Here is a 144179-nt window from a genome sequence, read left to right as displayed (position 1 = left end):
GCGTGGAATGTCCTGGAGGGATGGGAAGGCTTCGCTGTGCCGTTGCAATATTAAGTTGTTCTTATTAGAATAAGCTCCCCGAACTGCATGGGGACAGAATCAAATCCAATCCATCTTCAGCGGGCCATTCGAAGCAACCGGACCGTTCCCCAGCAAGAGTGATACATAATTCAGCAATGTGGAAATGCTGGTGTTCTGATCTTTCTTCCAGCAATAGCACCTGCTCGGAGTTTCCCAAAATTATATATGGTATATATGGCATATACTCTCAGAAAGTAAGGCATTACAACAATGTTTTGGCCTAACAAAAGTCCTTAATGATCCACTTGAGCCCCTTTAGTGTTGGGTCTCCACAGCATAAACCTTTTTACCGGAAGGACCATTTAAAGCTCCTAAAACCTTCTTCATTTGGAGAACAGCTCTCTGCTCTTTTCGAGGCATCAAGGGTTTGTTTGTTTGTTTGTTTGTTTGCTTGCTTGCCTGCTTGATTGTTTGTTTGGGTTTTTTTCCATTAAATTGTCACAGCTGCCTTTAAGTTGGTGCTTTTATCTTCACAGTGCGCGCTGCTAGAGGGCAGAGCTCTGGGGAGCAAGGGACTGACCATTTCATTCCAAAATTTCCCCATACTTTCTATAACAACACTGGAATTAATTACATTGAGTAGATGGTTAGTAAAGTGAAGTGTGTGTGTGTGTGTGTGTGTGTGTGTGTGTGTGTGTGTAGGTATGTGGAGATCAGAGGTCAAGCTCAGCGAGGGGGGGTGGGGGGGGCATTCCATTCCTTAGGATACTGTCCATCCAGCGGTCCCTTAGTCTCCGCCTCCCCAGTGCTGGGATTTCAGGCTCTGTGTGTGAGCACTGGAGTACAAGCTCGGGTCTGCGTGCTTTCGAAACAAGCACCACGCCCACTACACTGATCCATCGACCTAGGCCACCCCCCCCCCCCTTGCTTCTGTTAACAGAAGAGTCGAGGCCAGGCTCTAGCATGACAGTGTGGTGTGTGGCGGTGACTCCAAACTGACCTCCCTTTGTTGTCATCATCTAAATAGTTGCTTTCTCCCTAGATGGAAATGCTGTGAGCTTCCCAGCTGTGGCGATGCTATAAACATTTAAATACACACATTTAAGTTTAAAAAGACAATTGGTCGATCTAAAGGAATGTGTGGAGCATAGGATGCATATAACTATGATGAAAACTGCGGAAGCTAGGCCAGCAAAATGGCTCATCTGAGAAAGAGGCTTGCCTCACAGGCCTATTAGTTGAACCTGAGCTGTCGGACACACAGTGGAAGGAAAAACCCAGTCTCACAAGTTGTCCTCTGACCTCCACACGTGTGCCTTGGCATGCATGGGTGCATGCTCACGCATGCACATGTGCGCACTCACACTAATAATATTTGTTTTTAATTGCACACAGGTCACCCGAGTGAATAAACAAGCAGGCTGTTGTTCTCAAGGTTGACTGAAATAAAGTTCTGTCTTTGAAAAAAACAATTGTGAAAGTTGTCCGTGAAGGATAAGAACCACAGCTAATGGTCTGTGAGGACAGACAGACATTCACAGAAGTGACCCAAGGAACGGGAGGGGGGAGGGGAGAAAGCCCCAGAGGAGGCTGGGAGGACTGAGCAACTGCTAGCTGGGCTCCTAAGGGCTGAGCTCCTGGTCATGTGACTGAGGGAGAGGAAAAAACCAAAGAGAACTCCAGTTACCTGCAAACCTCCTGGGACAGGAACAGCCTCAGGTGCCTGAGGAGAGCACAGGGAAGCTGGGAAGATGAAAGGCCTGGATAAATATAAAGGCCCGGAGGCTGGGTTTCAGACAAGCCCTATGTGAAGGCAATAAACACACAGAGTATACCCCGGGCACCGTAGGGAGAACACTGAATCAGGAGATTTTCCTTTGGTTCTGACTTGCCTGTCTGTGTGGCCCAGGACAAGATTCATTCTTTCTGAGGTTCAACCTTCTCACCTTAAAATGACCCTTCCAGGCACCTATACTCTGTTCTTTAATACAATTAGCAAAATTTCCTGTTTAGTTTAACAGAAATACAATTTCAAAGGGGTGATATGCTTTCCTTCAAAATATCCTCTTCTCTCACTAAACCTCTCCATGATGAGAGCACAAGCACACACACACACACACACACACACACACACACACGCACACACACACACACTCACATGTAGAATAGTAATCATTTGACTGTTAATGTAATCACAGGCAAACGTTGGCTATAAATATCAAGCGCTAACGGGGTCAGAGTCTCTGGTGGATGTTGAGGAATGTGCCTTGTGGGTGGTACAGGGCCACTTTTCCAAGGAAGTGCAGGGAAATTAACCACCGCGCTGCCTCTGAGGCTCACAAACACCACAGCCCCTTCCCACCCAGATCTAGGAGCCCCAGTTCCTCTTCTGTGGAATTCAACCAGCCTTTTGGCTGAGTTCTCTGGTGTTCAATGTTGGGGGCCATGATGTCACATAAAAATCTCAATGCTTCTCTCTGGAGAAGTTCAAAGGCTGAAAGGCCAGGCCCGGATTATTGTCTTGGTAAAGGGAGGCACAGGTGGCTTTTATGAGGCTCACCCAGAAAAGTCCAGTTCCGTGTTCAAGCCACAGTGGGGGTGACGGCTCATGTTAAAAATCATCTACGGAAAGAAACGGTATAAACATAGAACACTTAGCTAAGCATCGGCTGCTACCTGTGCATAGAAAAGTAAAAAAAGTATATGCTTGTTATATGTGGGCCAGATAACAAGGACTAGCTGATGTGAAGGGAACACAGAAACAGAAAACACAAGGCAGAGGGCCTCTGTGTGCACTGACTCCAGACTGAACTGAACGGGTACACTTTGCCTTTCAAAACAGTTCATTGCAATTATTTGCATGCTGGAGGGGGCTGTGGACACGGCTGAAATACCCTGAAAGCAAGAAGAGCTGAGTTCAAATCCCAGACATCTACATAAAAGTTGAGATGGCTGCATGTCCCTGATGGAGGTGGAAACTGGTGGATCTCAAAAGCTCAGTGGAGCCAGCCAGCCTAGTCCAAATGGTGAATTTCCAGTTCTGTGAGAGAATTCCCTGCTCTGGCTTCCACAAGCATGCTAATGGGTTCAGGCACCCATGCATTCACACGCATACAACACATGCAGTCACGCAATAAACAAACAAATGAAAAACCAAATTGTATTGAAAGGTACATGTAAGCTCCATGTGATTACTATGCAATTTTAAAGAAGGCATCCCAGATTTTGGTATTTACGGTTTCCTGGAATTGATTTGCCTTGTATACTGAGGGACAACTGTGGAACTGGGCTCAAAAATATATGATTGCCATTTAAGATGACCTGTCCTTACGCTGTCCTACCCAATTCATTCCCTAGGCCTAAGGCAAAGTTCTCTTTCCAGAACCCAAATGTAGCCATGCCATTTCCCTGCAGCAGCTCTACCCACAGATCAGGTCTGTGTTCTTCCCTGTGGAGTTGCAGGCTGTTCAGAACCTGACCTCTGATTTTCTCTGGGATGGAGGAAGCTTTGTGTCATTCTCCTTCCTCTCTGGTCTTCTGTGTGTGCCCTGAAGTGTGCACTACCATCAAAATGTTAGGGGCCATCTGAGCATTTCTTTCCCAGCATGCCTCTTTCTTGGGCATCTGTGTCTGGGAATCTCTCAGCCTGGAGCATTTACACAGGCAACCCCAAATGCTAAGGACTGCCCTTTCTTCTTCTTCTTCTTCTTCTTCTTCTTCTTCTTCTTCTTCTTCTTCTTCTTCTTCTTCTTCCTCCTCCTCCTCCTCCTCCTCCTCCTCTTCCTCTACTTTCTCTTCCTCTTCCTCTTTTTCTTCTTCCTCTTCCTCTTCTTCTTCTTCCTCTTCTTCTTCCCTCCCTCCTTCCTTCCTTCCTTTCTTTTTCTTTTGTGTGTGTGTTTTCGAGACAGGGTTTCTCTGTGTAGCCTTGGCTGTCCTGGATCACTTTGTAGACCAGGCTGGCCTCATGCAGCGATCTGCCTGCCTCTGCCTCCCAAGTGCTGGCATTACAGGCATGTCCCACCATGCCCTGCTGGCTGCTCTTCCTTCTTAGGCCTCACTGCTGAGCCTCTTCTGTTCCTGCAGCTTCCTGCATAGTGCGCCACAGCATTTGGAAGATACACAGTGTCTATTCAACTGGCCATGGCCATCATTGTCCTTCAGGACCCATGAGGTCAGGAGGCACAACTGTCTTAATTAACATCACAATCCCTTTTCTAACACAATGCACACTGCAAGTGCCCCTTCAGTCTGGCAGAGTGAATGAGCCTGTGCGGTGGAAAGTTGGAGAACACGAAGATTAATAAGGACCACAATGCAAAAAGGGAAGGAGATTGTGAGGAGGACGTACTACATGATTTCGGGTGAGTGGGACTTTGAAAAGGGATAGAACAGATTAAATTGTGGTCAACGGTAAAGGAGCTGTTATAAACCCATGGATGTTTAACAAATGGTGCATATACTAATGAGTAAATTAATTAATAAGCTAGGAATGAATAAACGAATGGCTTTCTTGATGAAATGTATAACAAATGACAGGAATGAAAGCATTTTTCTGAAACTATAAATAGTTTATCAACACCCGCAAACATATGGTAATTGAGTATGAGTATGAGTGTGGGATGAGTGTTGACAAGTCACTAATAAACCTTCTTTTCTTATGTCCCAAGTCATTTTAAACTCCCTCCTGCCCAACCTTCACTCGGAAGTTTTGCTACTCTTTTTCAGAAGTCCAGGGAAAGCGGCAGAGCTGCTGGCACAGTAGGAAAGATGCTTGTCATACAACCATGAGGACCTGAGTTCAGATCCCCAGAGTCCACCAGAACACCAGGCAGGCCGGTGACTGCCTGGAATCCCAAAACTCGGGAAGCAGAGACAGCGATCCTTGAGGCAAGCTAGCTAGCTAAACTAGTTGACTAGGGAGTTCTGAGTTCAGCTGAGAGACTCTGCCTAAGTGAAAAATGAGAGTGGTCAAGGAAAATGTGTCAACTTTGAGCCTCTAGACACATGTACCCACACACCTGCACATACACATGTACCCCCATACATATGGACATACATGCACACATCCTGTCATACTACACACAATACATACATGTTCCAATAAAAAATGTCCATGGGGGACTGGAGAGGTGGCTCAGAGGGTAAGAGCATTGGTTGCTTAACTAGTCCATGTAACTAGTCCACCAACCAGTCCAGCTGGTCAGTTATTGGGGGGCCGAGGGGGGTCGCAACCTGTAGTTAAAGATATGGGCGAGAGAGACGCAGAGCTCAAGCGAATAGTTGCTTGTCAAGAGCCGTTTATTGAGGGTGGGGGCAGGCTTTTTAAAACCTGCTTTAGAGAGGGCGGGGTAAGCGGGGAGAGTAGTGGAAAAGTACAAAATCTTCTGGGGTTGAGCCCCGGGAACATTTGCAAGGGGAGGGGTCTTCCAGGTGAGACAAAGCAGGATGTCTCTGTGGTTATCTCAGGATCGGATCGCTCTCTTCTCAGGACTAAGCCGGATGCCTTGCATGCCTAATGAGTGGCCCAGCAGGATGTTTGCTGCAAATGCTGAATGGGTGGGGGTCGGCCACAGGCCGTTTGGTCCCTGGCAGTTGCTCTTCCAGAGGTCCTGAGTTCAATTCCCAGCAACCACAGGATGGCTCAGAACCATCTATAATGAGATCTGGTGCCCTCTTCTGGCATGCAAGCAGAACACTGTATGCATAATAAATAAGTAAATAAAACCAAACAAAAGTCTGTGGAGCCAGGTGTGGTGGCACAAACCTTTAATCCCAGCACTCAGGAGGCAGAGGCAAGAGGATCTCTGTGAGTTCAAGGCCAGCCTGGTCTACAAAGGGCAACCAACACTAAACAGAGAAGCCCTGTCCCAAACAAACAAAGTCCATGGATCTAAACCCCTGACCCCTGTCCATAATCCCAGCATGCAAGAGATAAATAAAAGAGTGTAGGAGCTCAGGGCCAGGGACAGGGATCTAGCAAACTGTCTCCTCGTGACTACCGGACTTTATATTTGTTCTTTTCTCCGCGGGCTTCCCACCTGAACACAGGACAAGTCTCACTACAAAGAATATGTCTGGTGCCAAATAGACTGACAGTTACAAAGCCAGGCTCAAGGCAGGCTTTCAGACAGGATAGCTGCTAAGCGCTGCCCTCGTCTCAAATGTTGTGGATTATCCTGGAACTCTTTTTCATTTGCAATTCTCCTGACTTGTAGTCCTGATTAATAGGGGACACAGAGCCCTGTTAAGAAAAATTCGATACATTATGCTCCAGTCTACTCTAGCCTACGCAGCTCTGCGCAAAGCCACATTGCAGCATTCACATAGCTGCTCCCCTCTGGGGCTGCAAGGGTCAGGAGAGGAGAAGAAGGGGGGAAAGAAATTCTGCTTCCTGGCAGCTCAACAGTAACTCCAGCTCCTTTTCTGTGCATGCCTGTGTGGGCACAGCACACACGCACAGTCAAGCACACAGACACATACATGCACAAATGCAAACTCACACAAGGAACACACACACATGCATGCACACGTATACACATATGCAACCACATACAAGAACACACATGTGCACACATACATACATACACACATCGGAATATACACTCACATGCATGCACATATGCAAACACATACAGGCACACACACACACCAAGAACACACTCCATTTCATTTCACACACTTTCATTTCACTCCAAGTGACTTAGGCTTGAGTAGTCTCCCAGCAAGCAATGGTCGCTTCTTTTCCTTCTTTCCCTTTTCCCCTTCCTTCTGTCTTTTAATTTCATTTTGTTCTGACAAGGTCTCGCTATTTAGCTGTGGCTGCCTTGGAACTCACCATGTGGGCCAAATTGGCCTTGGACTCACAGCCACCCTCCTGCCTTGAGTTCCCAAGTTATGGCACTGTGGGGATGAACCACTTTGTCCAACAATAGTTTCATGTTTCGGACTGGAGAGTGGGAAAGGGGAGGTTGGATTTTGGGTTTGGGCTTTGCAAAAGCAAGGCGAGAGATGACATCGAGATGATGTTTATGCCTGCTTGGAGCCGACTAACTGGCTAGCGCTGAATTCGAGTCCCACCTTGGTCAGCCGTGGCACCAGTCACCCCAGTTCCCATGAGACCGCACGCTAATGGACGATTCCAGAACCCTTCAGCCATGTAAGCTGGAAAATCAGAAGGAACCTGAATTCCAGCTCACAGTTGCCAAGAAATTCTATATGATGCAGGTGCAGAGCCACTTTCCCCCGCCCCCTTCCTCTTTTAAATTCAGACTCATTAAAATATGTATTTTGCAAGGGGATTAAATTCAAACATCTGGGAAAGGGAAGAAAAAGTCCACAGCTCCAAAAATATTTCTTTTCTTGGCTTCGGACTTCGATTGTTTCATTTCTTTTAAGTCGGGGATGAGAGGCTGCTCGCTGGTGAGATGACAGAAGGGGGCACAGAGGGGCCTAGAAGCTGACTTGGAAGGGTCCCTGGCTTCATCAGCAGCCATAATTGTGGGAAAAGAACCCGAAGATGCCAAACAACAGGAAATTACCAGAAGAATCTGTCAGCACAATCAGCTGTTATTTTCATTGTTCTTTGGCAAATTTATACGCAGTCGGGAGCACCTGGGCTGGCCTGGAGCCCAGGTTTGACTAATTGCCAAGGGAGAGGAGTCGTCATTTGTCTTCGGTGGGGTTTCCTCCGTTCGCTCCTCAAAACATGTGGTTTCGCTTTTCCCCCTCTCTCCGCAGGAAATGGCAGGACAGTGAGACGCAAAATAAATGAGTTCACTTCCAAGAGGTTGCGTCCTGAGAGGCCACTCCAAAAATAACTGTCTTGTGAGACGCTGTTAATAACGAAGGTTTTATATGTCGTCCTCAGAAAACAACGTTTCAAAGGCATGGGGGGGGTGGTTCCCACCCCCGACCCGCTTCCCCAGCAAAACACAGTGCACATTAAAAATAAAAGCATGAAGAATGAGAGAAGAAATCAAGCCCAGTGTCTTCTCGAGGTGGGGAATGTCACCCCTCACGGGCTTGCAAAGCTCCTGTCCTAGAGCAAAACTGTCTCCAAGGCCCATTCGCTAGTAAATGTAGGGTGCCTCTGGGACAGCGCATCCCAGCCTGGTCTTAGCTCTTGCTCGATGCCCAGCAGTTGACTTCCCTGTCTTATGCTCAACCTTCACCTTTCCAAGGGGGAAGCCAGGAGAGGAGGATCCCTGAAGGCATGGATGAGGCCCACAGCCACTTGTCGCACTGCTGCCTGTTGCGTGGCATAGAGTTGGTGGTGGATTAGAAAGGGTTGGATGGTAAGCGTGGAGGAATCCTCACTAATCGCCGGGCAAGGAGCTCGCTGTCCAGAGCTGGGTGGAGATAATTTGAAATGCCTTAAACGTGAAGAGATTGCTTTTTTTTTTTTTTACAAGAACCACCTGCCAGAGCGACAGCCTTCTCTTCTTATCTTTGCTCCATCTTTTGATCGGTTAACATACCAAGGAACGTGACGCGCGCGCGCGCGCACACACACACACACACACACACACACACACACACACACACACACACCTCTACCTCACACCCCTTCCCATCACTGAAGCAATAGCTCTAGCCAAGATCCTCTACTTGAGCAGCAAAGTAGCAAAGTCAGGTTTTATGTCCTTTCCTGAAACCAATAGAGCTTTCTAACTTAATTGCCTAGTATTTGCAACGTGCTGATTGGGACATGTCACGGTGACAGTAGGTTCCATATTGAAACGTACATCCGCCTTTGGTATATTTTCACCTGCGCGGTGTTCTGGCCCTCGGGTGATTTAGGGGTTCTGGCAGCGCATCAACAAAGCATCGGCTGCTTCGCCTTTCTTCCCTGCTCTCTTTTTAAAGCATCCCGGAGCACCTTCGACGAAGCCAGCAACATTTGGGTTTGATTTGGTTTCTGCCGCAGACCCCTTTCCCAAAGTTGAGCTGAGCTGTAATTCTAAACTGACCCGCCTTCCCCCTCGCAAAGGTGAAAAAATGTTATGGAGCGTTTTACAACCCACAGCCCATCATTTATGCCGAAACTCTGGGAGAATACAGACTTGGCTTATTTTCCCTAAATCAGAGATGTTTTGACATGTTTATTTGTTTAATTTGTTTATTTTGACTAGCTCTGATTATAATTGGCAGCAGCGGGCAGGAATTAACATTAGACAGTGTCTTAGACTTGTCTGTTACAATAACGCTGAAAGAATGTGAAGAGAAATCTACCCAGTGCTTAACAATAGCAAGCAGGCAGAGACGGGCACCGGGTTTCTTTCATGGCAAGAAATGTAACACCAGCTTCCAATTCTACTTTTAAAAATGCATACTGAGAATTGCACAAATTATCTCAAATTGTTTTTTATTCAACAAGCTGCCCCGCCAGTAACATACTTTAACGAAAGTTACTAAAAATAAATTAAAAAAAAAAAATCTATTTAACCCTAGGATTTGTTTTCTGGGATTTTTTGTTGTTCTATGGCTCTTTAGAAATAAAATCACAGTAACTATTCCATAATATTGTGGTAATGTCAGAACGACCACACCATATCTAATGTCATTGTGTGGTTGAAAAATGCGCTTTCTGAATTCCTTGTCTAAAAATACCCAAACAGTAAGATTTACATCGAAAATACAGGAGCCTGTTATACTCTGGCAATTTTTCCTGCCCCTATTTGCAGTGACAATGGCCACATCCTATTACCTTTGTCTTTATGTTTCCAAAGGTCTACATAAAGTCTGTTTCATAAGAATGATCTATACCCTACATACAAGAGGCATATAATCCACTCTGGGGAGTAGGGGATCTGTATACATTGCCCAGCCAAATCACATGGCCGTAGGTGGCTGTGTTCCTTCCAGAATATTCATTCCAGAGAGGCTCACCCACCCCACCCCCACCCCCACCCCCATCCTCAGGTTGAAGATTGCTTGTGCTATGAGACGCACTGGAGAGGGTGTCTGACTCCAGCTCCTGTAAGGAATCCACTCATCTGCATATTCTACTGCCAACTATGCTGAGAGCACAAACACGCCTTGCTCACGTTTATTATCCCATAAATATTTGCCACCCCACCCCACCCCACCCCCACTCATAGTATGGTTGATTGCTGTGTGCAGTCCTGGCTTCGAACACCATATGCACCTAGATGAGGGCCAAGTTCAAGTTGCCATATCTCTGCCAAGCAGCCCAGAGGGTCCCTGCAATGGAGTATTTGCTTGGAGAAGCCTGGAGTTTCTAGACAACTTGTCCTTGAGCTTAAATGAGTTTTTCATGGGGTAAGAAAAATGACTGCAGGATCAGGGGAGCCCGTGACCGTTTCTCTGCCCTGGCCAGTTCTGTGCCTGGTGGTTTTAGGGGAACTGGGCAAACAGTACTGAATATATTAAGGGTTTCACTTATAGAACTCTGAAAATATATTGATTTTCCCCAACTTAAAAAGCATAATAAGAATTGCTGAACTACTGGGCATTGGACATGAAATCAGTCATTGATGGCAGATGAAAAATTCCAATATGGGGGTTAGAGAGCTGGCTCAGTGGTTAAGAGCACCGATTGCTCTTCCAGTGGTCCTGAGTTCAATTCCCAGCAGCCACATGGTGGCTTACAACCATCTGTAATGGGATCTGCTTCCTTCTTCTGGTGTGCATGAAGACAGAGCATTCATATGCATAAAATACATGCATAAATAAGTCTTTTTTTTTAAATCAATATGAAAAGAGAACAGGCCAAAGTTCTGCTTTTCCCAAACGGCACCTTGATTTCCCAAGATGGAAAGGGAGGTGAGATACCTGACAGCGTATGGTGGTGCTGATACTCCTAGGTACAGGCCCCACCCTACGTGTCTCTCCCTCTTGTACAACTCTTCTGACTGAGAAGTTGCCAGACCAAGACTCAATAAGATGAGAGAGAATCTGTACTGAGGGACATGGGCACATGCACGAGTGTGCACACACACACACAGACACAAACACACAGACACACACACACACACACACACACACACACACACACACACACACACACACCACACTGAACCTTCAGAACTTTGACATCTTGGGAAGCCTGGGAATGGAAAGCCAGTCCCATCAAGGAGAGTCAGCTGGGTCTCCGGACAAGTAGTAAGCAATGCGGCAGGGGGGTTACTACACAACACTCATTTACTGCTTAATTCAAAGCCCAGCCATGCCTGTCCTCTGAGCACTGGGCTAATTGGGATTTTGCCATAGACAAGGCCCTGTGTTGTTTCTGTCAACATCTTGGGAGAACTAGCAGGATATAAAGATAAAGAATACAGCCTTACATCCAGCATCCGGGGCAGGGGTGGGAAACTCTTTTTTTTTTTTCTTCAATCTGAGAAAGGAGTTGGGGTGGGGAGAGACATGTGACAAGAATGACAAAAGGAAAAAAAAGTAAAAAAAAAAAAAAAAAGAATGACAAAAGGAAGGCACTTTCTCCTCTCTTCCTTTAATTTACTGCCCTCGACTTGTGGCCCACACTCAAAAGTGGAATGCTGAGGGAGACCACAGGTTCCCACTCCGCCCTTGCTTTACTGAGCTACGTTCATTAAACAGTTTCCTGATATATTCTTCATATTCCCCAATGCTTTCAGTAGCCAAATGATGCCAGGCTCCTCAGAAGACAAACGTGTCCCACTATCAGCTCGCTGTCATTTTTATTTCTTCGTCCTTCTACAGGGAGAGCCAACATTGTTCACGTGAAATCGGCTGGCTTTCCTTTTCTTTCGGTTAAACTCAGTAATGAAGCACGGGCCGTAAGTGTTTTCTAGCTCCTTGGATATAGAGGTTATATAAATACAAAGCAATATTATTGGAATGAAACTTCTTCAGGGCGTTTGCCAAGGGACCTGGTGTTAGGAATATTTTACAGGAGAAGATTAAATGAGGAAGTACCTAATGAAGTCTTGCTGCTGGCAGCTCCGTCAGGGCCCGGTCTCGGTCCCGCTGGAGAGTGCGGTGATTTAGAAGAACAGCCGTGTAGTGGCTCATGTGAAGAAGGGTCTAAGAGCCATTGCACTGCCTGCCGACGCCCTGCTGTGGCTTCAGACCCTTCCCCAAACCCATTGCCCTAAAAATGATCCAAAAGGGAGTCCAAGGATGAGGACACCTTAAATGCATTCAAGTTAGGAAAACAACAACAACAACAACAAAACCCACTACATCTTCAGACTGACTGCCAGGTAGAAACCCCTCTGGCTTTGAGAAACCTGATGCCGTTGTTTAAGACAAAGTCCGTGGGTTGGGGCTATAGGTCAGCCCAGAGAGTGCTTGCCTAGCATGCACAGTGGCCTGGGTTTGACCTCCAGTACTGCATTAAAGAACCAGGCGTGGTGGTGCGTGTCAGTAATCCCAGCACTCTGGAGGTGCAGAAGAATCAGAAGTTCAAGGTCGCCCTCAACTATCAAGTGTGTTAGCAGCCAGGCTGGATACATGAGACCCTATTGCAAGGGTGCGGGGTGGGGGCTGAGGGGGGTGGAAAGGGAGGGAGGAGGGGAGGGAAAACAAAGAAGGAGAGCAAGAAATTCTTGTAGTGTGTTGTCTAGTCTCTTAAAGATACCTGACGGGCACAAAACAACTCCAGGAAAAGCATAGCAGCGAGCGGTGGCCAGGATTGAAGCCAAGGGTTTGCTGCAGTCCTGGGAAGGCACAGTTGAGTTGCAGCTCTCCCACTCCGGTCCTCCCACTATGGAGTCTTGCCATGTGCTGCCGAGGATGGGAAGGACATCGTGACGTGGCTCTGATGTCGCACTGTGGTGTTGCTCTCTAAAGGGAGGTAAAGACTAATGATGATGCTAAAAAGTAAAACTGAATATTTACTGAAGCAGCTTATAGCTATGGTAACCTGTTTAAAAAAAAAAAAAGATAGGCAAGAATAATTGTTGGGTTGACCTGTAAAAGAAGCACTAACTCCAGAGGCACGGAGACTTCCTTTTAACACTTTACAGGGGACCCTGGTTAGCTCACCTTGTACTTTCTGAGATACCCGCACTTGGAGAACAGGAAACATGAGCAGAGCCGTCCTGGCGCCAGGGAGGGTGCTGCATGGGTCAAGCAGGTGTGGTGACCCTTGGGAATGAACTGTGTCCTATATCGACACACAGTATTATCTTTGCTGGGTACTGGAGCAGAAGCTCAAATCACTCAGCACTCAGAAGCAGCTCATGTCCCCAATGCTGCCATCCGGGAACCGTTTTCAGCTTCAATAAGTGAGTGCGGAACGGCTTTAAATATACAAGCAGTTTCTTATTTAATCCAAAGATAGCCCTGAATTCTGTCATCTCTCCTGAGAAGTTCCTTCTCTTGTCTTTTCAATATGCTCTTGGCCCAGAAGTCCCTTCTTTTGTTTGGCTTGTTATATAAGGTTATATAAATACTAACCGATGCTACTTGATACAATGTGAACTTATAGTCATTTCAACAGGCATCCCCGGAGAAGTCCGCTCCTCAGTGATGATTTCTCTGGATCTCCTAGCTGTGTCTCCTGAAGACCCCCCACTGCAGAATTAAAGGGCCCTGACTTTCTTCCTCCTGGTTCTGCGAGTACCACTGCACAGGGCAGGCAGGCTCTGCACTGGCCTGGCCCCTTCTGTGGAGCCCCAGGCTACAAGCATGGACAGTAAGCAGCTGATACAGGGTGAGGTGGTTTCAAGAACCCAGGGGAGTGTGTGCGCTCCTGCATCAGACCTCAGCTAAGCAGAAACAACGTGTGTGTGTGTGTGTGTGTGTGTGTGTGTGTGTGTGTGTGTGTGTAAGGACCTCTGAACTTACCAATGGTCAGAATCTAGCTGTGCCTGTGCCCTGGACTCAACCAGGGCATTGAGTGTACTCAAGCGGGGAACCTCCCAGGTGACCCTGGACTGGAGGCTCTAGGCTTCTAAACAAGGTGGTGACCTTCATCATGACCTTCTGCCATCTTCCACCCCCAACCCCCTCTTCTTCCTCTCTGGTGTTCTTGTTCCCCTTAAGTTCTCTTTCCTTGTTTTTCCCACATGACAGGCAAGCTTGCAACAGCCACTCTATGCAGAGTGAACTCAAAGCAAAGGCATTCCTGGGTTTTTTGGATTTTCAATATGGCTGCCACAGAAGTCCTGTTTTCTAGTCTCTCTGCTTTGCTCCAATCTCCACATCTCCACAGATTTTTTTTTGAACAAGGTCAGCTCCTGAGACCTGTGAGAGCACCAGCTTTCCCAGGCCATGGTGTTCACTTCGTATGGAAGGTTTCTCCTCCCCATGTGCAGAAAGCCATGGAAGCACCTTTGCTTCTCCCTTTCACTGCCCATCCCAGCAGTGTTCTATTATCCTTTTGACAGTCAGACAAGTCCAAAGACTTATTCAGAGCAGGAGGCTCAGCACAAATCCCACCAAATCCAAGTCTCACTGTTGACTTTAGTTTCATACCCAGCTAGTGTAGCTACTTGGTTCTCAAAAAAGAGAGAAAGATAGATAGATGATGGATAGATAGATGATAGATAGATAGATAGATAGAAAAAATGTTATTTTCAGAGAGCAATACATCTGACCTAAAAGAAAGAAGAGGTAATTTGGTTTTGCAGTTTCCTTGGGAAACACAGGACAGTACAGTCATCCTTTGGTATCCATGGGAACTGTTCCCTGGAACTCCAGACACCTAAATATGCTGATGCTGAAATCCATTCTATAAAGTGGTGTAGTGTCTGTGTATCACCTCTGCACATGATGTAGTGTAAATCATCTCCAGATACTTCTAACACCTAACTAACAAGATGTAAATGTTACACAAGTAGTTGTGATCCCATGTTCTTTAGGCAAAGATGACAAAATTAAAAAAAAAAATCTGTGTGTGTTGAATACACACACACACACACACACACACACACACACACACACACGTTATTTTTTAATTTTTTTCATCTCCTACTGGTTGGACACAAGGATGCGAAGCTCATGAATTCAATGCGTCAGCCATATGCTTTCCTAGCCGAGCTTGCTTTCCTAGCAAATAAAAAAGTACAAGTATGGCTTTACATGAATGTGAAAACACAGGCTAATTGGAAAAAGAGAACCAAGGCAACTAAGACTCAACTTCTTCCTGGGTAAAATTCTTAGTCTTGTTCCACTAGAAAGCAAGGGAACTTTCACCTTCTGCAAGAGGTAAAGCTATTCGCACCACAGCAGCCAAGGCATAGATGGCTCTCTGTTGCCATCCAGTGGGCCAACGCTGTATGACAGTGAGATTCTTGGCAGATAGGATCTGGTGCATAGAATTTAATTTGCATGAAATCATGCCATCTCCTCCAAAGCCTCACTAAGGCTTCCAGAACGCACCTCCCTCCAGCCCTCCCACCTCCCTCATTAGATGCCTTTGTTTGTCTTTGAGATAAAGGGATCTTGGCTGGCCTCTCCTTGTTGACTGAAAAATTCAGTGCTCAAAAAAAGAACAGCTTTTCTGGTACTTGGGCCAAACCTGTAGTTCCCTAATTGGTTTAAAAGATGGAGAAGCTGGGTGTGGAGAGAGAAATAAATGTGAACCAGAGAGAGAGTACACAGTGCTGGCGTCGAGTAAGTGCCAAATGGTAAATAGGCCCCTTTTATAGACTCATTTGGCCTCAGTGCTGCAAAGGCTTTCCTAATTGAGGGAGGAAGCAGACTAAAGGGCAGTCTTAGGTGACACTCAACGCTTCCTGAGGAATGCTAGGGTCTGTGGTCTGTAAAGAGATAACAGGGATTCTCCTGTGCCCTTGAAGTCTGTCGGTTAGTTAGCCAGGAGGAAGCATTTACATCTAATTATCCTGGAATTTTCCCTAAGCACGTACTGGGCTTTCCTTCTGTGGGCCCATGTCTGGGGTCCTTGCTCTGATCAACTGAAACAAGGTCAGTGATGGTCTGGTTGGTGACCAGCGGTCAGATGTCAATGACACAGATGGCATGGGGAGTCCAGGACAGACAACTGTGAGCCTCTGGGCCAGATTGTATGAGAGCCCACAAGTATATGGTTCAAATATTTTTAAAACTGGGGTTTGCCTTCCAAGAAAAGTTAAATGGGCTACCAAAACAGAACACATCAGAACACCAAGAAGCTAACCTGTAGTGTCTGGGGTTTTTTTTTTTTCAAACTCTGCCCTCTGCACAGCTCCTCGTGTGATACTGCACATGTGTGTTTTTTCTGCATGAGCTGGTTGCTTACTGTGACTCACAGAAGGAAAGCCCCATCAAACCCAGGGGAAAGAAACCACCAAAGCCACGCCTTCTGTCTCAGCGCAAGCCCAAGTCCATTTGCAACAATCAGGAAAGCTATGACAAGACTGGAGATAACATTGCATCTCCCACCATATTCACATATATTACACACTTTGGATGCTTTTTTTTTTATTTCACTTATCTCTTAGTGATAAAGATCGTTAACAGATATTACATATTAGTTCGCAATTCATCTTAAAAAAAAAACAACCTCAATTCTTTTCTTTTCGGGGCTCTGCACCAATGTATTTGAGGAGTATCCAGAGATTGCACAATGAGTCATTTATTTTAAATCATTGCCATTTACAAATGCTTATCTGTAGGAATGAGAATGTGGTCAATTCTGTTCTGCTAGAGCAGAACTGGGTGACGCGGCGCACGCCTCTAATCCCAGTGCTTGAGATGGGCAAGGCAGGACCAGGCGTTGAGGACATCCTCAGCTACAAAGCAAGTTCAAGGCCATACTACATTCCATAAGTTCCTATCTTAAAATTTGAAAGAAGCTCCTATACTAATAAACCCAGAACAAACATCATATATTTCCCATATATATAATGATAGCAATATCATATATATGACACTGACATCATATCACATACATGATATGATAACAATAACCATATGTGTGTTTAACATCAGATTTTATTTTTAAAAACATAATAGTGGTCTTCTATTACCTAAAAACACATACAAATGAACATAATATTTGGAGTTTATCATGGACTCAATTACATCTCTCCAAAGTCCTAGCTCTTAATTACTCAGAGCATAGCCACACTGACAGAGAAAAAGTGGACTAAAGTTCAAAAGAGGCTGATGGGAAGGGGGTGGGGATCTTGTCCTTTGAGTGGTATCCCTATAAGAAGCAATTAGGACATAGGCACATAGAGAGATGGCCACATGAAGACCAGAAAGGGAAGATGGCCACCTCCAAGCCCAAATCTGAGGCCTCCAAAGGAAACAGCCCTGCTGGCAGCAGTTTGGTATCAGCCTCTCAGCCTCCAGAATACAATACAAACAACATCAGCGGAAACCACCCAGCATGTGGGGGCTCTGTTATGACCTCCTGAGTGTCTGAACCCAAAGTCAAGACTACTTAGACCCGAAATGTCCCCCCGTACCACATCCTGCCTTCCTAGCATCATTTTTCATTTTTGTTTTTAGTAGCCTGTTAAGCTTTTAGTTCACACGGCATAGGATTTGTACATTTGTCAAGCACTGTACAGTCATGACCACAGTACCACATAATCTTAAGAAAGACATTTCACCTCTCCGGGCCTCAGCGTCTTTGTCTATGGAACGGGGCTAACACTTTCTGCGCTCATTCAAATAGATGGCTGGAGGATAGAGCAGAAGTCATGATGTGTCCATGTCTTTCTTTATCACTCTTGGGACTCAGAGCCCTTCGAGATGAACATTATGTCTCAGATCTTTAATGAGCAGACACCTAACTTTCTAGTCAAGGTTCCTGTCTTTGTAAAACTCGGCACCAGCCACCACCCAACCCCCACCTTCCTTCCTACCCTCTGATGCATCCCTAAGGTTTCAGAGTTAGCTTTGGGTCCCCCATTTAACATTTTTCCTCCATGACAGTTGCCATGATCCAGCTTCCCCGCACGCTTGCCCTGCAGAATCTCCATCCCCTTGAGTGAGCTGGCTGCACCTGGTGGCTCACTTCTAACAAACAGAACACAGAAGTGATGGGACGCCATTGCAGAGATTAGGTAACAAAAGTCCAGTGGCTGTCCTGAGAGACATTCTTTCTCACTCATTCACTTATTCGCAGGCTGCCACATGAGGTACCATCCTCCAGACAGCCATGCAGTGAGATTTCTCAGCAACAGCCACTTGTGTGAGCTTGGCCGTAGATGCCTCCCCTACTTGACCAGAGACTCAGATGTCGATTGCTTCCAGCTTGAGACTCAAACTGGAGGCCACAGTTAAGCTACCTGAAGACTGATGAGTCCCAGAATGGGTCCCAGTCATGGGATGCTGAGTAAGACTGACTTTTTACTCAGCAATAGATAACCAATACATCCACCTCATACTATAGAAAGAAAAAGACTGAAACCAGACTGACTGATCTTTGCACGGCTCAGAACCCAGCACCTTGTCAACAGTCAAGAAACTCACCAAACTCGGCCTGTGTGAATTTCCTACCATTTTAGTCTCCTTAGAAGGGCTTACTACCTGCCCAGCCCGGGAATTCAGTTCAGGTCACATCATGACCTCAACTCTCTGATGGACCAAATGAGTTATGATTCTGTGGATGGACCCCATTTGGCACATTAGGGCAAAAGCAAAAGCAGTGTTCTTTTGTGGGTCTCTGAACAGTAAACGGAGATGTAAGCTTAGACGAAGCTGTGCTTCCCGGCATTTGAGTGTCTTCTTCAGTCACTCTCTATCATGTTTTTGAGACAGGGTTTTGGGATTTCACCGATTTATCTAGACTGACTGGCTAGTGAGCCCCAGAGACCCTTCTGTCCTCACATCCCCAGCACTGGGATTGCAAGAGTCATATCTCTACACTCAGCCTTTTACCCACACTGGTGCTGAGGCTTGGACTCGGGGCCCCATGTAAGCCAGGCTGACACTTCACCAGCTAAGCCATTCTCTGGAGCCTGAATTTGCATTCTGGTCCCTCTGGTTCACTCTACACACCTGTGAATCAGCTTCCTCATCTTCTCAAGAAGTTTCTAGATGATGATGCTTACATAGGCATTGGCTTTGACAAGAAGACTTCTTTCTTCCTCTAATTGCATGTGTGTTGTTCTGGGCTCCTTTCGGAGACTCCATGGTCATACTAGGCTGGTGAAGTCTTAGGGAGCCTAAGGAGAACTGCCGTGACTATTGTGATCTGTAGTTGCCATATTCTCCCATGTCCAACACGTACAAAGAGGCCACCAAGGATAGACACACAGACCTTTACACTCTCAGCCAATGATGTTTGTTCTATGATATAGACTTCCTAGAAGGCGTCTCTCCAGCTAGTGGGAGGACTCTAGAGAAGGTGGCCTTCCTGCTAGGCCTGCCAAGTCTGGGGAATGTGCGGCCACATGAAGAGAGCCTCGAGGACAGAGGAAGGGAAGGTAAGGGACAATCCCTGGCAAGGTTGCATCCACGGCCTGATTCCCTAAATCAAGAGCCTCAGGCTCTTTCCCATGTATGTGAGTCTCTGTACCAGGCTGGTTAGAGATGGGGGTCCAGGCCTCAAAGCTGGAACAGTGAGGAACAGTTCAGACCAGTTCAATGGGATGTAATCAGGCAGGATGCTTCCCAATTGCAGGCTTCAGGGGACGCAAGAAAAGCACCCTGAGCTTAACTCCTGTCAGCAGGCATTTGGCTGTAGATCACCAACTTCTCAAGAGCTGGAGAGAGAACTGCCTTATGGAAGATGCTAGTCACGTTGTCAGGCAACAGGGTGACATGGGCCTGGTTTGCGTGTTGTGGGAGGGGAGTTGCTTGGGTTTTGGTTTTTAGATTTTATTTATTTATTTATAGATTTTATTCACCTTTAAATTTCATTTATTTTTTATTTTTATTTTTTGTGTATGAGTATTTACCTGATTGTATGTTTGTACATTATATGCTTTCAGTGTCCATGGAGGAAAAAAGAGGGTATCAGATTGCCTGGAACTGGAATTTGAGGCAGTTGTGAGTGACCACCTGTGTGCTGGGAATAAAACCAGGGTCCTCTGGAAAACCAACTAGTGTTCCTAACCACTGAGTCTCCTCTCCAGCCTCTGTGTTATTTTCAAGCAAGCCTGTGAAAACTGATTGGTAGAATATTTTATATCCAGTGAAACAAACAACTTGGGCATCTGTGCAGGTGGCTGCTATCTCCTAAGGACAATACAGTGCCAGAGACAATGTCGTCAACTGGATTGCTGTATTACAGAAGTCAGCGCTGAAAATACTTGGTGCAGTGGCACTGTGCGAGAGGGGAAAGCAGGGGCATTGGGAAGGCGCCAAAACTGGAGCACGCCACCATACTCTCTCACCCAATCTCTACTAGGTGCAAGGGTAAAGTGTCACCTCACATTTGGAGCCATGAGACGCTAACAGCTCCCACGGGGATGGAGCCAGTTGCCTTGGCCATGGCCTCATTAGTGCCAAGCTGTAGCCAAATGAATCAATCATAGAAAGGAACACTTGTCTGTATCACACACATTTTCCCAGGACGCTTAACCCCAGTTTGAAAAGAAGTTACATTAATAACAATCATCCAGCTTTGGACTGGATTTGTCTAGCCTCCTTGCTACACTCAAATTTGTAACTCCTGGGGCTGGAGAGATGGCTCAGCTGTGGAAGAGCACTGGCTGCTCTTCCAGAGGACCAAGGTTCAATTCACAGCATCCACATGGCGGCTCACAACTGTCTATTAAGTCCAGTTCTTAGGGATCGGACACGCTCACACAGACACATAAAGGCAAAACACCAATGCACATAAAATAAAGTATAAATAATAAATAAATAAATAAATAAATAAATAAATAAATAAAATTCCCAACTCCTTACTCCCCAGAACTGAGAGGATTTAGTGATGATCAAAAGTAAAGCCAACATTGAGTCGCTGTGTGACACCACTTCCTTGCTCCCCGCCACACACCTTTCTTTTGCTACCTCTTTAAATGTTATGAAAGGGGAAGTTGTTTTGCCCTTCAGCTGCCAACACACAGCTACAGGAGCTCCCTGATGTTCTGAGTACACACATAGGCTTACATGCATGTACACATCTGTGTGCACACTACACATATACCCTAGAGACACATTCTGTTAACAAAGAGGTGTGTTGGGCTTATGAAGTGGTTCAGTGAGAGAAGGCTCTTGCAAGCAAGCCTGACAACCTCAGTTTCATCTCCAGAACTTGTGTGAAGGTAGGAAAAAAAATAACCAACTCCACATAGTTCTGCTTTGACCATCACATGTGTCCCCACAGTAATAATAAATACAGATTTTAAGAAGCAGTGTCTTGTACCCCAACTCTTTAGAAGATCTCTCATTCCAGGTGCTTTCTTTTTCATTTATTTTATTTTATGTGCATGGGTGTTTTGAGTGTGTGTGTGTGTGCGTTGTATGTGCATGCACATGGTGCCATCAGAGGTCAGAAGAGGACATTGGATGCCTTGGAGCTAGAGTTAAAGACAGCTGTGAGCAGCCATGAGGGTGCTGGGAATTGAACTCAGGCCCTCTGGATGAGTACCCACTGCTCTAAGCCACTGAGCCAATTCTCTAGCCTTCTGCTTTTTCATTTCTTCACCCTGGTCCTTTCTTTTGACTTCCCAAGGATGTGAACGCATGGTGCTTGCAGGAAGCAAGCCGTTAAGAGAACTCCAGCACCATCCTCGAGGCCTACACTTGTCTTCCTCCACCCTCCTACTCTCTGAGTGCTCTCCTCCCACGGGCCGAACAAACATTCCTTCCCTTCTGGGATGTAGACCCTCCTTGGGGTTCTAAAGTCAATTGTAGGCACAAGGTGGTACAGCTTTGCATACGGCTCCTAATTTTGTGTGTGAAGGGTAGCACAGAGAGTGCCACTGAATCTAGCGATGTGTGGGAAAGTGCAGTCGTTGCTAGAGGTTACAGGGGTGTGTGTGAGGCCTCTCAGAGCTCAGTGTACAGTACAGTAGAGTTGAATATGATAGGGTTAGATGTTCACAGAGAGGCCAGAAAGACGGCTCAGTCAAGTGCTCCCATGCAAACATGAAGACCGGAGTTCAATATCCAATACACCAATACACATGCAAAAAGTCAGTTATCTGTAATTCCAGTGCAGAGACAGGAGGATACCCATGGCTTGCTGGCCACCCAGCCTAGTTGTGTATTCAAGATACAGGCTCAGTGAGAGACATCATCTCAAAACATAAGGTGATGGTGGAATAAGATGACTCTGGGGGCAAAGATGCTTGTCATGAAAGCCCAGCAGCCTGGGCGTGATCCCCCAAACCTGCTTAAAAGTGGAAGAAGACAAGTGACTTCACAAAGTTATCCTCTGATGTCTGCATGTGCCCCACATACATCATATACACATACACAATAATAAAAGATAAGGTGGTGAATAATTGAGGAAGACACCCAACATCAACCTATAGCCACAGAACAACACACACACACACACACACACACACACACACACACACACACACACACACACACACACACAAAGAGAGAGAGAGAGGCTTTTTAGAAGGAAAAACTAAATTTTTTTTCTTCCTCTGTTTCTATTGTAGAGATCTGCATACATCATTTAAATATAAAGAAAATGTAGTGACAGTAAAAAGGCCGTGATTGGGTTCATGTAGTCCATTGGCTTTGGAAAAGGGATTCAGTGGGACTTCAGAAAGATCCTGACAACTTGGTGACTTTTTAGATTCAAGTTCAAATGTTAGGTCCCGAGGCTTCTTTGTCCCCTAACCCTATGTTTAGGGAATTTCTTATATCTTATTCCATAATCTCTGTGAATAATCTGTGCTGGCTATAATCCAGGAGACAAAATGCACTGCTTTTCTTTTTGCTCTTCTAGCATTGTATTCAGTGTAAAACACAAAATAAAGAGACATTTAAAATATACTTAATATTTTAAGGCATAGTATATGTATATTTTTACCATCGTTGCCTATGCATGTATAATTTATACCAATATAAGTTCAAAGATGCTTGTTTTTCTTAGAAAGAGTAGTGAAGTTTTCCATAATATGAAATATATCCTTTTCTATAACAAGCCATGCTTATACGAAGCTTAGTGATACAACATATGCCATCGTGTGTTTAACCAACTCTCTATTGTAGGAGACATACAATGTTTCCAACTTGTAAGTATCAGAAAAATGCTTTAATCAGCTCTCTGACAGAAAAGTCTTTGTGCATCTTCAGGACTCGTCTTTTTGGATTGATAACTGCGATCAAAATTCTGGCACATGTAAAATTTTAATGCTTTTCTTCTTGTTGCCAAATAGCACTCTAGAAAAGTTATAGCAGCTTGCAAAACCACAAATGATATAAAAATTACTAATTTCCCTATGACACTGCCAGCAATTTTTATCTTTGACAGTTTTTTGAATGAAAAATTAGCTCTTATTTTTTTTAATGTGCAATTATTTTTACATTTATCAAAAAAGTTAAATACAGTTTCCATGGCTTTACTGACTATTTTTAAATTTTCTTATGCAAAATACTCCTTTCTTTTGTTTTCTATTAAGCTGCTCATCTTTGTCACGATTTCTTTTTACATCTATGTATGTATTTGTATGTGCACACTCATGTGTAAATGTGTGCACAAGTGGAAGCCATATGTTGGCATTGCTCAACCACACTGCATCTTACTTTTTGTGGCAGAATCTCCCACTGTCTCAAGAACTCACTGAGTTCTTGTCTGCAGGAGCTGGCCAGTGAGCCCCATGAATCCTCTTACGTCCACCTTCCCAGTGCTGGGATTGCAGATGTGCACTGCAACACCTGAATAACTGCAGCACCTGGCTAACCTGCAGCACCTGGCTAACTGCAGCACCTGGCTAACTGCAACACCTGGCTAACTGCAGCACCTGGCTAACCTGCAGCACCTGGCTAACCTGCAGCACCTGGCTAACTGCAGCACCTGGCTAACCTGCAGCACCTGGCTAACTGCAGCACCTGGCTATCATGTGACTGCTGAGGATTAAGCTCAGGTTCTAGTGTGTGTTCACAACACTGTGCCCACTGTGCCATCTATCTCCCCAGCGCACATTTTCTTGATTTCCAAATGATTTCCCATTCCCCACTTTGCAGTCATTTAAATAAGAATAATCCCCATAGGCTCATATTTTTGAATACTTGGTTACCTGAAAGTAGAACTGTTTGAAAGAAAAGATTACAAGGATTGGAGGCGTGGCCTTGTTAAAGGGAGTGTGTCAGTAGGAGTAGGCTTTGAGGTTTCAAAAGATCCTGCCAGGCTCGCACTTCTCTCTCCCTCCCTCCCTCCCTCCCTCCCTCCCTCGCCCCCCCCCCTCTCTCTTTCTCTCTCCCCCTACCTCCCCCCCCCCCCCCCGTAGCTGATCAGAATGTAGCTCTCGGCTACATATTCAATACCATTTCTGCATTTTGCTATGCTCCCTCCCACGATAATAATGGACTAAGCCTCTGAAACTGTGAGCAAGGCCCCGGTTAAATGCTCTCTTTTATAAGAATTATGTTGGTTTTGGTGGTCACTATTTTTCCAGGCTTGAAGCATTAATCTCCTCACATGCAGAGCCTCTATTCCAGTTTCTAGGAGGCAGGGCCTGAGGGGCCTCTCTCTTCCCGAGTTCCTCCTCTGCTGCCAACAAACCCATTCCTTCCCTGCTACGAAGAGTTCATCGCCTGTATTTAGATTTCCTCACAAGGCAAGGGGTTGAAATAATAATCAACTATAGCTATCACTATAGATTTGGGTTTCAGTTTGCAGGAAGCTCTTGGAAAGTAAGAGATTTGGACCCAGTGTTTTTGTTGCTGTAAGCCACTAGCAACTAAGGGGGGTGGGGTCCTGTTACAAGCCATTTTCTGCCTTTAGTAACTCTGTGCTGTAGGGCGAATCTTGCAGGAGCACAGAGAGAACAGCAGTGCTGAGCAACTGTGTACAGAAACAGAGGGTAGGACACGGTCCATGAGGACAATCCATCTGCTGCTGCCGCTTTTACCATGGGAGAGTAAGAATCCACTTACACCGCTGGGTAGTGTAAATAGGCCTTTGACCCCTCACCAAAGGTCTCTCTATCACTCACTGCTCTGAATCTGTTTCTGGTCAGCTCCATTGGCTTGAATGTAGCTCTAATGAGGCTGAGGTCACGGGTTCAATACCAGTGTGGTCTAATTACCAATAAGTCAACTGATTTGGGGCCTTAGCTCGTACTTCCAAACCCAGCCAACCATTCTGCATATGCTTAGCTTTGGTCACAAAGGGGACAGATGGGTCACCCAGAGATAAATCAGAACAAATCTCCTACCATAATGGGATGAGCACTGCCAGCCCAGCTGTTGACAGGTCAGTGGCAAGGTTTGGACCTGAGCAACAAGGATTCATTCTTACACTGGCCCACGGGCCATCAGTGATTGGCACAGGCTCCCTCCATCCTGTGTGGAGGCTGCCAGGCTTTCTTCTCAAAGGGCTTATTATTCTAATTTAGAGGAAAGAGGAGGAGGGTCCCAAAGCCTTTGCAGGGATGCTCTCAGTTATCAGGAATCTTTAGGGGGACTGGATGAAAGAATTAAAAGAAAAGGTAATACTGTTTCTTAAATGTCATCATGAGGTAAATAAATATTAAAGGTAATTTGGAGAATAAGTCATAGAAGAAAATAGTCAGTATCAACACAATATGTGGTCCTGTTTTTAGACCAATGACATTTTCGTCACTATTTTAATTCATCGCACAGATAATGTTTTTTATGAGAAGAAAACACCTGTGGATTAAATGAAAACAAAAAACAAAAAAACAAAAACAAAAACAAAACCCATCTAGAATCTCTCACAAACCAACCTGAAACTCCCCACAGAAACTTCTAGTTCTGACCTACAGAAGTGTTGCCCTTTGAGTGACTTCCTACAACTAAGAGGTCCCCAGCCTGACAGGAGCCCCATACTGAAACTCCCACAGGAAGTAAGAGACCCCTCCACCCTCTCAAAAACACTCTCACTTCCCACACTTGAGAATGTCCACATAGCGTGCGTTCACCACACTATCATTTGGAAAACATCAAGAGAGTGACCTTTCTGCCTGCCTAACGAGAACGCTGAGGAATTGGGGTGCTTCCCTTAGGAACGTATTGTAATTTCTCACGGAAACACTCTGTGGAAAGCCAGTCATATATCGTAGCCCCTAAGTATGAAACCATGGGTCCCTCTAACCACACAAAACAGCTGTGCCCTCCGAGAAAGGTCATCTGCTGCAGTCATGTTTCTTTTTACTTTTAAAGAAATGTCAGCCCGTGTTTTATGCACTCCTTATGACAGGGCACTGTTTAGTGTATCACCAACCTGCCATAACTTCAGAACGAGGAAACTGCCATTACGTGGAGAGTATATATCTTTCTGACTTGCAGGAAAGATGAAAATTAAGAACGGCCCTTTTTCGGAGTGGCCTAAGTATTCTTTGACAGTCTCCTACAATATTTCAAACATCTCGGATTCATAAAACCTGATGCTTGACTCTCGGAGCCCACTGGGGCTCGGGATGGAGTGACACAGATCGAAAGGATAGTGCCAGCCCTGGCCTCGGCAGGTGATTTGATCAAGGACTTTAAACCAGCTTGTTTGGTGCCCCCCAAGGACGCCGAGGCACATGTAAAGAAATCGCAGGGCATTAGGAAATAACAATGGCTAATGTTTAGCAGGTGCCGGGCCTGTGCTAGGCATGGGACATGCATTATCTCAATTTGTCCTCACATCTGTGGAAAAGTCACTCAGCAGCTCCATGCTACAGATAAGGAAAATAAGATAATCAGGGGACCTGTTGTGAGGAGAGATGGCCACGTTGCTAAAAAAAAAAAAAAAAAGTGAGGACATTTTAAGATTCAAAATCTGGGGAAATACTTCAGTCCTTGCAAGCACAGGCACCTGAATTCCATCCCCAGAAGCAATGCAAAACAAAACAAAGGGACATAAAGAAACTTTAACCCTGAGGCTCACTGGTAGCCTAGCCTATTTGGTGAGGTTCAAAGCCAGTGAGATCCTCTGTCTCTAAAAAGCGAGTTGGAGAGCATTTGAGGAATGACAGCTGAGGTAGGTCCCTGGCCTCGACACATATGGGCACGCATGCATGCACACACACACACACACACACACACACACACACACACACACACAGAGGGGGGGAGCTTCAAATCCAAAGGCTTTACTCAAAGCCACACATGTAGTCCACACTCCGTGGATCACATGTCGCTCTTTAGGCACTGTGGCTCCATGCAACAAGTGTCTGTGCCATCCTTACGTGCAACTAGTGCTGCCTAAGTTGTCAGGGAGACAGTTAAGCATCCTAGCCACAGGAACACAACTACACGACAACCTGTTTGAAATCAGATCCGTGTGACCTCAAACTCCACAGTCCGATGCCAAAGTCCTGGACCTGGAAAGTTTTCTAGAAGCCAGGAGAATGGGAACCCTTTTCAAAGCCCTGGTTTAATTCTTGATTGTCTAGGCTATGGTGTGGGGAGTGGGAAATGAAGTCACTAGAGAGTTCTGTTTAAAATCCCTGTCGAAGTCTGTTTCACTGTGTTTTTATACTCTAGGCCAGGTGAAATTTTTAGGAATGTCAGGATGTTTCAGCAAACAGTCTAGATCTGGCCCGGGCTGACGAGGAACATGTGGCCACCACGGACCACGAAACTCGTTTCTATGAGTTAGTGCAGAGGTTCCTAGCAGGTTGGGGCAGCCGGGGCTCCAGCCTTCTGCCAATTAGAAGTTGATATGCAAGTGGAAGGGGAAATACTAGGGATCGAACTCTTGACAGAGAGAGAGAGGATCTAGGAAGCTAAAAAAAAAAAAAAGCACGTATGGAAATGCCATAAAGAATTTCAGAGTGGGCAGGCAAAGTGGCTGCCAATGTTCCTTTATTCAGAGGGCACTAGTATTCAAAACCTGGGGAAACACTCCAACCCTCACAAGCACATAAGCCATGCAGAACAAAACAGAAAAGCTAGACGGTGGTGGTGGGGAGAGACAAGGACAAACGGACTCTTCTTACAGCTTCTCCCCTCCCCCCTGCTTTTCTCTGCTCCTCTCCCTCCTCCTTGACACACTCATGGGGAGCACTGTGTGGAGGACTGCGCCTGGATGGGGAGCACACATCCGCCCTCTGACACTCCTGAGTTCTGTGACCTTATTCAGGTCACTTAACCTATGCCTATCCCTTCAGTTTTCACACACACACACACACACACACACACACACACACACACACACACCAGCAAGTCTGTACTGAAAACTAAATGGAATGGTCATATTTCATCCAGCAGCGTAAGGTTGTTAGACCAAATGGCTGCTCTGGTCCTTTTGGGGTCTGGAATACTGTGGCTTTCCTTCTGACACGATGCCTTTCCCTTCCTTTCCCTCCCTGACATGGAAGCAGGGCCACGAAGGTGCAGAGGGCAGACACTCCTTCACGGGTGTGTGTGGAATCTCTAAGTCTCCCTCTCCCTCTGCTCTCCCTATGTTCTTGACCCTCCCTCTTCCTTTTTTTTTTTTTTTTTTTTAAAGCAGGATCTCTCTACATCATCCAGGCTGTTCTTGGACTGACTTGGCCTCTGGAATTATGGGATTAGAGGTTCTACCACTGCATGTACTTTCCCCCCCCCCCCCGCAACCCCGACTTAACCCTGTAGCAGTTTTCTTTGACCTGTGGAGGTCGCTGTTTCAGAAGTCCTTAGCCCACTATCACCCATCTGTTGGCTCCAGTGAGCATCCTGAGCCTCTGGAAGTGTCAGCATTCTGCCAGGAATGATTGCAAGGCCACCAAGGGACTTGAAAACTGGTTTCTATTGGTTTGCAAACCCTGGATCTCAAGGGGGGAAAGGGGGTGCCTTTCCAAGGAGTGCCTAAACCAGTCGCTTGCATATTTTAAAAGTGACAGTCTCTAGAGCCTCAAGAAATAAGCAAAAGTAGCAAGTGTCAGAGATAGAAAGACACAGGAGGATTACAGGGGTCTGTAAAGACAGTGGCCCGTGCCAACCCTGTGTGTCCATCTCCCTCCTGGGAAGAACCACGTAGCCTAACCCCATCTGGTAGAACTTGCCGGGTTTACAGACCTATTCCGTGTCTGTGCTCTCCAAGATGAAACCAACAGCCGTGTGCTGACTTGAAACATGTCGCACCTGACATACCGGCTTTCATAAATTCTCTAATCATTTAAGTGTAAGTAGTCACACGAGGCTGGGGGGAGGGGGCATCCCACAGAGCAGTGTAGACAGGGAACCTTAGAAGCTCATGAGGTGACATATGCTCCACAGAGGATAAAATATGTTGTACGGAACAGAAGTTGGATAGTATCCTATAAGCTGTTGAGGCAGTTAAAGGCAATAAGATCCTCAATCACGGCATTTTAAAGATCGTTTTTGTTTTATGATGTATGTGTGCGTGAGTATGTACGTCTGCGTGTGTGCATGCGTGTTATATGGTGTATGTATCTATGTTGTATGCATGTGTGTGAGTGTGTACATTGTGTGTGCACATGTATACATACCTGCATATTCCAGTATGTGGGTGTCGAAAGACAACCTCGGTGTCTGTCTTCGCCTTCCACCTTTCTTGTTCACTGATGCACATACCCTAGGCTTAGCTGCGGACTCCACGGATTCTGTGTAAGCTAGCCTCTAGGCTTAGCTCAGAAGCGGAAGAGAGTCCTTATTTTTTTTTAAATAAAATAGATTTATTTAACTTTACTTCATGTGGATTGGAATTTTGTCTGCATGTTTCTAAGTGTACCATATGTGTGCCTGGGACCCTTGGACGTCAGAGGAGGCCATCAGATCCCCTGGAACTGGAGTTAGAGGCAGCTGTGAACTTCCATGTGTGTTCTGGGAATTAAACCTGAGTCCTATGGAAGAGCAGCTAGTGCTCTTAGCTGCTGAGCCATCTCCCCAACCCTAGAGAGTTCTTTTTGAAGATAGATAACAAGTTTAAAAAAAAAAGAAAAGAAAAAAAAGGAAGCCTCATGCTCGGGGTTGAATGCTAATTGGTCATGGGTAAAAATAGCTCCTATCTGATTTTTTCCTTTTGTCTTACCTCAAAATGACTGATCTTCCTATGAGAAAAGAAAATGGGAACATTCTAAGAGAAGAGGCAAGGTTAGCTGTCTTCACTCTCAATGAGTTCAAGTTTCCACTTGGGTCATGTAGGAATGATAAAATTGAAATTTTATATATACTTTCTGTTCAACTATGAGAGTGAGAGGAGTCTCAGTGGACTCCAAGGGTTATATGTTTCTCAATTTTCAAGAAAAATGTAGAAAAAGTATATAAAGATGAATGAGGCTAATAAGAATCTCTAGAAAACCATCTAAGAAGATTTTTGAAAAGGGCTGGGAAGAGCGCTCGTGCAGAAAGTGTTTGGTGCTCAAGCAAGAGGAACTAAAGTGATCCCCCAGAACTCTAGTAAAGAGCCTGTTGGCTCACAAGTCAATCTGCTAGCCTGCCTCTAGGTTGCTTAGCAACTTCTGACATCATCACCAGGTGTGCACCAGACACTCTTCAGCTGTGCGCCAGATATTAAAGTACCAATGCCACCTCATCTTGTACTCTCACTTCCTTGGCTTCCCTCTGTCTGTCTCCCCCTTTCCCTTCTCGCTATATCTCCCACTGTCTCTCTGCCTCATGGCCTACTCAGGCCCTAACTCCTCCCCATTTCCTCCTCCCAAATAAATCTGTCCATATCGTATCAGTTTCATGGCATCTCCTTTTTAATGATAACAGAGCCTGTAATCCCATCACTGGGGAGTAGAGACAGGAGAGTCTCTGGGGCTTACTGGTCAACCAGCCTGGCTTAATCAGATTGCTTGAGGCTAGTTGGAAACACTTCCTCAAAATTAAACAAGGGAGATGGCTCTTGTGGGGCCTACACTAAGGTTGACCGATCTCTACACGCATGCATGCACATGTGTTTCAGCAAAGCATCTGATAGATAGAGCCTTTCGTTGCAGAATTCTGGACAAGGTTTAGAAATCTGAGCTAACTGCTGATGTTGTTCAATGGATTCGTAAGCACTTGGATGGCTGTCCTCAGAGTGGTGATTAATGGATGATTGTCAACCTGAGGGGAGGTTTTCACACTGTGCCATAGAACTGTTTGTCCCTGGCCTTCTTTGCTACACATTTGCCTGATTCAGCTAGGGACAGTGATGACGTGTTCACTAAATCAGCACATGACAGGCAACTTAGGAGGGACGGATAACAGATGTTAGTTAGGTCCTGAATCTGCTCATATGGTCAGAGACAATGGGCCAGCTTTCCTAAATTTGCAATGTGAAGATCTCTACTCCACATGTAGAAATAACGAGCTCCTTGAAAGATTGGGCAATGGTGCAAGAACTCTGTCAGGGAACTCTGTTCTCAGGGTATAGTAGGACCACTGCCACCTTAATCAAGGCACCTGTGACTACCCACCCTCACAAGGCTGGACCTGCTGATATTCCCTCATACAGGAAAGGAGTGGCGAGGGTCACTTGACCTAAGCTTCTAACCATTTGGTTGCCTCTGAGCTCCTCTTCCAGCTGTGTATAACCTTGTTGCGTTGCGTGTGGTCTTGGGAGGTGTATAATTACAGAGGGAGACGGAAGGTTCACTGAAGGGGAAACTAACTATGCCACCTCTGGGAGGCTGTCACCCATTATGGCATGAGATACTTCAGTGACCCAGCTGTTTGGGTTCATGATGCTTCTGAAGAAAACCATATAAGCTCACTGGCTTACCACACTGCACATGAATGGAAAAGTTAACACAACTAAAAGCTTCTCCAGTGATTCAAATCCACAGCCAGGCTCAGAGCAGAGGCAGCAGGATCTCAGGAAGTCCAAGACTATCCTGTGTACATTTGGAATTCCAGGCCAGCTCAGGCTACACAGTGAGATTCTGGCCCCCAAACTGCCACCAGCAACAATCAGCTACTACTGTTTCCCATGGTCAGTGCACAAAAAGCAAGCTGTCTTCTGGTTTTGCCCTGTCCTGCTCTGTGGTCAATATAACATGCACCTCCCATCTTACATCACTTTGTCTTGTCCCTTGGCTTTTGTTAGGACCAGAACGATTTCCCAGTCCCTCTCTTTGGTCCTCCATTTTCTCTGACAAAATCTCTAAGTCTTAACCCATAGTTACCCCCACAGTATTTAGTCTCCTTCCTGGAAAATGTAGTTCTTTTCAGTTTACCTTGCAGCGGCCTGGAGGGCCTTCTGTCCCTGTCCAGAAGGTCTCGGATACGTCGTGATAAGATAACCTCTGTCCAACACATTCTGTATGATCTCTGATGGCATCTGAAGGTTGCAGGCCCTTCACACTGCGACATGAAGACCCCTGTGAGATGGTATAACATTTGAAGGGCTCAGAAACATGTGATGCAAACACTCAAAGAGCAGCATGCCTGCTTATTAGCTTATTATGAACAGGAAATTCATGAGATCGTGGGCTTGGTGTCCAGGACAGTGAATCCATTGTTTTAGGTGCTTTTCTGCTGTTGTGATAAAAACACCATGATCAAGGCAACTTATGGAAGGAAGGTTTTATATGGCTTATGTAGGGAAAAGAGTCTGTCGTGATGGAGAGGCATTGTGCCAAGCAGCAGCCATATGGCCAGGACAGGAGCTGAGAGTTCACATCTCGAACTACAAGCACAAAACAGAGAATGAACAGGAAGTGGGTGAGGTTTTTGATTTTGGGGTTTTTTTTTTCTCTCGAAGCCCACCCTCATGGATGTACTTCCTCCAGCAAGGCTAAAATTCCTAAACCTCTCCAAACAGCATCACCAGCTGGAAACCAAGTGTTCAAATCCCCACCTCCACCCCCAACCCCAAAGGCAGCCAAAGCCCCACAACTACTGGGGAAACAACTGACAAGAAGTGAAGCATGAGACCCCAGATGGTGCCTTCTTTGCTGCCACTGGGTCACGCCCCCGGGTTTACTTTCCTCACACATTTAAACAGAGTAGAACTTGTGACCTGTGACCTTTACAATCAGAATGAATTCTATTGGCTGATGAGCAGAGCTCAGAGCTAGGGCCTAGAGGGAAGGTCTGTGGTAAGGATAAGGACGGAGTTTGTCTGTAGAGAATGCAAAGTACATGGAGCTTCCCTCATAGGCATGAGTTCTGGTCACTGAGAGACGAAGCTCAGGATGTTGAAAGAATTAGGGTGGAGGCTGGCTCCTCATAAACTATCAAAAGATCACCAGATTGTTTGAGCACATCACTCCGGCACTCCAGGTGATCAGGCCTCATTCATTCCCTTCCCTTGAAGACATAGGTCCTTGTGATCGACAACCCTGGTTTCTCCAATGCTGCTTCTAAGCTGGGCTTCCTTCCTACGCACATCCTTGAGCTTATGGGGAATAATCTCGGTCATACTACAGAATCATTGAGGAAGCAATTGTCTCATTTCCTCTGTACTTATTACTGTATGCAGGGTACCATGTAGGGTACAGTAAAAAAAAAAAATTAAACTCTTTGGAGAAAAAGGGCTGGATGAATTGAGAGGTTTAAAAACAAGCTAAGAAGGTTGGGGATGTAAATCCCTTGGGAGAGTCCTTGAAAGTACAAAGCCTTGGGTTCCATCCTGAGCACCATGCATATAAGTTGAGTGTGGTACTTGGGAGGTGAAAGCAGAAGGATGAAAACTTTGATAGCTACATAGCAAGTTTGGGGCCAGCCTGAGACACATGAGACCCTGTCTCTAAAACAGATCAAAACAAAAAACCCAGAAAATCCAGCCAAGCCTGATGAGTTTGAATCTTTAGCTTTGAGACATCGCCGTCATTATCTACGTGTTCCCATCCTCACTGTGAAGAAGCTGGATTTATTCCATTAGACAAGGGTGGAAGGTACAGAAATCACATTTCATAAAAATCACTAACAATTGCAACCACCCGAGACTGGCTAGAACAACCTTAGGATGTTTTGAACTCCCTGTTATTAAAGAAGCTATAAAAGGAAGTGTTCCCTGATATGTTATAGTAAAAGCACACGAGCCAACATGGCACCGACGAGGAAATCTTTAAGGTCCTTTAAACTGCAAACTACAAGTGCAAATTATAAATGCTATAGCTATACATCTGATTTAACTGCAGCTATTTCCTCTTCATCTCATCTACCCTTTGGAAAAAAAATACTTTATGAAGAAGATACAGTTTCTTTCTTTCTTTCTTTTTTTTTTTTTTTAAGTTTGCAAAGCCAGATAAAGGAAAATTGAGGAAGACCAGGAGTAATTCTTCTTTGAAGATACAGCTGGTAAGTATCTTCTGGGATGTCCGAAACTCTCCTCGTCTTCTCTAGCCTCTCTATCCCCCACCCTAGCTCCCTCGGGTTCTGTGAAGTATGACTTCAACCCTGTACTGTTATCAGACTCAGGATGACAGCTCATTTTTCCTTCCAAGCCTTCCCCTTCCCAGATGGGAAGCAATCCAAGACACTGGGGCCAATCTGGTGGAAGGGGCCTTGCTTACTCAAGTCTCTGAAACCCACAGAATGACCACATAACGGGCTCCCACTCGTCCCAAGATGAGAAGGGGGACCAAGGAAAGAGGAACCTGTGGGGTCAGTTTGTGAGATGCACACACGCCTTGTTCTGTGTCAACCCATGGCGGTCCTCCTGCTGGGTTCTGCCTTATGCCTGAGTCCAGCTCTCTGACCTAGCAGCTCCAAGTGAACTTCTTCCTGACTCTTAACTCACTTCTGATTGTCTTTCCCAGATGAGCAAACAGTAGCCCCCACTACATGATCCCTACATGATCGCTCAGCTTTCAGACTGGACGGTGGTTTTTTTCAGGGTAATATTTGCATTAATGTCTTGACAATTTCATACATATAAGCAATATATTTATCATATTCACCTCCCACTCCTCCACGTAGTTCCTCCTAGATTCACCCACCATCCTTGGCCCGCCACCTTTCTGTCTTCCTTTTTTAATAACCCATGGGGTCCAATTTGTGTTACCAATATATGCGTGGGTATACTGGAATGTGGGTGACCTTTCAGCAGCCATATGCTTTAAACTGACTCCATCTCAGAAGCCATCAACTATCAGCAGCTCCTCAGCTAGGGCTGGGGACTCATGACGCCCCTCCCTGCCCCATACTGGAATGTTGATTGGCTTGAACTCATGCAAGTCCTGTGAGGTCAACCAAAGCTTCTGTGAGTTCATGATGCAGAGGTCTGTCATATTTGGAAGTGATTCTTTTTGTCATCATTATTATCATTATTTCCTAAAAACTTGCAGTGTCACATCATTATTATTATTTCCTAAAAACTTGCAGTGTCACATCATTATTATTATTTCCTAAAAACTTGCAGTGTCAATGCTGAGTACTTCCTTTAACAGACAGGGAAACAAACAGAGATTATATATAGTCAGTGTGTGTGTGTGTGTGTGTGTGTGTGTGTGTGTGTGTGTGTGTGATGGTTGGTGAAGCCAGGTCATAGGAGATCCTTTTATATAGAGATTTTTTTTACTGTACTTTTAAATTTTCCAAAGCATCAGCATGGCTCAGTCCACAGGCTCTAAACATGAAAGTAAATCAAGTGAGGAAGTATGGAAGAGATCCCTCTAAGGTGGAAAGTCATTCTTTTGTGGACAGAATTTCCTTGCCCAGAAGTAACTGGAATTCAACAGCTACTTCTCTAAGCCTTGACTTTCTGATTTTCAGGTTGAGGGCAATATATTTGGGGGGAGGAGAAAGGGAGGAGAAGAAAGAAAAGAATGAGGGGGAGGTGTTAAGAGAAGACTAGAGTCAACAAAGATATTGAATGATGATTAAGAATACACAAAAGTGATAAAAGTCAGTGGGTTGAGGCCACTTAGCACTGGGGCAACCAGTTCTTCACGGCCCAGTGGGCTCCAAGGGCCCAGGGCAATGGTGATATGCGTAATAAAGATATCAAGGCATCCTTTGAAAAGTTAGATAGTCATACATATGCTTAGTTATTATGAGCAAAAAGTATCCAAATAGTTTAGAATACATTAAAAAGGTGTTTCAAATGCTTTCTTGTTTTTTCAATTTTGCTATTTACAAAGGAAATGTAAGAGAGCTGGGGATATGACTCAGTAGCGCACTTGCCTAGCATCCACCAAGTCCTGGCTTTGTGGTCATACACACTTTGTAATCCTCTCACTCTGCAAGGTGAAGAGTTCAGGTCAATGCTGGGCATGGCGGCCCACATCAGTAATCCCAGCACTCTGGGAGGCAGAGGCAGGTGGATCTCTGTGAGTTCAAACCCAACCTGATCTACGAAGTGAGTACAAGATAGCCAAGGCTACACAGAGAAACCCTGTCTCAAAAAAAAGAGTACAGGGTCATCCTTGACTATCTGGAGAGTTGGAGGCTAGCTTTGGCTACATGAGGTGCTGTCTCAAAAATAAGACAGATTTTTAGAGAAACGGAGTGCATTCAGTTGCCTAAAAGAGTCACCAACATAGAGGGCCACATTTTCCAGTGATGAATAATAAAAGCTCCAGGACATTTAAATCCCTTCTAGCCTTGTGGTCCTCTCTTGAGGAGAGAGAAGTGCAAAGAGAGTTAAGTTCTCTTGCATCTGTTGCTTTACTCTAGCACAATTGGGGTGTGTGTGTGTGTATGTATGTATGTAGGATATATATATATATCCTATCAGCCATGTGTACTAGAGACTAATGTCCTCTGAGGTGGGTTGAGAGGTGAGCATGACTCAATGAATGTGCTCTAAATGGAGCAAGGGTGCTCTGGTTTAACAGAGCCCTCTTCGGGGAAGAATAAACATGAAATGATAGATGATGGGCTGAGCAAGCCCATTCCCTGTTCCAAAGCTGCCGTTTCTCCTGGACATCTCACACCAGCTCTTTGCAAGGGAACTTCCCCACTCACTGCCCCTAAGTGATGGAAGATAGTCCTTCAGCAAGAGAAAGCCAGTCACAGAGCTAGAAATTAGCACCTGAGCTGAAGTTGCCAGTGTGTAGCTAATTTTCAGTCAGTGAAGTGGACTGACACAAAGTTTTCCACCCAGCAGGTAATAAACTAGGAAAATCTTTCTCCACTGTCAGAATTGGAGTAGGAAACTGTGTCTTTTTTTTTTTTTTTTTTTTTTTTGTATTGTATTGTAGCTATAACCAAAATGTCTGAGAAATAAAGGAGGAAAAATTTCACTTTTGAGGTATATCAGGGTCAGGAGGGGCTGGCAAAAAAATAGTTTATATCATGGCAATTGGAAAGCAAAGTGAGGAGAATACAGGGAAGGACTAGGGACAGACATCGGCCCCAAGGGCATACTTCCTCCTCCAACTAGGTTCCAACTTTCACTACTTCTCAATAATGCTCAATTCTAAAACTCTATCTAATGTGATTGGCCCATTAATTAGGTCAAAGCCCTTGTGACCTACCTGTCTCGGGAAACACCATGCTTAGAGGTGTGTTTCATAATCCAGGTGTTTCTCAATCTATTCAAGTAAACAATTCACATTAACAATCATGAAAGTTATGGAGGTAACTTCCTGCCCTCACCTAATCTCAGAGATGTGTTTTTCAGGAAAGTGAATGCTGTGGCCGAGATTGCTAAGATCCTATACACTGATCAGTGGAGGGGGGTGGGGATGGGGCAGAAAACCACAAATCTGGACTTGAGTTTGGGAAAAGCTTTCAAGCAGACAGCTGTCGGAGACATAAGGACAAGTCATAGAGGTTTTGCTTGACAAAGTTCCAGAGACCTCCGGCTGCCCAGCATGATCTCTAGACATCCAGAACAGCTGTTGAGGCTTTGCTTGACAAGTTCTCAAAGAGCTCCAGCTGATCACCATTGCCCTTAAATATTATGTATGGTCCAGGTACAGTTTTACCTTAAAACTACTTTGAAATCTGCATTTTCTCCTAAAGTTTTAGGAGAAACTTTCTCTCTTTATTTCTCAGCCTTAATGAAATTGACACTGGGAAAACTTTTTTCCACAGAGAATGTTGAAAGAAGGCATCTGGTCAAAGGCTTGAGACAATGAGAGAGTCTTTGCTCTGACTGTGAGCAGCCAAGCAGACACTGCTTGATACAAAATTAGGACCTTTATATAATAGAACCTGGCTAGATACTGGTAGCTGTGGAAAATTTTCTTTAGAATCTGCTTTGAGAGCAATAGAAGGTGGGTTTGGAATGTCATGCTTTACAGCTATTTTACAATAGAGGACCCCTTGGCAGTTAGCCTAGGCTCAGATAGCACGCTTGTGGGTTTGGGACTAGGAGTAAGACAAGTTTCTTCTTTATTAGAGAACATTTACCTCAAGCTATGTTGCTATGACAATCATGTAAACACAATGGCTTTAGCCCAGGGAAATTTATGATTAAACTTTCCCAAGGATTGTTTAAGAAATAATAATCAAGTCATGCTGGCCATTGCTTAGAAATTGAATGATTATTGCTGTATGCTTTATTTTAGGTTATACAAAAAAACTGTTTGTATTTCTTTGTTAAACTGTTCTCTTGCTTTGTTGATTTTTTTTGAAATGCCCTATTGATTGTAAAAGATGAGAAAAATCATGATGTAATCTGTAATGAAAAAAAAAAAACGGAACTTCATTTTAAATAAAGTACTGGAGTTGGCCCAGAGGTAGAGAGAGACAGAAAAGTATAGTTTTCCTGGGCTATAAGACCTCTTAGTTTGTACTGCATATGCCTGGGTTAGCATTTCTTTTTTCCTCTGTTCCTCAACCTCTCAATAGCTAGTTCCTATAGCTAGTTGTTCACCAACGGTTGGTTTTCCTTAACCATCTGTTCACGGCCTACTCAATTCCCACTACTTCAGATCCATCACGACTTTCTCTTTTCTCCTCTTCACTGGTTCCTGAAGCTGGCCTGTGGGAGACAATGCCAGGGCTGAGAGGTAGAAGAGAAATCTGTTGTATAACGGAGTGGCAGTAGCACCATGGCAGGCCCATGCCAAGGTGTACTCCCTGAGGGATTAGACGCCATGAAAAAGATCTGGTATAAAGGTTTATTGTAGGAAAAGGGGGAGAGAAAGAGAGAGCTGTGTAGAGTGAGTGGGTCATGAGAGCAAAGAGAGGGGGGCAGGAAGGGAAAGAAAGGGGGCACCCATGGCAGAGAGAGAGAGTGTGGGGACAGAGCAGAAAGATCAAGAGTGCTGGGTGGCCAGTGGGTCCTTTTACCTTGCATGCATCTGGTAGCTGCAGGTGATGATGACGTAAGATGTTGCTAGGATCCTGAAGGCAGGCTGATGGGATCACCTGTGGACTAATACCATCGCTTTCAAGTTGTTTTGCTTTGTTTTTTTTTAACTTATAACCAGAGCAGAGTACATTTTACTCTTTAGGCCTTAACAGGAGCAAGCACATCAGTGGACTCTCCATAATCTTTCTCTTTACTCAACTTGCTCTTATTTATAAGAATTGTCACACTTGACATTTTTTGGCCCAGTGTTGATGTTAAGTCATTTTCAATTAACTTAGACTTATTGATCTTTTCATTTAAAATGTTAATGCTATGGGCATTGATTTTTTTTAAAAATAAGATTATTACATCATAGTAGCAACTGACTGCTGGTTTTTTGGCCCAATGGTCCCCTGAAGGTCCACACTCACCAGCTTTCTCTAGTTTTCAGCTTAAAGTCTGAAGTAGGCTTTGTGTTGGGGTGTAGCTCAGAGGCACAGCACTTGCTTAGCATGTGTGAAACTCTGGGTTCCATCACCAACCCCAAGCAGCTTCCCAGCCCTGCGGCCGTCCAATCCCTTTATATCCACTCTTTTGAGTTAGTTTTAATAGCCCATCTATCATTCTCAGTGATATTACTGTGCATTGAAATTACTTCTTAAGTTTTACACTTGGATTCTAAGCGGAATCCCCATGAGACATGTCCAATCCCATCTTTCACCCTGTCCACAGCACCTGGAGTAGGGGCTGACCCAATAACTAATGTTCTCATCTGACCGGGAGTAATTGGTTCATAGATGGCTGTAGTGGATGTAAACGTGCTTTTGTTTTGATCCCAAGTGTGAGGTGTGAAACAGACTTGTGTGAGGGTCTGTGGTGTTTTTCTTCTAGAAACAGACTTGTGAGAGAGAACTTGTAATGTTTGCCCACTAGAAGAGGAACCGCCTCTTGGGAGGACATGGTCTTTGCCAACTGATAAGCATCCTAGGATGGACTCTGGGAATATATATGTATATAATGTATTATATATACATTATATATGTATATATAATATACATATGCCCCAAAATAAGAGGCTTGGCTTTTTTTATTTTTTAATTTTTTTTTATTTTTTACATATACATTTATATTATTACACACACACACACACACACACACACACACACACACACACACACTAAACTACTTACAGCAAGAAGAACCATGACACAATCAGGAATTACATAAATGTTACATTCTTAGTGTTTTGGCTATTTGTATTTGGCAGCCTTGAAGAAAACATTTTTCCTATCTTGATGTGTCTAAAATTCTGGAAGTAAATCAATATCTATCGTATCTCATCATTATCAACTTAAAACAGCTATCTAGACCTAAAAACATTTCGACCCCTAAACAACTAAGCTTAATTGTAAAACTAAGCTATCTGGTCTTTAACCCCACCAGAGACTTGAGAAGGAATAAACTTGATTATCTGAGTATGCCGGGAGTGCGGGTTAGTAGCTTTCCAAATGAGAAGATGACAGAAGCAGTTTGCTACCTGAATAGTCACCACAATTCTCTATAATGTTGGAGCATCGTCTTCAGCCTTCTGGCCCAATATATCTGACAGACATATTTGTGAGGCAGGAACTACTGAGGACTTGCTTACCCTGTCTTGGCAGAGTTTGGCCATTGACTTTGCCTGCATCCAAGCTTGCCCCCCCCTTTTTTTTTAGGTAGAATTCTGTCTATGGTAGAAACAAGGACATTTTGCCCAGTGGCTGGTTTGTCTGGCAGTGCTTCTTATTGTCTGGATATTCATTGCTCTGCTTTGAGACACTCCTAGAGAGAACACTCCAGAGACTTCTTCAAGGTTCTGGCTGCTGCTCCAGGTTCCAGCTGCTGTGCTTCGTTTGCTGTTTAACAGGTCTGATGAAATCCTAACTATTAAGAGTGAAAGCACTACAAGGAACTGAGTCTAAACAGGCTTATTTCTCCTGTTCCCATTAACCTATTTTCTCTGCTGTCTAGGGTAGGTGGGTTGGAATGGAGGTATAAGCATGAAAGAACCCCAAATAAAGTAGGCTTGAAAAAGTTCAAAGCCTACAGGTGTTTCTTGAGCCTGCAGGCATCAAAGGATGTTTGGTATGAAGAGAGTAAAGGGAAGGGCAAGATTTTGGAACAGTGGAGGTTGGAGAGATGGCTACTGAAAAAGGTAGGAAGAAGAGAAGACAGTAGATAGAAGTGGGAGTGAAAATTAACGGTGCACATTCTGACTGCCTCATTTTCTTCTGGGAAACTGGATGTGAGTTTATCTGCTAAGACTGAGGAAGGTGGGGTGATGGGATGATAGTTTTGTCAAAGAAATACATGATGACCAGAGCACACAGAGGCCCCTTGCCACCTGTGGCAGGCAGATGATACACAATGACTGTCATAAATGAATGGTACGGTACAGCATGATAAATCACGTAGTAGTGTAGCAAGTATGTGAAAGAGTAGACAAGCAGAAGATGAAGCATGCTGGGCAAGGGGAAGTAGAGAGCTGGTCAAACTAGGCAGAAGCAAGATTTGACTACTGTGAGGGAGTTAGCCAGACAGGTAGCTGGAAAAAGAGGACTTAAGGGGGGGGGCAGGTGAGATGGCTCAGTGGGTGAAGGGATTTGCCATCAAGCCTGATCCCCAAATCCACATGGTAGGAGAGAACTGACACCTGCAAGTTGTCCTCTGACCTACACACACACACACACACACACACACACACACACACACACAGAGTTAAAAAGGAAAGAAAGAAAGAGGAAAGAGTAGCATGTTGGATATGTGGCAAGGAAGAATCTGTTTCTTGATTCTTCTCGCTTGTAGAAGTTGCCACCTTTCTTGGCTTATGACCGTCCTTAGCTTTCTCCAGATTCTTGCTCCTGTCCTTATATCTCCTACTTCTGTAGTCAAATCTCCCCCATCTCCCTATCGGAGGGATACTTAACATTACTTCCCATGAGCTAATCCACAATACACTTCTCATTTTGGGATTCTTAATCTAATCGCATCTGCAAAGTCCCCCTTGTCAAGGGACAATAATCCACATGGGTTCCAGAGATGGGGCCCTGGATACAACTGAGGTCACATTTTGGTCCAACACAGGATACTCTCCTGCCCCTAAAGAGTCATGTCCACCCAGCGCACAATATCTGCTCATCCCATCCCAATAGCCCCATGTTTTCAACCATCACAGCACCAGATTCTATCAAAATTTCATCAAGGTTGTCATTGGCTCCAAAACCTCATCTCTCATTATTCAAAGCATCTGCGCCAGGTGTAAGTGAGGTTCTGGGTATGTTTGATCCTGGACCAAGATCCCTCACCATCTATGGATAGTGAAACTAGAAAACAGGTTATCTGTCCCCATTCCAAGGATGGGATGAACTGGTATAGAACACCTGCTACAGACATTCCCACTTAAAGAGAGACAAAATGGAAAGGACTATCAGCGGCCCTAAGGAATTCTGCCGTCCAGAGAGGCAAATTCCGTTTTTATTTTGCATATATATATTGTTTGTTTTGTTTTGGTTTGGTTTTGGTTTTGTTTGTTTTCTGACGTCCAGAGAGGCAAATTCTGTTTTTATTTTGCATATATATATTGTTTGTTTTGGTTTGGTTTGGTTTTGGTTTGGTTTGTTTTCTGACGTCCAGAGAGGCAAATTCTGTTTTTATTTTGCATATATATATTGTTTGTTTTGTTTTGTTTTTGTTTTGTTTTGTTTTGTTTTTTGAGACAGGGTTTCTCTGTGTAGACTTGACTGTCCTGGACTCACTTTGTAGACCAGGCTGGCCTCGAACTCACAGTGATCTGCCTGCCTCTGCCTCCTGCGTGCTGGGATTAAAGGCATGTACTACCACCACCCAAACAAACTCCGGTTTTAAAGCCTCCAAACAATTCCCCCAGGGCCGGAGAGCCCCACATCTTGGACCAGGATTCTGCTCTTTAGGCCACCCTTCCTTTATCATGCAAGGCAGTGTATGCTTGCCGTTGAGTGGTTCTATCAGTGTGTGCCCTGTCCTTCCTTTTGACTTTCTCTTTCAAATATCTCAGTCTCCAAACCCAAAGCCAGTGTGTCTCCTGGGAGTGTCGTGGGAGTATACTTCACAAATGCAGACTCCTCAAGTCTACCAAGCATCTCAACTGTGCCTGGATTCTGCAAAATTCACAAGAGGGAACTGTGAGCTACGTGCCTTGACTACATGACTGGATATTTGGAGTTTTAAAAATCCTTTCTAGGTGTGTCAGCCATTGGCTGTCAGCCACACATTTGTGACCACTTTCCTGGTGGCGAGCTCCCTAAATTTAGCATCTTTTGCATTCCAGTGTGTGTATGTGTCTGTCTGTGTGTCTGTGTGCACGCCCATACAGGGGGAAGAGTTTTTTGTTTTTTGTTTTGTTTTGTTTTGTTTTGGCTTACAGTTTGAGGGTACAGAGCATCATGGCAGGAGGGGGAGGTATCTGGTCACACTGCATCCACAGTCAGGAAGCAGAGAGAGAAAGATGCTGGTGCCCACTTCCGCCTTTTCAGTCAGTCTGCAACTACAAGGAGTCTAGGATTGCTGTCCACGTCATCTGTTGTGTCACTTGCTGCCTTCTGGTGAGATTAGAATTGATGGATTTGTTCAAGTCCTCTTTTGTGAGTGGAAGGCCCCGAGGCCCTGAGGTGACTGACGAGCACACACTGTATCACTTTCCTCACTCAATAGGACACTGCTGTCATTTACTTTCCAGAAAACTTGACAGAAGTTTCAGTCCCTTAGAAAGGCACTGCCCATATTTAGGGTGGGCCTTTGCACTTCAATTAAATGAATCCAGAAACTGCCTTCGTGAATATGGCCAGAGATTTGTTGCCATGGTGATGCTAAATCTCACCAGATTCACAGGATTAAACATCACACAGCCCAAGACAAAGTTACTTAAAATATTAGGAAACTTCTTTTTTTTGTTGTTTTGTTTTGTTTTGTTTTGTTTTTTAGTTCTTTTGTTAGGTTTTGTTTTGTTTGTTTGTTTTGTCACTCAATTAAATGGTATTTGTGCATGGCCTCTGGAGATGACGCCAACAAGGTATGAAAGGTTGGACAGCCCTTTCACACTCTTAGAAATAAGTATTCCTATTTTCCACATTCTGTCAGTGGTGGTGCTAGGGTTCAAACCCAAGCCCACTTTCTTCATCCCAATCTTATACTACCAAGGAAAAAGGAATATGAAGCCACAGCACTATGTTCAGTGGGCACAATAGCAGAGAGCAGCACGCAGGTGGAAGCAGGAGAAGTTCATGACTGGCATATGCAAGTAACTAGCAGACTCTAGATAGCCTACTTTGTTACAGGGTAACTTCCTCACAGAGCTTGGCTTTTTTTTTTCTTTATTTTCTTCAGAGTAGAATATGGGGAGAAATGAGTTCTAATTTCTTTAGATTTAAATTATTGAAAGTTTTGTAGCATCTGCTTTTAGTGAGTTAAAAAAAAAAAAAACCACAGTGGGAAATTTTCCTCTAGTCATTCAGCATTCCCACAAGAAATTTTTCTTTAAAAAATAATAACCGCCATAATAGTAATAATTTTTCTTATTTTTCTAAAGTGGACTCCTTGGACCCCACTGACTAGAACAGTTGTAGAGGGAAAGATCCGGGGTTAACTTGAGTTCTCCTGGGTTCTGAACATTGACGTGGGACTTCAGAGAAACCTTCCTCCAATTTTTAGCCCAAATTAAATCAAGAGCATTGATAATTAGTTTCTATCAAAGTCACCTAGAGGGAAATGAAAGAAACTGAAAAAGCCATAAGCTGCCTTTTCTTCTTCATTAATATTTGCTCCCAGGTGCGGGTCAAATAAACCACACTCATGCTTTTAAATGAGTTGCCTTAAAGTTGATGAATTGTTTTTCTCTTTGGGTCTCTGCCACCCGTGGAGCCGGTTATCCCCACCCCAGCTCCCTCTTCTACTTGAGGTTTTAGTCAAACAAAGAAAGCCAAGCTCTGCTCCCTAGAAAGTGGACCCCATTTGCTTTCAAAGTTGCCCCCACCGTGTAGCTAGCTCCACATGGGTTTCTCAGAGAAGTCTTTTCTTTTTTTCTTTTTTTTTCTTTTTCTTTTTTTTTCTTTTTCTTTTTTAATCTCTTTCTTTATTTTTTATTAATTTATTCATATTACATTTCTATTGTTAGCCCTTCCTCTGTTTCCTCCCATTCTTCCCTTCCTCCCACTTCCCCCCTTCTCCCCTCCCCTATGTCTGTGATTGAGGGAGACCTCCTCCCCCTATATATGCTCTTAGAATATCAAGTCTCTTCTTGATAACTTGCTATCCTTCCTCTGAGTGCTGCCAGGCCTCCCCATCCAGGGTATGTGGTCAGAAAAGGGGCACCAGAGTTCGTGTGAGAGTCAGATCTCACTTTCTACTCAACAGTGGAGAATATCCTGTTCATCAGCTAGGTCTTGGTAGGGGTTCGAAGTTTACTGCCTATATTCTCCTTGGCTGATGCCTTAGTTTGAGGAGGACCCCAGGACCTAGATCTGCCTGTCATAAAGTTCTTTTCACAGTCAAAATTCCTGGCTCCAGCACAGTACAGTAGGCTGATGGAGTTGGAGGCTTTCAGGTCCCCTGAATAAGAAGCATCAGGAATGTTATGTGATTAAACAAATGGTAAGAGGCCAGGAAAGGAGCCAGCCACACAAGGCATCAGGGTGACAATGCCCAAGCACACACAGGGCAAGAGCAATCCTGCTCCAACCAGTCAGAACACGAGGCTGTGGAATCTAAGAAGTACATGTCTTACTGCAAGAGAAGGAATCTTGTAGGAAATATCGTTATGGTCCCATCAAATAGGCTTAAGAGCAAGAGCTGAGGGAGCAAACCTACCCTCTCCCCACCTCACCCCACAAAGTTTCTCTGTGTAGTCCTGGCTGTCCTACAACTCACTCAGTAGACCAGGTTGGCCTCGAACTCACAGAGATCCACCTATCTCTGCCTCCCAAGTGCTGGGATTAAAGTTGAGTGCCACCACTTTCCCAGCTGATCAAACCTTTATTAAGTAACAGCAGTTTCCCAGAACTGTCAAGGCTGCCTCTGGGACACGCAGCACCAAGGTACATTGTACAATGTCTTGCGCTCAATTAAATCTTACTGGACAGGTACAGATGAAGAAACCTACAACAAAATGATGACTAAAAAAAATAATGGAAACTGACGAAACTGATAAAGGTGATAGCATCAGTAGAGAAATAAATAAGATTTAAGATATGTACAACTATGCCTGAGATACACACACACACACACACACACACACACACACACAGAGAGAGAGAGAGAGAGAGAGAGAGAGAGAGAGAGAGAGAGAGAGAGGGAGAAGCAGGCATAGTGGCAAGATTTCTGTGAATTCCTAGGCCAGCCTGGCCCACATTGCTAGTTTCACCTAACCAGGTCTACATAGTGACCCCCAGTTTCAAAACTAAAAATCAAGAACAAAACCAAAACAAATCAATTGCTAGCAACCACCTACACCCTCTAATGCCCTCTTCTGGCATGCAGATGTACATTGCAGATAGAGCACTCATATACATGAAATAAATAAATTAAATATTTTAAAAAACCAAACAAAGCTGAGAGTGGTGGCACACATCTTTAATCCCAGCACTGGAGAGGCAGAGGTAGGTAGATTGCTGTGAGTTCGAGGCCAGCTTAGTCTAGAACAGCCAAGGCTACACAGAGAAACCCTGCTCGGAAAAAACAAACAAACAAACAAAAGAAAAAACAAACAAACGAAAGAAAATAGTATAAAAAAGCAAAACAAAACAGCAAAAACAATTAGCTGGACACGGTGACACTTGCCTGTTATCCCAGCACTCAGGGACACAGGCAGGCAGTGGATTGCTGTGAGTTCAAGGCCAGCCTGGTCTACAGCGTGAGTTCCAGCACAGCCAAGGCTACACAGAGAAACCGTGTCTTGAAAAACCAACACCAAAACCCAAAACAAAGCAAACAAACAAACAAAAAAATCCTACCTGTTTGTCCGGAGCCTCCCCCAGTTGACCACGAAGATTCTGTTGAAACTGCTTGCTTCGGACTGCTTACTCTGTGCAGCGCCCCCTACGGCTGCTGAGTGAGATGCCTGGATGGGCCACACCTAGGTCTCCCAACGCCTGGGTGTGGTCCCAGTCAGCTGGAATGAAGGCTTTGAACTGGCGGTACACTGTGTCATAGTTATCGTCCCTGGTGTGTGCCACCCAACAAGGGCTCTTGGATTCAAACCTAGAACTCACACTCCCCTTTTATACATTTTTAAAGACTTACTTGATTTTATGTGTGTGAGTGTTATGCTCACATATACTTACCACACGTATAAAGTACCCAAACCAATCAGTAGGGGGCACTGGATCCCCCTGGAAACTGGAGATTCAGGTGACTGTGAGCTGCTGTGCGGATGCTGGGAACCAAATCTGGGACCTCTGCGAAAACAAGTGCTCTTGATTGCTGAGCCATCCTTGAAGTCCCAGCAAACACACTCTTAGTCCTAATCTCATCCTACTAGGTGACAGTCCCATCTCATTTCTCCCTCTGTTCAATCAATTCTCTGGATTCTTAAAAACTTTATTCATTCACCGTATCCCTCCAGGCCACTTCAGCACTCATGGTTGGCACCCCACATTTTACAGATTATTCACAAACTCCTACTTAATCACCATCTTGTAGGGAGAGAGTCCTGTCCTCAGTGACTCCAGACTGACTTACAGCATCAGTGTTTTTTCTAACGCCTGGCAGACAGAGCTCTAAGAGAGGCCAGTGAAATGACCGGTTATGTAACTTTTAACTGGAAAGCCTCTTTGGTGGGGTAATAGTGTGTTGGGAACAACTTGGGTTCCAAACCGTTCTGCCACACTCTTATTATGGAACACTCCTGTGTGGCATGCAAAGCCGCTGTGACTTTGTGTAACGAAGTGTGGACTTGTGTTAGTGAAGAAAATGGCAAGCGGCTGTAGAGACAAGGAGTAGCCATGAAAAGGAGATCCGTAGCTGGCAGGTGTGGAGCAGGTGCTGTCGATAAAGCAGCCGGCCATTTGAATGGTCCAGGAAGCAGGTGCCAAGATGGAATCCAAGGCACCAGGGAGGTGTTCCAAGAATTATTCCTTCCCAGGCGATGTAAGTCCTCAGCACCTCAATACTGCCTGGGTCTTCTTTTTATACCCCTGGCTCTGACCTTTTGCTGGGCGAATGACAACACTGCCAAGACTGGCCATGATGGGTTTAACCTCAAATCTCTCTCTGCCTTTAGGAGGCAGGTAATCGACCCGTTTTGTGACCTTGGTGGGCCCTGCTCTTCAGGGTTAGGAATAATGGAATAATATCTGGACTATCATGGGATAATTAACACCTATTAGCTTCGTATGTTGAATTTGGAGAGTCTAGAGTGGGGTGATCCTGGGTCTCTCCCATTAGCATTAGGTAAGGCTGGCTCCACACCACCTCCTAAGAAATGGCTCTAACAAGAACCCTTATTTGTTTTTGGACAATCTAATTCAGGTAAAAGAAGAGAGATTTCCTAGAAGAGAGAAGTGTCGGTTGCTAACGTTGCCTACAAAGAAGGCATTTCACACGACTGTGGAACAGTTTCTCTGGTGAACCTCTAACTTATTTGAAATCTGTCTTTTCCAAGAGAAAAAAAAAAGTCTTTCCATTTGTAAAATCAAGATTCTGTTGAGCTGGTCTTCCCACAAGTGAAGAATTTTTATTCTAAAATTCCTTCAAACCCCATCTTTTAGATGAAACTTCCCCCAATGTTTCCAGCATCCCATGATAAATTCTTTGACAGGGCCCACATTCACCATATCTGTATTTCTTTCTTCCCAACTGATGTGGCAGCCATTCATGCAAGAAGGAACTATTTCTCATGAGCAGGCTCAGAGGGGGCTGCCTACCCACAGCAAGCCCCAGGAATCTCAGGTATATTATATTACAATATGAGTGTAAACATCAATGGATAATATGTGTGTGTGTGTATGTATGTATGTATGTATGTATGTATGTATGTATGTATGTGGTGGGTTTTGTTGTTATTATTGTTTGTGTGTTTGAGACAGGGTTTTTCTGTGCAGCCCCAACTGTTCTGAAACTCTGTAGGTAGACCAGGCTGGTCTCAAACTCAAAGATCCATCTGCCTCGTCCTCCCAAGTGCTGGGGCATGGCTAAAGGTGTGTGCCACCACACCCAAATTAAGCAACTTTAGGCTTGACCACCCTCAGAAGGGATCAATGTACTTGTCATATGATAGGTTAGTCCTCAGGAGAGCAGGCTGTATAAGATAATGAGTCTGGTCTCTGTCTCCTTCTTCCTCTAAGAATAGCTCATGCCTATGAATAGTTTCCTTGCTTGTCTTCTTCATTTGTTAAAATGTCCCCCTATCGCCTACCAAGCAGACAAGGGTCCCTCTGGCCAATATCTATTATAACAGATAAAACAGGATTTTGGCAGATGGAGGAACAAATGAGCTGATATCAGTTGAATTAAAGCATCTATTAGCATATTAATTAGTATTACTACCTCTAGTGAGGTATGTAATTATCTACACCCTACATTATAAAAGAGTGTCCAGAAAAAAATTCATTTTGTTCTCTGAAAAAGTAACTTCGCGCATAACCCTATTTCCTTTATTCAACCTCCAATATTTACCCGAAAGAATAGTTTCTCTCTGTATTTTTCTGACATAAGTAGCAAGCTAAGCTCTAGCTCCTTTTCACAGGTGAAAAAAATGTTGGAAAGGGAAAGCAAATAAAGCAAGCCAAACTGTCCAGGGGATGGAGCAGCCTTTCCTTGCACAAAGCAATACTGCCTTGCCAGTGCAGACTCATCTGTCACAGAAACAAGCAAGGGAGACGGGGAGGAAGGGAGGATGAGCAGGAGGAGGAGAAAAAAGAGAAGGAGGGAGAGGAGGAGAGAAGGGAGGAAGAAGAGGAGGAGAAGAGAGGAGGAGAGAAGGGAGGGAGGAGGGAAAGAGAGGAGAGAGGGAGGAAAAGAAGAAGAGAGGCGGGGAAAGCAGAGCAAATCTTCCTCAAAGCCTATCTTCCTAGGAGGCCTAGGAGTCTGGATTGAAGGGCACCCCTACTCCAGCCTGTTGGTGACATCCGATACTTTAATTACAACAAAAGAATGAAAGAAGGGCAAAGGGATGTCTTGACTGTGCTGCATCTTTCAGTGACTTCCTCATGGACATGAAGTGTCCAGAGCCCTGTATCTTTTTTTCCCTGTGGCTTCCCACCCTGCTGATGTGCCTCTCTAACCCCCACAGGGCTCTGTGAAGGTAGAGCTCATGAAGGCAAGGACCCTCTCAGCAGCTTTCATTCCCTTCTTGCTTAATAATGCATCCCAGGCATTGTGTTTCAGGCTGGTATTTACATGGCTATGTGGGTTATTTCCAGGCCCAGCTATTACCAGCGAATATGGTGACATTAATATGAGTAAATGCAGGAAAAGGGATGAAATAAAACATATCCTATTGAAGGAAATGAGGGCTCCTTAAGAAAGGAAAACACACATAGGAAGGACACGGGCATATCAGGATACAAATAGGCCCCTGGGGAGCTGTGGATTCCACAGGCATGATGTTATTGAAGTACTTGATACTGGAGTAAGCACCTGCGGAGATGAATTACATCCTTGTTCAGACCACTAAAGCTGGGTACTGACATTGCAGGAAGCGCTTATGGTATATTTCAAATCCCTTGCCCACTACATAAATATCCAATAAATCAATCAGTGATAAAGGACACTAGCTAAAAGGTTTAAAATGCCGAACAAGCCACCTCCCGTCCTCAGAGAAGCTGCCACCTTTAATTTATTAGGGGTTTCCTAGTTGCTCACACCTTCTGCCCTGGAAAGGAGAGAGAGAGAGAGAGAGAGAGAGAGAGAGAGAGAGAGAGAGAGAGAGAGAGACAGACAGACAGACAGACAGACAGACAGACAGACAGACAGACACAGCAGAGAGACAGAGAAGGGGGGGCGGGATTAACACCTTCAGTACTGGGTTGTGGAGAGGCAGGAGGGTTGGCACTGGGCATGGCTTTGCTAACAACTGTTCTCTTTCTTTTGGCATTATTTGTACATATTTAAAGGGTCCACTATGATAATTTGTAATCCATTTCCCAAGCATTTTGTCCATACTGCTGAGCGACTGCGCCACTGGAATGGCTAACCTCCCAAATAGCCCCAGTGTGACAGGTATTTAATGTATTAACTTGACTGGGTCATGGGATTCCCAGATTTTCTGTGGAACATTATCCTGGGCATGGCTGATAGGGTGTTTGGCGTAAGATTACCATTCGAATAGGAAGATGGGGAAAATCGATTGGTTGTTTTGTAGTGTGGGTGGGATGTGTCTAACCAGTTAAAGGCCTGATAGCAAAACAAGGCCTGGATAGCAGGATCTCCAGGCTTGCCTTTCTCCAGCTGGGACACAGATCTTCTGCCTCAGGACACAGACTGGAGCAGACAGCACTGACCCTTTGAGGACCACCTGTCCACCTACAAATGTGGGGACATCTCAGCTTCTGTCGCTCCAAGAGTCACTTCTTTCTAAGGAATTTGTTTTACACGCCTGCTTCCTGTTATGTGTTTCTCAGGAGAGCTCTGGCTCATACAAAGAATCAAGTGTTTACACATTTTTCTTTCCATTGTTTCTATACCTAGAAAGCAGTTTTTTTTTAAATCATGCAAATTTAAGTGCTATATAAAGAAACCTAACAGAATTAATCCCTCTGAGAGCATTAATATTTCATTTCCAGTTTCATTTTGAGATTTTGACTTCCACATAAACCTCAAGGCATTCCAAGAGTATAGACATCAGTATCATTTATTTAAAACCACACAAGGCCTTGGCTAGTTCTAAAAGCATATTTTTTTCATGTGTTTAATGTTACTGCATTGAAAATGAAAATTAGTTTCAATTCTATGCTCAGGCTACTCTTTAGTAATTTTTAAATCAAGAAGAGCAAAACTCTTAAGTGTGTGCATAAGGAAAAGATGTGTGAAAACAAAAACTTGTTGCACACTGTGTGGCGAGAGGCTCCTGGAGAGACAACAGCAAGTGCTATTCTACCTTAGAATCCTCATCGCCACTGTGGGTTGGGTGCTGCAGCCAACTCATTCTGGAGAAAATCAAGGGTGGCTGGGCAGTCACTTGCGGAAGGTCACAGAGGCATGCCTTAAGGTCATCTCTATGAAGTGGGACGCCCTCTCCACGCTTGAAGAGTCACTGTCAAGCCAAGATGGATATCCAGGAAACCAACATGAGAGTATATATGATTAAGCATTAAATCGGAGTGGTATTTTCATTGACTTTCATCAATTATAGCAAGTCTCGTCTGACTTGCTCCATTTTCGGAACTGAAGTTCAAAGTTGGGAAATAATTCACCCACACAGTTAGTGGCAGACCCAGAAAGAAAGTCCTGGAATGATGGTCTGTGTTCCTAATGAGGCATAAACACAGACATCGCTCCAGCCCATGAAGCTGTTTTGAAGAGGCCCAAGTGAAGGCTGGACCACGCCAGCCCTGCCTGCCCAGATGTTCAGGAACACAGAATAAAATGATTCTAGGGGGAAAAGCTTTTGTTTAACTGCTGACTTTTATGAAGCCTTAAAGAAATCAGAGATTCTCTGCCTAGGCCTCAGCATGTCATCTCCATAGATCACTAAGAACTAAATGTTCTTTAATAATTATGGGCCAGGACTGAGGGAGTCAGGGGAAGATAAAGAGGGTGTTGCAAGAGACAGGGAAAAAGAACACAGAGGCAGGAAAAAAAAAAGGAGTATAGAAGAGGAAAACTCAGTTTTGTTTCATTCAACTTTAAGTTATTCTATGGTGTCTTAGCTAGCTTGATATTATTGTGAGAAAACCGCATGATTAAAAGCAACTTATGGAAGACAGGGTTTAATTCAGTTTAGCAGCTGTCAGGTCACAATCCATCATGAGGGAAGTCAGGGCAGGAACTCAAGGCAGGGACTTGGAGGCAGGAACCGGAACCGAAGCAGGAGCCATTGAGGATTGCTGCTTCCTGGCTCGCGTCTCATCACTTGTTCAGCCTGCTTTCTCATAGAACCTACAACCAGCCACTGAGGGTGATACTGCTCACTGTGGGCTGAGCTTCTCTACATAAGTATTCATCAAGAAAATGTCCTATTGACTTGCGTAGGGGGAATCTGATGGAGACATTTTCCCAACTGAGGGTCCTTTTCCTAGAAAAGTCTGGTTTGTGTCAAGTTGAAAAAAAAAAAGAAAAAAAAAGAAAGAAGAAAGAAAATGAAAAACAGAAAAAGGAAGGAAGGAAAGAACAGAGACAGGACACACACTACATGAATTTTTTTCTTAAGTGTATGTATGGGGGTATGTATGTGTGAGTGTGGTGCCCATGGAGGCCAGAGGTGATGGATCTCCCTGAAGCTGGCGTTTCAAGTGGCAGTCAAGCCCCTGATATAGATGCCAGGAGCACTCAAACCCAGGCTGTTTGGAAGAGCATATGCACTCTTAACCCCTAAGCCACTCCTCCAAACACAAAGTATGAGAATTTTCTAAGTACCAGAAGATTATCCTAGGCTCTTCGCTTACATTCCTTAAACAGAAACATTTGTATCATTTTAAATGAAGTTGAGATTTACTTGCTCAAGGTCACTGGGAATCCGAATCAAGTACAGGGCTTGGGAGGTGGTTTAGTTGGTAGAGTGCCTGACTAGTGCACACAAAGCCGTGGGTTCGGTCCTCAGCACAGCATAAGGCAGGCAAGGTGGTAATCCCATCACTTGGGAGGCAGAAGCAGGAAGTGGGAGGAATTCAAAGTCATGCCCTGCTACAGAGCAAGTTCAAAGCCAGCCTGGGATACCTAAGACCTTGGCCTCAAGCAAACAAAACACAAACAAATCCAAATCATCTGAACCCACATCTGGAGGTCTGGACCTCCATATAAAAGCGTTTCTACATTCAAGCTTCCTAGATACAGACCGCTCCACCCACAATATTCCCAGGCTCCTTGCTCAAGTGTGGGTCTCCTCTTCCTGGGGGTGGGGGGTGGGGTGGGGGTGGCTGTTGGCCGCCAGCCCATAAAGGCAGGAGGAACAGAAGGCGAGGTTGCAGGGCTCAGAAGGCTGTGAGCACAAGGGAGAATGACCCTCTGGGACCCACTTCAGAGAGATAGTTCAACTTTATTTGGTGAGAACAAAGGCTATATAGCCCTTGGGGATAGGTGTACATAATTGGTTGGAGCTAGGCACTTCAAGGATGCTTGTTTTGTACTTGGCAGCACGCTCCTATCATATGAACGGGAACACAGCACCTAGTTATCCTATAGGCGCAGGGAGGGGAGAGCTAGCAGGGAGCTGTGTCAAGAACCATATATCAGATGTGGTTAGGGGCATCTATGTCTAAAGACACTCTCCAGATGAGGTCAGGCAGAGAGGAGGAGGCCCTGCTGGAGAGAGGGAGTACTTCCATCTAGTGCTGAGCTCAGAATGGCTGTCCAAATTGGGAGGGCTGCAACCTCAAACAGCAGGGTTCTTCCAACACCCAAGTTACTTGAAGTTCATCAAGTTCACAGGCTCTGAGTTAAATTCTTTTCCCATTGAATTGTCATGCAACTGATAGCTAAGACTGCTGATCCAAGCACAGGATTGTATTGGAGTAGAATTAATGTTGGTTCCAGAAGAGGCCTGCCAGATTTCTGCAGCACTGAAACTCCCCAAAGGATGTATCAGCCCAATAAACTGTGTGTGTGTGTGTGTGTGTGTGTGTGTGTGTGTGTGTGTGTGTGTGTGTTTCTGCTGTTCTTTCTGCACAAGGGGATCAGGCCAGACCAATGGAAGAGAGAACCAATTGGCAGCTCCGACTGCCCCATTCTGTGAGCAGATCCCAAGGCAGGGCAGCACCTTCAGGTCCTCATGGGATGTCCCCCTGCCCCCAATGTCAACTATCATCAGTGATCCCTGGGGAAATAAACCTTTATTTCAAATATGAACTTGACTGAGCTTTCAGAAGATAAGAGTTGTTCCGCAGCCAGCAGTGGAACTCTGAAAAAGGACTGTGGTGAGCCTGAACAGTTTCACCCAGGTCTTCAGAATTCAGCAGAACCAGGAACAGCAACAAGAGGGTGCCAGCCCGGCAGGGGTTCAGGGCACTGATTCAGGGCCAATGCCCTTCCTGTTTTGCCCCCAGTTTTTCATTTGTAACATCATTTTTGCAGCACTGGAGAGTTGAATTCAGGGTTTTGTGCACCTGAAGTGAGCACTTCACCCTGAATTATATACCAGCCCATTTCTAGAATAGAGTGTGATTATCAGTTAAGTAGGCAGCAAAAACCATCACCTGTAACAGTGTTGTTTTGGAAAGAATACCAGGACTGGAGTCCAAAGACCTGGGCTCAAAATCCCATTTCTACTACTTCACTAAGGTCCTTTGGGCAGCATATGCAAGTCTTCAAGTCTTGAGTGTTCTGATGTTTGAAATAGAGGGGTTATTAAACCTGCCTAAGGACATTGCTGAGAGTTTTCCCCAAGGCACCCACCATTGCGTGTAACATGTACTGGGTGCTCAGTTAAAGCTGTCTGGCTGTATTTGTGTCTGAGTCACACTACTGGAAGCCTGCTCCAAACAAATAATCATCTCTCGAGTTGTCTGATACTTCAGGAGGCATGCATTTTTACGGGGATGGATGCAGCAAGCCTTCTGTTTTATTTTACAAGGTTCACGTCAGCAGAGAAAGACAGAGACTAAGCCTCCACCAACACACACTTTGGGTTGTTTTTTTTGTTGTTGTTGTTGTTGTTTTGTTTTTGTTTTTGTTTTTTGTTTTTTTGTTTTTTGACAGGGCTTCTCTGTGTAGTTTTGGTTGTCCTGAAACTCTCTTTGTAGACCAGGCTAGCCTTGAACTCAAAGATCTGCAGGCCTCTGCCTCCAAAGTGCGGGGATTAAGGATGTGTGCCACCACCACACTTCTATTTTCCTGTGCGTGTCATTACATATCTATTAGCCATCATCCCTCTATCTACAGAGCCATCAGTAAAATGCTAATTCTTGGGCAAATATTAGTGAACATTATTTGTGCTCTGCTTGTAATGTTTCTTACACTCTATAAAGTTACACCAACCTCAAAAGGAATCAAATCTCTGCCACATGCCAAGTATTACAATAGGAATTTCACATGCATTATCACATCTTCTAACCTCACACTGTTAGAGAAAAATCCTATGCCTGTGCTAAGTGAACACTGTAGAAATAATGCAACGGTGGAACCTAGTTATCTGGCACGGCCCGCTCAGTGACTGTCCCAAGGGTGTTAATCACCAGTAGATTCTGTACTGTGGATAGGTCCATTCCAATTATGTCCAGCAGTAAACCGATTGCTGGGCAGACCAAACACTGGTCAGACATAAAATACCAGAGATCACACATAGGTAGCACACAGAGGACAGACAAGTGCTCTCCAACCAGGAGGCTTGGTTGCAACCTAGGGAGAGTGGCCCTAGCTCACCAGCTATCTGCTCATCCTCAAATGACACAACTGTAAAAACAGTATCTAGTTCTTTCCTCATCTCAAGCATTCTAATTATATATATAATTGCTGGGCTGTTTTCAGTCTTCCACTATAAAAACAAAATACATCTGACAACTTTATAGCTGGCAGATGCATAGGAGCACACCGTATCCATTTCTTTGTGGAAGAGTATAGTGTATGTTTTTTCTGGAGGCCAGAAGTCAGCATTAGGTATCTCACTCTCTCCACTATAGTATGTATGTATGTATGTATGTATGTATGTATGTATGTATGTTTTTGTTTTTTTCAAGACAAGGTTTCTCTGTGTAGCCCTGGCCATCCTAGACTCTTTGTAGACCAGGCTAGCCTTGAACTTACAGAGATCTGCCTGCCTCTGCCTCTGCCTCCCTGAATGCTGGTATTATAGGTGTGCACCACTGTGCCTGGTGAGGTTATTTACTTATTTAATTATTTTTAGTTTTTCGAGACAGGGTTTCTCTGTGTAGCCTTAGCTGTCCTGGACTCATTTTGTAGACCAGGCTGGCCTCGAACTCACAGTGATCCACCAACCTCTGTCTTCCAAGTGCTGGGATTAAAGGCATGCGCCACCACCGCCCAGCCAAGGCTAATTTCTTTAGAACACTTTTCCTCTCTCAGAACTTCTTGGTAGCATCCTAGGGCCCAGAGCAAGGAGCTGGAGAGACCCCTTTGCTTTAATATGCCTCTCAACTCAAGACAGACACGCCAACTCAAATCTTGTTCCACTCACTGCTTGGCAGCCATTACTTAGCAAACATCTCCTTGGGCACTTGTTGTCCTAAGTCCTCAGGACAGAGCCATGCCAGTGCCAGCTATATCTGGGCCTCCCAACAGAAATGGCAACAGTGGACCATTGCTCACAGCTCTCTTCCTGGACTTGGGAATCCTGCCCAATAAGATGTAGGGGTGACTGCTTAGGGTAATTACTTTGAGAACAGGAAGGACTTCCTAATGGTTACTCTGTTCTTCTGACAGCCTCTGGCGAGCACCTCCTAACTCTTCCATCCTTGGCTAACACACACACACACACACACACACACACACACACACACACACACACACTTGACTCTCATCAAACTGCAGGCAGACACCCTTAGGATAGTGAAGAGATTTGGGTATCACTATTTCCATGGCTGGGGTAGAACAGCAAGGCTAAGAGTTCTCAATAGACAGAAGAGAAGCGATTGAGCACAAATGACAAGTGACTGGATCTCAGCACCCTGGAGGCTGAAGACCAGACTAGCCTACATAGTAAGATCTTGCTTTGAAAAGAAGATGATAGGAGAAATAGTTTAGTTGGTATTCAACACCAGCATACACATATAACCTCCTGGAATTTGATGAGGAGCTCTTTAAGCTAGGAGCAGCTGTACAGCGGCCAGCAGCATGGACTGATGACACTAGCAACTGCCTTGGGAGATGGTAGGATGGGGCTGAGATACAGACAGGTCAATCTCCACTCCCCCCTGGATGAAGCAGGGGCAGATTAAGCCCTAGGAGTCCTGGGGATGGAAGCTCCTCACTGGACAGTCCCACTGACACCAGCAAGTCTGGTATGCCACAAAATTCCTAACCTACCTGCATGGTTCCATCGCCACACTTTAACCTCTCTCAGTGACAGTTTTTACATCAGAGGAAAACAGGCTGGAGAGGCAGGTGGACTCCCTAATCCAGCCCCACTACAGACAAATTCTGTGATCCTGGACAGGAATACATAGGATCATGTGGTCCCATGGCCTCTAAAGATCTCAGCTGCTTGACCTGTAACATAGGTACAACAGTGCAATCACATACTGTGAAGGCACACAGGGAAACATCTGCCCCAATGACAGCACTGTAGACGAACAGCAGCCGAACACCCTTCTAGTCACACTCTATCCAAAGGAAGCAGACACCTGTAACATAGTGTTGGCTGACAAAAACAAGATGTGCATCTGTCTTGCTTTTAGGGTTCAAACCCAGGACCTCACGGATGCCAGGAAAAGCACTCTCTCCTGGAGGAGCATGCCAGCACAGAGACCACAAACTCTCATTAACAATCTCATATTGCTGGTGAGGTCACTGAGACTAACAGACGGAGACTGTTGTTTTAAGCACTTTACTCTTTTGCAATCATTTTCATATTGAAATGATTACATACCCACAGAAAGTTGCAAAAATAGTAGCAGTCCCTCTCTGTGGAAATGCACCTCTCTTTCAGGTGTGTAACTCAGAGGTGGAGCTGGACCGTCTAGGCTGAGTCAGGGACTTGCTGGAGCCACGGAAGGATTGCATTGGGAGAACGGGATATGGAGCAGCGCCCTGGGGAGACTGTGCTAATCTGACCAGAGATTTATGAGACAGACAACTGAGATTTGCTGAGATGTTCAGGAAAGCAACACCCCACCCAGTTTTCACAGACCCTTCCAACAGAGCTGGCCAAGTCCTTCCTAGCCCAACAATCTGTTAACTGGGCCCTGGACAGTGTTCAGCTTCCAGTCACCAGCTGGGTACTTGGTGATGAAAGGCTTTCTGGTATTACAGGCCCTTGGGTTCCTCAGCCCTTCAGTCCGAGCCACCATCTCTGTGGCCAAGTCTTCCTGTCCCTTCTCTATTCCAACTTGGGAACTTGGAAGAGAAAAACAGCTCGCTCATTTCTCACTGCACTCTTGACTGGATGGGAGTTATTTCACCGCTGACTGACACCCTTCTCTGAGATCCAGTTCTCAAGAATGAGGAAACTCAATCCTCTTCCTTGGTCATGGAGACTGCTTAGAGGTCATGCTGGCCACCAAGGCCATGGGACTCAATACCATCGGGCACCTGGAGTGCTCCCTTCTTTTCTGTTGGGTGCAATATTCCAGGGCTCCCCAATAAGAAAACTAAATATCTCACATACTCACCCCTACATTGGTTGTTCCCTTTGCTCCTTCTTTAGTGCTCACTGGGTGACCAAGTTTATACCCAGAAGGGCATCTCTGAGCAGCTACTGCAGGCTAACCTGCCCTGGGGTCTGCTGACATATTCTGGTGAGACTAACAGCAGATACAGAAAATACTTGTATTCTTTAAAAAAGAAATAAATGTTTCCCACTCAAATGAAAAGCTTTACAGAAGAGGGGAGGGAGCTAGCTCCCTGCTCAGCTGCATGAAGGGGAAAGGTTAAATGGACAGCACAGTAATATATAAGCAGTTTCTTAGTTTTCTCATGGGGATAGTTAACCACCTCAGAATGTTTACCCAAGAGGTAATCTATTATATTTTGTCCAATTTCTTCCTCCAAGAACTGAATCAATTCATGATGTAATGCCCAGGGGAGAACAATCTTTTGGAAACAAAATCTTTCTGGGGACAAGGTTGAGGAAAACATCTTAATATTGTTACAGCTTTGGGCCCTGGGGCCCCAGTTCTTTGCTGGTGGATGGTAGAGTAGGAAATGGGCAGGCGGGTGTATGACAGGGACACCACCTCCTGTTCGGATGCCTAGGATAGTTTTCTTCTCTTGGAGGAATGTAGGAGACACATCCGCTTGGACATTTACTGCATGGCCAAGGCACTGGGGACTCACGCGAGGTTGAAAAGCAGAGATTGCTACTTAAGTCAACTTTGCTCTGGAGCAAACAGGGCTCCTTCTGGATCCTTTTCTGAACTCCCACCCTCAAAACCATTCTATTAAAGAATGGTAAAGCAGTCACCATTCGGTTAATGGCAACAGAAAGGATTTTGGGTAGTTTTTGAGAGCTTCAAGGACTTGGCTGTAGCTGTGGACTCCCAAGGTTCATACAACTAAACCTGCGCAGAACAGCCTCCTAGGATCCCGACCATCTGTCTTACTCAGGCTCCAGTGGGCCAGGCAGAGGCAAAAGCTGAAGACAGTGATTCAGACCTCTTCAAGGGTTCTCAAGCTTTGGCCTGTTAGTGCCTCAACTGTCCCATCTCATTGTGCATTTCGGATAACACAGGCCAGTTTCTTAGAAGATGTCCTATATGTTTTAGTATAGTGTGGGCTGTAAAACAAACAAACAAACAAACAAACTAACAAACAAACAAAGATTTCTAAGGCCAGGACAAAGCCTTGCTTAAAGTTACAAAATTGTTTGTTTAAAGGGAAGATGAGCCATTTCTGAGGCAAAAGACAACAGTGGGATTTGTTTAAATGGCTCAAATTTGACTAGAGGACAATCGTTTTAAAATGCCTGAATAGTTAAAATTAAAAAGGAATCCTACAACTCTCAGAGGGTTAAAAAACAAGTAAAAATTTGGAAAACCAACCAATTAGCCCCACGTCACTCAAGGATACAAAGAACTTAAAGGGACATTTTAAAGGCATCCTTCACCACCACCACCCGCCTCTGAATCTCAGAATCACATTTGTCTGACAGCTTAAGCACGAAAAGCCTAAACCCCAATGTTTTGGGATTTATCTCTCTGGAAGACACCCTTTGGGCTGGTCTGCAGGAATGCAACTGGATTGCTAGCATGCAGGAAGCAGCAGCTTTGCATGGACGTGCACTGCTAGGTTGCAAGATGCGGGCAGAGATTCATCTGCAGTTAGGGGCTGAGCGACAACTGAATTGCCTTCTTCCCCATTCACACCAATGTATTATGCAAAACCCTGGGTGAGTTTTCAGTTTTGAGGGAGCACCTGAAAGGTGGGTTGAAGTCTTTCTTGCCTGACAGACTGCCTGGCTTACAAGTTTGTTTCCACGATGTCTTGGTTTAAGACACAAACCAAGAACCTGTGGATGCTAAGGAACCATAAATCCCAGGTTATTACTGTGATTAATAATAATCGGACTTTGTCAGGGTCATGAAGCGCAATGGCATATTACAAAATGAATTATCGACTGTGCACAATACCTTTTCCCTGTGGAGGCAAAGGGGTACTTAAAGGCAAGTGGGGGTGACTGGAGTCAGTACTCAGTGCTGGAGGTTGCCTCATAAAGGAACCATTGATGCTTCTTGGAGGGGATCTTGGGGAGAGGGACACAGAAGGCTACTATCAAGGGGCCTCTAGTGCATATTTGCTAGGTTTGATGGCCTTAGAATTCTCAGATTCTCAGTGGTCTCTAAATGTTTAAATACTTACATTCAAGCATTTATCACTCTTTAGGGACCTCTGTGGAATTATTTACATTGGGAGTTAGTATTATCAGACAGTTCATTCTTAAAATATTAGCAAAAGTTGTCTAGTTAAAAGTATTACAACAAATGCATTCTTCAAGACAAATCTCTAAGAAAAAAAGAAGTTACCTGCAAGCTGTAAATATGTGCATTAAGTTTCCCCCGTGGTATTTGCTTTGGCTGTGACCTCTTCTGATGTTTAGTCGAACAAGGGCTAAAAATTGTCAAACCGAATTCTTGTCCTGAGAGCTGAACTCTGCTGCCAGTTTGAGAGAAACACACATCCAGGTTTAGGGAATCTGTTGTGTTTGTTTTGGCTATGACATAGGGCAGAACGGTTTCCATCCCATTCGAATGCATTCAAGAGAGTTTGAAATATTGCACAATAAAAGCCATTCATTATATCTGTCTCCCTTCCCTTCCAAAAACAAAAATGGCTGCCCAGTTCCAAATCGACACAGGGGGCAGGAAGGAGGAGGCAGAGGGTCACTGGAAACCACCCAAGACTAACACCAGGTTTTTCAGGTTTGAATCGGGGGAATATTCTTAAAGCCTTCATTCTCAGTTTTTAATTTTAAAACAAGACAATTCTGGCACGAATGACGGAAAATAGACATGCTGTATTTGCTCAAATGTCAGGTAGAAAACCATATAGCTTACCTTCTGAAAAAAAAAAGTCATTCACTCAGTTTCAGCTAGGAAACTTCAACTGTCTGATGTCAGTTTTATACTGAAAAAATTATTCCACTATTTGAGGCAGACATTTGGAAGAATGGTTTTGTAAACACCTAAGGTACCTTCAGAGAAGGAAATGCCATTTAGCTTTGTTTACCAACAGATACCCAGGATATCAGAACTCTGGAGATGCAGTGAGGGTTTTAAATGATTGTGCCCGATCAAAGCTGGTAAGATTATGAAATATCACACTGCAGCAGAAAAACTTAAAGTATATTTAAGTAGGGTGACTAAGACTACAAAAATCAACAACTAGTGGCTTCTTTGAAATCCCAGAGATCAAAACTTTAGGTTTACACATAAGGTCTTGGAAATCTCAACTTTCCTTTACCTTTTCATACGTCATCATGCTTACATACCAAAACATAGGAACTTCCAGAAAATACCTAAATCCCAATCTCTTCTCTAATACATTTTTGGAGTCTGACCTCAGTTGAAGAGATAGAAAAAAAATGTCCATTCAATGACAGGAATTATTCAACTCCTTAATTCAGCAATTAGGTTACTGCTGAATCATTAAAAAAAAAAAAAGGATTAAAAAATGCTCACTGGACATACTTAAAGGTATTAGGCCATAGCATGCTACAGTCAGTCTACAAAATCAAAGCCATGCATGCAATTCTCCAGTGATTTTAAGAAAAATTCTGCTGTGTGCATGTGCACAATTACTTATTTGAATTTAACACCAACTTCACTTGATCTCGGCCTTCAAACCCAGCAAGAAAGAATAAGACTGCCTGAGACAGAGCAGAGGCAGCAGGAGACTTACAAGGTGTATGAAGTCGAGTCATGCCTTTACATGTTTGTTATGGTCAAATCAGTACTAGGAGCAAGCGCAGAAACGTGTGCCTATAACCCCAGCACTCAGGGAGGCAGACGCAGGCACATCTCTGAGTTTGAGACCAGCTTGGTTTACAAAGTGATTTTAGGACAGCCACAGTTACAGAGAAATCTTGTCTTGAAAAACCAACCAACCAACCAACCAGCCAAATCCCAACAATTCAGCACTAGTCTTTCAAATGTATGCCTCACCAAGAGGTACTCACTGGTTAAAACATAACAGAAGGGGGAAAAATACACAACACACGCCTACAGGTCATGAAGCCACCTACACATACAGTTTCCAACCACTGAGAGTGAAAGGGCATTTGTAAAGACTGTGCCTTTTCAAGACCTCCTGGGAAGCACAGCAGCCTTGCCCCATGGAGACTGACCTGGGAACTGCCTTTACCAGCCCACCTTACATCGTTAATATGCTTCTTAGAGAAACAGAGCATCCAAATACTTAGAAACAGTGTCTGCATCCAGTAGTTGCTGAATAAATGGCTGGTCAGTGATTAATAGTCTTCCTACCTGGATGATTAGGTGCAGGGAAATTTGCCTATGTTAAGAAACAATTCTCAAGTCTTGGGGTTACATTTTGAGCATGGAAAGACAGTTTTATAGTCAAGCAAACTTTATGAAAGTAAAGCCAACTTCATGAAAATAAGTGAACCAAATTTACGTTTTGTAAAAAAGAAAGTAAATTTAACTCTTAACTTGAATTTAGAAGACAATATTCAAATAAAGCTATTACTTGTAAACAACTGTCAGAGGCACAGAGTCATGATGCAGATGAACCGCAGCAAACTTTCACTGGGTTCAGGAACTGACCCAGGGAAGCTGGCTTCCCACCCTTTCCCTGGATGCTTTTACTGCTGACTCATGTCTCCAAAAGGGAGCAATGCTCTGGGTAAGGTGAAGGCCCCAGAGAGATTTGGTTAACCCTTTGCTTCAGATGGCTTCTAGTCTGTCCCTATCCCTATAAGGAAACAGTGATAAAATTCACAGCCAAAAGGGAAAAGCCTTCAAAATATATTAACGCTGGGGACCAACAGACCCAGATACAGACCCATATGATTTCAACAAAGGTATCAACACAAGTCAATGAATAAAATAGGCTTTTCAACAGACGATGTTGGCTGACTTCCACTTAAAACAAACAAAAGGCCACTGAACCTCTATGGCACACAGAAACTAACTCCAAGTAGATGGAAAATTGAATCAAGAAATATAACCATGAAACGTCTAGAAAATCTTTGAGCCTGGGAAATGTTTTTTCTTTTGGCTCTTTGAGACAGATCAGAAAAACCTGGATCTCACTAAATGTCCTAGGCTGCCTTTGAACCCACAAAAATCCTCCTGACTCTGCCTCCCCAGTGATGGTATTATAGACATGAAACACTATGCCTGGCTACCCCTAGCATACAAAAGACACGAACCATTAAAGAAAAGAAAAAGTTAACTCTTGTAAGTTGTTTTACTTTAATAAACTTAACTTTTAAAAATAATGCTTTCAATATAAAGCATGAGTCAGGCATTATTGATCACACTGTCCTTGCTATGCTGACTCAGAGCTGTGCCCTCATCCTGACGCTCCTGTCAGAGCAGACGAGTAAGGAAGAATATGCACAGAGTATCATGTGGGATGGGAGAAGATGAAAGAAGGCCAAATACCAGCTGTATATTAGAGGAACTTTCCAGAATCCACAGCCATAGAGATACAAATATATAATTCCACAAAGGGCTGAAAGGCCGAGGGAGCCTAGGGCTGTCTGCAGTGAGACTGACAGTCATGGACTCTGTAGCATAGATGCTGCAGAATGGTCTACGTATCAACCACACCTGCGCAGCAGTCTAGAAGCACAGCAGCTGAGTACAGAATACTGCTTATACTTCATCTAAATGTGCTCTCTGCTTTCTCCACATACCCTCATAAATTCCAGATAAGGACTGAGTAAAAATATCGGGAAGTTCAAGCAACCTGGAAGTTCAGGCAACAGCAGGTACAAGCAACCCTGGGCTACCCGTTTGCACGTCGAAGGAAAACTGTAGGAACCACACTGCCATCTTCTGGAAGAAATGAGAATCTGCAAGGACAGAGGCAAGGAAGACATTCCAAGTTAAACATCCAGGGTTAGACTTCTAGAAAAAAAGATTAAGACAGGAAAGTGCTTTTCAGTTTACCATTGATGAAAAGAAGCAGGAGAGGGGTAGAGGCGGCGAGCATAATCAAACACAGAAGTGAACTTTACAATAAGCCTCTGATACAGGTGAGACATAGATTATGTCTAAGGCTCTCAATCTGTGGGTCATGACTCCTCTGAGGGGGAACCAACCACCTTTTCACAGGGTCACCTAAAACCACTAGAAAACACATATTTATGATTTATAACTAGCCAAATTAGTTATGAAGTAGCAACAAAAATAATTTTATGCTTGGGGCAGTCATTACAACATGACAAACTATATTAAAGGGTTGCAGCATTAGGAAGGTTGAGAACCACTGGTCTAAGGGATGCCTATAAACACCAAGCATTTATAATCACACGTTTTGGAATGAATCTAATTTTAGGTTTGATGTAGAAAATTAGGTTTAGTGTAGAAAATGAGACCAAGTTTTCATTAAACACATGAATCACAATCAGCCGGCACTTTATGAGAATTCGGTGTGTAAACTGTTGCCCATCAGATGCAGCTCAGTTAGCGATCAATAGCTTTTGCGCTTTATCTCAAACAAGAGCAAAATAAACCCAAGACCATTTAACATGGTTCTAAGTTTGTGTGTTTGGGCCTTCCCCCTCCCCCTTAAAAAGTTACCCAACCTGAAAAGTTTCCAAACTAGTTAATTCTTCATCTTTTTGGTCAGTGGTACTGACTTAGTGACCACATACATGGGAGAGAAAAGTCCACAAATGATTTACATGTAGAGATAAAAGAAGTTTTGGACAATTCACCATTGAGCAGAAGAAATTGGGGATCACTTTGCCTGTTAATGTAAAATACATCAGTCCTTCTCAGCGGGGTCTCCAGACCTGGCGGTGCCAAAGCGGTAACAAATAGCTCCACCTCTGAGGGGGAAATGGGCCGCCCAGCAGGAGCTTTCTTCCCTGGTGGGTTATTTATAGGGAGCTCTATTTGTTAACATGTTTCTGCTATCAGGCTGAAGGACAGCTAGTGATTTAAAGGATTTCTGGGACCATTGTTTAATGATAAGACGATTTATGTTCATTTGCAGATTCCATAAAATAGTGGTTTAGATTTTTAAATGGTGGCCACCAGGACTAGGGGGTTGCTAAGGGACCAGGCAAGCGACAATATTCAACTGCTGGAAAGTGCTCTTAATCAGTGATTTATGTTGGTAAACAAATTTTTTACAACACTTCTAAGTTTCTACTTTTCAAAAATAAATTTAATAGGAAACAAGGAATTAAATTCTAAATTAGCTGTGACTCGTTTGAACAATCTGAGAGAATGATTACAAAGTTATTTCTAAGTACATACTCATTTATAACAACGGATCTGGTCACTGAAGAAAATTTTCAATGTAGGGCCTCACTTTCCCTTAATTACCAAAGGAAAATTTTGATTTGAGGTAGATGACCAAGTCATCAAAGTGGGTCTTCAATTTAACCTAAAGAAAAGAAAAAGTCATTCTAAAGGATGAGTTCCAGAAGAGTCAGCCTTCAGTGGTAAATGGGTACTTACAACAAAGAAAAATGCAGAAACACACTGTTGGGTCTAGAAATGAATGTGCTAACAAGAGACTAATAAACATACTAAGCATTTGGAGGGGGAAGAGACGAAACTCACAACTCAAATGATTTTTATTAGAAACGTGCAGGGCAGTGCAGTTGAATAGGATGGACCAAGCAAGGAGGAAGCTGGGATCCCTTCCTCTAAGGACCAATGCCAGGTCAAATTGTCAGTTCTTGCCTTGGTTCTCCTGTGCCCAGGTCCCTCAGGGTAATTGACAGCTTTCTCCCTTCTTGAGAGAGGGTCTTCTCTTGCAGCGTGGTAGCTGTGCTGTACTCTCAGTGTCTGTGAGTGTCGGCACACAGAAGCTCTTCTTCCTCTTTCCAGGCAGCGTGGAAGAAGCAACATCCTGGCTCTCACTGACTGAGATGGATGGCAGGGCACCTGGCTTCTGTTCTGAGGATACTGTCTCTTCTGTGGAGGATGTACTTTCAAGTCCTCTGCTGTCAGAGGTACAAATTGTCATTCTCCTTTTGGTTTTCTGGACAATGGGAGGACTTGGAGTCAGCCATACAAGCCCTGTACTTTCCAGGTCTTTCTGGAGCCTCATGCTGCGCCTCACTTTGGCTTGCCCGCTTGTTCTCTGCAAGCTCTGCTCTATGGTGTCAGACAGATCTTCAATCAGTTGGGAGCTTTCAGAATGTATTTCTACAGACTTTCCCCCACCATAGAAAGACAAAGGGGTACCGCTTTGTTCCAGGCCTGAATTCTGACCCTCACAATACATAGTGTGTCTTCTTCGTTTCCTTTCTCTACCACTCATGACCCTGTCATTTTCTGTACATTTTCTCCCTACATTCTCACTGTGGCTTGTGGATGCTTTTATATTTTCAACTTGGATATCTTCAGAACAATTATGTTCCCTTTCTGAGTCAGATGTGGAAAGGCTGCACTGTGGACTCCCCTTTGGAGCCACGTATTTACTCTCCTCCTCACGCGTTATATTCACACTCTCTAGAGCTGCAAGGGTCTCACAAGGACTTTCTACATTTTCACCAGCCTTGAAAACATCCTGGACCTGAGGACTGCATGGAGGCTCCGGATCACTGGACACGGTGTGTTCTTGGGTCTCAGAAGCACAAGGCACAAGGCTGCTTTCGGTCTTGCTCTCAATTTTTGGCTCCTTTGCACTTTCTACTCTGGTGCTATTGTCACTGTCGGTGTCCCTGGTACTGGCATTCGGCCCTCCCTCAGAAGCAGCAGTGAATGGCAACAGGCAGCTGCACAGTTCAGACACTCGAGGCTGAGCCAAAGCTGGATCCAGCTCAGGAGAATCCTCCTTCTGTGGCAAGAGTCTCTTTCTTTTCACAGGAACGCCAAGAGAGAGCGCTTCTTCCAGCTCACCACTTCCACTGACGTCATCTATGGGCATATAAACACAGGTAAATTCAATTATGAAGGAACAGTGCAGGAGCACTGAATAAGCACTGTTTGGCTTATATAAACGTGCTCTATGAATACTGTCTTTTAAGCTTTCAGAACTTGCACGGCCTACAATCATCACACTGTTCTTGTTCTCATCTGTCATTCTTTGTCCTTGTTTCTGCCTCAGTCCATAGGTTAAGAAAACAAGTGTTCAATGCATGAATTAATAAAGTGCACAACTGCAGACTACAAAAGTGAGACTGCTGTCTTAAAACAGTTTCCTTTCTCTAATGGGCTCCCCATACGACAAAGTCCAATAGTGTGAGACATTTCCTATTTAGCTGAAAAAAAAAATGCACATCACACTTTCCAAATTCTATCAATGACTTTTTGAAACAAGGTGATAAAAATAAGAATTCTGGGGAATTTGAAGTGTGTAGCTGTCACGTCTTCTAAGAATTCCCATATAATATATTGCAGAGTCTAGCCCTTGGCCCTCCTTCCTGACTAAGTAAGCTTCATCCTCCAAGCAGGAACATCACATGTAGCCTTGTGTATGTTTATAGTAGTTCACAGGTGAGAAAACCACTAGTAAGGTTTGAGCTTGACAAGGAACATGCTCTAGATCAGTGGTTCTCAACCTTCCTAATGCTGTGACCTTTTAGTACAGTTCCTTATGCTGGGATGACCCCCAACCATACAATAATATTTGTTGCTATTTCCTAACTGTAATTTTGCTGGTCATGAATTGTAATATAAATAGCTGTTTTCTGATGGTCTTAGGCAACCCACATGAAACGGTCATTCGACCCCCAAGGGAGTTGTGACTCACAGGTTGAAAACCACTGTTCTAGAGGAATTCAGTCCTTATAATTCTAAATCAATGCTATTAGAGTCCATCTCTCCTATTACCCAAGATAATGTTTTTAGTCGGTCATTCAAGTGACATGTTTTAAATTAAGTCAAAGCTGAAAGATACATATAAAACATAGCTAAGCCTAAAGTTAAAAAAGTCTAGGACAGCCAAGACTAAACAGAGAAACCCTGTCTCTCTCTCTCTCTCTCTCTCTCTCTCTCTCTCTCTCTCTCTCTCTCTCTCTCTCACACACACACACACACACACACACACATACACAAAACCAACCAAAAAACCTTAGACTTTATAGGGGCTGAAGATGGCTCAGTGCTTAAGAACACTTGGTGCTCTTGCAGATGTTTGGTTTCCAACACCCTATCACAGCTCACAACCATCTGTAACTCCAGTTCTGGGGATCTGATGCCTTCTTCTGGCCACAGCAGGCACCAGGTATGCATATGGGTCACATACATACACGCAAGCAAAACATTCACACATAAAATGAGTAAATCTTAGGGTATAATCAACCTGGTCTTGGCTTGTTAAAGCAACTTTTAAGGTACTCCAGCTCAACTCATAAATGTTTCTAGATTACAATCCTGAGGAAACGTTACAAGACAATGCTTTCTGCTTTGCCGTCTCTGGTGTTAACTCTTCGACTCTACATATTAATAAGCAAGTATCTTATCCACTTTCTGTGTACAACCAAATATAAGTCATAGTGACAAAATGCTTTAAGGACCAAAAAGCAGATGAACAGAAATCATCTACCCCAAATTACATGCAAATTTTATGTCTGGATTTGTCTGATAAAAATGATGAGAATTTTATCATATTCTGAGAGTCTACGCCCCTCACAGGCTACAGACTACTAGCCCTTTACTTGTAACAAATTCATAAATTTATAAAAATGAATGGGAAAAGGGAAGAGAAAAAGAGTACAGTGGCAACAAAACGGGTGAAAGAGAGAATAAGCTAAAGGTGTGTGTGTGTGTGTGTGTGTGTGTGTGTGTGTGTGTGTGTGTGTGACAGAGAGAGAGAGAGAGAGAGAGAGAGAAAGAGAGATACCTGAACATGTCCTCTGTGTGCAGTCGTTCAGAGGTGTTATTTCAGAGACTTCAGGCAACTCAGGAATAGGGCTCAGGAGTGGCTTCTTGGATGCAATGTCTCTTTGCCCATATAAGCATTTATCAACACCTTTTCCTGCCCTTCTTTTCTTTTTTCTGTACCTTTTTAAAACCTGAAAAGATATGTATTAAGATAGTGTAACTTAAGATTGATGTTAGATTAGGCCCATTCATGTCTAAGTTAAACTTTTTTTAAAGTTTGTGGTTTTATTTTTTACAACAAACTTTAAAATCAGTTACTCCATTTAAAAAATTACTCAAATGCCAGAAAGGTAACTTATATAAAGTCAGATAAAATATGAATCCAAACTCAATAAAGTACAGACTTTATTTCCATTGAGAATTTGCTGAAATAAAATGGCAGATTAGATGCTATGGAGTTGGATAAAGCTAATTAATGAGATTTGTAACCAGGCATGATAACCCAAGAGTAATCTAGCATGGAGGGGCTCAGGAGATAGCTCAGAGATTAAGAGCCCAAGCTGCTCTTCTCTGAGTAACTCTCTTAAATTCCCAACATCCATGGTGGCTCCAGTCCCAGGGTGTCCAATGGCACCAGGCACACATGTAGTCATACAACAGGCAAAACACTTACAGGGGGTGGGAAGGGGGGGTTGATCTAGCATGATTATCTACTCAAGTGCTATGGGAGGCTGCGTTCTCCTACGCCCGTTGAGGAGACAACAGGTGCTTACCTAACACTGAAAGGGAACAGAAATCTGAATGAACTAATACAAACAATACACAAATTAATCATGATTAAAGAGATCACACAGGCTTAGGATACAGCACGCAAAAGGCTTTATTTAGGTTTGAGCTCTAGTACTGTAAAAGAGGACACTCCCAGCATTAGGGAGGCAGAGGCAGGTGAATCTGTGTGAGTTTGAGGCCAGCCTGAACTACAAAGGGAGTTCCAGGACAGCCAGAGCTACACATAGAGAAACCCTGTCGTGCAAAACCAAAAAAGAAAGAAAAAAGGCAAAAAGGCTACAATAAGACAGCAGACTTATAAAAAATGTTAATATCCATAAAAACTTTAAAAAGTGGCCTAACAACTTATGGGATGCAGGATTATATTTAATTCTGAATGCCCTACCAACACTGAGAAGTAGTTTTGTTTAAAAATGAAAAATGTTCCATATGGAAAAAAAAAACTTTAGGCAAATTAAAATATTATACTGAAACTCAAGCAAGATGCTTACTAACAATAGGAATGAAAGATCCTCAGACTTTCAATATAAAACATGTTTTGAGCTGGGCGGTGGTGGCGTACGCCTTTAATGCCAGAACTTGGGAGGGAGAGGCAGGTGGATCTCTGCATTTGAGGACAGCCCTGTCTACAAAAGCAAGTCCAGGACAGCCACGGCTGGTGCACAGAGAACCCCTGTCTTGAAGAAACAAGAAAACAAACAAAACAAAAATGTTTGACAATGAATACTTCCAGAAAGTGAATCCACGTAAAGCCAGTTGATAACGTGGGCTGTGAGAACTAAAGAGTAGCCGAGATGTGGTCTTTAAGGACTCCAGGCTTAAAAGCAAGCCGTCTCCACAGCAGACAGCACGTCAGGCTGCAGGCACAGCGAGGAGAGCATCCTGCTGACAAGCTTTCAAGACAAAACGCACAGAGAGCACAATGCTCCATACTAGTCTCGTAGTGAAAGGAGCAGTATTTGCAGGTACTCAATATAGACCTTCGGTGGCTGCTGGCATATGCAGCTCTGCGAGCAGTGCAGGAAGAGCAGCTAACACGGGCCTTGGATAAGACAGGGGATCCAGTAAAAGCAGTGCTTCCTGCATGCTAAGGCTAGCAGACACACCTGTGACCATATCCTGAAGAGCCTACTAGAGTTAGGTGAAACTAATGGTATAAAGGATGAGACTCAAAAACGCAGAAGTGGTACAAAACTGTGTGTTTTTGAGATATCTATAGATAACTTGTAAAAACAAAACCAAACACAACATTCCATGCAAAAATAATTTTAGAATGCTACAAGATGAATGTTTCCCTTGGCAATATGCAATATACATTGAGCATATAATTTGGTGAGAAGCTTTCTGCATAAATAATCTCTAAGCACATAAGGAAAGTGCTGGGTTAAATATTTTTCCATTAAACTTCCTTTTTTATGGAACATCTGTTGACAGTTCACGGACTAGATGAGGAAATGCTGGCTTGGTCAGTGGATGTAGAAGCCAAGAGAAAAGAAATATTTTAAGGTGGGGTTCACAGATGTGTTGCAGAAGAGAAACATTTGGCCTCTGGGTTCAAATTCTATCATTTAACTGCCAAGTAATGTCAACTGAATACCCCATTGTCCTCTTGTGCAGAGTGGGAGTCACTGTAGGGTACCCCAAATAAGGCTACAGTTATCAAGACAGAGTGCACAAAACCTGCAGGAGTTCAAGCCAGCAAACATCTCAGCATGAAGGAGGCAAAGTGGGCAAATCCCACCCCTAGGCAGGAAGCTGTTTGTAACTGACAGGTGGTGGGGGAGGGAAAGTCAGTTTTCTTTAAGGACAGCGGGTGTTTAAACCACAAGGGAGGCCTCATGTTCAGATGCAGAGGAACAGCACAAATCAGACTCTGTGTTTTTAGTGGCTTTTTCTTTTCTTCTTCTTCTTCTTCTTTTTTTAAATTTAAGATTTAAAATTGAGAGAAAAATGCTCAAAGAATAAATAATAAGAGGAGCTCAAATGTGAATCAACCCATACCCAGAGCTAGGTGCTGGCTATTCTAATTCTTCCAAACTCCTATTATTTTGAGAGAGGAAAAGTATTGTAAGGAAAATTTAAATTGTTAAAGTTATCTATGGTTTATGTTTTGATAATGTATATTGTATGGTATGGCTCCGTCAAGCTAATTAGCCAATCTATGACCTCACATATTTTAAAAACATGAATGTCAAAGAAGATAAACTGTGTTGAGCGTACCTTAAATCTGTTCAGTGTGAACATACTGGCTAGCTTTATGTCAGCTTGACACAAGCTTAAGTCATCTGAGAGGAGGGAGCTTCAGTTAAGAAAATGCTTTTGGAAGAGGCAAGCTGTAAGGCATTTTCTTAGTGATTGGTGGGGGAAAGCAAAACCCACTGTGGGTGGTATCAGTCCTGGGCTGGTGGTCCTGGGATCTATAAGCAGGCTGAGCAAGCCATATGGAGCATGGCAGTAAGCAGCACCACTCTGTGACCTCTGCGTCAGCTCCTGCCTCCAGGTTCCTGCCCTGCATGAGTTCCTGTCCTGCCTTCCTTTGATGAACAGTGACGTGGAAGTTTAAGCCCAGTGAATCTTTTCCCCTCCAAGCTACTTTTTGGTCATGGTTTAATCATAATAGAAATCCTAACTAAGACATGTGAGTAAGGCTTACCAGCAAAATGATAAGAGGTCTGTCCTAACAGTGCATCTAAGCAGCTATCTTACCCATGAGATCACCTCATCAGCAGGCTAAAAACTGGCCCCAAATTGCAATCTACTTAAATATATATGTATGCATATGCCTTCCTTATAGCACAGCACGAAAATGTACCCAACCCTGGGGGAAGCCATTCGACTTGGGAACTGCAAGGTTGGTTCAGCTTCTAGGCTCCTGGCTGCATTCACATACTGGCTGTTCTTTTATTAGTTTTTGTCAAGAGTCCTCATTAAGGAGAACTGGATCCTTGGGACCTTTCCTTATTCCTTACAACAGCATGTTTCTAAAAGTAATCTCAAAGTTAAATACCCACAACTTAGCAGTTTCCCCTGTCTCCTTAATTTGAACTTCTCTAGCTGGTCAATACATACCCTCTTCCTGCTGCTCAATTTAGGGTCCCAATCAAGCCTAAATACAACTTCGTAAAGCTCTAAGTTTCTCTTACTCCGGAGTTTTATTTTTTGGGTTCTGGTGGAAGGACCTTAAAAATCCCACTTATTTGAGAGTAAGTCTCATAGAAGCATCTGAAGTCTGGATTTGGGTGACTATGGTCATGGTGTCTATGGTCACAAGGTCCCCGATGACTGATTAGACTAAGTTTTGACAAGCATTAACAGGTACAATCTGTGTAACTGACAAATTAGAACCACACTTTTTGAGACAAGGTTTCTCTGTGCAGCCTTGGCTGTCCTGGACTTGTTTTGTACACCAGGCTGGCTTCGAACTCACAGTGATCCACTTGCCTCTGCCTCCCAACTGCACCACCATGCCCAGCTACAATGTAATTTTTTGACATATACATCCATATTGGGGTTTGGTCTGGTGCTATGCACTCTGATGCTATTACTGGCACCCAAGATGTGGCTGTTGTCCAGACAAGCACATTCTCAAGTATGCCTGTCTTTGTTGTATAAACCCTTGATCTACCTATTTAAAGCTGACTGGTTAACTATAAATGTAGAAGCTTGGAATCTTGCAGAAGAGAGGAGAGGGAGAGGGAGAGGGAGAGAGACAGAGAGAGAGAGGGAGAGGGAGAGGGAAGGAGGGAGGGAGGAGAGAGAGAGTGTGTGTTTGAGGTTAGAGAGCTTTGGAGACAGGAAGATCTTGTGAAGGAGACAGGTACAGGCGGAGGAACCAGGAAGAGGAGGTCAAGATGGGCTAGCACATGGCTGGATCGGCGTGGATGGAGAGAAGCAGCCCAGATGAAGAATATTAGCAAGTATTTTGGGATTACGGATGGGAAGCAGCCCAGATAGGAGTGATTAAAGCAGATGGCCTGGGATGGGGGCTGGGAGTGATAAGGGTGGTTTAGCGGGTTAATGTCTGCCTAGTCCCAGGTAAAATGAGGTTATTCTACAATATAACAGGTGTCTTTTATTGATAGTGGGTTAGGTAGTACTGCTGTAATAATTACAGGCTGTTTTTATAATAAGCATTATTAGATAGATTTTTCTACAGCACATACAGCTAACAGATCTGTTACATACTTTCTTTGTTGAGAACATTTAAGCTGTGATCAGGAATTTCCAAGTTGTTCTTTACTATGGAAACCTTGTGTAGTTTACTTCAGAAGGCATTCCTACTTCCTTTCAGATTGGACCTCAGTATCGTTGTGGCAATCTTCGTACCTCAGCCCAAGTGCTGGGATTAGAAGTATGTTTCACTATGCCTGGTAAACAGGCGACACTAACTAACCTACAGCCTTCACAAATCACCATTTGACTCACTACTTCTAATTCTGATCTCTTAAAATCCCATGTTAGACACTGCAATAGTTTCTCTGTGTCTGGCCAATTTCAATTAGCACACACACAGGCTCAAAGCATGCTGCTGCAAACAACAGTAGTTCGTGAGCGGACAGTATTGCATGGCGTCTAAATACATCTTCTTTCTCACCTGTCCTTCCAGGTATACGCAGGCTAACTACATGTTGCCATTATGAAAAAACATAAACTTGGAAGCACAGCTATCCCCTTGACAAGCTGACTTTATTTCTTAGAATCAGAAGCAGGACTGCTGGGCCATGTGTCTTCCACAATGGCTACCTTTCTTTAGATTCTCAACAGAACCCACTGTCACTCTACAACAGCCAGGCCAACAGGTGTGATGTGGCATCTCATCATTTTGAGTGCCCTCTCCCTGACAATTAGTACTACTGGGCACCATTTCATGTATCAGTTGGCTGTTTGTGTACACTCTTGTGGGAAGCAGTATCCAGGCCCTTTGCCCACTTTTGAAGTTGGGCTCCTTTCTTGCTTTTGGGTTCCTTAAATATTTTGCGTATCCTTTATCATATGTAGTCTGAATATATTTTTTTGTACTCTACAACACCTCATCTGTTGCTGAATCTTGCTTTTGCTGTCCCATCAACTTATGTAATTACTTTAGCAGCTCTCATGACCATTTCTCACTCATGAGGTAAAAACTCAACTATTTTATTTACCTGAAGTGGAGCTTAGGCTTTATTCTCCATTTCCAGAAAAGCGAACTGGAATGGCAGTGCACTTCTAGACAACACATTAGTACACATGTACACAATACTCCCTACCTCGCCCTTGTGCTTCAGCGTTCAGTAAGAACAGTCTTCTTTAATAAGGCCCCAGCTGTATGAGCTGCCTTGACTGCAGACCCAGGCTCACTTTCTACATGCTGCTGTAACTTTGAGAATCCTTCTCTCCATGGGACCCAGGTCTCTCTTAACTGGCAGGTAGGCATGGCAGTGGGGGCAGGGACACTTGGTCTTCTTGATTATCAATGGGAAGGGCTAGAAAATTCTTTTCAATGAAAAATATCAATGAAATCATATTGATACTTCCATTTCAAAATTTCTACCCTTCTCCCCCAGACAGTTTCTGTGTAGCCCTGGCTGTCCTGAAACTTGCTTGACAGACCAGGCTGTCCCGAAACTCAGACATCTGCTTGCCTCTGCCTCCAGAGTGAAAAGTGTGTGCTGCCGCCGCCACCACCACTACCACCGGGCTCCAAATTTAGTCTTAAAAGCTATGATCTACAATCTTTTGTCTAATAGAGAAGTTTTAGTTATTAGTGACAATAAATATTGTTTATACTTTAAACTATGTTCTTCTATCAATGAATATCTCAAAGTTTCTTTGCAATTACTGTTAGTCTTTAAGTATATAGTAATATATAATATATTCAAATTTCTAGCTTTAAAAGCTTCTTAAGGAGTTAAGCCACAAAGCTGATATAGCAAAATTGCTTCATTTTGATTGCAATTTTTAAAGAATTCTCTTGATTGTAGCCATGTATAAAACGTGCAGTTTCAAAGTCAAAACTAAAAATTAACATGCATTTTCCTATTCTAGTTACCAGTCCCCATAGGATAGAGAACTTACATTGTTTTTGTTTTTGTTTTTTTGAGACAGTGTAGCCTTGGCTGTCCTAGACTCACTTTGTAGACCAGGCTGGCTTTGAACTTCAAGAGATCCGCCTGCCTCTGCCTCCCCAAGTACTGGGGTTACAGGTGTGTGCCACCATGCCTAGCTCATTTGTTTCTTTTAAATTATAGTGTGTGTGTGCGTTTGTGTGTGTGTAGGCTAGCAGACAACTCTGAGAGGATTGATTTTTGTCTTCCCCAGGTAAATCGAACTCAGGTCCCAGGGTGTGGTGACAAATGCCTCCATCCAGATAACCTGTTTTTGATTTTTTAAAAAAGAAATTAAAACACTTTGTTTTGCATGTTTACATAAATATATACACGTTCTTGTTTTCTTAGATAACTGTTAGAACCAACCTACCAAAGTCATCAAAGGCTTAGTGGTATAGTGGTTTAAATAGGAATGGCCCCCATAGACTCGTGTGTTTGAATGCTAGGCCCATGGGGAGTGACACTATTAGTCTTGCTAGAGTCGCCATGGCTTGTGGGAGAAAGTGTGTCACTGCCGGGATGTGCTTTGGTCTCAGGTGCTTAAGCCCAGGCTCAGTAGCAGACAGTTCTTTTCCTGCTATCTGCAGATCAAGATGTAGACCTCTCAGCTCGTTCTCCAGCACCATGTCAAACTGCACACTGCCATGCTTCCCAACATGATGATAATGGACTAAACCTCTGAAACTGTAAGCCAGCCCCAATTAAATGTTTTCCTTTATAAGAGATGCCATAGCCATGGCGTCTTTTCACAGCAATGGAAATCCTGACTAAGACAGTTGGCTAACTTTATTTTTGCTATTTTGGAAGCTTGAAATTTGAGATGAATGTACTGGCTGGTTTATCCTAACTCTCTGCTTTGCAGATGGCCTCCTGAGTCCTCACATAGTCTTTCCTTTGTGCACAAGCACCACTGGTGTTATATCCAAATTTTTATCTCTCATAAAAACAAGTTAGATTTGATTAAAGCCCATCCCCAAAGGCCTCATTTTAACTTAATCTCCTCTACAGAGACCATTTCAAGTGCTACTTGAAAATGTGACTTCAAGAGAGAAGCAATAGCTATTTCTTATACACAATTTATAACTTACCTTTTTTGCTAAGTATGTGAGTATATTCTGGCATCACTCCATAGCAGCATATGGAAGTTTTCTTCACTATTTTCTACAGCTTTGTAATAATACTTACTGTGTGGACAGTCTACTTTATCAGTCAAGCCTCATATTGGATGACACCGGGTTTCTGCCTTACAGTGATATGATAAATGACCTTGGACACATACCTTTTGGTATTTTTGTCCTTGGATCTTTGAGATAGTCCTAAAACCAGGAATGCTAAGTTAAAGGGTAAATGAATGAATATTAGATTCAGCCAGATCTTCTCAAATTCACCTCGGCGCAGATCTGTATCACCCAGAGAAAACTGAGTGCACCTTTTTGTTTGTTAGCAATGTATGCTACCAATTTCTAAATCTCTGCTGACTCCTGCCACAGGGGGACTTTTTTTTTTTTTTTTTAATTATGATGATCAGGTGGTCCCTGTAAGTGCAGACTGAGTATCCTTCCATGCCCAGGGAACATTTTAATTTCTGAGAAATTTGATGTCACTTGAACTGCCTCTTTCTAAGCAAAGCCCACTCTTCTTCTTCCTTCCTATGCTCTTTAGTTTCACACTGACATCCCTGTGCCCTGCCTTTCTAATGTACCAGGCTTGCTTATTTGAATGAGATGCCTCTTGTAAGTCTCAGATTTTGAATACATTGTCCCATTGGTGGCTGTTTAGGGACGATTAGGAGGTTAGGCCTTACTGGAGAAAGAATGTCACTGGGGGTAGGTTTTGATGTTAAAAGGACACACATCCTTTGGACTTAGCTCTCCCTGCTTCCTGCTTGCAGATGGAGATGTGAACTCTTGGTCTCTCACTGCCTGCTACCTTGCCTTCACTCCACCAACTCTCTTAAATTCTAACCCCCTGGAACCTAGGACCAATGAAGCATTTTCCTAAACACCCTGGTCACGGTGTTTTATCATAGCAACTGAAGAGGAACTCAGATAGTACGTAGTCTCAGGCTCCTTCAGTTTGAAAAGCCCTCTCTTAGATTTTGAGAAGTGTTATATATATTTCTTCTATTAAAATTTCCTCCTTTCTTTCTGAGCTCTAGTGAAATCTCTTGGATTGGTTATCTAACTCTTCTATGATAAGTTTTTCTTGTACTCTATTTTTTGGAAATTCCTTTATTCTCCAGTCTAACTACAGTTATATACTGCACATGTGCACTTACATATATGTGGGGGAGCAGTGTGGTGGAAATGGATTTGATCTGTAAAGTAAACAACTCCAGATTGGCTTTTCCTCAACCAATGATGATGAATGAGCAATGAGACAAGCACAAAAGCATACTGACGTATTCCCACAACCTGCCACCTACCACTGTAGATACAATGGACAGGACTCAACAACTACAAAGCTTTTCTCCCTATTACTTTTCGGCTGTTGCTCGTTTAAAAAGCCAGATCAGAGCACAGACACCCATTAAACCATCTGAGATGTACCATGATGGGTTTATGACGAGAGACAGTAACATGAAGACCTGTATCAGAAGATGCCACTGTGCCCAACCCTGGTGTCAGGAGTCAAGGCAGAAGCCATGAATTCCCCCTTTTTAATGCCTTCCTTAGTGATTCTTTGCTGCTTTCCTTTAGATGTGGTCTTTTAGATTTTTTCCCCTTCTTTAATAGCTATTTCCTATTTGCTATATGATGGCACAGTCATTGCACTAGAATATGACCCAATTAAGGCTCAAATGTGAACAAAATGAAAAGCGAACATGACTTAAATGAGGAAAGACAGCAAGAAGTCACGGTATCACTCTTGCAAGGATTCTGTGGCCAAGTTTGGAATTCTACAAGCATTTTGCTTGAGACAAAGTCAAGGATTCAAGCACCACCTGTATCTTTGCGCCCAATACTTGCTGGACAGTTGCTCTCAAGGCTGGCATGTTTGTGTTCCACCCAGCCTGATAACACATGTCAGGTTCCTTACTGGAACCCCGTTAAGCTTTTTCCAGACAGTTGACCCTGAGCTTACCAATGATCTGCAGATCAATTGCAATGGGCTTCTTCTGCTTCCAAAGCTCAGGAATCAGCTAGATGCAGATTTTCACAGATGCAAACCCTTAAGAGGCCTAAAGCCCACAAAACCAGAAATTGTTTTTGCTGATCATACTGGCTGTGGTGGTTTGCATGAAAATGGCTCCCACAGGGAGTGGCACTATTTGAAAGTATTAGGCCGTGTGGCCTTGTTGGACGAAGTGTGTTCCTAGGGGTGCGCTTCGAGGTGTCAAAAGCTCACGCCAGGTACAGTGTCTAGCTCTTCCTGCTGCCTGCTGACCCGGATGTAGAACTCCTAGCTATTCTGAAGTACCATGTCTGCCTACCTGCTACTGTTCTTCTTGTCATGATAATGGACTAAGCCTCTGAAACTATAAGCCAGCCTCAATCAAATGCTTTCTTTTGTAAGAGTTGTCTTGCTCATGGTGTCTCTTCACAGCAACAGAACACAGACTAAAGCAAAGCCCATCCTCTTGACCCTGAGAAAATAGTGCCTTTACCTGTAGCTGGGAATCTGCCTGCTAGAATCAGCTAGATGCAGATTTTCACAGATGCAAGCCCTTAAGAGGCCTAGAGCCCTTGGAATTCTACAAGCATTTTGCTTGAGAAAAGGTAAGGACTCAAGCACCACCTGTATCTTTGCGCCCAATACTTGCTGGACAGTTGCTCTCAAGGCTGGCATGTTTGTGTTTATCAGGTTTATCAGGACCCAAGATGCAGCATTCCCCTGAGTTGATACCATTCCATGCAACACTGGACGGGCTGTTCTAAATCTAGGGGAATGCCAGCATGTCTGCTGTGGTGTGGGTGACACACAGTGAGCATTGTGGCCATTTGTTTTCTTACAAGTCCAAGGTATGGACCCCTTGTGGAGATCAGTAGCTCAGTAGGGCCATAAGAAGTCAGATTAAGACTGAGGACCACCTGCAACCCCCTAAATTTCCATTTTTACAATTATTTTTTCTGTTCTCTTTTTATAGAATCCCTTCTTTAATTTCTCAAATCTAACCAAGTATATGAATTTCTTCTAGTCCATAACTGACTTCTCTGAGGCCAGGTTTTCATTTTGTTTGTAACTTATTAGAATTGCAGTAATAATAATAATCTTATAATTCAATTCTTAATTAAGAACAGACAGATTGATGATATCAGTTTCCTGTATGCTCTAGCTCAGTCTCCTTGCTGGACGGAAATTTTCCTTGAGAACTTCATGTGTGGTCAGGTGGGGTGGGGCAGGGCAAGGCCATGCAGTGTAAGAGTCTCAGTTGTTAGGCTTTGTGTTAGGACAAGAGACGGCTGTCAAGATTGTGGGAATTCACAAATGCCAGAACGGGCTTTAACCTAGATGGCAACATCTGGTCTGAACATCAGGCTGGGAAAGGGGGATAGCATGCCAACTGGTGCAGACTGCTCCATGTATAAGACTTCAATTAATCTTTTTTCAGTACTCCTCCTCACGCTTCTCATCCATTGTACCTGCCAATTCTGGGCCAGAGTCTCTTGGGATTCCCACAAGCAGGCTGGTTCCCAGATCCCTCTAGTTCCTTCCCTAGCACATTCTGAACTGTAAATCTTTCCACCTCTTCTACCCGTCAACATGTTCCCATCTGCCTGTCTTCTAGAAATTCATGGAAGGCTGTCACTGTTGCTTAACACCCTTCCTCATTGCTATTCTCCCTCTATTGCTTATATTATGTCAATTACATTAATCAAGTAGGGTCCTGGAAGGGATTAGGGCAATCTAATGTTCAGTCCTTCCTGAATGTTCTGGCCACTGATTTGCTAGGAAGAAATATATATATGCATTACTTATAACTGTGTTTCTTAAAGCTATAGTTAAAAAAATTTTTTTCAACAACTGATATGCATACCTTTGAATGAACACAAATATACTTTTAAAGGAAGATAATCTTTCATCATTTCTCTAAGCCTTAAAAAGAAAATAAATCAGGAAAACTTACAATGTCTTCTGACTGTTATGACTCAGTGGTATCTGTGCCAATTAAGGACAAGTAGCCCTTTTTGTTTTGTGGAATAAAAAAGAAGTTCTTGGAATGTTTTATGTGGGTTTCCTGAGGGGTGAAACTGACTAACTTTGGAAATGTTGACTTAAAGGGTTTTAGAAGATATGTCCAATAGGCAGATGGATAAACTTACAAGTCAAGAAGACTTGGTTTTAAAACTTGGTCATTAATAATAACCATGTTGCTTATGAAGTCACCAGAAAGAAAATTATTTAAAAGAGCAGAGAGTAGAGTAGAATTCTAGGGACTACATATGCTAAGATGTGTGGCTAGCTAACTGGTTAACTGGTTAAGTGTATGCTAAGCCCACAGTGACACACCTGAGGGAGTTGGCTTTCAGTCTTTTCTTCAGACATAGAGACGAGACTCTGTGGCGAGAAGTCCACTAGCAGCTGGCTCACCCATCCCTCTGTGAGATGGCCATTTACAAGCAGAGTTCAAGGACGCAGGGGCTGAAGGCACCCTCTGTGTCAGGCTGCTATCATCATGCTGGCAAGGTGCAGCTGCAGACTCTGGAGCAGCTCTGAGCGCAGGAAGCATGTGGACTCCTCCATAGGAGATTAGTCCTGCAGCCACTTATTTGTGACAGCCATTTTGTCACCATTACAAATAACAGGCAAAGTTTGGTGAATGTGTACTTAACAAATTGGCTAGTGTGGCCGGACCTGACCTGGGAGAACTGATAAAGCAACCAGAGTGAAAACAAATAAATTGTTGGCTGAATATTTATCGGTTAACCAAGCCTAGAACCCATGCCTGAAAGAGATCTACAGCTGAAGATGGAGCCATCCTGTGTTTGGATCATGGCGCTAACAGTGACAAAACAAGATACTCACGCAACTTTCTTCTCAGAATCATAAGCATTAATAAAAAAGGTATGAATATCCATGAAGGATTTCAAGAGCTGGGCATGATACTTAAATTCCCAGCACAGGGAGACTGAGGGACGAAGATGGTGAACCCAAGGCCAGCCTGGGCTACATAGTGAAACACGGGGAAAAGGGGGATAAGGAGAGAAAAGAAAAAAGGTAGACTACTTAAGATGAGAAGCAACTCCAGGTGTCTACTGTGTACTGAGCTGGGTGGCATTAAAGATGAAGCAGAGGCAGGCCTAGCCTCAGCTAATTAGGAGAGCAGAGCTCCTTGCATGCTCCTCTGACCACACAGAGACGACACGTACCTACCACTACTTCCCCGCTTCCTTACCACACAGAGGAAACACAGCACACCACGTATGTTATACTGTGAAAGTCAGCCTTGCCTGTTTCTTTTTAGGAGGTGCTTTGCTTGTACATTTTCGTTCTTGACATTTCCTCCTGTTCGCGTTCTTCTCTTTACAGGGCTTAGCTCCTGCAGCATCTGAGCTGCAAACATCCTCTTCTGCAGAGCTCATCAGCTGCTATGAAGGAAATCAAAGTAAGGGCACGTAAAGCGTGGTAGTCCCCTTTCATCCCACGGCCCAGGTTTCACTTTAGCCTTTCTTCCTAGGATAGGCCCTTCCTGCCTGGCCCCCACCTTCAGTGCGCAGTATTAACAGCCAGATAGTGCCTGCTCTGTCACTGAGCCACACCACCTACCTACTTATACATGCTCCATCAGAGGTATATTAACTCAAATTAAAAGAGGGAATTACCATTGCCCAACTTATCAGGCATAGATTCAGAAGGATATTGTATTAGGAAGATAAGTGATTTAAGAACTAGTAGCTTATTAATTCATCAGGCATTTACTTAACTGTTACTACCTTATAACAAGTCATGGGCAATAACTTAGGCTAGAACACAGGATTTTCATCCACTCAGTCAGGTGAAGGCCCAACAGTATACGTATGCTATAGACAAAAATCCAATTACATGTAACTTAATAAACAAAACAAAAGACCTGCAGCCAATGGAAGTGATACAGTGTAAGTTGAATGCCACCAGTGAACACAAACTAAAACATGGTTTAAGAAAGCATGTACTAGCTGGGTGGGGGTGGCGCAGGCCTTTAATCCTAGCCCTCAAGAGGCAGAGGTAGGTGAATTTCTGTGAGTTCAAGGCCAACCTGGGTCTACAGAGTGAGTTCCTGACAATCAGGGTTATACAGAGAAAGCTTGCCTTAAACAAACAAACAAACAAAACAAGACAAAAAAACAAAAACAAACAAACAAAAAACAAAACAAAACAAAAACCAACCAACCAAAAACCAAACACACACAAAAAGAGAAGGCATGTACTTTGTTACTTTTGGGCTCTTAATTATATGCATATCTTTTCCACATTTACAATAAAATTCAGTCATATAGATCCAAAACTAAGCTAACACAGTAGCTTGCCTTCCATAGTAACACAATTCTGAAGAGAAGCCCTTGTTCCAGTGGATGTCCTTCTAGTAGGATTCAAATCAAACCAGCAAGACACGACTCTGGGTTACACCCAAGGAAGACAAAGTACTAATTCTTAACGGCACTCATCAGAGCAAAATTTTTCTCCATTACCATGATCATGAAAATTTAATACAAGTACTTACCTGTCTTCTGTGAGAAATCCGTGTTGGTCTACCAACACCACAGTTTTTTTCTTTGTGGTTGTTTAAAGTACTGCATGTGTCAGTGTCTAATAACCAAGAAACAAGCAAAATTAGGCTCTTGGCACAAAATGAACACAAATCACATAGTTAAAGACTGCATAGTGTTTTTTAAGTCACTGTTGCTTTTAAATATATTTAGATAAAATTAACAAGAGCAATGAATCCAGAGCAATGTTTAGAAGACTTCACATTACTGAATATAACAAAATGAGTAAAATAATAGAATAAACACAAAGGAAACAACTGTACCTTAGACATGTCTTGACTTTTTTAGTGACACAAATGAAGGGCAGTGTAATATGTTCAGAATTTAGAACATGATAGACTACTGTAACTCAGTAATTTACAGCTTTAGATTCTATGCTCACAGACCCACGCTGTACCAATAGGAAGACATCAAAAGGTCTCAGAAGGGAGGACACATGAATAAAGGTTCATAATCCACGTACTCACACTATGGCTTTGTCGGCTAAGTCTAGTATGTCATAAAAATCAGGGGGATAAAAATCTTTGTCGTATCATGATTATAAAAAACATATACTTGGGAAGTATATGCACTGCAAAGGCAAGTTAATGGTGGGTAAAACTTGTAGCCATTTAGGAATGGTCCTTACAATCCAAACTATGTCAGCTGTGCAAATACAGAAGAACTCTATTATTGATCCTTAACACGCTAAAAGATCAACAGCACTGTGTGTATCAACTTGAAGGAGAGAAAACCAAGTTAAATGTGGGTGATTACCAAGTATGAGGCTTGCAATAGGAAGAAGTGGTAATTTCACACATAATACTATTTGGTTTTCTTAAAATCAAGAACATATATGGTTATACCACATGTAAAAATTTAAGAAGAAAGAGATTAAGTTTTATGTGCTGAAAACAAGAATTAAGGGGCTAGGAAGGTAGCTCAGTGGTAAAGTGCTCATTGAGCATGAGGACCTGAATTTGGTCCCCAGAACCCATAGAAAAAAGCCAAATATTGGGGGTGGAGAAACGGCTCAGCAATTAAGAATATTTGCTGCTCTTACAGAGAACCCAAGTTCAGCCCTTAGCACCCACACTGGAAGGCTCACATCTGCCTGCCCAGGGGGAATCTGCCATCCTCTTCTGAGCTCTGCAAGCACAGCATGCACGTGGTATACATACACAAACATAGGCACATACATATAGAATAAGTAAATCTCATATAAAAAATAAAAAGAACAAGTTTTAAAAGAGATATGATGCCAGTGCTAGGAGGCAGAGCTAAACAGATTCCTAGAGTTTGCCAGACAACTATCTTAGGTTAAGGAGCAAGCTCTACACTAATGACAAATCTGTCTCAAAAAAGCAAAGTAAACTCTAGGCAAGGCTGTGCGCGTGCCTATAATCTCAATGCTATGGGGGAGTGGAGGCAGGACGATGACTAGGGCTTTCTGGACACCAGCCTAGCTTCAGATTCAGTAAGAGATCCTGCTTCAAAGGAGTAACGGCAGAGAGTGACAGCACAGGACAGATAATGTCTTCTCATCCCCTGCGCGCACACTCCCCCACACCCACACCCACACACCCCAACAAAATGTAAGCACAAATAGTACCTGGAAGAGTATCAGAGAATGAAAGTTTAGAAGGACTCAGAGTTGCAAATGATATCTGAGGTGGTTCTATGTTTTCCTAAGCAAAGGAAAAAGGACAAATTAGATACCCTTAAATTCAGTGAATATGTAAATGATGTGTCCCAAAGAAAAACAATGCCTTCTTTTTTAGGAGGAATTTTAGCATAAAATGAAAATAAAATCAATAGAAAAACAAAGATAACTCTCTAGCACTGAATGGTCACAATGCAAACACATTTGCCAATTGTAACCACCCCAAGTAAGGGGTCATACTAACCACTGACAAACTACTTTCAGCTTATTTAAAATCTACAAAGCAAATTAAAGAAACTCATTAAGAAACACCATCTAGTACTGCAATGTTTTTCAATGAAATTTATGGTAAGATGACAAAACAAGTAAGAATTCAAAGCTTTCCTACATAATTGGCAGTAAGTAAGACAGCAACAGAGCAACTACTGTTCATTCACAGAAAAAAATGACCATTTGACGAAATTGCCCCTTCTTACCCATTTGCCCACACTTTATTGGAACAAATGCATTCCTGCTTGACTGATGGTTGGCGGTCTTTGTGTTTCAAAGACTGTATCTGGTTTTTCTGAGCTGCTAAAATGACAGCATGAGTTGTTGATGAGGCACTACTGTCCTTGAACACGTTTCAGGATATTTAATATTATCTCTCCTTCCTGACTCTGGTCATTTTTCATTGTCTTTTTTTAAAAATTAATGTGTTTGAAGGTTTACTAAAATGTGTCTACCACTGTGTGTTTTTTTTCCCAATCTTACAAATACATTATTTCATTTCCAAGATTGCTACTTTTCATACATTAATGTCTTAGACAGCTGAGCATTTTTTTAGTGATACAAAAAGGTATATCTTACAGCCAACAGTGCTTAGAGCTCATGAAAGTACTAAATGTAATTGATAAAAAAATTTTTTTAATGTACATGAGATTGAAACGCGCTATGTCCTCGGGCCTACCTCATAATTTCAAGTAATGATTTTCATGCAAATAGTGTGAACCCTAATGGAAACAGAAGTACTTACAAGATTCTCCTCCTGGTCATCAAAGTTCGGCTGCAGTAACTGCAAACCAACTGGTGACTGCAGGGGACTAGGAGCGTTTACGCTTCTTTGCCGGGCAGGTGTTCCTCCTTTACACAACGGTGTATTGGGTGGTAAGGATTCATCAAACACTTCAGGGCTTAAATACTCTCCAAAAGTAACTCTCTTCCTCTTCCTCTGATTCAGATAGTCTGGTGTTTTACAGTTTTCCTTACCTATAGACAGCAAATGAGAAAATGTTAAAAACAAAAACAAAAGAACCAAAACCTAAGCTGTTATTCTTATCAAGAAGGCACTGACTAGCATGTTTGAATATGGTATACTCAGCTGCTATTTGTATAATAACACAACTTGTAGAGAACATTCAAATGGAAGAAAACCATACCCTCAACTAAAACAGTACTGACTTTGTTAATAAAATCGGAGCATTTCAAGTTCTCTTCAAGTTCTGCTGTTGAGTAAAACTTGGCAGGCAAAAGACATCACTTCTCTCTGTGGCTGCATGGTGCTGGGAGTTAAACCCAGGACGCCATCCGTGTCAGGGAGTTCATCTACCACTGAGTCACACACTCAGCCCCAAATCAATCATGAGCCTCTCCAAGGACACCTGCCCACCTCCTTACCCTCTTTCCATTGCCAAGGAATTTCAGAAGCAGTGAAGCAACAGCTGACTGGCAGGAACCCGATGCACTATATATGGCTTCTGAGTACAAAATAATACCCTTAGCTTAAAAATAAACACGAGTAACACACCTGCTCCTTGTTCTTCGCAATAGCTGGAAGGATCTGGGATTAGATGAGCCCCACCGTTGCAGAGGTTGTGTTCCTAATCAAAATAATCACCAATCAAAGATTTTACTTTTTCCATAATACACAAAGTCACTAAAAAGAATAAGACTGCTGAAAGTTTTTATAGAGTACCTTTATTTTCTTAATTGTTTTGGCTTAGAACACCATGCTGAAAAGGCCCAAGGGAAAAAACCAGGTTCTCTTATCTTTTATTATTTCTTAAAATACTTATTTTTATTTTAAGTGTATGAATGTTTTGCCCGTGTGTATATACGTGTACCACATGTGTCAGCTGTCTACTGGACCCCCTGGAGCTGGCATCACAGACAGGTATGAGCTGCCACATAGGTGCTGAGAACTGGACTTAAGTCCTCTTTAAGACTAGGATGTGCTCTTAACTGTTGAGCCATCTCTTCAGCCCCAGCTTGTAGATTTTAATAAACAGTATTGTAGGCCAAAATTCAAGAAATCTCTGAGTATGGGCAAAAGTCACCTAATGTTTGATCTAAGGAAGATTCAAGTACTAAATTTCTAGTGTATTTTATCAGGCGTCAGATCAGGCCCGAGCATGAGGCCTGCACTAACATCAAAAGAACACGAAGTAAATGCTATCAAGAAGGGGCTTCTCCTGAAGCATGAGAACAGCACCTTTGGTAAGCATGGGCATTGCTGCCTAATTACCATGTTCTTGAGGAAGAAGTAAGAAGGGAGTCTGTGTCTGTCTGTGTATATCCACAAGACTACAGAGGACACAGTATCGAGAAGAGATGGCATAAACCCATAGCCTGGCAGGAGAGGCAGGCCTGCAGCAGTTCTAAGTGCTCTTTAATCACCACCTACACTTCAGCCTCACGCAGCCCCTTGCCAGGCCGTGGTGTTGAGCCCCGCTCAGATTCCACACTATAACTACCCCAAGAACTGCTCTGAGTAGTTCTGCCCCAAACAAGCCTCCTAACCAGCACCTAATCACAGAGTTGGTCCTCCCTCCAGGGAAGCGCACATTCCCTCCCCAGAAGGGTGGATACGGACAACAAACGACACACTATTACTGTCTACATGCCAAAGGTACTGAGGAAGCGCTCAAGCAGGCCACCCAGCAGCCCCCTCTTGTCTTGGATTGCGGCACTCACAGAAAGATGGCTGGTTCAAGAGAGGGGCTGACTTAAGTGATTGGAATGGATTAGGTCACAGGCTGAGGCACTCATCACAAGCTAATTTGGTAATGCAGTTAATTATACTTTACATGAACTTTTAGACTTATATCATCTCCCTACAATGAATTTTGAATACTACTGTAACAGTACATGAAAATAGAATCAATCCCAGAATAGTACCGTGAGTAATGCATGTTCCTGTACACACCGTGATGGGTGAGTCTCAACTACTGGTCTGAAGCAAACAAAGAGGACTCTGCACTCTTTACTTTAGGAAATGAACTCTTACCTCTCTGTTCTCTGGGAACAGCCTACCAGGTTTCTTCAACACAGAACGAAGAACAAAGGTCTTAGCAGAGGGGCTGCTGCCCCTGCACACAGGAGTCCCCGGAGACCTGGTGACAGGGGCTGGGCCTGAGCTCAGCTCTGCTGCAGGTGTGTCAACTGCAACAGTGGCAACTGATCTTGTGCCCTCTACACAGTCAGCCACTCCAAGTCCTTCAGGGGAAACAAGAGAGGAGAACTCAGAAATCTGCTTCTTCTAGGCACACGATACTCAGCACACTGGCAGAGGCTGAAACACAGAATTTAGAAAGCCTGCCAGTAAGCCCAGCGCTCAGGAGACGGAGGCAGGACGGACGGACAATTTAAGGCAGACGAGGCTACACAGTGAGACCCTGTGCCACAAAACCAAGCAGTAGTTGTACAGCTCAGTGGTAGAACGCTTTCTTAATGGTTAAAACCCTAGCAACAGGAACTGAAGGAAAAAGAAATTCAGTCCTAACACTCTCCCTGCTCAGACACTTCATCTGGGCATGAACAGACAACAGAGAAGTAGCACTGGCCACATATTATAGTACATGTCTATCGCAGGTAAAGAGGATAAGAGGTACCGGCTCCTATAGAAACATAGGTCAGAGGGTGGGAAAAAAGGTCAGGAATGAGCCTTGTACTGCTAGCATACCTATTACTTGCAACATAAAACTAACCTGAGCCAAACCTGATAATGAGCCATTTTACTATTCACGATGGACACGGTGGGCGAGAGAGGAAGGAAAGGGGGGGGTAATATCAGCCCACACAGAAGCTGCCCCCCTGAATGTGCATGCTCCACACTGGCAAATGCAAGGAGTCCAATTAAATATGAACTCTACCCACCAGTGAAGCAGCACATCTGACCATAAAGGAAAAGCCCTGTATGGCGCACACACCAAGACATCCTTTGTGCTGTATGAAACATGCTCTAACCATCTACACCAGTGATTCACAGCCCTCCTAATGCTGGACCCTTCAATATAGCTCTTCAAGTTGTGAGGACCCCAATCATACAATTATTTGTGTTGCTATCTTAGACTGTCATTTTGCTACTGTTAAGACTGGCAAGGGAAGAAGGTGTGTTGCAGCCTGGTTGATAAGGGGAGGTGCTGGTGTGGAGTGACTAAGTGGCAGTGCAGCGCCACCTCGCACGGAGGACAGAGAGCTACTTAACAGGACTTTCAGCCAGAGGGTCAAGATGCAGGAAGTGGGGAAATCAAGGAAAACAGCAGGTGCATCATATAGGCTGCTTCTTTTTTAAAAACGTTGTTTAAATTTGTGTTGGTGTCTATGTGTGTAAGTGCGCATACGTGTAGGGGTTTGCGGAGCCATGAAGTGCCAGACTGCCTTGAAATTCAAGTTATAGGCAGCTGTGACCTACGCAATATGGTGCAAGGAACCATTGGAGCCTCTGTTAGAACAGCAATTGCCCTTACTGGCTGAGCCACCCTACCAGGCCCTAACAAAGGGCCTTCTAAGCCATCTGACCCATGGGCACGTTTATCACATGACCAGGCGGTTTAAAATAGTAGACTACGTTAGCTAAATACCATTGCTCACAGCATCCCCTTTCCCCTGTTCATCCTAGCACTTCTGGGCAGGTCAAACATAGTGCTCCAAAGGAACACTGGTCCTTATTATGGTGCTACCACTTCAGACGGACTGTAGAGTAGGGCATCACGAAGCCTCATGATCACTGGGCAGAGAACAGCCAAGAAGGTGGTGGTACCTTGTTTTATCTAGATGGCAAACATGTAACCTGGCCTTGTGCCTTATCTGTGTAAGCAGAAATCCACCCATCCACCTTAGAATCAAAATTAAAATCCAGGATAGATATTCACTACAAGAAAGGCAAAAATTTCATTCTGAAGCTCCAGAGAGAAATTTAAATCATTAAGAATATAAACAAACAAAAAATGAGAGAACAAACAGAGTAGAAATATCTGTATATGTTCAGTAAGTGTAAAAACCATTTCTTCTTAACTTAAATGAAATGTTTGATGGCTTACAGCAAAAATGATAACAGGCAAGGGGTTACAACCAAGTAACTGTGCATGTCATCCATTAGGCAAAGGACTGTAAAAGTCACAGGAAGGAAGAGAGGACACCAAACCACAAGATATGCAAGCCTGTGTTTTATGTACTGCTGTATATATGGCCACTCAAAGGCCTGAGAAGAACATGTGCTGGAATCCCAGAGCAAGCGAACAGGGGAGAATGAGGTGCAGTTTTAAAGATAGCAAATACTACACATTTTTATATAAATGTATTAGTTTGTAAATGTGTTCTTTGAGAACTCCAAATCTACTGCATGACATGCATGGCCACAGTACTGTACACACACACACAAACACACACACCACACATATGCCCTGATATAGTTTGAATGAATGTGTCAAAAGTCTAGCTTTAGGGTGGTGCTCTTGTGATGTTCTTAAAGGTGGTTTTACCTTTGAGAAGTAGGGTCTGAGAACCTTTAGGAAACAGGGGCACCACTTAGAAGGCTATTAGAGGACCTGACTCTTAAGTCTCCACTCTGACATATGCGAGTACTTTTCTCTGCCAGCCATTTACACTGGAACATGCCTTTGTCACTAGACGCCCCAAACAATGGGGCTTCTTGATCTTGGCAAGAAGTGAGAGTGAACAAAAATAAATCTTTTCCTTTCATTAAAAAAAAAGCAAATAAAACATGATTCTTAAACAAATGAAAAGAATGCATTTGACAGAATAGTAGATATAAATTAAGGCCTATCAATAGTTACTTGAAACCTTAATGGACTATAACAAGGCAATCCCACACCTGGGTCACAATACCTATGAGGTAGAGGCTAGACAGTGAGTTGAAAGCCAACCTGGTCTACACAAGACTGTCTGAAAATCAATAAATCAATAAATCAATAAATAAACAAACAACAAAAAACAAAAACAACCCACATAGATTGTATACAGTGTTACTTCTAACAAAATATGCTTGCTAGTAATCATAGGCACTACTCCTCTCCCTCCCATCCCTGCCCTCCTGTGACAGGATTTCCTTGTTTCCCACGCCAGCCTGAAACTCTCAAATCTCCAGCTTCAGCCTCCTGGGTGCAGGGATTACAGGCGTGCACCACATACCTTGCTGGCCCTATCCGTGTATTACTATCATAGTAATATATATTATTTTATTAGTATCAATTATTTCACCAATTTGGAAAGGCATCACTAATTGTACTGTAAAAATTACAAAATGCTTATTGACTTATTGTATGTGATTTTATGATGCACGTGGACGTTAGAGGAGAGTTCCTGAGCATCAGTTCTCTTCTAGAGAGCCACGTAGGCTCTAGGGACTGAACTCAGGTTGTCAGCGGCACCCGCTAAAGCCATGTAGCCCACCTAATTCTTCGTGACAGCAGTAAAAATAAAGGACAGTCATAGCACAGTGACCCCAACACTCCCACAACCCCTGTGACACAAGAACCACTTTCACTTATTCCAACTGTCTATGAATGGGGCAACCTGTGTTTGCATAGAGGAAAATATATACTTACCATGTGAAGCTTCCGTGAGCTCTGGAAGGGGAGCAGCCATACATCCAGGCTGGGCTGAAGCAATGTCAGGTGACTTCTGGGAGAAAGGAAGAAATAACAAAAGCACAGCATCTATTATGAACAGTACTGCTGGTGACACCTTTATGGAGATTTGAACAAGCACTGCGGATGACTAAAAATGTGTTGTTCAATTGGTCTCTTTATTAGCCAGCAAGGGCAAAGAACACAGGGAACTAGCAACAAGAGTATGCATCAGAGTTGCCTCCTGAACACGCCACAAAATGATGTTCAGTCCCAAAGGAAAGTTTATGGTATTTACTTTTGTTGCCCATTAAAGTCTAGACAGCATATCTACATTAACTGAGAAATCATTTATCCTTTGTGACTGATATCCAATGCATCAAAGTTCTGGACAGAAACAATTTCTATTGCTCCTGCCAAACAATTATTTTGTATTAGCTTGAATAAAGCCGCGGGAGCTGGGACTATAAGCCAGTCTACGACACAAATGGTTCTTGTGTCACCGGGGTTGTGGGAGTGTTGGGGTCACTGTGCTATGACTGCCCTTTATTTTTACTGCTGTCACGAAGAATTAGGTGGGCTACATGGCTTTAGCGGGTGCCTGCTGACGACCTGAGTTCAGTCCCTAGAGCCTACGTGGTTGGAGAGAACAGATGCTCAGGAACTCTCCTCTGGCCTCCAAATGCACTCCATCAACTCACTGAAACTAAGGAGCCTGGAGCGACGAGTCAACATGCACTAGCTCAGGCATACGCTGCATCTGAGTAGCAGAGATGGCACAGGCTAGACTCCAGCTGTTGGCCTGGCAAGATGGCTCAGCAGGCAAAAGCATTTGTTCTACAAGCCTGACGACTGAATGAGGTCCTCAGAACCCAAAGTAGATGAAGAATCAACTCCCGAGAGCCGTCCTCTGACCACCACGTGTGCACCACACCCCTTCTTTACTCCCCTTCACCCGCAAGCAGTAAACTAGTTGCAGCTGCAATGGTGTCAGATACCCCCTCTCAGGAATAAATGAAAACCCTCTGATCACCAAAGGAAGACACCAAGCAAGAAGAAAGGGTCATGTGATTGGCTTTGCATCCACAGCTGCATAAAGGTCACCAATCCCAGAAGCAGACTTTGTCTTACTTTAGTGAAATTCATGTAGTGAAATTCATGTATGTTTGTCTGTGCCTTTCCAGAATCCTGACAGACGTTAGGTTGTCGCAATTCATAAAAATTCCTAATGCCACTTGAAACAAGCAGAGGCGCAAAGATGGGCTACAAGAAAAGTCTGTTTCCAAGGCAGTCTAGACAGGCTAGGTAGGCAAGGGAAATGTAAGGTGGACAGACCTGGGCAGGTAGGCAGCCCCTGCACCCGCCCCCCCCAACTCCCTAGTTTCAGCAACTGATACTGTAGATGTTATCTAAGGGACCTGTGTTCCCCGAATGGACAAAGAGCTATCTCAGGGCACAACTCAGACCTGCAGTCAAACCATCACCATGTAGAACACCTTATACAGAAGATCCTTGCACTGTATATTCTCATGAAAGTAGTCAAAAACAACCAGCATCCCAAACACATTCCAAACCAACAGACAACACAAGTCACACAATTACCCACAAGACCCACACTCTCCTCTAAGGACCACAGCAACAATATGGTAGACTAGGAACTAAGATGACGGCTCCTGACAGTCTTCAAACTGCCTGTGCAGGAAGTCACAGCTCTGTTTCTATGTGAAAAGCAATCACCTCAGCAACATCTATGGAGGCGCCCCCAGCACACACTTGGTCAGCAAACACCTGCTCATGCGCCACTTTCTCTTTGGCACCGCTGAGATGGTCATCGGGGCTGTCGTGGGAGGATATTCTCCGTCGCTTTGAAGATGAGTTTACAGGGAACCCAGACTGCTGATATTCAACAAGACCTTCTCTTTTGGCTATATGCAAAAAACAAAATGACATGGAAATAATTTCTCTTATATTTATCATTAAAAATATCATCCGTTATAACAACATAATGCCAATTTAGTGTTTGTATGTATATTATCAATGAAAACAAAATTCTGCTACTCAATTTCACTCAAAAAGGAAAACTCAAAGACTGGTGTGGTGGCACAGACATGTAGTGCCGGCACAAGGGAGGCTGAGAAAAGAGACCAGAAAGTGTAAGGTCAGCCTGGTCTATAATGCAAACAGGAGACCGGCCAGGGCTGCACGGTGAGAGCCAGACAGGACTGCGAGGAAAGAGGTGCTGCTTTTACCTGCCCCTCTTCACCCTCCCTGATGACTGCAGCTCCTGGGTACCCTCTGTAAGTGCCATGAGAACCAGCTTCCTCAGCTTCCCAACTTGGACTGACGACCAGGGTCTCCTCCAGGAATCCCCTAGGCCTTCAGCTCCACAGTAGTACTGACAAGGCAGGCAGGCTTGTGGACTGAGCAGCCATCGGGCTCTCAACTGACAGGGTGCAGCCAGCAACTGCTGTTATCCAGCCCATAGCACGATGCCCACCCAACTAGTCCCCATTGCAACAGCTACTCCTCTCACTGGCTCTGTTCCTCTAGAGACTCCTTGGTGCATCTGGCCTGCAAACCACATGTAGGCAAAACCTGAAAGACACAGCTATGTTCTAGTATTGTTCTAATTGGACTGCACTTGGTTTTTGTGGAAAACAAAACAAAACACACACATTCAAACTCAGAAAATAAAACCCACAAAACCCAAAAGAAAACACAACTGCAATGTGTTTGGTTATTTCTATGTACAAAAGGATTTCAGTGGCATTGTAATTATAATAATGACATAAAAAATTTTAAAACAATTTAATAGCTAAGTTACAAGGTGCAAACTAGGATATCTCAGTGGGTCCTGTGGTGTGGAGCAGATGGACTTGGCTCTGCTGGGTAACTACGGTCGACTGTATGAAATATCAGAGAAACAGGACGCAGAAGAGCCAATGTTTTGTCAAGTTCTGGTGTTTAAAGTACTCTATGAATGAAGGGTAGAAATGACTAAAAAATAACCAAGTGGGTTATATGGACAGTGAAGAACACAGCAGACTATCAAGACATTAATCAGACTAGAGAAATTCGTGGCTAACATCTGGGCTGGATATTTACTATTCACATACATCTTTGCAAAGGTTTAACAATAATTCTATAAAAATCAACACAAACCTAAATTTGCCACAAGCCCTACTCAAAGCCTGAATCGAGCTAATTGGCCCTGGCCTTTTAAAAATTCAAAGCAATTATAACTACGGAAATAAAGGTATAAGCTTCTCAACAGGAACTGCAGGGCCTGGGTGTGACATAGCTGTAAAGCATCTGTCTAAGACATTGGAGGCCCCAGGCTTGACCCTTAGCAATACCAAAATAAAGTAGATAAAACTAGAAACAAACAAATCAAAACCCTGAAACCAGAAATCCAGATTTCTGTGTGAAATACTGGAAATTTTAGATATTACTCTCTACTTATAGAAATAATTATGCTCTGAAATCGTTGCTTTCACCTTGTGGAAAAGAATCTTTTTCTTATCATAGCAGCTTATCTTTATAGACAGAAAAGTCAGCCCAGTGACTCCCCTCCACTCACTCCAATCTGATGTCTGAGACGCTGCTCCGTCTGCCTCTGAGGCTGGGGGACAACCGACCATCTTCTCAGTTTCCTGTATAGAGTGAAAAGCTGACCGAAAAGCAGCCATTCGTTCTCTTAAAGCACTGGCATTCCGTTTTAGCCCTGGGCTACCCTGTGAATGTCGAAAGCACAGAGACATTATAAATCAGCTTCTCAGCTGGGCCTGTCACCACCGACTCCAAAACAAAGCACGAGAAAACCTTATGAAGGCAAGCCAGTGATCGAGCCTCCGTTCCTCAGAATTACATATACCCTGTCTTAATATTTGCTGTGCCGTCACCATCTCAGTGCTCCTCTGTCCCTGTTTTTTAAAATCTCAGTAAAGAAGATTAGCTAATGGCCAACCATAGATGTATACCAATACGCTGGCCATCCTGAGCCAGACTAGCAGAAACTTAAAATGCTACGAAGGGTTTTTACAGAGGTTCCAGACCAAATGCACCTCAACTTATTTTTGGTGGGGTGGAGAGTGTAAGTCACTGAAAAGGATTCTAAGGGCTTAAAAAGAACCTTGGCAGCCACCCCAAGACTATCAATAAGTTGCTATGAAAGGGAATGAGAAAGAAGTTCGGAATGAACATGTGTAAGCGCAGCTGACCTCAGAGCTGGTGAGCAAGGAAGAAAAAGGCAGAGGGAGCCTGGCAATCTGAAAACTTGACAGAGGCTGCACGGAATATCCAGTGGAAGTTACCAGCTTGATCAGCACGCTGCCTCCAACGTACCCACCATACTCTCTGCCTAGACAAGGATGCCCCCTGCTAGTTCCAACACACAAGTTCCTCATCACTCCTGACTTCCTGGCTAACTTCCTAGTTCTGTAAGATCTGGAGAACATTTTCTTCTTTAAGGCTGAAAGCCACAGAAATAAGTAAGATGAATCTATACTACCAGAAAAAGGTAAAATGACATAAACATAAACTACTGAGCAAGCACTTTATCTAGGTGTTTTCTTTTATCTTGGTCCAATAACATTTTCCCCAATAATGAACCTGTGGCAATGTTAACATTCTAACCAATGGGCTAGAGGAAAGAAACAAAACAAAGCAAAAAAAAAAAAATCTACCTCCCTTTATGATAACATGGAGACAAAGCTGTTAAAATCTTGAAGCCATGTTTGATGATCTGTTCTTACATTTGACTCTATTCCCAGTTAAGCACATTTGTAAGACAAACTGTTTACCACACAATGGTGGAACATTTAAAGTGAAATGCACTTTATGATGTAAACCTTTATGACATAAACAGCATACAATATTACCAACAGGCTTGTGGGCAACTCATCTACGTGACAAAGATCACCTTAAAGCCACACAAGGTATTTTGAATGTGCATTTTGAATAGTCAGGGCTGGTTTACTCAGAACACTTGGAAACGCATAAGCTAAGTTTCCCTAATTACACCTATTTCTGATGGAGGAAGAGAGCACTGTTCCTGAACAAAGTAATGAAAGCAATGCTTTTGTCCCACGAGTTGTTTGGTGATGCTACATTCGCTCTATGAACAGAAACTGTTCCAGGTGCTGAAGGTCTGGGGGGGAGGGGGAGAGTGCGACAATACCCCAGGGCCAAGTTTAAGAACATACTAAGATGGTATAGAGAAAACACCACCGTGGCTGAGCTTTGGCTATTTAGGAAAGAAAGATTCAACTGGCATTTGAATCGAAACCACTCTGAGAAGTGGTCTGACACCAGGCAAACAACAAAACGAGAGGCAAAATCCCCTCGGGGGGTGGGGGGGTAAGCAAGCCTGTGTCCCCACTTACTGAAGCAAGGTAGGGATGAGGCCACAGGCATCCGGACAGGGCCCAGACAAGGGGAACAAAGATAGAGTCTTAAAAATAAAAAAAGGTGGGTTTCAATAGGAAACATGGGCGGGTTAAAGCAGCAGAGGCAATGCTGTGATTCATTCTAAAATACCTCTCTTTGATCTGGGTAATGGTGGGTGGATTGGGGAAAAGGAAAGGAGACCAGTTGAAGACTCTGGCAAGAAGGATATGAAGAATTTCTCATAGGCCTTTGAAGCGCAGCCTCAAGGAGCTGGATGGGCACTAGGACCAAGAGAGACTAAGAGGCATCTGGCCTGAGTGGGCTGGATAAGGTCCTGAGAAACACAAACCTACTGTTTGGCCTTAGCTACTATGAAGACTGATCCTGACTGGCAACCTGCGAGGACTGGCACCATGGAGAAGACAAACTTCTGAGTGTGTCTGGGAGGGTGTTTTCACAGCGGAAGGAAGGCCTACCTTCAGTGTAGGGTGTGCCACCCCATGGACAGGGACCCGGACTAAACCAAGAGAAAGGAAGCGGAAGTCTAGCACTCACTGCTCTCTTGTTTCCTGGCTGTGGAAACAATGTGACCTCAAGCTACCTCCACAAAACCGCCATTCCCACCACCATGGACTGTGCTCTAAAACGGCGGACCACAGGTGCTCAGTTCTTCAGCACCTTCTCTCATGTGTTTTGTGACAGCCAGAGAATGCTGGAAACACTTAACTCAGAGTGACTCCCCAGGCAGCTGCCATCTAGGTCTGGAGCTCTAAGGACCTCTGCGCTGTAGACATTTCAGAGTCATCAGTGCACTAATGGTGTCCAAGGCAGAGAGCAGTAGAGAGATCTAGGCATGCCAGGATTTCTGAGGGAAAAAGTGGGAGGAATCAACAAACTCAGCAGAAATAAGCAATGACATAGGAAGAAAACTGGGCCAAGGTGCAGTCAATCCTGTGACCCAAATGAGAAAGTGTCTCAATGACATCAAACATAGTCAAAGCCACTGAAAGCCCAAGCAAGGGTAAAGTGGCTGGCAACAGCCGGGAGCAGGGTATGGTGGCACACGTCCGCAACCACAGCAAATGGGGGTTTGAGGCGGGAGAACTGAGTTCCAACAAGCCTGAATTATGTTCAGACCCTGTCTCAGTGTGCCCCCAAAAGGAAGGAATGGCAAGGAGGGAAAGGAGCGAGTCAAAGCCGACGAGACAGGTAGAAGAAGTCTAGCGACGGGGCTCTGAAAAGGAACGTGATGGTTTAAATGAGCAGTGCTCCCCACAGGCTTAGGGAGGGAACTTGGTCTCCAGCGGTGGCACTGTGTGGGGGCACCGTGTGGGGAAGGTATGGCATCTTTGGGAGGTGCAGGCTTGCTGGAGGATGCTCAGGGAGGAAGCAACTCTGAGCGCTTAGAGCCGTGTCCAGCTTCACACTCGCCTTCATCGCCTTCTATTGTGAATAAAGACACGCTCACTCAGCTGCCGTGCCTCCCCATTATGGACTCTTGCTCTGGAATAAGAAGTTAAAATAAACCTGTTTTTCCTTAAGCTGCCTTGATCACGGCATTTTACCATAGCAATAAAGAGTAACTAATACAGAGAGGGAGAGCACAGTGATCTGGTGACCCCAAGGAAAAGAGGGTACTCTAAGTACAAAAGAGAACCCAGCTCAGAAGAGCACTCAGCACCATAATAACGCAACCACATGATATAACCAGGCTACTGGGAAGCAGGAGAGAAAGGGCAGCATGTGAGGAAAGAGGGCTAACTTTCCACTGTGCACTGTAGGAAGTACACACTCAACACAGAGGTGAACAGTAAGAGACTATTTGTTAAGACATTGGAGGCAGGGGGTGACTAGAGAGATGGCTCAGTACCGGCTGTCCTTTCAGAGGATCTAGGCCCAGTTCCTAGCACATGCCACAGCTCACTGTCCTGTAACTTCAGTTCCAGGTGAACTTTGTAGATACATGTGGCGCACAAACATGCATTTTTCTTTTTTAAATACAATCTCTAAGTAAAGAAATTCATGGGGCTAGTTCAGTGAGCAAAGAGCTTGCAGCACGAGCACCAGAGTTCAGATTCCCCAAACTATGTAAAAGCTAGGCATGACGGCACATGTCTGTAACCCCAGTGCTGGGGGCGTGACACAGAGACAGGCACAGCCTAGAGACTATCTCAAAAAATAAAGTGGAGGACAATAGAGGACCAAACCTGATGTCCATACATAACACACTTAGAGCCCCCCCAAACAAATCTGTCAGTCTACCTTGTAGCGTGGGACATCTACCTATAAGGTTTTGTAACTACATGCACCGATCACTCGGGAAATACTCATTTTCTGTTATTCACACTTCCCCAAAGGTGGTTCGTTTCAGGCAATATCAAAGTATTTTATAATTATACTCATTGATCAGTTAGGAGGTTGTTGAGTACAGCCATGGGTACATGTTCTCTAAAGTCTTAATTTCCTCTTACAAATGTAACCCTCCATATTGATTAATACTACATTCAGTTTCTGTGGCAGATTCACTGCCTATTTAATATTAATAAGCCTGATAAACCACAATTTTCCCATCAGTTGTTCCATCAAGTAAAAATGATGTTGTGAAAAAGTAGCCAGTTCAGACAGCACAACACAATCCTAAACATTTCTAGAAACCTCTGAAGTGCTTGGTGCAGACTTCCCACTTTATTGTATAAGATAACCAAGGAATGGGATATAGTGACGTGTATCCTCTTTAGTGCTTCAAAGGTATTTAATTAAACTAATACTTGTTGGGGGATAGTTTTATGCTCTGTGTATTTAGATGCTGAGTTCTATGCCCATATGTCCAGATGTGGGCACTGTCATTATTATTGAGGAATCACCTATCTCAGTGTTGCGTAAAAATTGTTCTTCATCATCTCTGAACGGCAGGAGAGGAGAGTTGAGGTGGGACTTCCGACCCCAGTAAAGGAGTCCCAGGTGGAGAAGATTGTCATGAGGACAAAGATGGAACAGGAGTAGCCAGGGCAAGACTAGGTGACAGATAAGAGAGCACATGGCTGGGAAGTAAGCCAGGTCAGCATGGTTGGGTTAGTATAGCTAAGAATCTGCCCAGCTATAGTGCTTAGTATATTTAAGTGCTTAATATATAAATTAATAAATTTAGTAGGTCTCTGTGTCATTATTTGAGAGCTAGAGCAGGCACACACACACACAAAAAAACCCTCCTACTATTATTTTTATAAATACTATTTCCCATGAATGCCCAGCAAAGCCCAACCTGACAGATTGATGTCACTACCATGGCCCATGCTGAGAGGGCAGTAATCTCTCTCATCACTAGTTTTGCTTCCTGAGTATAAATATCAACGTATTACAGCAGGAGAGGCAAATAATATTTAGTGAAACTAGAAAATCAGTTTGATTCGTGGACCTCTGGAAAGGGACTCAGGAAAACCCCAAGGTTCGGTTTTACTACATGAGCAAGAAACTGTCTCAAGCACAGACCATGTCGCAGAGAAGAAGAGTGAAGTGCAAACAACACGAGTGAACTATTCTAGTGTAAGAAGGCCAACGTCATTAACGAGCGCCCTTTGCACAGTGCTAAGGTGGGGCCTGCATCTTTCATAATAAGCCCTCAACTATTTGACTGGTTAGGGGCATGGATTAATATGATAAAATCTGAAAAACAAAGAGCTAAGATAAGCTATTTGTTCCTTTTTCTCCTTCGCTGCCCAACCAGCAGTTATGAAAACGCTAGAAATACAGAGAAACCACAGAAAGAAAAGCACCGGGGGGAGGGGGGAGCTTTCCTTCACATTCTATGAAGTTTACAAAATAGAAAACCGCCCCCCACACCCCAGAAAGGCATTTCTGTAAAGATCCGCTAAATCAGGTAGCCATGCTGGGCATCATCAGAATAAATGCTCCCTGCACAGCCCCTGCAGGACATGGAAAGCAACCTCCTCCAAGACGCTAGCAGAGAGGAAGTGCTAGCAAGCAGAACCCCTGAACACAGTGAAAACGTTTCCTTCATGAAATTCATGAACAGGCGGGGGGTTGGGGGGGGGGCGGACAACACACCTGAAAGGGGGACTTGTGTGTCAGGGGCGACCTCGCAGCCTTCTTTAGCTTTTGCTGTTGAGCAATGAAGCGGATCAGGCAATTTGTTTCTGGAGAGCCCCGGACACCGACCGTGGACCGCCGCCTGGCCTTCTGAAGGGAAGATGGTGTCTTTCCTGTAACAAAACGCTCTCACTGGTCAGAATGAAGCTTGGCAATGGTCAGCCCGATGCTGGGGATGGACCGCCATGGGCGAGTGAACAGGAGTGAACACGTGTAACAGAAAACTAAAGAACTACTGGCCAAGAAGTTCACACATGAACAGTTGGAGAGACTGTCACTTGATTTAACTCATGTTTCTAGGTCAGCACGTGGCACACAGAGGGTCACAAATACTTCTCTAATTTTCATCTGGGCCCCATATCCCTCATCCACGGAGAGGGCAGGGGCTAACAGCTTGATGCTGAGAGACTCTCTCTGTTTATAACAACCACCATGTACAGTGCACTGTGGTTTCACTTACTGTGGTCATCCAACCTCTGAAAATATTACACGGGAACATTCTACAGCAATTCACAAACTTAAAACTGCCACTCATTGCAAGCAGCATAAAATCCACTGTGCAGACACATCTAGCCCAGGACCTTAATCATTCTCCTGAGCACGGTACCTGTGCTGCACATTTGCACACCTAAGGTCACTCTCTGGCTATCGGGACTGTTCATGGTAGTAATTACATTCAAGTAAGCATTACTTACTTAGGCTAGCCCCAGCCTCAAGAGCAGTGATGCCAGCAATTGCTAAGCTAAGAAGTGATCATAAAGTATCTAAGCAGAGAGAGGGCAGTTTGTGATGGATAAGCTTGGTTCTAAACTCAACTAGCCTGAGGGCATCTTGGCTAGGGCATGCTCTGACAGCCTATCCATAGGCACATCTCTTCCTGAGGCTAATTTATAAATTAAGCACAACCACTGGCAAGCACGCATAGCAAAAATCATTTTAGTTTTTTGTTTGCCTATTTTAGGTTTTATTCATATCTTCAGGTCTAAAAACTTACCAGGGCCCTTGGAACAGAGCCCCCATGTGGGTGGGGCTGGTGAGATCCTTCTGTATTCTGCTCTTATTTTTCCAGAATAATTCCTTTACTCTAAGACAAGCTACATACTCAACTTTCAGCATACTATCCTGAATTTTGCTCACTCACATAAGCATAGAAAAATGGATCTAGTCTTTTATGTGATAATTCTGAGCAAAGCAGTCTGATTGCCTAATTCTCACCTTACACAGCATGATGTCATTGGTTCCCCCCAGTGCCTCCTGTTTTTTATAATTGATGTTCTATAACCCAAAGAACTTTATTGCCATATTTCCTTTTCCATCAGATTTCACAGGTGAATTTCATTCCTGAGGTTGAAGAAAATCAATTTTCTGTTTGAGATTTTTGAATGAGGTACACAGCCGGTCAGTTTTATCCATTCTTAAATGCCTTTCAACTAATTTTCATATACACCGTTTTCTAGGGTGGGCACAAAACACAAATGATTTAGAAACACTGTCATGTTGGGAGCCCTGGGATCCTTTGCTGAGCTGTGCTGAGCACAGAAGTCTCTTCAAACAAGTCTGCAGGGTCAGTATAAATACTCATCGCCAGAAAGTCAGTCAGTACAGACACGCACAGTTGGGGCCTACTGTAGTTATTTTTAAAATCGAAAGACCATGCAATACAAGAACTTCTCTCACCTGAAGGGGTCCTAACGAAACTTTCAGGTGTAATTCCCAACTGCTCTACGGTTACTGTGGAGAAGTCCAAAGGTGACTTAAAGGTGTCGGAGGTGCAAAGATTAGGAGTCACATCTGCTACATGTTTCTGCGGGGTCATAAGCTTCCCGGTTCCCAAGATAAAAAGCGCATTTTCTGAAAACGGAAAACACGTTGCAGGGCTAAGCAACACAATCAAGGGACTCAAACCTTCCATCTTACGAGGGCCACAGGTCACCACGTACCAGAATTATTAACGACACACTCCTTGGGTTCGGAGGGAGGCCTGTCGCATGAACTTGTATCCATCTGGAAGATGAAGTTAAAGGCAAGAATAAAATGTGAAAAATAATCCTACTGCAAGCCCAAAAGAATGTGACGGGACTCTAACGCAATCCGTACCAGAGGGACATGCTGGGAGAGAATTCCGGGCGTTCCGATTAAAGAAACGGCGGGAGGTGTTATTAACTAAACAAAGCCGACCGACCTGAAAACGTCCGGGTTTTTCATCCCAGGACCCCGATCGGATAGCAGGCCTACCTCTCGCGCCCGGGTCCCGCCTGTTCCTTCAGACGTCTACTAGGGTCGGGCTGGCTTCGCTTTACCGAGTAAGGGATCTGGGTTAGCTTCCTTCCTGCCGGCCGCTGCACGATCTGTGAGTCTGGGAGAAGGGAAGACGCCTCGCAGCCCGCCAGCAGATTCAAACTGGGGCCACGCCCCCCCTACGCGGAGGGATACCCGTAGGGGGACCCACGTGTGAGCGCGCACCCCGGTCCCTCCAGGCCTCACCCCCGAGCTGTCGGACGCGGCAGACGCCTCCGTGTATCCCGGGAGAACTACGGCTAGCCCAGAATAAGCAACCCCCTGGCGAGACACAGCTATGGCAAAATGGTGCCCTCAAGACTGAGTTCCGCGGACCAACACTTCAGTTAAGCCACAAACCCCGCCTCTAACTTTGGGATTGGCTGCCGCAAACTTCGAAAATGAATCATTAGACCAATCGTGACAGAACCGCAGCATGGCTAGTCTAACCCATTAACCAATCCCGACACCAGCCGTTACCTCGGTGGGTGGGGTTGTAGGAGGGGTCAAAGCCAAACGAGGCGCTGACTGGTAGATGGAACTTCAGCGTCCCGCCTTTACCTTAGGCTCCGCCTCTTTATGCAAATGAATCTCCCTTTACTCCGGCGTGCGCCTGCTCAGTAACGTTTAGCACCGCCCCTTGCTAGTAGCTTCTCCTCTGATTCGCTGATACTCCTATCCGTCAACCAGCTTTCAGCCTCTCTTTCCTCCCTCCGCCGACTAGTGCTCGTCTGAGTCCACCCCCCCGTCGAATTCCGATTGGCTGAACGCTGGCCGGCTCCGCGCGTTGATTGGCGCAGCTCAGCGTCCGTCTAGATGCGGATGGGGGAAGGGCCGCTAGCGGGCTAAGGAGCCTAGGGGCGGGGTGGGAAGGAGGATCGGCCAACCCCGGGGTGTGGGACTTGAGAGTGCGTGCGTGAGGAGTGTGGGGCTGACCAGGAAGGTGGCGAAGGGCGGAGAGTCCGGGTGGGAGGCGGGAGGGGTCTCGCGGGCACGGAGCGCGGCGGGTGGCGGGCCGGGGGCGAGGGTGGCGGCTCCCTCAGGACCCGGCGCGATGCGGCGGGTCACGTTGTTTTTGAACGGCAGCCCGAGGAACGGCAAGGTAAGCGGTGGAGAGGGCGCGACCCGGGGACAACCTCTCCCCCCCGCCCCCGCCCCCCTTCAGCTCCTGACAACCCGGGGCATCCCGGCCACCGGAGCCCCGAGGTGCCGCTGTCACCTGAGCAGCGGGCCGAGGTCCCCTCCCACCTTCCCGCGTCGCCCTCCTGTCCTGATCCGTGCTGAGTAATGCTCAGCCCCGGGGAGGAGGCGGTGATCACCGAGGCGGGTGACCCTGGCCAAGTCCGGGAGAAGGACACTCCAGGGGACAGTTGAGTGACATCCTCAGAATGGGGACCTGATCTGGAATGCTTAACTCCTCTTTCAAGGTGCCCCGGGACCCCTTGCCCCGCCACTGTGCAAACTTTTGTTTTGTGTTTTATTGTGTATTTATTGTTTTGATTCCTCGGAGGACGGTGACAGCAGACCAGAGTGACTTGATTTGACAGCAGCCTTAGCTGCCTTTAGGCCTCCGTGGAGGGCGTGGTGCTAAATATTTTTCCGATGTTGCAGCAGCCGCTTGCCCCACCCTTGAAAGTTATTCTTTGGAAAAAAAAAAATGTTGGCTGTTTCTGGCACACTAGTTATGTGAGGTTAAGTGACGGCCCCACACATAACTAAGAATGCTTAAAGTCTCAGAAGTAACGAAGCCTTTTAAAGTTTCAATTCAAGGTTCATTGGCCCCACTCTATTCTTAATGGGCCAGAATATTTTGATTTTTACACTTACACGTAGCAGAACTATTCAAGGGGGTTAAGGGGGTGTGTGTGGGGGTAGCTTTTTTAACCACTTTGCAGTTTTGAATAAACAGATTCTGGAAATCTGAACTGCAGTGAGGTTTGTGCTCTGCGACTTTGTTTTCTTAAAGATTTGATATTCATACAAAAATAGTATTAACATAAGCTCAACCAGTGCTTCAGAAATACGTACCGAAAAAGCGCTGTCAGGGCTGATCATTAACTTCTCCTCACCGCACTCTGTTGTTGGCTAGTATTCAGAACCTCAGGTCTGTGTGGCTACTGAGAGGCTTAGTATGTCGAGTTGCAGTTGTATTGATATGTGTTCTCACCAGTGTTAACTATGTTGTGTTTCTCCATGACGTCAGGGTGGCTAGAGTTCCTCATAAGTCCTTATTAACTCTGCTCTAAATCTCTGTTTTATTGTCCAAAACTTGAGTGGGTTTTTTGTGTATTATTTACATTTTAAAAAACCGTCTAAAAAGTTACACTTTAGTTTTGATTGTGAGTTTCCTGGTTAATATTAAAGAGTCTCAGAAGGTTGGGGAAAGTGTATCTCAAAGAATTATGTATACATATTCACAAACAAATATAACAAAAGAGTGAACTGAAAAATACTAACATTTAATATTCAAAAGAAACTATGCCACAATCCTTTCTGCTAAGCTAGAGAATATTTGCTCTCAAGCTGTTTCCTCTCCTTTCCTCTGATTAAAAAAAAAATGTTTTAAAAAACCCTCTTATTTGAAAAGATCACAATACATAGCACCTGCATTTATGTATATAGGTATATAATATATACATAGCCACTATATTTAATCAGGGTTGGTGTAAACATGACGGATGCTCATTAAAATATTCCTAAATGAAATGCTACTCTGAAATAGTTTGATTTCCTGTCTATAAAATAGAATATATCATTTAGATTGTCTCCTTACTCACCTGGTTTTTATTTTTAATCCCCTAGTCATGAGAATAATCCTCTCTAACCCCCACCCCACCCCACCGTACACCCCAGTGTGTTTCCCTCTTGCAGCTTGCCCTGTGGCTGTCCGACTGTGAGGTAGATGTCATCAACATGCGTTTTCTGTTTTTGTAACTGATAAATGCTTTTAATGTTGATGAAAGAGCTGGGTTTTTTTTTTTTTTCCTAAGTGAAATGAAATACCATGAAGGGTGTAATGTGACCCATTGGGATTTAGGAAGGAATGTATATTGTTTATATTTTTTATTTTAAGACAAAATAATTTAAAAACTTGGGTTTTCTAATCTCGAAAAACATGGGAGCCTCCAATCACTGAACTTGTCAACTGGTCTTGTTTTCTTCCAGATTAGAATCCTTTCACATAGGTTGATAGCCAGCACCTTACTCACAGTTGGCTCTCTTTGACATGCAGTATACAGAAGCCTACATACACTGCAGAGTCTTAACTGATTTAGCCATCAACTCAGTGCCAAGTGGCTTGACAAGATTACCTAAAAAAAAAAAACCTGCAGATCGAAGCTGGTATTAATCACGCAAACATAGTAAATATTGAGAGAGTGGCAACGCTGACTGCTCTTCCTCGCATCAGCTGTAAAATTAAAATATAAAATACGGGCCTCAGAAGAGTGCCGCGTTTTAAGAAAATTATTTGAGGTTTTTGCTTAATAATTGCTATAGTTAAGTTCTTCTTGGGTATATTATTCTTTGAACTATTAGCCAGCCGTATGATGAGGTCATTCTAATTACCAAGACATGAAAAAGTCTTTTTCTGTACATGCAGTCAAATGGTCTTGGGGTTTTTTCCTTTGCCTTAGTTTTTAAAATCTTTTTGGGTTAGGGAGCTGGCTCAGGGGTTAAATGTAGTACAGAAGCAGCAAGTGTGAGGAGCTGAGTTGGGATCCTGAGAAGCAGCTATTGGATAGATAAGGCAGTCCACCTAGAGTTCCAGGCCCCGAGGCAAAGATGAGGGATCCCAGGAGGAAGCTGGCTCTCTAGCTTGGCTGTGTTTGCAAACTCGGGGGTCACTTATGCCTCAGTGAATAAAGTACAGAGCTCTGGAAGAAGGCTCCTTAAATCAACTTTGGGCCTCGACCTACATGTCCACACAGGTACACACACACCTGAACACACACGCGTGTGCCTACACACACTCAAACACACACATTAAAAAACAACCGTTTATATTTTAAAGGCAATCTTAAATTTAGCAGAGTCTCACTAAATTTAATGATAAATGTTCAGAAGATTCTTGCTGGCCAGTTTGTAATCTGGGTAAATAAAAGTTCTATTGCCATGACAGTGGCACACAGTTTACACCTAAATAAACACACAACTGATTGAGCACAAACCCAGAACCATTCTACTGATAGGCTTTCAAGATTATGGTCCTGTACCATTGATGTGTTTTAATTATAGGAGAAAGGGGAGTTGTTATTGGCTCCAGAAAGGTCAGCTGTGTCTACACCTTTCATCTTTTCTCCATTTGCCTCCCAGTCTCCTTTGATCTCTTTGCTATTCCATGTAAAGGTTAGTATTAAGAGTATGAAATGAGGATTCAGACATCTAAATAAAACGTGCGATTCTGAACAGCCCCGTGTGGGCGCCATCAAGAACCACTTGGGCATATCCTAGGCTTTTTGTGTGCAGTACTCATTCAGCTGCCACCTAATAAGAACTGTCTGAGTGTGAGCCTCCGTGCCAAACGCTGCACACACAGCAGGCGAGGGAATATCTGTATCCTGGACTGACCTTTGCATCCTTAGCTAATTTTGATATTAGGTCAGAAATATGTTGTTGGTATCATCTAGTCAGACTTGAACTCATTACATTATTAGAAGTGAAAATCTGAATCTAAACCTTAGTAAGAACTTGGTGTTCTTTTAGTTTGTTTCTTAATACCTTTGATGTGTATAGAAGCCTGCAGTATAAAATATTGATGGTACATCAGAATGAAAGGAACATACTAAAAGCCATTTTCATTAATTTTATTTATCTTTGTTGCTTTCTTAGTCCTTACAAACTTGACATTTTTTCTTTAATGTTTCTAACATTTAGTAATAATGTCTGCATTTTCAATACTTTAGTGAAATATGTAGTATTTATGTAAATATTACATATATTTTATATAAATATTTCAAATATATATTTATATAAATATATTTTAAAAATAAAAAAACACTCCCACAATTTATCCATTCTCTCGTCAACACACTTGTATCCCATACACTACTATGTGTGTACTCTAGCATAAAGAGTAAGAATTCCCTAGAGTGCATTATGGGAGTACTTAAAAACAGTGGTGTCCTCCAACCCCAGTAGGTCTGAGTGACACTGGGGTATATAATTCTATCACACTTCTGGTAATTTTTATATTACAGGCTTTGAGCTGTAATTTGAGGACCACCCCCACCTCCACCTCCTGCTCCCTCTCCAGTGAGATGGCTCAGGAAAACTTAGTGCCTGTTGAGGACTGAAGTTTGAATCCCAGCACCCACATCAGGTAGTTCACAACTGCCTATAACTTGAGCTCCAGGGCATCATATATCCCTGGTTTTCACAGACACCTGCACTCACACCCCGCCTCCACCCCGCAGGTATATAATTTTAAAAAGTAACCCCCTGGGTTCAATTAGTGCTTCTCATATACATGTGGGTATGGAACCATCCACTTGAATATGGACAACCTACAACCAACCATGTTTGAAAAGGAAACGTGAGTCTTTGTCCCTGACAGCCTCAACTGGCAATAGCTGCTCCACCAGCGCCTTACCTTAGGCCTCTCCCCAACTCACGCTGAGAGTTTCCTGGCTTGATATGGTAGTACAGCTCTTTCCCAGGGTAACTATAGTGCTTGTGAGTTGATGTATTCAACAGTCGCATCCAGAAGTCAGCGTTTCTCAGCTCTCCTCATCTGCTGGCTCTTAGATTCTTTCTGTCATCCACTCTTCCTAGATGCTTCCTGAGCCTTGGCTAGGGGAGGTTAATACAGATGATTCCGTCACAGCTGAGCACTCGTGGTCACTCAGTCCTTGCACTTTGACCAGCTTTGCTTCTCTCTCCACTAACTGTTACCCACTGCAAAAAGAAGCTTCCCTGACCAAAGTTTAGCAACATTCATCTGTGAGGATAAACAATACTTAGCAGGCAGGTTGACAGCTTGACAGTTTAGCATAGCAGCAGGAGATTCCTCCTAAGGCCTGGGAGCTTTCACCCAGGTTTACAGGACCAGGCAGGAAATTTCTCCTCAGAGCAGGCCTCATAGCCAATCAGAAAGGGCGTGGATATAGCTGTACTGTCACACTGCTATTACACCAGCGGCACATCCTACCAGGAAAGTCTGAATATCCTAGGCTCCAGTACTGACTTAAGACCATTGATGTCTTTTTTCCTCCAACATCCCCCATAGCACCCTTTGGCACTTTGTAAGCTAGTCAGTAGGGAGAGAGCTTCTCTGTCTGTCGAGGTGGATTTCTCTTACGTTCTGTATCTAACATGAGTACTGTCTTCAGCAGTGGGGTCTTACCATCTAGTTATGGTGGATAAGCAAGAGTGGTGGCAACAGCCTGTGGTGGTTTCAGTTACCTCTGGGGCCTCCCTGAGGGCCAGATAACTGGTGGGTAACTATACCATGCCTGACACTGAGATTTGTATTGAATGACCCATGTCTTCTGGAGCAGCATTGTCCACCCATGCAGGATGCTCCATATCCATGTATGTATAAACATACATATATGTGATTTTTAAAATTTAACTTATAAACTAGCAGGCTTCTCTAAGACCCCTTTAACCAGAGCACGCCACCCTTGTTCTTTCATATGGCCTATGTACTATTCGTGCTGATTATACGTTTTACTTAGCTTTCCATATAGCTGTTTCATAAACTCTTCATTTTGGCTTAATTTTGGTTAAGTCTTCCCCCAACTCCTTATTTCCCCACTTCCCATCAGGTATCCAGTTTTATAAGGTAATTGCAGATTGTTTTTTGAAGGCATTGTGGGTACTTATATTCCCCCCAGTAGTTCCTAAATCTTCCCATTGATTTCATTCTTTCCAACATTTAATATTGTCAGAATTTTCTTTTCTTTTCTTCTCTCTTTCAAGACAGGATTTCTCTGTGTAGCCCTGATGGTCCTAGAACTTGCTCTGTAGACCAGGCTGGCCTAGAACTCAGAGGTTGGCCTGTCTCTGTCTCCCGAATGCTGGGGTTAAAGGTGTGCACCACCATTGCCTAGCTAGAATTTTCCATTTTCAATATTGTCCTTCTTGACCTCAGGAGTAGTTAGAACATTTTTTAAAATAAAATCATTTTTACTTTTGAACTCAATTACAATTGAGGTAGAATGAATTGAGCGCTCCGTGTTAGATAAGAATTGTTATTGGAGCCGGGCAAGGGTGGTGCACGCCTGTGTTCCTGGCTATGGGGGAGGCAGAGGTAGGTGGATCTCTGGGAGTTCTAGGCCAGCCTGGTCTATAGGAGAGCTGAGGCTACACAGAGAAACAGTCTTGGGTTCATTTAGTCAGCATGCATAATCTAACCCTTTCATACTGTTAGTGTGTTGTGTAAAATGTCCTGGGAATGTTAGACATTTCTCTAATTGATGACTTTTGGTTGTCAACATCATGAATTATTAGATTGTCAACTACAGATTTTATTTCTAAAACTAGTGTTGATAGCCTGGAGACAAAAACTTCCCAGCCCCTCTGTAAGTAGTGCAGTTTCTTTATAATATCTTTGGAAAACAAAATTTAAAAATTATCACTTTAATCCAAGCACTTGGGAGGCAGAGGTAGGCAGGTCTCTGTAAGTTCAAGGCCAGCCTTGTCTACAATGTGAGTTCAGGACAGCCAAGGCTACACAGAAAAACCCTATCTTGAAACAAAACAAAACAAAAAACCAAAACCAAAACCCCCAAAAACCAGTAAGTCAGTTTCATTATGCAAAGATAGTCACTTTCAACCCTTTTATTAATAGCACTTTCAAATTGCAATTAAACCATTAACTTCATCTTCCAATATAAATTTCAACAAAAGATGTAGATTAACTGATGTACACAGAAAAGGTGTGACCTAGTTAAAATCCCTGAAATCAATGTCATCTCACTCAATATTCAAGAAATATTTGGAGCTTACCATAAGTAATCTAACATTTAGCCTAGTAGAATCTTCCATTTCAAATGCAGAACTCATTTTCTTAATTTTAAATATTAGAGTGACATTTCTTTTATTTTTTTAATATAGGGTTTCACTATGTAGGCTAGCCTGGCCTCAAACTCAGTCTTTCAGCCTCATGGTATCTGGGCCTTTGCCCTGTTACATGGTTTTGTTGTTATTTGGTTGGTTTTTGTTTTTAGCTCAGCTTATCAGCTATAACAACAATAGTTGGTTGGTATTCACAGAATAAATAGCAACTTTTAACACATTCACTTTGCCATTGAAACTTTAAAGTTTAAGTGGAAAAGTTAGAAAATAAGCACCTGGAAAGATTGATCTGAGTTTGAAGCCAGCTGGGGCTATGTAGTAAATTTTAAGACACACTGTTTTAGACAAACAAAAAGAAAGAGAAAATATTTGATGAAAATATAAACTATGATGCTGTTGTGTTCAAACTGATTTTTTGATACTAAAAGTCAAACTCAGTTTATACCTTGATTGCTTAGTTTTCCAGCCAACATAAGTGCCCGTCAAGTTCTGACCATATTGTGCATAGGATTCACCAGTCACTATGTGGAGGTTTCTGTCATATGTTCAATGATGACTTCATGGAAAGTTGAAAACAGAGAACATGTTACCCTGATTACTTTTCTCTTGCTGTGATTAGACACCATGAACTTATAAAAGAAGGTATTTATTTGGGGCTTAGTTTCAGAGGGTTAGCGTGTGTGACCTTCATGGCAGAGGGCATGGTAACAGTTAGCCAGGTATGATGCCAGAGTAGGAACTAAAGCTTACATCTTGAGATGCAACCAAGAGACACAGAGAGGTACACTGGAAATGGCATGGACTTTGGAAATCTCAAAGGCCACCTCCAATGGCTCACCACCTCCTACGAGGTCACACCTCCTAATCCTTCCCAAACAGTTCCACCCACTGGTAACTAATTACTGAAATACATGAGCCTATAGGGGCCACTGTAATTGGAACCACCACATACTGCACTAATCCGTCCTCACTTAGTTACTACTGGTGCGGTTCCCTGGGTAAAAATAGGTGTTTCAGCATTGTTTGCTTTCTCCTATTGCTTAGAATAGCACTGTTTAGAACTGTGGTGGTAGAAGGTTCACATGTGTGCATGAGCCTGTGGGGCAGTTGAATGCCCTACACATGGGTAGTGCAGCTAATGAGCTGCCTTTTTAAAACTTTTAATTAAGTTTTCTGAGTTAAATTTTAAGTATCCTCATGTGGTCAGTGTAGCACCAGAGTGTGATGGGTGGCCTTTGTGTTCATTAGAAAACAACCAAGGCAGGGGAAAACAACTTAGCTGAGTCGAAGTAGACAACAGTTTAATTTGATGGATTTTGAAAAACATGTTATATAAAGTCTTAACATCTCACATTTAAGTTGGGAGCTTACTGTAAGTAGATATGTTTGTCTTGCATCCACTTTATAGTATAGCCAGCAGAAATGAAAGAACTGCTGCGAGAAAGGTGATATGAAGCCAAGGAGGGGATGCCACGCAAAACAGCCATGCAGAATACACAGGGAAGGAGGAAGGGTATCTCTGGGCAGGAGATGCTCTTGCCCCCAACCCCAGGCATTTCGCATGCTATGGTTGTCTTTGCCCTTTTGTGCAGCATTTGTGCTTTTTATTCCTAACTTCCAGTGATCCTGGATGACAGACAGTGCTGCCCGCAGGAGTTATCTCAGCCGCTGAGAAGCCGGTTACCGCAGCTCAGAAGGCAGTGTCCACATGAGGACCGATTCTCAACCCCCTGCTAATGCAGCTGCCTGGTCATTATGTATCAGCCCCTGCCTGACTCGCTGCAGGCCAGACCAGTTTATTATACAACCCAGCAGTGTTGTGTTTAGAATGCCAGATGCTCAAATCTGGATTTCATAAAATATAAATAGTTTTTGAAAAATTAATGAAGTGGGAAGTTGTTACCTTCTCTATGATAGTTGATGCAGTGAACAACATACTAAGCAGCAGAAAACCATTGCTAGTCCAAAACACCAGCCGCTCCTACAAAGGAATAATAGAAGAGCAACATAAGAAGGACTTAAGTTCTTAGGAACTTTGCTAAGCTGCGGGCATCGGCTCATCTTCTCATAAAACTGAGGTAGATGCCACTGTTTTCTTCTTTACTAGTTAAAAGTAACAACGCGTAGAGCTTGTCACAGATTAACAGGTAGAAAATGCTAATCTAAAGTTGAGTTCAGGTCTATCTTCAGAATTAGTGTTGAACATTAAGATTCTAGATTAGTTTTGGTTGGCCACACATTATTGTTGTTGTTGTTGTTGTTGAAAATATTCATTTCCTATACAATACATCCCAGCCGTTTTTCTCCCCCGCACTGCCCCCAACTTTCCCTCCCTCTCCTCTTCCCCACATCCACTCCCCTCTGTTTCCCTTCAGAAAGGAGCAGGCTTCCAAGAGACAACAGCCTAATATGACAAAACAATAAGACAAGGCAAACACCCTCATATTGAGGCTGGACAAGGCAACCCAATAGGAAGAGAGGAGTCCTAATCCTAAGAGCAGGCAAACGAGTCCGAGACACGCCCACTCCCACTGATAGGAGTCCCACAAAACCACCAAGCCAGCAGCCACACACAGCCGCAGAGGACCTGTGTAGACCCCTGCAGGCACAGTGCTTGCGCTTTAGTCTCTGTGAGCCCTGCTTAGTTGATTCTGTGGGCCATGCTCTCCTGGTGTCCTCCATCCCCTGGAACTCTTAGTCTTTCCTCCCTCTCTTCTGTCGGGTTTTTATTCTCTTAGTTTTGAGTTTCTACAGTAGGAAGCACAAAATAACTATGTATCAGACAGTGCTTAGAATCTCCTACATGATCTTTTTATGTTTTAATCTGTGATGTCAGTGGTGAAATTCGTTGTATATGTTGTTCAAATTGATCTGGTATGTTCACAGGTTGTTGCTGTATATGGAACTTTGTCTGATTTGCTTTCAGTGGCCAGCAGTAAACTCGGCATAAAAGCCACCAGTGTATATAATGGAAAAGGTGGACTGATTGATGATATTGCTTTGATCAGGTAACCTTCACCTTTTTAAGCTGTCAGTAATGTATCCTTGGAGTCTTGGTGCTGTGTGTCTCACTTATGCAGTAGTTTCATTGCTGTTGTGAAAGCTGTTTTTTGGCAAGTGATTGTGTCGACTTAGCTGTTTGAAGACTAAATCACTTGGACTCAGTCTGTTGATCAGCTAGAGAACCTTTACTTATACACAGTATATTGATAGTTTGCATCAGTCATATATGGCACCAAGAATTTCTTCTTTGTAGTAATTTAAAAATTTAAATATCTTACATGAACTTGTTTATTATTAAACTCATTGTTTTAAAATTTATAAACATCACAAAGAGCTGATGCTAAATACTACAAAATTCTAACTAGAGATATAAGGGGTTTACCACAGTACTGCTTTTTAAAGCTCCTTTTTGTGGTTTTTAGTGTCCCATGTAGATTATCGCTTGAAACAGGTGTCAAGTTCTCTTCACAAAGGATAAGACAGTTTGGGGGCAAGAAAGCAGTTTAGCAGAAAGATGATAAAGGGGACGCTGTTTAGGTAGAGACCACACCAGCAATATGGTTGCTTTGCTTGAGTTACCTCATTTGATTGGCAAAGAGTGGGTGTCTTAATTGATGATATAAAGACTGATGCTTTAAGTGACATTGTATATGAACATTAATCTACACTCAAATCCAGGGCAGACTAACCCTCCAGTAGAAGAGACTTCCTCTGAAAGCCATTGGTTCTAGTCTCTTTGTTTTAAGCAGAGAGACCAAGCAAGCTTCTGAGATGTGAAGGGTCTTACCATGGGCATAGAGTTTAGCTGTTGATTTGAATTTTGTCTGTGAGGACAAAAACTTTCATACTAATCTAGAAATGTTAACTGGCAAACTGAGCAAGGAGAAATTACAAATTGAAACACAAATCTAAATAAATTAGAATTTCTTAGTTTTTTTTTTCCTTTATTTCAGCATCTTTGGATAGTTGACTTACATCTCTGAATGTTATATACCAACCTAATTTTCAAGCAGAAATTCTATTCCCAAGAAGAACTCAATGTATCCTATGTTGATCCACAAAATAATCTCTGTAGGTCAGATGGATATGACTGTGTCAGAATTTGAGGCTCTCACAGTGTTTTCTGGTTCACAGTAGTGTCAGTGTCTCTGATCATTGAGTTACACTAACGGTACAAGGCAGTCAGGGAGGAGAGTAAACTGCTAATCCAAGAGAGTAGGTCATCTGAAGTGTTTCAGTGTGGTCATGGTAGACGTGTAATGAGTAGGTGCTTACAGCAGAGTTGCTTAAGGTGCCATTTTTCCAGGATTTAATTTGACAGTTTGTTTTAATTTCTTAAGTTCTCAGCTGCTAATTATGTGAGAAATCGCTCCAATAATTCATTTAGGGGTAAAGCATTAAAATAAAAACAACTTGCCTATGGCTTTAGTCATGTCCTTTGGATATAAGATTACATGTTCTTCAGTAAATATAAGGCCAAATTCATAAATTTGCTAGTGAGAGATTTTTTTTTCCTTTCATTTCAAAAGTACTTTGCTATAGAAGATCAATTGTGTTTGCATTTAGATCTAGTCAGGGGTAAACAGAGTCCCACAGACAGTTTCCTTGTAGATAGATAGGTGACAAAGCTTGTCATCTGTGTAATTCTAAGGAAGAGTTCAGATAGTCATTAGCTAAGTAATATGCTGTCAAATTTTAATTGTGGCTTTTTAAATTTTGGTTTTCCCAGGGATGATGATGTGTTGTTTGTATGTGAAGGAGAACCATTTATTGGTAAGTAACTTTTTAACTACTAAATTTCTTTGTCACAGTAAAAAGCCTGAAATGGTAAATATTTTACAAGAAGCTATATGACTTACTATGAAAAAATTATGATGGCTAAACTCAGATTTTCATAGTCATTTTTATTCATTGAGTTTATGTCAAATTACACTCATTTGAATTACAATTCTAGTCTAGTCTATATTGTTTCCTCTTTTACATGCCTTGAGATGCACTAGGTTCATACAATTGTGACCTATGACATAATAAAGTAATTTTTGATTTTAGAAACATTTTCTTTGTTTAAAACATTTTCTTTGATAGTGGTTGCTAGAACTTCCCTTAGTACTATTTTAGTTACTTGTAATCATGTATTCTTTGCATAATGTGTCACAGTCCTTTACTGCTGATCAAGTCTTAACAATGAAAACATGACTTGGCTTCAGCCACTATCCTTTCATTTGGAAGAAAACATATATAGTTGAATATCTCAAAAGAAAAGACCTAATACATAAGTAAGCAAATATTCTTGAACAAATTCTTAATTTTGTTCCTTATAGTCACACATGCGTGTGTGTTTAAGTGTTTTTGAGCATGACTGCCATTGTGTTTCATGTGTAGAGGACACTCTCAGAGTCGTGCTTCAGGCAGTAGGCACACTAAAGTAGGTGTGTGCGCTGGGCGTGTAGCTGCCTGCCTTTGGTGCTAGCATTTAAGACGCAGAGGTAGGTAGCTCCGTGAGTTCAGGACAGCTTGATATACATAGTGAGCTCCAGGCCAGCCAAGTCTGCATTGTAAGAAAGACTCTTGTCTCAATAAAACCAACGACAAAATAAATGTATAGCCTCTTCTGTCTCCAGCTTAAATTATGGACAAATCTTGTTCCATCATCTGTATCCAAAAGTCGTTATTCCATTGATTCCTTGCAGGCTAGCCATAGAGTCATTCACTGAGAATAAATAGGCTGGGATTTTAATTCAGTGGTAGAACCAGTATCTGCTATGAATAGAGGCCTGAGTTCAATCACCTAAAGCTCCTCCACCACGAAAAGTAACAACAAATTCTCCTAGGATTTCTGTTTGTTCCTGGGACTTGTTAGACTTCAGAATATTTGGTAGAGTTCCATCCTCTACTTATATTGATGCCCCAGGTGTCTCATCTGCTCATTAGTTTTTCGAGGTTTCTTTGCTCTCCAGTATAATAAAGTGTTAATTTATCTTACTCTCTTGTCACAGACATGGAACATCATTGTTATGATTTAATGTCATGTTCAAGATGCCGTCTGGGTTATAATTGTTAAAAGTCCTTTTGATGACTAGAGTTGGGTGTATATAAGTATCTAGAGATAGTTTATATGTTATGCTATATAACATATTCCATAAAGTTTATCATATATTATAAGATGAGATGTTTATGTTATATAATATAATATATCCTGTGGGTTCATACTGAATCTTTCAGATATATTCAGGATTATAAGGCTTTTACTTACCCTCTTCTGTCTTAACTTTGTCTCCTTTCTTCTATATCAGTCACCCTGATTTTCCAAGAATGCAGAGTGACGCATTTACAATGTCAAGTTATTATTCATCTACTTCATCCCACTCAAAAATCACATAAAAATTTTAGAGGAATAAGCAATATTTTTAATACCAATAGGGTCTGCCAACAGCTTAACATGTTTTGTATATCCTCCTGCCTTCACCTTTTTTGTTAAAAATTGTTGTGTTTCCACATTGTCAGAAGGTACATGCGATGTCTCCTGTCTTTTCTTCCTAAGCTCCATTGATGTTTCCTTCCCTGAGTGCACTTAATGCTTGTCTTCAGTGCTTGCTTAGGTCATTCTCTCCAGTGCTTGTCTGCCTGAAACTTACTCTGATAGATTCTCCCCAGAGGCTGTGAGACCAGTTTTCTCCAGCGTCTTGCAACATATAAGAGTTTATGGCTCGGTACTTGAAAATCAGATGTGGAATAAGGTCAAAGTTTGTCAAATTATTAACTTTAAATGTGTACATTATGTCAGTTTTACAATGAAGCCTTTGAAAAAATTATTGGTCCACACTTTCCTTATTTGGGTATTGTAAGTAAGTTACTTCACTTTGTTCTGACATAAAGGGTGGCACCAGGAAATCTGATCTTAAGTGACTATTCTTGATCACCCAGAGGACTTTTCTTCCCTTATTCTAGCAGTTTAGTGGACTCTTTCCTGGGTTACGTTGTTCGGGTTGTCTGGGTACTTTGATAGATTCTTATGGGTTTTGCTTTGAAAAATTATTTCTTTGCCTTAATCTTACTATTGGTATTATTTTTTACATGTTATCTGTAGATCCTCAGACAGATTCTAAACCACCTGGGGGATTACTAGGACCCCACACAGACTGGCTGACATTAAATGTTGGGGGACGATACTTTACAACAACAAGGTAGGTTTTGTGTGTGTGCGTGTATGTGTGTGTGTGTGTGTCCGTCCGTCCGTCTGTGTATCTGTCTGCCTGTCTTAAAGAGCATGGCAGTGAAGGGACTGTGTACATTTTCTTTCAGCTAACTGACTTCCTTACAAGATTTCAAATGCTTCTTAAAAATGTCTGATGTGAAACCATTTTTAGAAAATTCCTTAAGAAAAAATTTAAAAGAAATTAACCTCTCATCCTGAGAACGCATAAATAAAGCATCAATTCATTCAGCTTTAAGGTTTGCTCTTTAGGTGTAATAATAAACAGAGATTACACATATAAATTAGCAGTATTTCTAGAAACAACTTAAAGCCGTCAGATACTAGAAGATCAAAAATATTGTATAAAATGTGTTGCTAGTGTGTAAATAAAAAGATACTAATGCAGCATGAAATCAAAGGAATTGCCAGATTAGAGGAGATTTTGGCAACTTACTGCACGTTTTTGTTTCCCAGCATTACTCCTACCAGGTTGTAGCATGCATCTCTTTGAGAGAACAGCTGAACTCAAGTGTACTCTTGACTTAAATATGTTTGTTTATAAAGACACATGGAGAAATCCATTTTTTTCCCTGAATTCTTAGGAGCACTTTAGTGAATAAAGAGCCCGACAGTATGCTGGCACACATGTTCAAGGACAAAGGTGAGTAGAACCCAGTTTCATTTTTTTGTGGTCCAGTTTTATTTGAGCTGACCTCATAACTCTGGAGTGGGATAAAATAATTTTTATATGAGTAAAGACTTGATGGAATATTATGTGATTTTTGTTTTTCTTCCACAAGTTCTGACTTTATTTTTGTTTGTGGGGGCATTTCTTCATTAAAATGATATCACAGGTGTCTGGGGAAATAAGCAAGATCATAGAGGAGCTTTCTTAATTGACCGAAGTCCTGAGTACTTTGAACCCATTTTGAACTACTTACGTCATGGACAGCTCATTGTAAATGATGGCATTAACTTACTGGGTAAGTTTTCACACATGTACAAGTCCTGTAAGTATGGGAGTGTAGGGATCAGTACAGATAGGTGTCTTTCTGCCTGGTTATCTTTGCTTATATTCATATATTTAGCACACACAATGGTCATATCTTTATTCTGAATAGAGAGACCAGGGGTCCACAATTCCTTTTGGGGGTATGGCTTCAGTAACTTAAGGACCTGTCATTAATGCCTCACTTTTTATGGGTCTATACCATACCCTGATACTAGCAACCCTGAGGCTAGTCCTTTACCTGTGGATCTGTGGGGAGCATTCATCTTCCACGCCATAGCATTCCCCAAGTGCATGAATTTGGTCTTGTGCCAGTCACTACTTCCAGTATTGTAGGGAGCATGACAGGCTGGGGGCCATACGATAACTCATCTGCATGATTATTTTTCCATACTTATAATTAAATGTCTGGGTAGATATCTTGTTACAGTTTGAGTATAAGGGGTCTCCCACAGGCTCATCTTGGACACTTGGCTCCTATCTAGTGATGCTGATTTAGGAGGCTGTGGAATCTTAGGGACATATAGACTAGCTAGTGAGCATAAGGCTTGCATTTGAGAGTACTGCCCAGCTCTGCTTCCTGTCTGCTACTGAGATATAAGCAAGTCATACTGCACGCTTCTATTGCCATGGACCCAGATGCTCCTCCAGTCCTGTAAACTTCCTACATAATTGATTATATTCTTGCAGATGTGAGCCGAAATAATTATCTCCTCCCCTTGGATTGCTTCTGTCTAGTATTTGGACACAACAGTGACAGGAATGACTAGTGCATGATTTTAAAAGTTTCATTTTGGCTCACAGTTTCAGAGGGTTCAGTCCATAGTTGCTTCGTTCCATGTGGTTTAGCAGGACATAAAGAGAGTAGGAGCATATACTTAAAGATGTTCTTAAGTCTCATGGCAGACAGGAAGCAGAGTGTAAGGAGGGCCTGGGGACCAGTCTCTTGTAAAGCCATACCTCACTGACTTATTTCCTCCAATAAGGTCCCACTTCCTAAGTTTTCAGAATGTCCCCAAATACTAGCACCAACAGCAGACCAAATATTCATGCCTTGTGCCTGTGGGATCCTTTCATATTTGAACTATAACATTCTGCCCCTGGTCCTCAAAGGCTTATTACTATCTCATAGTGCAGAATTCAGTGTCCAATTTCACAACTTCCCATAGTCTTATCAGTTGCAACATTGTTCAGAAGTTCAAGTGGAGAGCCCCAGCTGAGATTCAAAACAATCTCTTAGTTATAAGCTCCTGGAAAAACAAGTAGAAAATCGCATACTTTCAAGATGTAACAGCAGAGAATAAACCCTCCTTTTCGCAGAGAGAAGAATTGGAGCATAGAAAGGAGGAGTGGGGCTCTTTGGCTACTCTATTGTTGCTGCAGGAAAGTACCATGACCAAGGCAACCTAGAAAAGGAAGGAAGAGTTGATTTGGGCTTACATTTCCAGAGACAAGTCCATCATGGCAGGGAGCCACAGCAGCAGGCCGCTAGAGCAGGAAGCTGGGAGATCACGGCTTTAACCACAAACACGAAGCAGAGAGTGCACTGGAAATGAGACCAGACAGACTATAAACTCTCAAAGCCTTCTCCCGCAAGGCTCCATCTTCAAAGGGCTCTACAGCACCACCAGCTGGGGAACAAGTGTTCAAATCCTTGAGCCTGTGGGACATTCCTCATTCAAACCATCACAGGGACTAAATGAAGTAGGACCAAATTGAACAAGGCAGGCATTAAATGCTCTAGCTTTGTGACTGGCAGCATCTAGGGCATATAATGTGAGCTTCTCAATGGAATAAGCACCCCTCCTGTACTTGGCTATTTGTAATACTGTGGTCTCTTCTTAGCTGACTTTGCTCGCCCCCTGCAGCTTTTCCTTGCCAGGCAATTCCATGTTCCTGGTATCTCTAACTGTCTGCTTTTGAAATCTGTATAGAAACCTCTGACCCTAGAATCCATGCATTTTTATATTCATGCAAAACCAGAATCATATGGATGTCTACAGCCAGCTGAAATGTTAGCTGGGTCCCCTTAGACCAGTAGTTCTCAACCTGTGGGTCACAACCCCTTTGGGGGTCAAATGACCCTTCATAGGGGTCACCTAAGGCCATCTTTGTATCAGTTATATAATGATTCATATCAGTAGCAAAATTACAGATATGAAGTAGCAATGAAAATAATTGTATGGTTGGGGTCACCACAACATGAGGAACTGTATTAAAGGGTTGCAGCATTAGGAAGGCTGAGAAGCACTGCCTTAGGGTACAGCATGGAGGGGTGCTGAGTCCCTGCATGGTTGGATCTGGAAAACAAAACAAAACAAAAACCACTGGGCTAACTCCCCATTTGTCTTCTCAAAGCAAAATCTTTCAAATGAATTCAGACCTTTATACCCTTGATCCTGTGTTGGGTCAGGTCTGGTCAGTTCTTGAGATGCTCACCAGCACAGTACTTGATCTCTTTGAGATGGTGCTAATCTCTTCAACAAGCTGCCCTTCTAATCCACAAAGTTCCGTACGTTCCAATTCTGGCCAGAACACTTGTTTCTCCAATCTTCCTTTCCTGTTCTGTGATTCCAGTTCTCATGTCAGCCAGGCTAAGAGGAGCTACTAGCGTATGCTCCAGCCTTGTTGTTCTACTGTCTGGAAATTCCCCTCTACCAGGCTAATTAGTCCCTTTAATTAATATATTTATTTATTTATTCATTCATTCATCAACTTTACATCCTGGTGGTAGCTCCATCCCTCTTCCCCTCCCTCCCTCCATCCCTCTTCCCCACCCTCCATCTGCTATTACTCAGAAAAGGGGAGTCCCCCTACCGACCCAGCCCAGCTCATCAAATTGCGTTAGGACTAAGCATGTTCTCTTCTCCTGTGGCCTGGCAAGGCAGTTCTGCCATGGGGGAGTAGTTGAAAAGCTGGCAAGGGAGTCAATGCCAGAGACAGCCCTAACCCTCAATAGAGGACCCATCAGATACATCTTTGTAGGGGGTGTATATCCAGTCCATGCAAGGTCCTCACTCAGTCTCAGCAGGCCCTTCTGGGCCCCAGTCACTGTAGTCCATTATTTTTAAATTCAGCTTTACTCAAATGCTTGGGTTATAGACAGAATATTAAAAAAATTTTTTTTGCCAGGATATAATGTGGACGGCCTATATTTTAATCCTACTAGACTGATGTTCCAATCTGAAGTCTGTTGAGCCTGGCCTTCACTGTCTACATTCCTACTGGTCTGGTCTTCTGAGCTTACAGCAATAATGCCTAGTATTATTCACCTACAGGGTTTTAAGCTTTTTCTGCCCTGCTTTTCCAAATATGTAGATTCTTCCCACAAACTAGTTCCAAAAGCTTAGATCCTTGTGGTCAGTTGTTGTCACAGGAGTCACTCTACTTCTCTGGTATCAGTGTTCTGTATTGGTCATCTTTTCATGTCTGCGAGTGAAGGAGCTCTCTTGGATTCACTTTATACATCATTTTTAATAAGTATAGTTTCCATCCAAACAAGTTTCCCTTAAGACATCTAATACTTTATCCAATATTCTGTTTACACCTGTCAGATCTCATTACAGAAGGTTGTGAGCCACCATGTGGTTGCTGGGAGTTGAACTCAGGACCTTTGGAAGAGCAGCCAGTGCTCTTACCCTCTGAGCCATCTCTCCAGCCTGACATCTAATACTTTAAAAACAATCTACAGCAGTTCTTCTGAGACTGGAATGGAGTGGTGGGGCTAGAGTACAATTCCAGGTGTTACTAGTAGAAAATAGACTAAATAGCCTTTCAACTGTCCCTATCTGGGATTTTATAAATACAAAGCTTTTCTGGATGTCTTAAAGTTTAATTCTAAGCCTATAATTAGAAAGGCAGCCATACCACATTCCCCCAGAGGGTCTGATTTACACAAAAGGCGTTGGTAAACTGAGAGTGAGGCCCAAGCGAGCCTCTTTACTCCAGGTTTCTATAGAGGTTGATACTTGTACTGCCTCTTGGGAGGGATGCAGAGAAGGAGTCCTGAGGTTGGCAGGGAACATGTGATTCTGAGTGTGGGCCTGAGGTTGGCAGGGAACATGTGATTCTGAGTGTGGGCCTGAGGCTGGGCAGGGAACACATGCCAGGGGGATTGTGAGTGTGCCCCTCTGAGATTTTTTTCTCAGCGGGATGGCTGGCAGTGGAGATTGACTTTCACAGGAAAGACTTTTTTTCCCTCCCAGCTAACTGTTTGGCCTTTGTTATTATCTTAGACTTAGGGAGGGGTCATGTCTGTTAATTTTGTAATTCCTGAGTCAGTTTAGCCAACCAAATAACTGAGTCCTCTTTTGGAACATAGAGCTTACCTTACTTATGCTCACATGCAGATGTGTGCTTATTTATCCAAGGTGAGCAAAGCCAATGATAGATAAAATCCCTTTACCACTTAGAAATAAGAATGCCTCAGTCTCTGAATTACACTTCTGAGCTATTTTTGTGGACTTGACTTAAACTGTTACTCATTTTTATCATTTTCTGACTCATTAAGACATTGATAGCAAATGTAACAGATTATTTACTCCGTTAATAAAGTAAATGAATTGTTAAGATTAAATGAACTAATTGTTTTTAATTGGATTTGCAGTAAAATCACTACTGAATTGGCTGTTTTAGGACATATAGTGTTTTTGTCTGTCTGTTTGTTTGTTTATTTGCTCAACCAGGCGTGGTGGCTTATGTCTGTAATCCCAGCACTCAGGGAGGCAGAGGTAGGCAGATCTCCATGAGTTCAAGGCCAGCCTGGTCTACAAAGCAAGTCTAGGACAAGGCTACACAGAGAAACTTTGTCTCAAAAAAAAACAAAAAGCAAACAAACAAAAAATTTTCTTTTGCTCATGGCCTATTTAGCTACCAACATAACCTAGAAATATGCCAAGCTTTTGTTATAATTTATTAGTTTTCTATTTTTTCTTTTGTGGAAAAACCTGTTGGGTTTTCTGCCTCAGAGTCTCACTGTGTAACCCAGACGTACTAGAAAACTATAGTTTTCTAGTGTATCCCAGACTTGCCCACCCTCAGTATCCCAAGTGATGAGATGAAATCTGGCTCAGAAAATAACAACAAAAATGTGTTTTCAAAATATGTTTCAACATTCTGTAGAAGCACTCTAAACCACGGTTGCTTGTTGCTACTGACCAAGCCTCTACCTTCTGGGCCTAGGGAAACTTCTGAGTTGGTAAAGGGCTTGCCTCATAAGTGTCAGGGCCTGAGTTTGATTAACTGGAGTCGGGTTAAGGACCTAATTAAGAAGCCGGGCATGGCAGCCTGCGCGTGTAATCCCAGCAAGGCTGAGACAGGAGGAGGGAGGGTCCCTGCAAGCTCCCTGCAGAAGCTACCCCAGCTGACTGGGTCAAGTTCCAGGCAGATGGCAGACAAACGAAAGGCGGTCAAGCAGTCAGCACCTGAGGAATGACACTTGAAGTTGTCCTCTGGTTTTCACCCACCTGTACACACAAGCACACACATAAATAAATAAGCAAACAAGCCTAGTTGAGTTTAACAGAAAAAATTATATAAAAACCAAAACGACTTGTTCTGTGTAAAAGTCACATGCTTTGTATCTTGATAGGTGTGCTAGAAGAAGCCAGGTTTTTTGGAATTGACTCCCTGATTGAACACCTGGAAGTAGCCATAAAGGTGAGGCAGTTTTTATCTTGATCAGTATTACACTCATCCTAAGTATCACACCAAAGACCCCATTGGGCTTTTTAAAATATTTTTTTCAAGAATTCCCAACCACCAGAGGATCATTCACCGATATCGCGAAAGGAATTTGTCCGATTTCTGCTGGCCACTCCAACCAAGTCAGAGCTGCGCTGCCAGGTAACTGAAGCTGAGCACTCACTGCATGACCTGTGTGTATCAGCAAATCTAAGAGCACTTCTGCATCCTTCTAGGGGTTTGGTTTTGTCTATTTTTCTTTTCTTTTCTTTTTTTTTTATGCAAGATACAGCTTAATTACGAGCCATGGCTTGGATTTAATTTTAAAGAGGCTAGTGCAGATGAGACGGAATAGCCTTCTTCACTGTCTAATTGTGCTTTATGCAACAATTCTTGAGTAACATGGAAATTACAGCAACTTTTAAATTTATGTGCACAGATACTGTGTGTGTGTGGCTGGTCAGTGGCAGAAACTTTTGTGTGTTAGAACATTATAGATTTTGAAGACCATAATTGACCCTGTGGCTTATTTTTTCTGCTTAAATAAGAGAATTGGACTTATTAGAATTAATAAAATAACTGTTACCCAGTTTATCACAGTGAAGGCTGTCAGCAGGTATGTAACTAACTGTCGTCTCTGCTTAGGATGTCCAGCTCTCCGTGTAATGTAGCCATCTCTATCCTGATATGTGGAGATAGTTTCTTTTATGGGAACCCATGAAAGCCATAGACGCCATGTACTCTCAGCTCCGTTTGCTTATGCTGATAATAAATGGATGGAAAGGCCAATGGCTTTTGAAAATCTCTGTGCTTAGTTACAGTAATTAAACTCAGTTCAGACAGATGGTTCCAGCATCATGACAGTCTGTGCTTTTTAATTCCAGGGTTTAAACTTCAGTGGTGCTGATCTTTCCCGTTTGGACCTTCGATACATTAACTTCAAAATGGCCAATTTAAGCCGCTGCAACCTCGCACATGCAAATCTCTGCTGTGCTAATCTTGAACGAGCTGATCTTTCTGGATCAGTGCTCGACGTAAGAATCGTTCTTTAGTCATAAGGAAAATCACAATTTAAGCTGCTGAGTATTCTCAAAAGTGGGAATTGTATGTTTCTTATAGAGTCTTTTACTTCAACACAGATAATTGACCATGTGGCTAGCACTGGAGGGTCTAAAAGTGGAATGAGTTTGTTTTGTGACTTTCATATCCTTTGTGAAATGTAGACCTAAAAGGTTAAATCCTGAAATGAGGTCCTGAGTTCCCTGAAGTAGTAGACTAAACTTGTTAGACTTACCAACTTACATATAAAGCTGAAATGAACATGTAATCCATTGACCCTTGTTTGTGAGTGGGACAAGTGGTGGATGGAAGTATCTAGAGGACGGGTCTGAAGTGGATGAGGAAGACATCATTCTGGAAGGGAGCATCTCGATGATGCTCTTCCTCTCTGTGCACATTTGTGAGAATATGTCATGTATATATCTTTATGCATATGTATGTATGTAGTAGTTACCTGGGTTATTCTGGGATCAGAAGATACATATAGTATAGAGCCAAGAATAAATTTCTTTATGCTAGGGTGCTAGTCTATATTTTATTAATTAGTTGCACCAGGTATAGCACTTTGCTCTTATTTGTATAACTAAATAGTCATCTGTTGAGTTATCATAATTTTGGTTTTATTCATCAGTTCAGCCTGTTTAGCACTTTTATATGAAATCTAGTTTTTAAAAAATCAGCCAGTACACATTTTAGATACTGCCATTCACTCTATTCTATCTCAGGATGAAGGGTCCAGTCAGGTGCAAAATTAGGCAAAAGACATAGTCTAACAACAGCATAAGGACACATTTGAAAGGCTGAGCCTTCTTTGAAATGTTGGAAGACTGCTTGGTTTGGGTAGGGACAGAGAAAGATGAAGAGGTTGAATCATTTCAGAACAACTTTTTTTTAGATCTGTTTAATTGAGGTGTTTTTGTGAACTGAGCCATAGTGGTCTCTGTACACTAGGACTCATGACTCTAGTTCTGCCTACCTGAAACAGTGGGTGTTAAGATCAAAACAACTTCCTGATAAGGTAAAGTGTTGTAGGACTATAAGTTAGTTACTGCTGAGAAACTTGGCTTATATTGAGGAATAGTGCTGAGTGGTAAGCTGCGAGGGTCAAGCCAGTCTCTCACTGCCTTTCATATTTGAAGGTGACTGTTCATTTATAGCCATGTGTATCGCAGTGTCCACAGCACAGGATGTGTTTTATACATTGTGCCACAATAGGTACCCCTGTGGCTCCCATCTTTTGCTGAACTTCTTACCCAGTTTATAGTTTTGCTTCTTCCCATCACAGCCCCTGAACCTTTGTGCAGAAATCCTCCACCTTGACTGTAAATCAAGAGTGGTCCCTGTTGCCATCACTGTTTGGGAGGCCATACCCCTCAGCGTGCCTAGGGTGTTTCTTCTGTGGCCTTGCCTGCTTTTGGCTTATCTGGCTGCACAGAGGCTGGTGACTCACCTCTTGTCTCCACTGCATAGTCTCAGTCCAGCCTTATGGACGGGTAGGAGTGCCAGGAACCGAACGGCTTGCTTAGGTCACCCTTGTTTTATAGGCTGATAATCTGCAGCCTAGAGGCTTGCCAAAGGCCAGATGCCAGGTATTAGAACAGGCACTAGAATCTAAAGTGCATTTTCTTTAGATTCAGGGTGGGTGGTTTTTTTTTTTCTTTTAAAAGGACTGTTTCATTTGGAAAATACCAAATATTTATAAAAATATAATAATGTAGTGAACCCCATCTTATCTTGTCCATTAGCCTCACCAAATATCAGCAAGTAGTCAGTTTTCTTTTATTTGTACCTCACCACAGAAGATTTTGTATAGCACATTACTTCAAAATATGTACATATATATATTGTTCAAAATATATACATTTTTACTTCTTAAAAGTGTCATTTAAGAAACATAATATCATTATATGTGTTTTAAACACAGAAAATGACCTAGTTGCTTTCATCAAAACACATTGCCTCTAGGTAATGCAAGACAGTCATTACAAATGTGGTATTGGTCCTACTAGCTAAATTGCACATTCTCAATTGAGAGAGTGAAGTGCTTTGCGTGGTTAAAGACTGAAGCTCTTACTACAGTTGCTCCTGTGTTTCCTTCTTCATGAGATCCCAGAGTACAGCCTTCAATGTAGGCCTTTACCTGTACAAGTACCTAGGAAATCTGGGTAAATTTCATGTGTCTTATTGAAGAGAACTGATAGAAAAGGGGGTGGGGGCAGTGGCATTAGTTGCACAGGGAAACTTCCTGTCTTGTTATATTTTCAAGTACATAAATGTAGTCATCCTTTAGTTGTTACTTTGGTCTCTTAATGTCCTTATTACATGGTCTACTTTGGCAGACCTTCTGTACTTCCTCATTAGGTCCCAGGCGTGGAAAGCTGGGAATAAGCAAGCATTTGACCACTGGCTGTCAGTGGATAGCCTCTCTCTTGTCTGCTTTTACTGGAAGTAACATAAAGCTGAGTAAAATTGCACCTATAAACCAGAGGTCTTCCTTGATAAGTATAGTTGTAACATAACTTGGTCAGGCTTAGGATTTTAGACAGTTATAGTTATCATATATATTCTACCATGTAAATATTAACAGACTCAACTTCTGTTCGGTCACAATTGTGAAGAAGTATATTAATGTCAGTTTTTCAGAGACACTTAATCATTTTAATGACTCACAGAGTTCAGGCCTTGAAGACATTGTATCACATTAGAAGACTTAAAACTCATACATGAATTTTCTAATTTTCTGTTTTCTTCATTATGCATTGTGCTCAGGGTTGGCAATGCCACATAGCAGTGTTTGATATGGAAAGATGCAAGAATCAGGTTGTTAGTGCTGTATAGATAAATGACAAGGCTGATGGTGGCATCAGTGTCCATGCTGCTCAAGAACTGGGACATCAGGAACTTCATTTCTTGATTCCTCTCATGATCATAAAAAAAAAAAAAAAACCATTTCCTGAGTTTATGCCCTCCTCCTTTTGCTTACATTTTTAACACAATTTTTGTGATGTCCAGGGTTATTTATAATGATGGAAACAGGCTGTCCTAGTTCAGATGTGCATAGCTTCTTTATCTGAACTCATGTTCTATGTAAAGTGGAGATACTGTTGTTATTTTGGTGCTTATTTCTTTTCATGTAGTTCTTAGAAAAGTTCTCAGTTCTTACTGGGTTTCATAAAAGGCATCCTCAAGATAAACAGAAAATAACTAATTGCAAATGTGTTGAATTGGGCCTTTCCTATTAATTTCTTTCTTATTGCTTGCACAGATATTACCAAGTTTAACCCCTACAGCCAGGGCTCTTGTGTTCACAGTGTGCAAATCTCCAGGGAGTCAAGATGCTCTGTTCAAATGCGGAAGGCGCTTCCTTGAGGCTCTGTAATTTTGAGGATCCTTCTGGTCTTAAAGCCAACTTGGAGGGTAAGAACCTATCTGCCTATTCTCACTTGGAAGGAAACCATTAAGTAAAAGTTGTTAGAGGTGAAACAGGAAGGTTGTGGGCGGAGTTTCCTCTGATGTCAGAACTGGAGAGTCATTTTGTTTTGGCCTCAGTCATAGGCTAGGCAACACCCAGAACTCAGGAAATAATGCCTCAGATGTTTAGTTGAAAACTTAAATATCAACTGCTTAACTTTCAAAGAGAATAAAGTATTCTTATGTTGACAAAAATTTCAGTTTACCCTACAGTGTTTTGTCAGGTTTTAATACTGCAGTAGATGTTGTTTGTGAATTGAGCACCTCATTTATTTGGATTCAGGTGATATGGTGCCTTTGTGTCTTCCTGATCATGAATTTGTAGAGGCATATTGTAAACATGCTGTCAAAGGACAATGTTGATATCTATCCTCTACAAGTATTCTTGAAACATTTTAAAATTATGTAATAAGAAAATAAATTACCACCATGGAAATCTATATTGCAAGTTTATTTCCAAAAGTTGCAGGGTCTTGTCTCATTGCCCTCTGCTAAATCATCTCACACTTTTGTTTGGTTAACTGTAAATATTTTTAGGTTAAACTCCAAAACCTTGCTTCTTGCAGGTGCTAATCTGAAAGGCGTGGATATGGAAGGAAGTCAGATGACAGGAATTAACCTCAGAGTTGCCACCTTAAAAAATGCCAAACTGAAGAACTGTAATCTCAGAGGAGCAACTCTGGCAGGAACTGACTTAGAGGTAAGCTTCCAGTTTCTGAGGAGCTTTAATGAAGAGAATCACTGGTGGGATTGTGCAAGCTGGCTGAAATGGTACGCAGAATAGTTGGCTGTGGGGCTCCACCTAGCATGGCTGGGCAGTGGGTGGGGAGGCTCTTGCCCTTTCAATTGCTTGTTCAGAAGGAGGGCATGGAGACTCGCAGCTTAATCCCAGCTGAGTGTGAGGACTGGGATTGCGAGCCTAGACAGGAATAAACAGTGAGGCCCTGCACCCGTTTCCCCTCCAAGAAATGGGGCATGGGGTCCCATTTGCTTGTTGAATGACTTTCAGTTTCAGAGGTAGATCTGCTCTATTACCTAAGTCATTTGTGCCAGTCCCAGATGTGGAGAGAGACTAATGTGCTTCTCTGTCGGTCTTGACTTCATTCATCTCCATTTTCTTGGAGCTTGCTCAAGCATATACTGCAATTTTAATAAAATTTAATTCCAAACAGAATTAACAGGCCAGATTATTTCTTAAACTACTTGAGAAATTTAAGTAACTTGTGCCTTTAAGATTAGGTTCAGGAAAATCTAATTTTAACTTGGCATCATGCTCAGTTTGAATCTCAGATTAAGATTTTAAATTTTGTTTATTACTTTTCATAAGACCTGTATTATATTCTTTATTGATTTGTGTATTAGGTTACTTGTTTGTTTGTACTTAAGAATGCATTATATAGCAAAGGCTGGCTTTAAACTTCTGGTGTTCTTTTCTCAGCTCCTACAAGTGCTAGAATCATAGGTGTGTGCTACTGTACCTGGCTCGGTGGCTGTGGTCTACATAAGCCTGTCAAATGCTACACTGCCTGCACTGAGTGATGTGTTGCATATCTGTGCTGTTTAGTACAGTGGCTAACAACCACTTAGTTTTTGGACCTTTGAGCTTGGTACAACTGAGACACCATTCTAAAAACAAAACATACTTCGCTTTAATTCAAACTTAAATAGCTACATGTTTCCAGTGGCTGTGTTATATTGAACAATGTGGCATGTGGCACAGAATTGTATATGAAAATTTAGCTTACTATTGACTTTTTGTCTTGTTTTATCTTGATCTCTTAGTAGTTCTTAGGAGCACAGCAGCAATTCAAAAGGAACTGACTTTGCACCATTAATATAGCCCTTTCAGTTCTTTTTATGTATGTTTATAAGTATCTGCCTGCTCTGTATGCCATGTACATGCCCTGTGCCCACAGAAGTCAGAAGAGGGCATTCAGTGGATCCCTTAGAACCTGAGTTGCAGCTCACTGTAAGCTGCCATGAGTACTCAGAAAAGCATCTGCCTGGGGACTTGCTTATACTTTCAGAGGCGTAGAAAGTATGGTGGCAGACAGGCATTGTACTGGAGAAGTCACTGAGAGCTACATCCTGATCCACAAGCAGAGAGAGAGAGAGACGGAGGGAGGGAGGGAGGGAGGGAAGAGAGAAGAGAGGAGAAGAGAGAAGAAGGAGGAGGAGGAAGAGGAGGAGAAGAGAGACGGAGAGAGAGACAGACAGACTGATTGACTGGGCCTGGCATGGGTGTTTCAAATCTCAAAGTCCACCCCCAGTGCCACACTCTGTCTAACAAAGCTACACCTACTCCAGTCAGGCCACACACACCTCTTAATCCTTCTAATCCTTTCAAACAGTTCTACTCCCCAGTGACCAAACATTCAAATATGTGAGCCTATGAGGACCATTTTATTTAAATCACCACAATGCTTCAGTAGAAGTGTTCCAAAAATGGAAATACTTGGGAATATTGTCCAGCTATGTCCAGAAATCATTCCGTGAGGAAACCAATTCAGATCCTAAATCACTTGAGCTCTCAGAGTCTTTTTTTGTCTTACAGAACTGTGATTTATCGGGGTGTGACCTCCAGGAAGCCAACCTGAGAGGTTCCAACGTAAAGGGTGCCATATTTGAAGAGATGCTGACACCGTTACATATGTCCCAGAGTGTCAGATGAAAGTGGCAAGAGCTGGAGGAAGATGTCCCAGATGAAAACGTTTCCTTATTTTCTTTCTCCATCCATCAAGTTGTCTAGAGGAGATAACTTTGTAAGGGAATTAGAGGTGTAACTTGTTCCCAGAGGTGCATAAGGGGAAACAACTGAATTTCCCCACATTGTGACTGCAGCAGAACACTCTGCTCATAGGTGTAGGGATAGCAGATCATGCTGCTGCGTTTTGAGTGGAGTTGGGGCATTTGTCTGCTTTCTGGCCAGGGGTAGTACCTATTACATTTGCTTCTATATAGGCATCGTGTGGAAGTACCATCTTGGTTTAAGATGCATTGAGAATTTTAATTTATGAAAAGCACAACATATGCAAATATATTTATTGAACACCTAGATTCAGTAAGGATGTTTAAATGGTTAAACGTCTTGAAAACTCTGAAGAGTTGTTCAGGTTTATAAATAGCTTTAGTGATGCCTTCCCTCTTCAGATACCTGTCCATCATGTGAGTGTGGTGAGGTTAAGACTCCCTGTGACTCTTTTGAGATTCATTTTGATAATGTTTACTTTTTACCGGAAAAAAGTTGTTAAGTTTGAGTTATATCTGTTCTCACATTTTTGGGACAGAATGGAAGGAAAGACCTTGCATATTGTTCTGCAGGAGAAGGAAGGGGTTAGCTGTCACTGCAGCTGTCCAGCGAGCACGCCTCAGCTTCAGTACGGGGAGGTCCATGCTGCGTGAGGAGAAGTGGCTCCGTTCATCCACTAGCCCAGTTCTCATGCTCAGTTAGCACAAACACAGGAACACACTTCAGAACCAGAGCACCAAGCTCTGCCCTCACCACACTTTAGGACCAGAACACCAAGCTCTGTCCTCACCACAGTTCACATAATACCAATTAGTTTAGACAGGACCAGCTTAGAATAGCAATCAGTTGAAATTCACTGCAGTTGGAGTTATAAAATATGAGTAAATCCTGCAGAGTCACCTATGAGAAGGCATATCAGATAATTACAGCTAAACCCTACAGTGGGGACTAAGAAAATCTTAACTGATGATTTGATTATAGCCAACAAAAAAATTGATGAATAAAAATTAAGCATTTGACTAGTATAAGCTGTATTATCAGTCAGTCAGTACCTATAGCTCTTTATTTTAAAAAGATACATTTTCTGTTGTTTGTCTTGTTTTTGGATGAAATTGTAGTCCAGTTTTCCTGAGTTATTATCTGTGCAACACAGCAGTAGGACCTTTTCTAGTGGGTGTCCCAGTGTCTTTCTGTGTTTCCCAAGAGCAGGGATATAAGCTGTGTCCAAATGGGTTCTAAGTCCTACAGACTGGCCAGCTAGAGACAGTGAATCATTACAGATTCCTTGCCTCCTTCAGGAGAGTGGCATGTCTTCATCTTCTGTAGCTTATTCCTCTATCTCCATATGCAAAGCTTTCCTTCACAGTAAAGGGCTTACATGGGGAGGAGAGCGCTCCTTTACAGGGAAAGGAGAGCAATTTTGAAAATGAATTATTTTCTTTGTGTTATTATTTTTACCAAGACAGAGAAGTATTGTATTGAGAGATACCTATTTTCATAATCAATATGTGCCTAAATTATATTTAACTCATTTCACTGCACTCTATTTTCAATAATTATAGACTGTGTTCATTTGCTGAATGGTCCTCTGCAGACAGACCGGAACTGCAGAAGGGGCAGGAAGATGTAACCACAGTGTGCTTGGGAACTGCAGGGTTCAGATCTGATGTAAAGCGCATTAATAAACGGTGTGGAACGCTGACAGGCTGTCTCTGCTCTTGCTTTTCAAAGTCAGCACTTCCTGCATTTCCCACAGTTCTTCATGATGGTGCCATGCAGCAGCAGACCGCTTAGTGCTCTTAATGGATTAGTTTTGTTGAAAAAGCCATTAAAGCAAATTTACTTCTCTGGTGTGGTTTCCTGATTGTCTTTTCAGAGACCAACAAGCTACACACTTTTTGTTCTTCACTAGGGAAGACATCAGTGAATTGCAGTGCTCTATAGTTGATGAACATCACTGTTCATTTGCTGTCTTGAGTAAGAAATGTAGGGGAGGGATTTCTAAGAAAGGGGGAGCGTTCCAGATAGTAAGACTCGTATTGTCTCTAGCCATGAGTGTGTACATGTAAGTTAAAATAGAACCTCCTTGGAGGGCTGCACAAAGGTTAAATCAGTTAGATGATTTCCGTTGATAAAATTCAGTTCAGTACTTGAGTAACTGTCTAAGACAATACATGTCAGGCTCTGATGTAGTCAAGTTCTTCACGAACCCTTTGAAGGGATTTTGAGCAAGAAATGCTGTAAAGTCATTATTATGATGGCTTCCATTATTAATCAAGACCTATTTTCCTTAGTTCATTTAATGATTCGTATTATGTCATAAGTCTGCCCCATGTCAACTTTAAATCTTTTATACATGAAAAACTCTAGAATTATCTTAAATTCCCCAAGGAAGCAGTATCTTTAAAATGAAAAGCATCAAACTACAAAGGAAAAGTGGTTGCATTATTTCCGGATAAAGCATGCTCCCCATGTTGTCAGGCCTTTCACTGCCTGGCTGCCTGAGCAGTGTGAGCTACAGTTAGCCCCACTGCTCTCCTGCTGGGATTTTACATTAGGGCAGGCAGAGGTGGTTCACCTGTCGTTCAGTAAGGTTTTACAAAGGCATCATTGCAGTCATTTTAAGCTATTTGATGTTCAAACTAAAGTAGTTTTTCCCCTATAAAGCCATTCTTTCCAATTTAGAAAAGAAAAATTTGACAGTTATAAAGTCCAATTATTAAAACCCAATTTATCAATTTCAAGTCTTTGGTAAATTGGCCTAAGCATGCAATCATGGGAGATCTAAAAGTCAGCCAGTAAGCCTCAAAACCTCACTGATTGCACAATGGCTTAAGAGCCTATTTAATGCTGTAGAAAGTAAGACAGATTTGGTCTCTGTCCCTGGGCTCTGTGTGACCTAAGACAAGAGTACTGAGGCCAGTGCATAGGTAGTATTTTCAGTCTGGGCTGCTTGTGTTCCTAAGCAATTTGAAATGTTTAAAAAAAATTTTTTTTTTCTTTTAATCAATACAGAAACATTGAGGTAAGTAGTTCACTGATAACAGGACTCACACACCCTTCCTCCTTCTGTTAGTCGTAGCCAGATACCACACTGCTTTTCCTGAGTCTCTAACAAAGCACAGTGGACAGTTTGAACCAAAGTTGTTTGAGAAATCACCTGACCTGCATATTCTGGTGAGCCGACGTTCCAGTCTTTGTGTCCAAGTAACATGGTAGTGAAGGGATCTAAATGGAAGGGATTCCATCACTGGAGGTGCCTTCCTCCTTACCCTGTGAGAAGGACTGAGCAGAGACGGCCTGGGAAGCCAGTGCTGCTTATTTGGGTCTGATACTACTGCTCTTTACTTGAAACCCTTGCCAATGGAATGATTTCAGACAACACTGGGCAATGTCTGATGGAGTTGGCATCCTACCAGTGATGCTGCTAGCCTCACCTTTAAAAAGATCAAATACCATGTTATTTTAAAGGATTTTACAGCCTAGCTAGTGTGACAGATCTTTTATTCTGTTCTTTTTATTCATTCGTTCATATTACATACATCTCAATTGTTATCCCATCCCTTGTATCCTCCCATTCCTCCCTCCCTCCTGGTTACCCCCTACTCTACTCCCCTATGACTGTGACTGGGGGGGGGGACTTCCTCCCCCTGTATATGCTTATAGGGTATCAAGTCTCTCCTTGGTAGCCTGCTATCCTTCCTCTGAGTGCCACCAGGCCTCCCTATCAAGGGGACATGGTCAAATATGGTGCACCCGAGTTTGTATGAAAGTCAGTCCCCACTCTCCACTCTCCACTCTCCACTCAACTGTGGAGACTGTCCTGTCCATTGGTTAGATCTGGTTCGGGGTTTGAAGTTTACTGCTGGTCCCATAGTTTGAGCAGAACCCCTGGGCCCAAATCTGCCCATCACAATGATGTTCTTGTATCAGGTAAAGTATTTTTGAGTGACTCATTGAAACTATCTGTATTGCATGATAACTACATTCAAAGAGCTATCAAAAGATAGATAGCATAGAACTGACTTTCATGAATTATAGGCAGGGTAAAGAGAACCATTTTCAGAGGCAGGTGGATCGCTTGAGTTCCAGGCCAGCCTGGTCTACAGAGTTTCACGACATTGAAAGCTACACAGATGTAGCCTGTCTCAAAAAACAAAAGCAAAATAAGAAGATAGAAAATGTTTTAATGCTTTCATGTGCATGTGTGTGTGCGCGCACATGGAGGTCAGAGGAACTCTTGAGAGAATCAGTTTTCTCATTCCACCTTGTGAGGCCCTGGCACTTCTTAGATTAGTAACAACACTATGATTGCCTGATTTATATGTTTCCTTTTACAGAGTCACAGGTGCTAAGACTGGCTCCCAGGCACTCTGCCTCAGCTTTCTGTATTTACCGTCTAACTTCCCTGTCAAAGTTTTCATGTATATGCTTAGCTTCATCTAACCCAAGACATCGATTTTCCTTGAACTCTGTATAGAGCTACCAGCTTCCTCAGGGGAATGCAGCATGGCTGGATTCTAATCCGGTAGAATGGTGGCTTCAGCTGTGAAAGTTTTAGCTAAGATTTTAATGACCAGGTTTAAGTAAATGGAACAGACATGTCAGCAGGTGTTCCGGTTACATCCTCCATTAAAAGGCTTTTTGTGAGGGTTTAAAAGATAAAAATTAAAACTGCGGTCTGCACTGCGCTGGGCCTGGGCCTCGTCATTTCGCCAGCGGGGAAGACTTCAGTGTCCTAGAAAAAAAAAGTCATATAAAAAGGAAAGAAAGTAGGAGAACAGAAGCATTGCAGCACCCCACCCATCAGAGGAAGTTGGATAGCGCTTTGGCTCTCACATCCGAACAGGTAAAATTCTTTGCATTTCTAGCACTAGTCTCACGTTGCACTCTTCATTTTCACTCACTGAAAGTCTGGGTCTGTCATGGTTGTGTCTTGGCACCCCTTAGAATGAAGATGAACCCCAAACTTACAGCTGCTGTTGTTCTGCTGACTCTGTGCTTGGAAGGATGCTCCAGTCAGCACTGGTCCTATGGATTGCGCCCTGGAGGAAAGAGAAACGCCGAACACTTGGTTGATACTTTTCAAGAGGTAAGCTCCCAGCACTAACTCGCTCCTGACTGCATAAGCCACCCAGTGCAAGCCCCAGTTGCACTACTGTGAGCACACCCTAGATACCGACTCTAGCGAGACAAGACTTCACGGAGTGGACGCTGCCTCCTTCCTTGCACTTTTGACAGAGACTAAGAAAGCAAAGAGCTGGAAAGATGTGAAGAGCGTGGAACACCAAGTGCATCACAGAGCACCATGCTCTCAAATATCTATGATACTAAATCAATACTCTTGTATAATTCAACAGTAAGTATCTGTATCAAGGGCATGAGTGCTGTTATTTCTTGTCACTACTAGAGACATTTAAGCAAAGGACGTAGAGAATGTTTATCCCCATGAATTATCAATTTAACATTGTGAGGTGGAAAGCGTATTAGATTTAATTTCCTCTAGAGTAGGTTACAGCTCCAGCATTAATGTGGGACGCGTCACTTCTTGAGGGTGGGAGGATTACATGAGAGAAACCATTTGCGTTAGCTGAGACTGGGAAACGTAGCTGAGCAACTTAATGCCAAGGCATTGTCTGATTCTGAAGATGCAGTGAAGCCCCGCTCTGAAGATTATTTACGAAGCAAATTTCATGGAACTAGGATGTAGTGAAAACTAGAAATAAATCCTGCCTAGCTGGGTGTGGTGCTCACATCTGTAGTCACAATGCTTCAGAGTCTAAAAGGGAAGCTTTCTGTCACAGTGTCATTTCGGTTGTGATGAAAAAGTAATGCAGGGGAAATGGATTATGAAGCTTACAGTTCTAGAGAGTCCATCATTGTGGGAAATAGAAGCCAGGAGCTCAGAACAGCTGCTTAGCGCCATAGTCAAGAACAGAGAAAGACTAGTGTGCACATGCCCAGTACTCAACTTTCTTGCCAGGACTCAGACCCTGGGAACGGTGCTGCTCACAGCGGGCTCACACAGTCAGTCCCCTCTGCCTTCCATAGTCTCCCTAGACATGCACACAGGCCAGCCTGATCTAGACAGAATCTCCTCCCAGTCCATTCCACAGTGTGTCAAGTTGACTGTTGAAAGCAACCATCACAACTCCACCCCCTTGTCAGTTTGATACGTAAAGCCTCCACTTCAAGCTAGTTCAAAGCTGGGCCACGGTACACAATGAGTCTCAGAGCACTCTGGGACAGAGTAAACTCTTGTCTGAAGTAAAATGAAAGAACAGCAGCAACAAAAACAATGTAACGAACAGAAACCCAGCTCTACTAGTACTGGAAAACTCTGTTCATGAGGCTTGGGCACTTGGCTCTTGTCTTTTACTGTCGCCATCACCTCCTGAACTTCAGCGCATTCTTTAAAAGTGCATCCTTAAAATCCCCAGACCCTCCAACCTGCCAAGCCTCCCACTCATCCTTACAGCCCCCAGCCCTCACTCTCCACAGGCAAGTCTTGGTACAAATAGAAAGCTCTGTTTTGTTTCTTTATCTTCATCTTTGAGAATGTCATTCTTTATCTCCAGATGGGCAAAGAGGTGGATCAAATGGCAGAACCCGAGCACTTTGAATGCACTGTCCGTTGGCCCCGTTCACCCCTCAGGGACCTGCGAGGAGCTCTGGTGAGTTACAGTGGTCACCATAGAGCTAGAGACCTAAAAGACTTCGGATGCAGTGACCTCCCAGCAGTGCAGAGCTACCCGAGAGCACTTGGCTTGGAAACTGTGTTTCTCTTAAATTGATTGAAACATGTGTATTTAACCTTTCCATACTAAGCCCAGAGTCAGCCTTTGGAATGAGCAGCAGATTTCCTGCCACTGTAATTCTCCAATTCTTAAAGGATAGTCAGCCCCTCACTACTCATGTCTGAGCTGATTCCTACCCTCTGCTCGGTTCAGCCATTGCTTCCAGGACCCTGGGAATGGCAGACAGCAAGGACAAGGCTCTAGGGCATTCCCCCTATTTTGGATTACAATATTCAGAACTTAGAAAGTTTATAACTCAGAACCACAGATTTGACTTCCAAGTTGGCTAGGCCTAAATGCCCACCATAAAGGAAATGTATTGGTCTAATAGAGGACACATTCTCGTTCTCGCCCCTCTCCTCTGCGTTACTGGGGATCCTAGATATGATCATATGCTGGCAAGCACTGTACCGCTGGATTCTGTCTGTAGCCCTCCTCTTCCTCCTCCTCCTCTTCCCTCTTCTTCTTCTTCTTCTTCTTCTTCTTCTTCTTCTTCTTCTTCTTCTTCTTCTTCTTTCTCTCTCTCTTTCTATATGTGTATATATATACACATAAAGTGAGACAGAGTCTCACTGAGTTTCTTAGGCTGGCTTCATACTAGCTGTACAGTGCAAGTTGGACTTGAATTTGAGGTTTCTTCTTTCAGCCTCAAGAGAAGCTTCAATTACAGCAGTGTGTGACCACACTGGCTGTTAATCAGGTTGTTCATGAAAACAGAAATATGAAACAAACTGAATGAGATAGTGAACCTAAACTTGAGTGTCAAGTGTTCCTTGAGCTGCCTTCCCGTTTATTCCTGGCAGTCAGGAAACATACGGCCAACTACTAGTTAGTTACTTGGAGGAGCAGGGAGGTCCTCAGGAAACCATGCATGAAGGTTAAGGATAGTTTTAAAGTTTTTTCTCAAGCAACTTCAGTTTCCAAGCCCAATGAAAAAAACTGAAAGTGGGCAGATTTCTAGTCTTGCTTACAGCCCAATCAAGAGAAACAAGCACTGAGAGTCCCCAGGCATGGCATCACGAAGCACTCCTAAGCTGATTTGACTCAATCCTTTCTCACAATGCCATATGTTAAGTGATGAATGTAGATTTTATGTTAATAGCTCCATAAGATAGTGTCCGCTGTGTTTTTAGTTTTAGAAAATAAAATGTCAGAAGCAATGAAATTCAGCTAGTCAGTGCAACATTGATATGCATGTTATGTATTTTCAGGAAAGTCTGATTGAAGAGGAAACCAGACAGAAGAAGATGTAAATGCGTTGGCCCAGAAGCATCCACAGCACTTGAGTATAACATTGAGATTTGTGACCTGTTACAGACCTGTAATTGGGTAGCATCAGCATTTTTATACCCAGCAGCATGGATTTCATAATAAAGTGATACTGTAGATCAAGTCCTGTCATGCTTTGTAAACCAGGCTGACCTTGAACTCACAGAGATCTGCCTGCCTCTACCTCCCAAGTGCTGGGATTAAAGGCATATGTCACCACACCTAGCTTGGGTGCAGCTCTTTAAATGAAGACATGTGGTGGATGGGAGAAAAAAACACAATGACATTTAGCGTCTTGTTGACCAGGAGACACAGTCCATGGTTCACATCCACCCTGCATTCACAAAGAGAGTGTTCACATACTGATTGAGGGCAGAGGAAGCTAGCTTACCTGGCTTCTATAGATTTAGACTGTATCTTTGACCTCTAAAAGTCAGATGCACCCATGGCCATGGCTTCCTGATGCTGGGAAAGAACTCTTCTCCCTCTGCCTTTCAAAGTCAGCTACATTCCCATTGAAACAGACAGGAGGCAGAGCCTTCTGGCTCCATAGAGTCTTGCTCTTGTGGTATGAGGTTCAGAAGCATTTCTGTTTCTCTTTCTGTGTTCCCTTCTGTCTGTCTTTTTTTCTCTTTCCTCCTCTTCCTCTTTCTCCTCCTCCTCCTCCTCTTCTTGTCTTTTTGAGACAAGGTTTCACTATGTAGCTCTGGCTGTCCTGAACTTACTTGTAGACCAGGCTGGCCTCCCAGAGTGCTGGGATTCCAGGCTTCCATCACCATGTCCCACAGTTTGCTCATGCTATAGCATAATCTCTGAGGCAAGGTACTTGATAAAGAAAGGTGGTTCCTTTTGGTTCATAGTTTTGGAGGTGGAATAGTCCATGTTTGTGAGGTCATATCTTATATGTTGTATCATAATTTGGCAGACAGTATCATGTCATGGCACCACATATCACAGTGGTATAGGATATTCACAGAAGATGCCAAATGGTCTCACTTTATAACGACCTACTCTCATAGTAATCAATTCAGTCTCACAGGACCTCACTCACTTTCTTGAGACAAGCTAAGGGTACTTTCACCATGACCCAAAGACCCAGCTCTTCATAAAGGTTTGACAGCCTTGGGAAGAGACTTCCAGAATGTGAATCTTTAAAACATAGACTACATCCAAACCATAGCAGGGACCACAGCTCAAGACTATTTTCCTTCCGGAGAATTTTTGTATTTTGCTGAGGAAACAAGTATAGACCATTCACTGGATACAGGACCTGGTATTCCCATGTCTCCTGGCACTTTTCATCCTCTAGAACAAAGTCAGACTTCATGCTAGCTCTGTATGTATAAATCTTCACACAAGATGGGTACAACCATGCCTGTCTTCACTTCAAAGTGAGGCCACTGAGTTCTGCTGGATCTGTCCTTACCACTCCCTAAACTGCACTGCAAAGAACAGCCAATAAAACCAGATGCTTGAGACACGGAGAGGTTGCTTGTAGGAACTACAACAGGAAATTGGGACTCATAGTCAACTTAGTTGTACCATGACCGCATATGAGGTCTTAGACAAAATGACACAACTCTCACATATTCCCAAAACTTGCAGATCGCTGTAGGATCACTGGGGAAAAAACCTCAAATTCCAGAAAATGCCCAATGAAATACTGTAAATTTGATTTTTTTAAAAGTGTGATTGGCCAGTGGAAGCCTACCATCTTTGATGAATGTTTCAGTTTGCTTTACAGTCACATGTTGCTCAAACTGGCCTTGAATTTGCTA

At 43.3% G+C, this 144179-nt stretch overlaps 3 protein-coding genes and 1 long non-coding RNA gene across 9 annotated transcripts; 2 read left to right on the top strand and 2 right to left on the bottom strand.

The window, feature by feature from the left end:
• Positions 1-67106: 67106 nt before the first annotated feature.
• On the bottom strand, positions 67107-105473 carry CDCA2 (cell division cycle associated 2). 5 transcript variants are annotated; one of them, XM_084766990.1, is made up of 16 exons: positions 105356-105473; positions 105107-105227; positions 104812-104875; positions 104549-104722; positions 102830-102984; positions 96957-97110; positions 95114-95301; positions 93356-93431; positions 89794-90002; positions 88315-88387; positions 87544-87776; positions 86478-86553; positions 84841-84926; positions 83591-83728; positions 70343-70514; positions 67107-68415 (listed from the first exon to the last, which is right to left on the bottom strand). In XM_084766990.1, exons 3-16 carry the CDS (start codon positions 104873-104875, stop codon positions 67259-67261), a joined length of 2955 nt encoding a protein of 984 aa, XP_084623116.1. In that variant the 5' UTR covers positions 105107-105227; positions 105356-105473; the 3' UTR covers positions 67107-67258. The 5 variants fall into 5 exon arrangements, with proteins under 5 accessions (XP_084623116.1, XP_084623118.1, XP_084623117.1 ...); XM_084766992.1 differs by having other exon boundaries at positions 83591-83725; positions 105107-105465; XM_084766991.1 differs by having other exon boundaries at positions 93356-93428; positions 105107-105465.
• On the bottom strand, positions 97465-98528 carry LOC311588909. Its single transcript, XR_014776360.1, has 2 exons — positions 98486-98528; positions 97465-98061 (listed from the first exon to the last, which is right to left on the bottom strand). It is a non-coding gene; the product is annotated as an uncharacterized lncRNA (long non-coding RNA).
• A 625-nt stretch (positions 105474-106098) lies between the features above and the next one.
• Positions 106099-136037, top strand: KCTD9 (potassium channel tetramerization domain containing 9). Of its 2 annotated transcripts, none has more exons than XM_084766996.1 (12): positions 106099-106250; positions 116054-116175; positions 117900-117943; positions 120258-120354; positions 120968-121026; positions 121220-121348; positions 126965-127032; positions 127123-127218; positions 127941-128090; positions 131427-131532; positions 132153-132286; positions 134141-136037. In XM_084766996.1, the coding sequence occupies exons 1-12, from the start codon at positions 106203-106205 to the stop codon at positions 134255-134257; spliced, it is 1170 nt and encodes a 389-aa protein (XP_084623122.1). In that variant the 5' UTR covers positions 106099-106202; the 3' UTR covers positions 134258-136037. The 2 variants fall into 2 exon arrangements, with proteins under 2 accessions (XP_084623122.1, XP_084623123.1); XM_084766997.1 differs by having other exon boundaries at positions 106133-106250; positions 116094-116175.
• Positions 136038-136191: 154 nt separating this feature from the next.
• GNRH1 (gonadotropin releasing hormone 1) lies at positions 136192-142626 on the top strand. The gene is made up of 3 exons (XM_084766999.1): positions 136192-139427; positions 140914-141009; positions 142344-142626. Exons 1-3 carry the CDS (start codon positions 139287-139289, stop codon positions 142383-142385), a joined length of 279 nt encoding a protein of 92 aa, XP_084623125.1. The 5' UTR covers positions 136192-139286; the 3' UTR covers positions 142386-142626.
• Positions 142627-144179: the final 1553 nt, after the last annotated feature.

The sequence above is a fragment of the Acomys minous genome, assembly GCF_964271855.1.
Source record: "Acomys minous genome assembly, chromosome: 18".
NCBI classification, from domain to species: Eukaryota; Metazoa; Chordata; class Mammalia; order Rodentia; family Muridae; genus Acomys; species Acomys minous.
The sequence above is the reverse complement of the archived record's forward strand: the minus strand, read 5'-3'. Positions and strand labels throughout refer to the sequence as shown.

What these genes read in the sequence shown, in the direction of transcription:
- CDCA2 (XM_084766990.1), bottom strand. Translation starts at nt 104,875, where the DNA reads ATGGATACAAGTTCATGCGACAGGCCTCCCTCCGAACCCAAGGAGTGT. An exon ending in GTCTCAGACATCAGATTGGA is followed by an intron (nt 95,302 to 96,956) that starts GTGAGTGGAGGG and finishes TTTTGCATATAG; the next exon opens with CCAAAAGAGAAGGTCTTGTT. An exon ending in TTGCGAAGAACAAGGAGCAG is followed by an intron (nt 87,777 to 88,314) that starts GTGTGTTACTCG and finishes TGCTGTCTATAG; the next exon opens with GTAAGGAAAACTGTAAAACA.
- KCTD9 (XM_084766996.1), top strand. Translation starts at nt 106,203, where the DNA reads ATGCGGCGGGTCACGTTGTTTTTGAACGGCAGCCCGAGGAACGGCAAG. An exon ending in TTTCTGGATCAGTGCTCGAC is followed by an intron (nt 128,091 to 131,426) that starts GTAAGAATCGTT and finishes TTGTGTTCACAG; the next exon opens with TGTGCAAATCTCCAGGGAGT. An exon ending in TCTTAAAGCCAACTTGGAGG is followed by an intron (nt 131,533 to 132,152) that starts GTAAGAACCTAT and finishes TGCTTCTTGCAG; the next exon opens with GTGCTAATCTGAAAGGCGTG.
- GNRH1 (XM_084766999.1), top strand. Translation starts at nt 139,287, where the DNA reads ATGAAGATGAACCCCAAACTTACAGCTGCTGTTGTTCTGCTGACTCTG. An exon ending in TGGTTGATACTTTTCAAGAG is followed by an intron (nt 139,428 to 140,913) that starts GTAAGCTCCCAG and finishes CTTTATCTCCAG; the next exon opens with ATGGGCAAAGAGGTGGATCA. An exon ending in GGGACCTGCGAGGAGCTCTG is followed by an intron (nt 141,010 to 142,343) that starts GTGAGTTACAGT and finishes ATGTATTTTCAG; the next exon opens with GAAAGTCTGATTGAAGAGGA.